General features: G+C 38.3%; 4 protein-coding genes across 10 annotated transcripts; all 4 read right to left on the bottom strand.

The window, feature by feature from the left end:
• Positions 1-52661: 52661 nt before the first annotated feature.
• Havcr1 (hepatitis A virus cellular receptor 1) lies at positions 52662-77197 on the bottom strand. Of its 5 annotated transcripts, none has more exons than XM_040273010.2 (9): positions 77119-77194; positions 76262-76316; positions 73866-74204; positions 70412-70495; positions 66923-67024; positions 63272-63327; positions 60376-60481; positions 58531-58567; positions 52662-56061 (listed from the first exon to the last, which is right to left on the bottom strand). In XM_040273010.2, the coding sequence occupies exons 1-9, from the start codon at positions 77122-77124 to the stop codon at positions 55947-55949; spliced, it is 900 nt and encodes a 299-aa protein (XP_040128944.2). In that variant the 5' UTR covers positions 77125-77194; the 3' UTR covers positions 52662-55946. The 5 variants fall into 5 exon arrangements, with proteins under 5 accessions (XP_040128944.2, XP_077907696.1, XP_077907701.1 ...); XM_078051570.1 differs by having other exon boundaries at positions 60376-60484; XM_078051575.1 differs by having other exon boundaries at positions 60376-60484; positions 77039-77192.
• A 14340-nt stretch (positions 77198-91537) lies between these two features.
• Positions 91538-107753, bottom strand: Havcr2 (hepatitis A virus cellular receptor 2). Of its 2 annotated transcripts, none has more exons than XM_040272949.2 (7): positions 104464-107753; positions 103138-103476; positions 101964-102047; positions 97765-97808; positions 96236-96362; positions 94203-94236; positions 91538-92015 (listed from the first exon to the last, which is right to left on the bottom strand). In XM_040272949.2, the coding sequence occupies exons 1-7, from the start codon at positions 104513-104515 to the stop codon at positions 91856-91858; spliced, it is 840 nt and encodes a 279-aa protein (XP_040128883.2). In that variant the 5' UTR covers positions 104516-107753; the 3' UTR covers positions 91538-91855. The 2 variants fall into 2 exon arrangements, with proteins under 2 accessions (XP_040128883.2, XP_077907709.1); XM_078051583.1 differs by having other exon boundaries at positions 96236-96359; positions 104464-107751.
• Positions 103350-119001, bottom strand: Med7 (mediator complex subunit 7). Of its 2 annotated transcripts, XM_078051588.1 has the most exons (3): positions 118890-119001; positions 114103-114824; positions 103350-103476 (listed from the first exon to the last, which is right to left on the bottom strand). In XM_078051588.1, exon 2 carries the CDS (start codon positions 114805-114807, stop codon positions 114106-114108), a length of 702 nt encoding a protein of 233 aa, XP_077907714.1. In that variant the 5' UTR covers positions 114808-114824; positions 118890-119001; the 3' UTR covers positions 103350-103476; positions 114103-114105. The 2 variants fall into 2 exon arrangements, with proteins under 2 accessions (XP_077907714.1, XP_005325506.1); XM_005325449.5 differs by lacking the exon at positions 103350-103476 and having other exon boundaries at positions 113828-114824.
• An 18467-nt stretch (positions 119002-137468) lies between these two features.
• Garin3 (golgi associated RAB2 interactor family member 3) lies at positions 137469-140481 on the bottom strand. Its single transcript, XM_005325448.3, has 2 exons — positions 139855-140481; positions 137469-138669 (listed from the first exon to the last, which is right to left on the bottom strand). Exons 1-2 carry the CDS (start codon positions 140479-140481, stop codon positions 137515-137517), a joined length of 1782 nt encoding a protein of 593 aa, XP_005325505.1. The 3' UTR covers positions 137469-137514.
• Between the last annotated feature and the right edge of the window lie 3698 nt (positions 140482-144179).

Raw genomic sequence — 144179 nt, forward strand, 5'->3', positions numbered from 1 at the left:
TAGTTTTTGTGACAAAGTGCAATTTAATCTTCCCACTAGCAATTGTTTTCCTGTGGGTTCCCCAGTGTAGCCAAGGATAAGTTAGATGGATTTGGCTCCACTTCTATTCTGGATTCTCCTTCACCCTCTACCCTGGTCACCTTGCTCTGATAATGCAGGAAAAGCAGGGCTGCAACCAATCATCAAAAACACCATCACCATTTACTGAAAAAGAGAAGAGGTTCCCAACCTAGCTGCCCTTCAGCAGAAGAACAGATAAAGAAATATGGTACATCTTTACAATGGAATATTAGTCATAAAGAAGAATGAAATTATAGAATTTGCTGGTAAGTAGATAGAACTGGAGATTATCATGATAAGTGAAATAAGCCAGTCCCCAAAGACCAAACAAAGGTTGAATGTTCTCTGATATGTGGATACTAACACACAACAAGGAAAAGGGAGAGAAGAACAGAAGTTCACTGGATTACACAAAGGGAATTGAGGGGAAGGGAGCAGGCATGGGAATAAGAAAGACAGTAGAATAAATCCGACATAACTTTCCTATGTCCATATGTGAATATACGACCAGTAGAACTCCACATCATGTTCAACCACAAGAATGGGATCCTAATTAGAATAAGTTATAATCCATGTATATTAATATGCCAAAATACCTTCTACTATCATGTTTATCTAAAAAGAACAAATAAAATAATTAAAAATAATTTTTTTTAAAAAAAAAAAAAGAAAGAAAAGAGAGCCAGGTATGGTGCACACCTGTAATCCCAGCAGCTCAGGAGGCTGAGGCAGGAGGATCTGGAGATCAAAACCAGCCTCAGCAAAAGTGAGGCCCTGAGCAACTCAGTGAGACCCTGTCTTTAAATAAAATACAAAATAGGGCTGGGGATGTTGCTCAGTGGTCAAGTACCCCTGAGTTCAATCCCTGGTACAAAAAAAAAAAAAAAGAAAAAGAAATAAAAGAAAAGAGGTTCGATAGAGGAGCATACTGTTGTACAACAGACAGAGATCTAGGCCCCAAACCACCACTTGTTAAAGAAGCCATTTAATAGGGCAAAGCACAAAAGACAACCCATGAACCAGACTACAGGGGTTGGCACAGGTGATTTTGGTGACTTCTTTGGATTCCATAGATGAAGCAGTACAATCATATCTCTAAGAACAAGGTAGATGAAGAATCAATTCAATGCTTAGCAACCAGACGTGTTCTATAAATCAGGATTTTTTTTCATCACTAGTGCTTATTGAGGACTTAATTATACGCTAGGTATTCATCTCAGTCATACAGTATATTATTTAATATTCCCAACCTTAGAAAATAAATATCATTTTTCCTGTTTAACAGGCAAGGGAAATGAGGCTTAAGAGTATTTAAAAACATGAGTCATTACCCACAGCTAAAACGTTGTAGAAATAGGTCTCAAACTCAGACTTCCTGATCTCAAAGTCCACACTTTTGATCTCTAATCACATTCCCTTTTGACCTGTGACCCTAGGATAGTGCTTCCATAAGACCAAACCTATCCTATCTAGCACTAGAGAGGAAATTTAAAGATGCACCAATGTTCTAGATTTTTTAAAAGCCTCATTTAATTATGTCAAGCTAAGTGAGCTGCAAACATTCAATATTGCTTACTCAGAGAAAATATAAACATCAATTCTTACCACTGATAGCGTGTGGACTGTGGGATCCTTTCCCACCCTATCCCCAGGAAACTGGAAGAGTTAATCTCTGGATAAACTGAATTGGCCTATAAAACATTTACAGATGTTGATATTCAGGTGTACCCCAACAATGACACCCAATGCCCCCTCAATACAGCCAGCATGTCTGACCTCTGCCATGGATACAGAACGTGTCCTAGCTTTCAGTGTGTCTCTCCTAGATGTGAATGGACACATGAAGCTCAGCCAAGAGTGAGGAAAGCCTACAACTTGAACAAGAAACAAAGGCAATGAGGAGAGCAGGGGGGAAATTTTTAAAATATTTTTAGAAGATGGTATCCCCCCCCCGAAAAAAATATTTTACATCAATGAAGAAGAACAGAGAAAGTATAAAAAGGAAAAAAAAATCAGACATTGAGAAAGCCCTGTTGGAAATTAAGAATATGTCTCTATGCTAATATTTCATGAAAAGTTTTGGGATAGAGGTAATATTTGAAATATAAAGTGAAGGAAATTTGCTAGAAAGTATAATAACCTAAAATGCCAAATGACTAAGGTTTTTCTAGTACATTTTCAAGAACGGAAAACAGAAGGAAAGGAATTATTAAAGCAATATTTAAAAAGAAAAAAAAAAAGATTCCCAAACTCGCATTATATAAGAGATCTGAGTCTTCAGATTGGGAGGACAACTAAATGCTAATCCATGAATGAAAAGATGTCCACAAAAAATGATTACTGCACTACCATGCAATGTGAGAACATCAGACATGAGTACAGACATTATAAAAGTTCAGAGAGAACATAAAAACATATTGCATTGAAAGGATTTAGAACCAGATGGTTTTGATCTTCTAAAGAACAAAGCTAGAGAAGAATGCAGGAGAAATGTTTTTTTTTCAAAATTCTGAAGGGAAAATGATTTTCAACCTAGAATCTTATTTCCTACCAACTTATTACTCAAATGTAAAAATATAATAAAGACCTTTTTTGGACAAAGATTAATACAAAATTTACCTCTCCTGCCCATTTCTTAGGGAGCTTTGGGAGAGAAATCTGTAGCAAAACCCTAGAATTAACCAGGAAACAAAAATCACAGGATCCAGAAAATAGGATATCGATTCAAGGGATGGAAAATTCCAGAAAGACAGCTGCAGGGCAGATCTAGAGAACATCTGTTTCAGTTCTCTGTCCCTGAATCACAAACCACCCCAAAACTGAGTGCCTAAACAATTTACTTTCCACCTCCCTGGGTTGACTGTGCTCAGCTGGGCAGTTCTCATTCAAGTTCGATGGCTGGAGTTGGAGTCATCTCAAGACTAACTGGGCTGTTTGACTGTTCCTCAGAGGTCTAGTGAACTGAGCTAGGGGCTGGACTGGCACCTTTCACTGTCCACATGGTCTTTTGACTTGGCATCCTAAGCTTCCTTACAGTATACAGTATGGATTTTTTTACATGCTATCTGGCTTTCTCAAAAAATCAGCATTCCAGCAGGCTCAGGAATAACCCGCAAAGATTTCCTTCCTACGTGACCTAGCCTCAGATGTTGTTCAGTATATTTTCTATGATACTCTACTAGTCAAAGATCAAATTAGAAGGCATCACAGATTCAAGGTGGAGGTAGACAAATGTTCTGAACAATAGAAGGGTGGTTCAGTGGGGTTTGTTGGGGAAGCATCTTTGGAGTCATATGAGAACTCTCTTGAACTATCTGTGATCTTTCTGTAAATCTGAAGCTGTCATCAAGTAAGTTTATTTAATACGTGTTTATTGCACATATTCTTTTACCTTAGATAGAGAAATGCTAATAACAATTTGGTATCCAGAGGGATTCATGGACAGGCTTTCAGGAATGTACAAATAACCAAAATTGGATGCTTGGTTTATATTAAATGTGTTACTAAAGGGACAGTCCATTGCATTCCTGGGTATTTTGTGTCTTTGCCACCTTCTCTGCATGTGGAGATAGGCCTCGGGAGAATCAAATCAACACAGCGTTGATTTCATTCATGACCATAATAATTGGCAGGTGACCCAAAGAAAGTCAAGATTACACACTGGAGATATGTACTGGGTCTTTGAGAGATAGGGACCCTCTTTATTTCTAACTGATCTTTGAGGTGTGAGAATGTGACCTGAAGCAGGTGTTAGCCACTGTACCACCAATACCAATGAGTGATCCCTGCCTGATGAAGAAACCAATCAAGCAGAAGGCTAGTGGAGAAACAGAGAAAGGTTCACCCAAGCCCATGACACGGTGTGAACTCCTGAAGCTAGCTCATCCGTGACCAGCATTCTCTTCTGGGCTTAAGCCCAGAATTTGTGTCAGGTTTTCAGTCATTTGGAATTTTAAACCTAGAAAGACTTTTGCACAGTGGTAACTTGAGTGGATGATTTTAAAGTTCTTTGAACCTTAAGAGGTAGTAGCCCTATTATCTGGTCCAATCACCCGCTTCACCAAATACCTGATTTACCTCAACTTTTCAATCTTTCAGCAAGGGCTTTTTAAAGTATTTTGCTCCAGGCATGTGAGAAAGTCATTAGGCTCTGCAAATAAAAACCAATAAACCATAGATACTATTTTTTAAGGACTTGATATTTTCAAGCAGAAGAATTTTCAATCCCCATTTTCCAGATAAAACATCTGGAGACCAGAAAGGATAAAAGGCTGTTACAGAATGGCATGAAAATAGAATGCAGGTCTTTATCATGGAGAGATCCTGGTAGCAGCTAGTACTCCCTTTCTGATAAATAGCATTACATGAAATCCCATGCATTCATTTTTATTCATTCATTTCTTCATCAGCTATAGCAATGGAAGGCAAACTGTAACACATGAACAAAATTCAGCCCAACACCCATTTTTGTAAATAAAGTTCTATTGCAACAGAGCCATGTCCATTTTTAACACAATGTCTGTGACGGCTTTCCAGCAACAATGGCAGAGTTGAGTAATTGTAACAGATATCATATGTGCCACAAAACCAAAATTGGTTACTCTCTGGTTCTAACAGAAAATGTTTGCAAACCCTCAAAGGCAAGGAAGAAGGGCAAGTGCAGAGAGATGGGGGCTGGAACAGCAAGCAGATCACAAGGAGCCTGGTAAACCTCAGGAAGGAATATGGGCACTGTCCTCAGGACAAAAGCAGCCCACCTTTTGTGGGGGATTATTGAGCCTGAGAGAGTCAACATAGGACTGATACATTCCAACAGTTGGGACTATTTTTATTAAAATGGTGTCCAGAACTAACAAGTTGGTAAAATCTCTATATCTCCTCCAGCTTGGGCAGGGTGTGACTGTATATTCTCCTGAGGAAAAGACATTACTTATTCCTGGAAAGGGGACCCTATTATTTGTTATTTCAGGGAGGGGGCGAGGAGAGTTGCCTCTTCTGCTTATTATCAACCAAGGATGCTGTTTTAGCCAGCTGATTCATCACTAAGACCAAAAGACCTGACAAGGATAACAGGAGAGGAATGTTCATTTGGTGCTCCTGGTTCCAGTCCTTAGATGACTTAGTCCATTGCTCTTAGCCCAAGATGAGGCAGAAAATCATGGCAAAGGGCAACCAGGAAGGAGAGAGAGAGCTCAGCTCACCGGGAACAAAATACAAGCCCCAAAGGAGTACCGCCGTGACCTACCTCCTCCAGCCACACCATACCTGCCTACAGTTATTACCCAGTTAATCTACATCAATGGATTAATAAACTGATATAGACTTGGTTAAATCTCTTATAACCCAATTATTTCCCTCTAAACTTCCTTTCATCATCCTACACATGAGCTATTAGAGGGCACCTCATATCTCAATCTTTACCTGGGTCCACTCGGCAAGCTACTTTTCACTCTATGACTTCTACATAGGCTTCTTTATTTCCTATGATTTCCTGTGGGGTGGGAGATCAGACAGCCTGGGTTCCAGCTACAAGAACCAGCTACCTGGTGTGAGCAACTCACTCAACCTTCTTGTGCTCTACTTTCCCCTCCATGGGGATAGTAATACCAGTACCTTGGATGAACACTAAATGAGATGGTCCATGAAGAGCATTTAGCAGATTACCCAGCCAATAATGAACGCCCAACACATGTTAGTTATTACTCCAGTGATTGTTATCCAGGTAGTGTTAGAGATGCCCGGAGGACCAAATGGCCCATCATAGTGCAACTTTCTTGACATGGACTACTCAACATCCCCTCCTGGTTCTGTATACGGATCTACCCTCTCATATAAGTAGGGTGAACATACCTAGGCATAACTGATCATTGTAACCTCCTCCCTTGTGGGGATTGGTACAAGGAAAAGGAAGTATACCTGTTCACTTGGAGAAGCTGATTCCTTCAGCAGCATAGATTATTATGAGTCTTGAAAAATAAAAGCTGGAATAGGATCATTAATTTAAGCATGCCTCCAAAGCTTGATACATGGGATCAAACCTCTGCTTCTATACTTTCTTTCAACTCAGCTGTTAGGGAAATGGGGAGGGAATTCATATTCAGTGAACTGTGGCTATGTGCTAAACACAGTTCTAGTCTTATTCATATGTAATCACACTCCCCCCCCCCAAAAAACATGTAAAGGATCATCTGTACTAAATATACAGGGAAAGGGATTGGAAGACATTATGTTTTTCATAATTCAAAATATAGTTAATAGTGCTTACTGTATTAATAAGAGTTTATTTAAGGACAGGGACAGAGGTTCATTTGTATTGCCCTTTGGAGGAGGTGGTTCATGACCCAGGTACACATGATCTGGAGCTGGCCCTTCATTAGGAAACTCAAGGCATCATTTGCTCTGTACCTCTCTGGGGTACCTCTTTGGGTCTCTCTGAAACACTTCCCTGATTGGCATGTCATCTTTCTCATGGCTTATGTTATATATTCCAGCCCCAAATCCTCCCAGTGACCACAGCTCTGATAGCTGTCTCAGCTCATTGACCTAGTCTATTGACTGGAAATTCCATATTTCTCCAAGAGAACTTGAGTCCTTCTGCTTCTCATTTTCCACGGAAGTCCTCAGGTTGGGGTTCCAGGTCATTCTGTGCTTGGCTATCCTCAGATCAGCCCTACTCATCAGGGGAAAACCCCACTGTGCAGGGTCTGACCAGTCCATTTGAAACCTTAACAATGGGGATTGGGAATGGGGTATGGTCTCTCGAAAGTGGCAGGGATTGACAGTCAGCAACTAACAACCTTAATACAATCCCAAATTGGAAGACTTTTATGAATCTGTTACCAAAACAGTCAATTAAGTCATTTTGGGGTCTATTTACCCAGAAACAAAGAAAATACAGTTCATAGAAGCCTGACTATATAAGGGGTTTGTTTTTTCTCTCATAACAAGAAGCCCAGGAATTAGAAAATATCAAGAACTCGGATTCTTCTCCTTCTGCTCCTCCCTGTTGGTGTATCCTTGCATGGTCACAGGAGGGCTGGTCTATTTCTGGTTATCAAGTTCATATTTGGAAAGAGGAAAGGTTAGGCAGAGAGGCTTCGATATGATTAGTCCTTGATTTTTTTTTAATCTTTATCTAAGAAACCTTTTTCTCAGATGACTTTATCCATAGCCTATCCTCAAATCTATCCTGTGAGGTGGCTGTGCCTGGTTCAGACTAATCAGGGCCACCCTCTAAGCCTGGGGTAGGAATCTAGGATTCCTCAGATCAAGGAATGGAACATGCTGGTTTCCTAAAAACTACAAGAGTCCTATTAGATGAAGTAAAGGCTGTTGGTTAAGCAATGAGCAGTATTTTCATTAACAGAGCACAAGAGACCATGTTGCATACACCCCATGCAGCTGGCCCAATGCTAAGCTTCCAATAATGACAAAGTCTTGTTGAATGAATGAATGAATGAATATTTTGACTTACTAAATGGAGAAAATGACACAAACCAGAAAGAAGACAAGGGTGGCTATTAGGAGATGTAAATACTTTAGAAATTTCTGTGAGGTCCTCTCTGAACTTTGAATCTCTGCATTCATAAAATTGGACTGGATGATCCTTTCACCACAGAGTTCATCTGGGAATCAAAGGAAACTAATTATGGGTAAGTTCTTTGACATCATAAAGTATTAGGGAAATGTTTTTATTTATAAGCAAAGGAAACAAAGATTGGAGGAAGTTGAGATGAGTCATTTGGTTTTAGAAATCACTCTTCCAAAGGGAGGAGCCACAAGTCAAAAAGGAGAAATGGAACCTGGGTGTATACATGCTCTTGTTAGTTCAAGAAGTCTTAGTTACTTTTTTTCCCCTTAATATTCTAAATGTGAAAGAGTTTCCATTTGAAGAAACTCATGAAGTGTTGAAATCTTAAAAATTCAACTTCCAATTCTCCTGGTAAGGCCAGATTGGGTTAAGAAATTGAATTTGGGTATGGACCAAGGAGTAGGATAGCTGGGTCAAATGGTGGTTCCATTCCCAGTTTTCCAAGCAATCTCCATACTGCTTTCTGTATTGACTGCACCAATTTGCAGTCCCACCAGCAGTGTATGAGTGTACATTTTCCCCCACATCCTCGCCAACACTTATTGTTGTTTGTCTTCATAGTAGCTGACATTCTGACTGGAGTGAGATGAAATCTTTGATTTGCATTTCTCTAATTGCTAGCGATAATAAATATTTTTTCATATATTTATTGATTGATTGTATATCATCTTCTGAGAAGTGTCTGTTCAGTTCCTTGACTCATTTATTGATTGGGTTATTTGGGTTTTTGGTGATTAGCTTTTTGAGTTCTTTAAATACCCTAGAGATTAGTGCTCTATCTGATGTGTGAGGGGTAAAGATTTGCTCCCAAGAAGTAGGCTCTCTAATCACCTCATAGATTGTTTCTTTTGCTGAGAAGAAACTTTTTAGTATGAGTCCATCCTATTTATTGATTCTTGATTTTAATTCTTGCACCAAAGGAGTCTTACTAAGGAAGTTGAGGCCTAATCCCACATGATGGAAATTAGGGCCTATTTTTAAACAGCATACTACATACTTAAAAACATACTTTAAAACATACTATGTACTTACAAACATACTACCTACTTAAAAACAGCATACTACAGGGACATAGCTACATCAATGTTTATAGCAGCGCAATTCACAATAGCCAAAAACTGTATAACCAACCTAGATGCCCTTCAATAGATGAATGGATAAAAAAATGTGGCATATATACACAATAGAATGTTATTCAGCAATAAAAGAGAATAAAATCATGGCATTTGCAGGTAAACATATGGTGTTGGAGAAGATAACGCTAAGTGAAGTTAGCCAATCCCCCCCCCCAAAAAATGCCTAATGTTTTCTCTGATATAAGGAGGCTAATTCATAGTGGGATAGGGAGGGGGAGTGTGAGAGGAATAGAAGAACTCTAGATAGGACAGAGGGGTTGGAGGGGAATGGAGGGGGCATGGGGTTATAGAGTTAGAAATGATGTTGGAATGTGATGGACATCATTACCCTAAGTACATGTATGAAGAAACAAATGGTGTGAATATACTTTGTATACAACCAGAGATATGAAAAATTGTGCTCTATTTGTGTAATAAGAATTATAATGTATTCTGCTGTCATATATAAATAAAAAATAATAATAAAAAGAATGTGTGAATGATAAATGTAGCATCATGATCCGTGTGTGAAATAAAAGTATTAATGAATGGGGGAAAAGTAATTGAAAGTGGGAGAATAGATATAAAAATGAAAAAGTATAACATTCAGTTCTCCTGGGAGGGTCCTAGCTGGCATAAATCCAATGAAATCACTACTTCCAGGTTACATGATGGTGTGAAAACTCAGAGGAATGTAACTAGTTTCCCTATGGTCATTGAGTTTAATTTGATTTCATATAGCTTAGTGCTAATGTTATTCAATAACACATATTAATGTGGTATCTTCCAAAAAACTCATATGAGTTAAATCAGGATTGTTCAGAGGTGAAGTGATTAGATTCTAGACTGAGCCAATTGGTGGATTAATCTATTTGGTGGATTAATAATTTGAATGGATCACTGGGAGGTAACTATAGGCAGGTGGGGCCAGGCTAGAGGAAGTAGGTCACCTGGATGTGCCCTTGGGGATTTTATATTTTATCCCTGGATCGTCCCTGTTTCTCCCTATTCCTGGCTGCCGTAGTTCAGCCACTTTCCTTCACCATGCCCTTCCACCATGATATTCTGTTTTACCTCAGGCCCAGAGCATGGACTGGGTCAACCATGGACTGAATCTCTGAAACCTTGAGCTTCAAGTAAGCATTTCCTCCTCTAAGTTGTTTTTGTTAGGTATTTTAGTCACAGCAACAGAAAGCTGACTACCAAAGATAGTCATTTTTTACAACATAAAAGTTATCTTTGAAGCACTTGAGGGATATTAGGTCTGTCTCCATGATATTAGAGCTGATCACATGAATTGATTTGGCTACTACATGTGTACAGAAGTGCCATTAGTTACTCACAGGTGGAAGCCTATAAGAGAATTGTGTATAATTCTTTATTTTCCCTTTTCCTAGAAGAACAATTAGCTCCAATCTGGGTGGGAAAGACATCAGTTAGAACCATATCTCCCACCCCCATGACCCCAATAGAAGAAAACAAAATTTTGTTGTCTGAATCCACTAAATTGTGTGCGCTTAACTGCAGCATAACCTAACTTATCCTGACTAATAACCATCTCAGTTATGTGGAAACAGCAATAAGGAGTTAAGAATATTTTCGGAGTGAGACAGTCTAAGATTAGACATTCTGTCCTTATTAGACATTCCTATTCCTCTCTCAGTATGGAGCTCTAGTTCTCAGATATGTCTGCACCTTAAAAATCACAAAAAGAACTTCAAGACATTGTGATTTTATCAGTCTGTTGTGGGGCCTAGGTATTACACTATTTAAAGCTCACATGTACATCTACCCACTTGTCTAGAATGTCTTTTTTTTTGCAGGGAGGTACCAGGGATTGAACTCAGGCACTCCACCACTGAGCCACATCCCCAGACCTATTTTGAATTTTATTTAGACACAGGGTCTCACTGAGTTGCTTACCACTTGCTTTTTCAGAAAGCTGGCTTTTAACTTAAGATCCTCCTGTCTCAGCCTCCCGAGCTGCTAGGATTTCAGGTGTGAGTTATCGCCTAGAATCTCCTAGGCATTTGTCCTTCAACATCAGACTGAAAGTTCTCCAAATAACTTCCTGGATCCAAAGTTCCCCCTTGAGCTCTAGAAGCAACTTGAGCATAACTTTATCCTTATAATTAGAAGATCACATTAAGATTATCTATTTCTAACAATAAATGAATTATATTGTATATTTCAAAACAGGCAGAAGAAAGGATTTTGAATTTTTTTGCCACAAAAAATGATGAATGTTTCCAGATATACTCACCCTGATTTGAACATTGCACATGTGTACATGTTAAAACGTCACATGGCACCATAATAATATGTACAATTTTTAAAATTTTAAGTGATACATAAAAACACAAAAATTCTACATATTAATGGGGTATAGTGTGATGTTTTCATATATGTACATTGCTTAATTGGGTTAAACATGTCTGCCACTTTGAACATTTATTACTTCTTTATGATGAAAATATTCAAAAGCATTTATATAAATATAAATGCAACATATTTAGATAAGACACATTTGTTATCTGTAATCACCCAACTGTAAAATATTATAATAGATTTTCTTATTTCCCTCTAATTGCAATTTAGTATCCATTTCTCAGACTTTCTCCCTCCCTCCAGCCTCTTGTAACAGCCTTTCTAGGACAATTTCCAGGATCCAGGAAGTTATTTGGAGAATATTCAGTCTGATGTTGAAGGATAAATGAACTAAGTAAGATTAGGAGATTCCAACTTTTTTACCTCCTACATATGAAGAAGATGATACAGTACTTTTCTTTTTGTGCCTAACTTCACTTAACATAATGATCTCCAGTTTGATTTTGGGTTGTTGCAGTGACAGGATTTCATTCTTTTGTATGGCTGAATTCAGGCATCTTTTGATTATAATAAGCTACTTTGAAATTATAGTAACTTAACATGATTGTAAAAATAAGAAAATAAAAGAAACACAGAAAATATACTAACAAAAATTCTAGGCTTGCACTACATTCCTTCTCACATGTTAAATTTTTCAATATCCTATTTTATATATTTCCACATTGCCAGTGTAGTCATTATTATTACTTTTAATAGTTTTCAGTCTTCATTCTACAGCTATCAATGGTTTACGTATCATGTTTACAAGATTAGAGCATTTTGAATTTGTCTGCACCCTCTTACCAGTGAGCTTTACACCTTCCAATGTTCTCTTCCTACTAATTGTTTCTTTATTTCAGTTTGAAGGACTCCCTTCAGCATTTCCTCTTTTTTTTTACAGTTTTAAAAGAAGTTCTGTTTTAAAATACTTGATACATATTATGCTCTCTAATAATATGTACGATTTTATGTGTAAATTAAAAAAAACACATAGCACACAGCAAATGTAGCAGTGTGGGAACAATAGAGTAGTTCCAATATAATCATAAAAAGCATTTAAAAATCTGATCCATTTCCAAATCTATTTTGTCACCACAGTGTGACGTCTCCTGAACACAGGGACTGTACGAGGATCATTCTGCAGTCCATCGAGGTCTATACCCTTAAATACTTACTGGTCTAAACAGGGAGAAGAGATCAAATTAAAATTGAGAAAAGTTCATTAAGAAATCTCTACCTGTGAGAAAGCAGTTTTAAGTAAAGAGTGAAACAAATGATGTTATTCTAGATTCAGAAGTGGGTAAGAAAGTTGGTTTGCTCAACAATTTGAAGACCTGGTCCTGAGATGAGAAAGGGAAGGCACATGAGGATGGTCATAGAATGTTTGGGGTTATTTTTAGAATAGGAAAACATTAGGGGAAAAAAAAAGCATTAGGAAAGATATCATTCAAAAGGGGAAATATGTTTCAGCCGAGAAGTATAATTTTTGTTAGTCAACCATTTAGGAATGAGAGAAAGAGGGTAAAAAGAACACAGGTGAACAAAATGTCAAAAGCAGTTGTTTCTAGGCAGTTGGGTTTGGGTGACGTGTGGCTTTCACCCCAGCAGGTGCTCGGTGATGATTTGTTGAATGAATACATTTTCTTGTGTGAGGGAATGTGTGTGTGTTTTCACAGGTGCAGACTTGAGTTCATCATACGGTTTAAGGCACAGCATCAGGATGGGTCTGTTAAGCTTCCTCATATTTTTCTCTGATATCTCAATGCCTACACCAGTTTTCCTTTAATGTATTGAATATATGTCATTGAATAAGTAAGAATCCTTGAAAGACACATAGTATTGCTTGTATACTATGTTTTAAATTTGCAAAATATTTTATTATAGATCTCATTCTTCTTCCTTTTTCACTGCACCCGATGACCTTAAGATCTGTTACCATATGTATATTTTCCTTTTTAATTGCTGCATAATATACCACTGTGGGCATATGGCCTGTTATATTCACCCATTGCATTAATGATGACTAGCTAGGTTGCCTCCAACTCCCCACTAAGAGAAATGGTTGAAGTAGCCTTTCATTGAACAACCTCATACATTTCCCTACACGGGCCTAAGGAAGACCTTATTAGGAATAAGAGTCCAAAAAAGGAATTATTCAATCATAGGCAAGTTGCACACTTACTGTCACTGAGTACTGCCAAATCTCTCTCCAAAACCAATTGACCAGTTTTACTCCTGCCATTCATGCATGAGAGCTCTGTGTACCCACCCACATTTTTGCTAACAGTATTTCCTTATCTCATAATTCTTGCCAAGAGGAAGGATGTGATGTGCGACTTTCTGCTCGTTCTTTTGGATTTCTTTGATCACCTGTCAGTTTCATCATGTCTTCACATACTTGGTAACTGATTCCCCTTCAGTGAATTGACTTCTCACTTCTCTGCCCGTTTTCTGTGAGTCCTCCCTCCTCCTCCTCCTTCTTCCTCCTCCTTTCTCTTTCTCTTTCTCTCTGTATGTCTTCTCTGAACATAAAAGTAATTTCTTATGATGCATCATTTATTTCTATCCCAACTCTGTCCACTGGATACTTCATTGAGCTAAAATTCTTAAAAATTCTGACATTAAAATTCATCAAGGACTGAGGATGTAGATCAATGGCAGAGCACCTCCCTAGCATACATGAGGCCCTGAGTTCAATCCCCAGCACTTCCAAAATATATATATAAATAAAAAGAAAGAAAAACTAAGTAGAACAAAGAAAGAAAGAAAAAGAAAATTCATCAAGATTTATCCTATGGGCCAGGTGTGGTAGCACACACCTGTAATCTCAGCAATTTGGGTGGCTAAGATAGGAGGATTATGAGTTCAAAGCCAGCCTCAGCAACTAATAAGATCTTAAACAACTTAGCAAGACCCTGCCTCTAAATAAAAAAATTAAAAGGTCTGGGTATGTGGCTCAGTGGTTAAGAGCCCCTGGGTTCAATCCCTGCTACCAAAAGAAAAGAATTATTCTATGGCTTTTGCTTTGGGACTCTTGTTTAAAGGTTCTTTCCATTCAAAATTGCCACAATAAAGAAAGATGGTGGAATGCAATGGACATCATTACCCTAGGTACATGCTTGATTGTACAAATGGCACATCTCTACATTGTGTTCAACCAGAGAATTGAAATGTTGCACTCAATTTGTGTACAATAAATTGAAATGCATTCTGCTGTCATGTACAACTAAGTAGAACAAATAAAAATAATAATAATAAAAAAGAAAGAAAAAGACACTGAACCCGGATCGGCTGAATTCAAGCTCCTGTTCGCCTGCTTCCCGAAGACAAACAGCTGTGACTCAGCACTAATCCATCCAGCTGAAACAACCGGTCAGCCCTTCTGATCCTACGGAGGTAAATGCCAACCGAGCCTTCATAGGTAGTGGCCACAGGTTTGAAACGGGGCTTGGGAGAGACAGTAAGGACCCACCCGTTGCATTGGTCACCCGGCAAAGGGAAACAAACTGTTGCCATTTGCAAGAGATACCACCATGGCAGAGAACTGATGTCATCAGACTGCGGCGGAGGAGATAACTTCATTGAAACCTGCAGCTACAGATGTGTAATTCCCTAGCCTTCCCTCTCCACACATCGGGGACACCTTAAGGGCCAATACCAGCTCTCCCATAAGGGCCCCTCCCAGCTCTCCCGTGAGCACGGTAGCCAGACCGAGGGAATTAGAGGTGGCACGGGACCCGCTGCGCGGAACTACCGCTCCCACCAGTGCTGACACCTGAGGTCTCTTGCACCAGCTACCGGGGGTGGGGCTACCAGAGGGGCAGTAAAATTCACTGAGGATTCTCAGCCCCAAGCTCTACAAACTTAGGGTCTGAGGGAATGGCAAACTGGAAGAGTGTGCCCAGTCATTCATGACAACAGGGCTCCCGGGAGGAGCAGACCTGGCGTGTACCCAGTATTGTGGTGAGCGGCACCCGTGAGAGGGGCCTGGCTAGAGGAAAAGTGGGGAAGTGACTAGACACAAGAGGAGGCCCTAGGCACCCAGAATTGGAGACTCTCCCAGTCTGGGAGGAGGAGCTGCTGCACAGTGATTGGTTCCCGCGTATTGATAGGAGAAACTTGGCCTGGTGGGCAAGACTGCATTTATTAGTTTTTTTTTTAATTTTGATTTGGGGTTTTCTTTCATTTTCATTTTTCTTTCTTGTTTTTTTAATTTTTTTACATTTTTTTAAAATTTTTTTTCTTCCAATTTTAATTTTAATTTTTTTTATTATTTTTTAAAAAAATTTTTTTTCTTTTTTTATTTCCTATTTTTTTCTTCTTTTGTCTTTTCATTTCTTTTCAATTATCTTATCCCCCTTCCTTGAATTCTACCTGCTTACTCTCATTCTCTTTAGTGACTTCTTTCCTTCCCTTCTAATACCTTTCCTCTAAAGCATCAAATAAATTTATAGGACTAAACAGTAACTCAGCAGTCAAACAGAACAAGATGTAACATGAGCAGCTTCAAAAAGCAAGGAAGAAAAGGAGTACAAACAATGCAGGACAGCCTAAATATTCAGGAGGACCTAGAGTCATCAGAAAAATGGCAATATAAAGAACTCAAGCAACACCTTAGACAGATGGAATGGAACCTTAAAGAGGATATGAGACAGCAAATCCAAGCAACGAAAGAACACATTGAGAATGAATTACATAAACAGATAAAAGAAGAAGTTAAGCATCTTTATCAGGAGATAGAGATTATAAAAAATAATCAAACAATAATTCTAGAAATGAAGGAAATGATAAACCAAATTAAAAAATCAATTGAGAGTATCACTAACAGACTGGAGCAAGTAGAAGCCAGAACGTCAGATAATGAAGACAAAATATATCATCTTGAAAAGAGTCTAGCCAACTCAGAAAGGCTGGTAAAAAATCACAAGAAAAACATCCAAGAGTTATGGGATAACATAAAAAAACCAAATTTACGAGTCATCGGGATAGAAGAAGGTACAGAGATTCAAACCAAGGGAATGAGTAACCTGATGAATGAAATAATTACAGAAAACTTTCCAGAAATGAAAAAGGAAACAGATATACAAATTGAAGATGCATACAGGACACCGAGCACACAAAATCACAGTAGACCAATGCCAAGACACATTGTTATGAAGATATCCAATATACAGAACAAAGAGAAAATATTAAAAGCTACAAGAGAAAGGAGAAAGATTACTTTCAGGGGTAAACCAATAAGGTTAACAACGGATTTTTCATCACAGACGCTGAAAGCAAGAAGGTCATGGAACAATGTATTTCAAACACTGAAAGACAATGGATGCCAACCAAGAATTCTGTATCCAGCAAAAATAAGCTTCAGGTATGACAACGAAATAAAAATCTTTCATGATAAACAAAAGTTAAAAGAATTTGCAGCCAGAAAACCAGCATTGCAAAGCATTCTGAGCAAAACACTACACGAGGAAGAAATGAAAAACAATAACCAAAACCATCAGTGGGAAGTGCCTCGGTAAAGACAGAGGGTGAGGGGGAAGATAATCATGGAGAAACAAACTAAATTTTTTTAAAAAAGGATAAATAATCAAACATGGATGGAAGTACAAACCATATATCAATAGTAACTCTGAATGTTAATGGCTTAAACTCTCCAATAAAGCGACATAGGCTGGTATCATGGATTAAAAAAACAAATCCAACAATATGCTGCCTCCAGGAGACACATCTGATTGGAAAAGACATACACAGGCTGAAGGTGAAAGGATGGGAAAAAATATACCACGCACACGGTCCTCGTAAGCAAGCAGGGGTGGCCATCCTCATATCGAACAAAATCGACTTCAAGACTAAGTTAATCAAAAGGGATAAAGAAGGACATTATATACTGTTAAAAGGAACCATTCACCAACAAGACATAACAATTATCAATATTTATGCACCAAATAATGGCGCTGCGACATTCATAAAACAAATTCTCCTCAAGTTCAAGAATCAAATAGACCACAACACAATAATTATGGGTGACTTCAACACACCTCTCTCACCATTGGACAGATCCTCCAAACAAAAGTTGAATAAAGAAACTATAGAACTCAATACCACAATCAATAACCTAGACTTAACTGACATATATAGAATATATCAACCATCATCAAATGGATATACTTTTTTCTCAGCAGCACATGGATCCTTCTCAAAAATAGACCATATATTATGCCATAGGGCAACCCTCAGTAAATATAAAGGGGTGGAGATAATACCATGCATTTTATCTGATCACAATGGAATGAAACTGGAAATCAATGATAAAAGAAGGAAGGAAAAATCCTACATCACATGGAAAACCAGACAAAGACATCTCAAAAAAAGAAAACTACAGACCAATATCTCTAATGAACCTAGATGCAAAAATCCTCAATAAAATTCTGGCGAATCGAATACAAAAACACATCAAAAAAATTGTGCACCATGATCAAGTAGGATTCATCCCTGGGATGCAAGGATGGTTCAATATACAGAAATCAATAAATGTTATTCACCACTTCAATAGACTTAAAGATAAGAACCATATGATCATCTCAATAGACGCAGAGAAAGCATTCGACAAAGTATAGCATCCCTTTATGTTCAAAACACTTGAAAAACTAGGGATAACAGGAACTTACCTTGATATTGTAAAAGCTATCTATGCTAAGCCTCAGGCTAGCATCATTCTGAATGGACAAAAGTTGAAGGCATTCCCTCTAAAATATGGAACAAGACAGGGATGCCTTCTATCACCACTTCTATTCAATATAGTTCTTGAAACACTGGCCAGAGCAATTACACAGACGAAAGAAATTAAAGGCATAAAAATAGAAAAAGAAGAACTTAAATTATCACTATTTGCAGGTGACATGATTCTATACCTAGAAGACCCAAAAGGGTCTACAAAGAAACTACTAGAACTAATAAATGAATTCAGCAAAGTGGCAGGATATAAAATCAACACGCACAAATCAAAGGCATTTCTGTATATCAGCAACAAAACGTCTGAAACGGAAATGAGGAAAAACACTCCATTCACAATATCCTCCAAAAAAATAAAATACTTGGGAATCAACCTAACAAAAGAGGTGAAAGATTTATACAATGAAAACTACAGAACCCTAAAGAGAGAAGTAGAAGAAGATCTTAGAAGATGGAAAAATATACCCTGTTCATGGATAGGCAGAACTAACATTATCAAAATGGCGATATTACCAAAAGTTCTCTATAGGTTTAATGCAATGCCAATCAAAATCCCAACGGCATTTCTTGTAGAAATAGATAAAGCAATCATGAAATTCATATGGAAAAATAAAAGACCCAGAATAGCAAAAGTAATTCTAAGCAGGAAGTGTGAATCAGGCGGTATACCGATACCAGATTTCAAACTATATTACAGAGCAATAGTGACAAAAACAGCATGGTACTGGTACCAAAACAGGCGGGTGGACCAATGGTATAGAACAGAGGACACAGAGACTAATCCACAAAGTTACAACTATCTTATATTGATAAAGGGGCTAAAAGCATACAATGGAGGAAGGATAGCATCTTCAACAAATGGTGTTGGGAAAACTGGAAATCCATATGCAACAAAATGAAACTGAATCCCTTCCTCTCACCATGCACAAAAGTTAACTCAAAATGGATCAAGGAGCTTGATATCAAATCAGAGACAGAAGAAAAAGTTGGCTCCGATCTACATATTGTGGGGTCGGGCTCCAAATTCCTTAATAGGACACCCATAGCACAAGAGTTAATAACAAGAATCAACAAATGGGACTTACTTAAACTAAAAAGTTTTTTCTCAGCAAGAGAAACAATAAGAGAGGTAAATAGGGAGCCTACATCCTGGGAACAAATTTTTACTCCTCACACTTCAGATAGAGCCCTAATATCCAGAGTATACAAAGAACTCAAAAAATTAGACAATAAGATAACAAATAACCCAATCAACAAATGGGCCAAGGACCTGAACAGACACTTTTTTTTTTCCCTCAGAGGAGGATATACAATCAATCAACAAGTACATGAAAAAATGCTCACCATCTCTAGCAGTCAGAGAAATGCAAATCAAACCACCCTAAGATACCATCTCACTCCAGTAAGATTGGCAGCCACTATGAAGTCAAACAACAATAAGTGCTGGCGAGGATGTGGAGAAAAGGGTACTCGTGTACATTGCTGGTGGGACTGCAAATTGGTGCGGCCAATTTGGAAAGCAGTTTGGAGATTCCTGGGAAAGCTGGGAATGGAAGCACCATTTGACCCTGCTATTGCCCTTCTCGGACTATTCCCTGAAGACCTTAAAAGAACATGCTACAGGGATGCTGCCATATCGATGTTCATAGCAGCACAATTCACAATAGCTAGACTGTGGAACCAACCCAGATGCCCTTCAGTAGATGAATGGATAAAAAAAATGTGGCATCTATACACAATGGAGTACTATGCAGCAATAAAATGACAAAATCATAGAATTTGCAGGGAAAAGGATGGCACTAGAGCAGATTATGCTTAGTGAAGCTAGTCAATCCCTAAAAAACAAATACCAAATGTCTTCTTTGATATAATGAGAGCAACTATGAACAGAGCATGGAGGAAGAGCAGGAAGAAAAGACTAACATTAAACAGAGACATGAGATGGGAGGGAAAGGGAGAGAAAAGGGAAATTGCATGGAAATGAAGGGAGACCCTCATTGTTATACAAAATTATATATAAGAGGTTGTGAGGGGAATGGGCAAATAAACAAGGAGAGTAATGAATTACAGTAGATGGGGTAGAGAGAGAAGATGGGAGGTGAGGGGAGGGGGGATAGTAGGGGATAGGAAAGGTAGCAGAATACAACAATTACTAAGTGGGCATTATGTAAAATTGTGGATGTGTAACCAATGTGATTCTGCAATCTGCATTTGGGGTAAAATTGGGAGTTCATAACCCACTTCAATCTAATGTATAAAATATGATATGTCAAGAGCTTTGTAATGTTGTGAACAACCAATAAAAAAATTATATCTAAAAAATAAAATTAAATAAATAAATTTATTTAAAAAAAAGAAAGAAAAAAATGCCATAATATTTGCCCATTTTTTTCCTGTAAATATTCTAGTTTTGCTTTCACAGTTGGTCTTTAATTCCTCTGAAGCTCACTTTTATATGTAGTATGAAGTTAGGGAATCCATCTCACTTTTTTTCTTATCATAATCTTTCCCACTAGAATCTGCTGAATATACCTCCTTTTTTATTCATAGGTAATGCCCTCTCTCCCACATGTAGGTATTAAATGGGTGGGTAATTGTATGTAAAGGTGTATGTTCTATGCTCTTTGTTGGAATGGGTTTTTTGTTCTTGTGCCAGTATCACATTATTCATTATGAGGTTTCATAACTGACTTTGACATTACATGGAGTCCAACCACTCTGACTGCTTTTGTTATTTTTAATTTTTAACCTATTTTATACTCCATGTTTCCGTGAAAATCGTACATTCAGTTGTTGCATGCCTAAAAAGATCACACTAGATTATCTTATTGGAATTTCCTTAATGACCTGATTAGCTCCGAAAGAATTGATATCATTACAGATTTTAAGTTAGTTTAGGCATGAACTTATTCCTTCAGGTTTTCTTGCTGTCCTTAATAAAGTTTTAGATTTTTTCATTATAAAGGTTTTGTTCATTCTTGATCAGGATACTGCTTACTTTGTGTTTTTCATTGCCAATTGATTTATACCTTATGATTGCTGACATGGAGAAATGCTGGTGACTTCTTCATGATTCTTCCACTTTGTGTTCAATGAACATGAATTACTTTTCAAAAAAAATATTGTGAAATAAAAGAAAAAGGAGAATGCAGATGACAAGTTTGCCTTTGCAAAGGAACCAGCCTATTTCTTCCTCTAAAACAGGAAGGAATGAAGTAAGAAAGGCTAAAAATACAGAAAATACAGCAGATTAAGTGAAGGAAGTTGAATACTTCACTCCTCAAATTGAAATAGTACTGAGTGGATTAAACCTCATCCAAGACTTTTTTTCTTTTAGAAAATCCAGAAAATGAATCCAGGAGTTGCTAAGGGAACAACCCTTTCAAAAAACACTTACATAAGCCAAGAATTGAGGAACTAAACCTTCACAGCAAAAAGAAAATGTAGAATGGAATCTAAACAATATGTTCTCCACCTACTTCCTCATCTATAAAACGAAGAGGCTGTGCTAAATGATAGCTAACTTTCCTTCTCCTTCAATCTCTGAAAATATCCTCTTTTAGAAAAGGAAGACAAGGGGGTGAAAATTTTTTTCTCAGGTATTTTATCATCGTGCCAGAAAATTGACCATCCCGAGGGCAATAAGTTCATACCAAGACACAGAGACAATTTGGGAATGCACACGTTGGGAGAACAAATGTGTTTACCATTGTCATTTTGGCAGGATGCTGAACTGATTCTTTCCTTGACATCAGCACTAACCTCTACTCTCATACAAAAGCCTCTTTCAAATAAGTCCATGTTTTTCAAATGTTGCCTAGTTGGGGAAGAGAAGAGGAAGTGAGAGAAGTGAAACTTCCAGAGTTGCATTGCTAAAGGAAGCTGATCCTTTCAGACACTTCATGTCCAAATTGTTGTTCAAAGTTGCTGTTTTGTAAGTAGAAGAGTTTTGTTCCATAGTCAAATTTAAAAATATATATTTGGGTTGAAATTCAAATCATTTATCCAGGTGTTTCATATAGAACATACATTTTCTCATTTGGATAAATTTCATTTTTCCATCTTCACACCAAGTCCAATCCCCACACTATACTTGGGTACCTGGGTAAGAAACCAGGGTTATGCTTCTGATGATTGGTAGATATTAAGATCAAATAATGCCTCAAAATGCAAAACTATAATCTAAAATTAGGTGGAAGTCTAAATAAATTCTTAAAAACAAATATGACCAACACTAATAATACCATAAAATTGAAAATAACATAAAAGTCATGTTCATCAATATGAAGATTCATACTGAGTCATCAAAGAAAGATTCAGCAACCATTTGAAAGAATGTTATAGGACTGGGGATATAGCTCAGTGGTAGAGTCTTGCCTAGCATGCACAAACCTCTGGGTTCAATCCCTATGCCCCCCCACCCCAACACACACACACACACACACACACACACACACACACACACACATACCAAAAAAAAAAAAAAAGGATGTTGTAGGTACACATTTGCTAATGTGAAAATATCTTTAGGATAGAAGTGAGGAAATTGGTCATCATGATAGAGTGTGACAATCAGATGCAAGAAATGATAAACAATCCCAATTCATTCTTGTTAGAAGTAGCATGCAGACACAAGCCCGAAATGTTAGTTTTAAAAATGTTAGCAATGGTATCTTCTGGGTAGAGAGAACAGGATTTTTCACTTCTTCTTCCTTTGTAAACCTATATTTCTGATTTTGTGTAACAATTAACTTACTTTCTTGTGTTAAACCAAAAGGAGAGAAAACAGAGAACAAACTAAAAGCCAAGCGAGCACTGGAGAGTCACATCCCTAGTTGTCCAACGTTTAATAGTTAAAAAAAAAATCTGACCAAATCACCAAATTTTCCTTATGCCTCAGTTGACCTGGAAAATAGAAATAGTTGTCTTTCTATGGCATAGAGTTTTTGTAATGAGTCAAAAAACCCTTCCACAAATAGCTGAATAATGAGTTAGGTGCTCACCATGAGGCCCAGCAATTTCACTCTCCGGTATTTACTCACAGAAATGAACACATGTCCACACAAAGACTTGTACATACATGTTCATTGCAGCATTATTTAACTAGCCCAACACTGAAAATGTCCACACGATGTCCTACTTAGCAAAACAAAACAAAACAAACAAACAAAAACAACTACTGATCCATGCAATAACAGCAAAGTACCTCACAAATGTGAACAAATATTTATACATACCAATCAAAAATAATATTTTCTCAAGAGCTTTGTAATGTTGTGAACAACCAATAAAAAAATAAAAAATTAAAAAAATATATTTTCTCTGAGTAGACTAAGAAATTGTGGTATTTATAAATAATGGAGTTTTTGCTCAGCCATAAAGAAATTTTTGGCATTTGCCAGTGAATAGATGGAAATGGAGAACATCATGCTAAAAAAAAATAAGCCAGACTTAGAAAATCAAGGTTTAAAAGTTTTCATTCATATGTGTGAACTAAATCAAAATAGGAGGAAGAAGAGAGGGGGTTGGGTAACATAAAGATGTAGGGAAAACCAGCGGAGCAGAAAAAGAAAATCAAGAGGGAAGGAGAAGGAAAGCAGGGGGAAAAATGTAATGAAATCACTTTATGTGCATATATAAATATATAACAGGGAATTTTACCTTTATGTGGGTGTGGAAAGTAAGGATCAAGGGTGGACAAATGGGTGAGCCAGGGGAGGTTCAGGGGAATGGAGGGAGGGGTTGGGGAGGAGAGACGGAGGAGAAACAGGGACTGAAGTGGAGTGGGCCAGATTCCATCCATGATTTTGTAGGGATGAGCTCAGTTACTATGTATAACTAGAATGTTCTAATTTGAACAACCATCATGCCAGTTGAAAAATCTGGACAAGAAATACCATATAGTATACTATTCCATTTATATGTTATTCTAAAAGAAAGCAAAACCAGAATGACAGAAAGTAGATTAGTGTTTGCCTAAATCTGGGGAGAGGGAAATAGATGATGAAGTTACCCCTTAATCTTTGCATAGTCATCCTATGTAACTGCTGCATGAGGTACATAGAAACTTGTTGGAGTGATGGAAATGTTCTGTAACTTGAATGTGGTAGAGGTTACACAATTGTATGCATTAGCCAATATGATGTACACTTAAAATGGGTGAATTCTATTGTCTGCAAATTATACATTATGTAACTATTTTTGAAAACATACAGCAAAACCTAAGAAAATTAACAAAAAAAATCAAAGTATGTGAAAATATATTGTAAAATGTAAAGCTCAATAGAAATACAAGATTTTTTTCTCCAGTGCATTTCTTATAAAACAGAATAAACTACAAAGAAACAGCTTTAGAATATATTCAGCTAAAGACATTTTTTTTCCTGTAATAAAAGGGTGAGTGGGTGTAAGCAAGGAGAAAAAAGGAATAATTGTTATCTGTTCCTTCTATTTCTTTCAGCTGCATTAAATTTGATGTTTAGTATCCCAAGTTAAATTTTAATACTGTTTTCTGTTAAATACTTAGTTGGAAAGTAGAGGAGAAAAAATTTCTTTTGCTTAAGCCCCAAATCTCATCATTGGAAACTTTGCAAAACTTCCATCATATGGTCAATATTTGGAAAATCTTCAAGTTCACATCATTTGGTGGGTGGGGGGACAGGGGGGCTACTGGGGATTGAACTCAGGGGCACTCAATCACTGCATCACATCCCCAGCCCTATTTTGTATTTTATTTAGAGACAGGGTCTCACTAAGTTGTTTAGCACCTTGCTTTTGCTGAGGCTGCCTTGGAACTCATGATCCTCCTGCCTCAGCCTCCTGAGCCACTGGGATTACAGGCGTGCATCACCACACCCGGCTCACGATCACATCTTGTGTTTCCAATGACACTTTACAAACGCTGCATCTGAGAATTGTTGATTCCTCACCTGAGGATGCTTGATAACAAGGGGTAGAGTCAGACCCTGAGTCCGATGGAGCCTGAACATCTTGTCACCACCGTAACCTGCCTCAAATAGAACCCCCAGGCCGACCAAGTGTCCTCTGAGAATCAATGATGGAATGGTAAGCCATCCAGAAAAAAAGGAAGTCCCTTGGAAATAAGAAGTGGTCAAGGTAGGGCGGGCACACAGGAAGGAACCCTAAGTGACAAGATGCCAGAAGTTAGGTCCTCCTTCCACAGCTGTGGCCTGGCTGGCCTCTGGTGCCCCTTTTCATGGCACCGGGAAGGAGTGACCACGTGACACAATCTGGACTGTGTCTAGGGTGACTGCCCAGTGTGCCTCAGTCATGGGACAGGGAATGCTCGTGATGAGGGCTCCCTGCATCTCTGGGTTGAAATGGAGCTGGTACTTGTTAAAGTACTATACATTTACATTCTGGTTCCAATTTGCCCTTTCCACCCTCTTTTGCACACAGGATCCCTGAGCCCAGTCATCTCTGACAACTCACCAGACACTCCTTCTTAAAGAAGGTGGTCTGTAGGTACTGAGGAACTTGCAGGCCACAGAGATTTATACTACCCTTACAGCATGTTATTTCTGGAGGGTGCTTTTGAAAGAATTTCCATTTTTTATTGTTATCATTATGGAATAATACATGGTGATTATTTATTTCTATTTCCTCCAAAGGAGAAAAGGAAAAATAGCTTATGATCTGGCTCTAATCAATACTATTTTGATGTCAACCTTATCAACCATAATCCCACATAGCATATCTATCCTTTTAACTAGTTTTCTTTTTTCATTGACTGCACCATGAATGCATTTCATATTCTTGAAGTCTCAATTTAACTCTTCTTCTACTGAATATTTTTAATGTCTTTTATGTCTGGTTACATACTCTGAGGATACAAGACAATTTATTTAAATAAGTCTCCTTTACTGGATAAGTTTTCCTCCCAAATTTTCTTACTATCAGAATCAGCCCTTAGGGTCAACACCATTTGTGAAATTTTTTTTCCCAAATTTCTTAAAACTGAATCTAACTAGGCATTTAGCTTTTTTTTAATTGATTTTTTAAAATAAATGACAGCAGAATGCATTACAATTACAATTCTTGTTACACATATAGAGCACAACTTTTCATATCTCTGTTTGTATATAAAATATGTTCACACCAATTCATACATGCACTTTGGATAATGATGTCCATCCCATTCCACCATCCTTGCTAACCCTCTACCCACTTCCTTCCCCTCCCAAGGCATTTAGCTTTAACTGCTCATTCTCAGGAATTGAAACTATCTGAAAAATACAAGGCATTTTAGAGAACAGCTCACCTAGTTTTTTCAACAAGTAAGTGGCACAGAAAAAAATGAGGGAACTCAGTGTTTCCTATGAAAAGAAACATTTTTTAAAAAAAAAATCCAAGTAAAATATATGAGTCTTGTTTGGGTTATTTATTTGAATTAAAGAGTTATAAAAAGATATTTGGGATGGGGGCACAGGGAAATTCAAACAGGAACCAGTATTAAAGAATTATCATTAATAATGATATGTGCAATGATGGTGATTATGTAAAAACGTGTCCTTACGTTTTAGATATATACAGAAAAACTTAATAAATAAATGGTCTTCATTGCTTTAAAAAACATCTATTTTCTTTAAAATAATAAGAACATACTATAATAAAAGAAAAACAGTTGAATCAAATTTAGTAACCATTTTCTAGTTAAGCCTAAATTTAGATCGCTAGTTCTACAAAACTCTGTCATTTTAATGCCCTCTATTTTTCCTATGCTTCAAAAAAATTATTTAACTCTTTCATCAAAGAAAATATTCAATACAAATAAAGGTAGAAAAAATATTAAATGAACTCCCCTTGTTCCATTACCTAGGCTCAACAAATATTAATTCATGGTCAGTGTTTTCTATATCACCTCCCACTTTCCCACCTCCAAATTATTGAAAATAAATCCCACACCTGACACTCCATACACACATACTTTAGTATATATCTCTAAACATTAAGTTTTTTAAACATAATCAAAATACCATTATCCTACTTAAAATCATTCAACAGTAATTCCTTAGTACCCCTGAATAAGCAATAAGTGTTTAAATTTCCCTAATTGTGTTTGATGGTCAATCTCTGGTGTCAGCTTGATGGGATTAAGGTTATACCTAGATAACTGGTAAGCACTATTTCTGGGAGTGTCTCTGAAGATGTTTCTGCAGGAGGTTGGCAGATCAGTGGACCAAGTTGGGAAGGTCTGCCCTCAATATGGGGGTGCACCTTCCAATCAAGTAGGCATCCAGACAAAGGCAGAGGAAAGGCAAATTGGCTTTCTGTCTCCTAGAGATGGGGCACCCTTCTTTTCCTGGCCTTGAACATCAGAACTGCAGGTTTTCCAGCAGCCTTCAAACTCTCTAGGATTTGCATCTGCAGCTCCATGGGTTCTTAAGGTTTTAGCCTCAGAGAATTGCTGCACCAGCCTCCCTGGTTCTGGTTCATTTAGACCTGGAGAGCCACATTGCAGGTTTCTCTGGTTCTCCAGCTTAAAATGACCAATGATGGTACTTCTCAGCCTCTATAATCATGTGGTCCACTTCTAATAAATTCTCCGCCATGTCTCTCTCTCTCTCTCCGCATCTCTATATCAAAATCAATCAATCAATCTATTATCTATTCCCTGTTTGTTCTCTCTGGAGAGACTGAATACAGTTTTGTATTTTTGCTTAGATTTTTATAATTTGTCTGAATCAGGATCAAAATAAAAAGAGTATATTCCAATACACTTCTAAATTTTTATTTTAATTTTTTGACAAATTTCTTATAATCATCATGTACATTGTGATGCTTTATGTATTCAGTGTAAAATGATTAAATCAAGTTAATTAACATATTACCTTAAATACTTCCCATCTGTTCCTCTGAGACCCTATGCCCTTGACCAGCATCTTCCCCTCTACTCTACCCACAACCTCTGGTAACCACCTTTATATGCTCTGCTCCTATGACTTCAATTGCTTTCATTTCCATGTAGATGTGAGCCCATGTGGCATATGTCTTTCTACACCTGGCTGATTTCACCCGTCCTCTAGGTATACCCATCTTGTCACAGGCTACTTAAAACCAGTAGTAACATTTCATTGTGTGTATATGCCACATCATTCATCAGTTGATGGACCCTTAGATTGATACCATATCTTGGCTATTGGGAACAATATAGAGATGAACAAGAGAGTGCAGATATTTATTTGAGATACTTATTTTAAGTACTTCGGATATATATCCAGAAGTAGCATTGCAAGAGCATATGCTAATTATTCTATTTTTAGTTTTTGGAGTACTTCCATAGAGTCTCCCATAATGGCTGTATTAATTCACATTTCTACCCACAGTGTACCAAGAATTCCCTTTCTCCACATCCTCACCAATACTTGTTATTTTCCTACTTTTTGATACTGGCCATTGTGACACTTATGAAATGATAGCTCACTGTAGCCTTCATTTGTATTTCCCTTATGATTAATGATGTTGAGGATTTTTTAATGCATCTGTTGTCCTTCTGAATGTCTTCTTTGAGAAATGTCTGTTCAGTTTCATTCTTTTCCCATTTATTAACCAGGTTATACTTTTTGCTATTGAGGATGTTTTTAAAAAAATCCTTATTAGGTATATTACTTGCACATATTTTTCTTCCTGTCTATATGTCATATCTTCATTCTGTTAACTACTTCTTTTGCTATGAAGAAATTTTTTAGTTGGATGCAATCCCTTTGATCTATTGTTGATTTTCAATCTGTGCTTTTGGTGTCAAATGCAAAAAAAAATTGTAATGTAGTTTTGCTCATGATCTTGTAGTACTTCTGAGGTACGATAGAAGAAATTAGGATAGATAGAAAAGAGACTAACAGCAAAGTGAAATCTCCACAACTATTCTCACTTTTACTCTCCAAGCCCATTTTTTTCTCCAGACAAAAAATTCTTTTTTTTTTTTTTTGGTGCAGGGGATTGAACTCAGGGGACTTGAACACCGAGCCACATCCCCAGCACCGTCCCCTTCGCCCCCCTGGCTTTTGATGGGGTTTTTTTTTTTTGTATTGTATTCAGAGACAGGGTCTTAAAGAGTCACTTAGGACCTTGCAAAGTTGAAGCTGGTTTTGAACTCAAGATCCTCCTGCCTCAGCTACCCAAGCTGCTGGGATGACAGGTGTGCGCCAGCTTCTGACATAAATTCTTAAAAAGCCTTCAGTGTTAGCGTACTGAGAATCTGTTCATTAATGCCTACATGTGTTGCTAGTTCACATGATGTATTTCCATGAGACTCAATAAAGCCAAGGGAAAGCACTGTTGGAGACTTATGATGTGGGCATCTTCCAAACATTATCTGTTGACCAAATGAGGTCAACTTAGAGATCCTGAAAGAGCCAGACCACAGTAACCTGCCCTGTGCTCCAGGATGAAGAGAACTGAGCCCTCCAGGCAGTTGACACCCCCAAAACACACATGCTTCTTATGTTCATTATTTACAAAGTTCCTTTACAAAGAACCCAAGACTCCAAAACTGTGTCACTCTTCAGCACCCACATGCCTGCTCTGAGTGTGGATCAGGCTCTATCGCTCTCCTCCTGAATACATTTTCTTACCTTCCCAAATAAATCTTTGATTGCGCCTCTTTTGCCAGGTCCTGAAATTCTCTGGTAAGTTAAGAACCTGCCAGGGCTGAGTTGAGGCCCCTTTTTCCTTTTGGATTCCTGTCTGGTGAGAGTTTTAGCTTCAGGCCTTACATTTAAGTCTTTGATCTGTTTTTATCTGATGTTTACAATAGGTTTTTTAAGACTGTTAATCCATTGTTTCTCCGCCATCTTTTTTTTCTTTCTTTCAATTTTTGCTAAAAGATCAGGTCGGCATTACATAGTGGTTTCCACAGTCTGGATTTTGCTGGTTTCATCCCCACAGGGCTATTTAACATGCTCCTCTTCTCCTTATATTTCCTATAAATTGATCCAAATCTACAGGTTTGACCAGATTCAAATTTGGTGTTGGGTCTATTAGGGGATGTGAATTTCCATCAGAAGTCACATAATGCCTGCTCATCTCTCTTTTGTGGTACGAACCATGATGATCATTACCTACACCCTTTGAAATGCTTGAAATTTTTCATTAGGTAAAATCCAAAAATAAATTTAACATGTTTATTGACAGAACATGCAAATGGGGTAAAAGATAATCCTAATATTCACTGATAGGAAAATAACTGAGGTGCATTGTTACATGAAAAGAACAAGTTTAGAAACAGATTAGTTCCATTTATGATTACAATCATGTGTCTGTCAATACATACATAATAATATGAGTGCATGGAACAAAATCTTTAGGCAAGTAGTAGGCAGGTGTTTAAACAGGGAAAGATTTTTAGTGTGAACATACTTAATATACAAACAGAGATCTGAAAAATTATGTTTTATATGTGTAATAAGAATTGTGATGCATTTCACTGTCATGTATTTAAAAAAATAAAAGCAATTAAAAAATAAATAAAAAGATTTTTAAAAAACTTTCCTATTTCTATATTGCTTGAATGTTTCACAAAGAGAATATATATGTATTAGCTAAAATAGTAAATCATACTTTAAAAATAAGTACATAACTACCACCTTAAAAATATTTTTGTTCCTGAATATTTATGTTTACTTATGATTATTTTCCTTAAATGCCTGGAAAGAAAATTACTATGTTGATTGGAATATGTAACTACATAAGGTCCAATACTTTTTTTGGAAATCACATCAGCTCATTCTTTCTCTAGCAGCATAAGATGATTTCCCCAATTCTTCTAGTCACTCTTTCTTGACTCAAAATATGTTGAAACCTTCACCTTTGAGCATGCCACCATGGAGTGGCCTCATTCCTACTAGGTCCTCTGTCTTACGCCAAAAGTCTCAGTACGGCTGAATGATATGTCAATCTTCTGCCTCACCCATCACCCCACAGAAGCAGGCAGTGTGTCCAGCGCCCAGCAGAAGTGGGTGGAAATCAGAGTTCTAACATTTATATGGAAGGGGAAAAAATAGAAAGAACAGATAAAGTAATCTTAAGCCAAAAAAAAGAATAAAACTTGAAGTCTCACTATTTCTAGTCTCAAGACATATGACAGGGCTATAATAACCAAGACTGCACAGTACTGGCCTAAAAATCTTATACAAAGACCAATGAAACAAAATAGAGATTCCAGAAATAATTCTATGCATCTACAGCCAAGTGATGGTCAAAAAAGTGTCCAAAACCATACTTTGGGGGCTGGGATTGCAGCTCAGTAGTAGAGTGCTTGCCTAGCACAAATGAGGCACTGGGTTTGATCCTGAGCACTACAAAATTAATTAATTAATTAATTAAAGATATTGTGTCCATCTATAACTAAAAAAAAAGTTTAAAAAAAAAACATACATTGGAGAAAGGACAGCCTTTTCAGGAATGGTGCTAGGAAAACTGGATATGTATATACCAAAGATTAAAGCTTGATCCCTATTTCTTTCATGTTAATTAAAAATAAATTTAAAATAGATGAAGGACCTGAAACTATGAAACCACTAGAAGAAAACATAGAGGAAACATTTCAAGATATTGGTATAGGCAATGGTTTTTAGATAAGACCTTTAAAGACACATACAACAAAAGACCTTTAAAGGCACATACAACAAAATGGGACTGAATAAAGCTAAGAAGTTTCTATGAAGCAAAGAAAAAAAATCAACAGTAGAAAGAGACCACCTGCAGAATGGGAGGAACTCTTTGTAAGCTATTCATTTGACAAAGGATCAATATCCAGAAAATATAAGGAACTCACAAACCTGAAAACACAAACAAACAAACAAAATTAGAAAATTGGTCAGTGATCTGAAAGACATTCTCAAAAGAAAGAAGAAACACAAATGACTAACAAGTATAAGAAAAAAATGTTCAACATCTTTAGCCACCCAAAAAAGTCAAAACCATCATGACTCATCACATCACCTCAGTTAAAATGGCAATGATCAGAAAAAGAAAATATAACAAATAATGGTGAAAGCAAAAAAAAAAAAAAAAAAAAGGAAACACACACTGTTAGTGGGAATGTAAATTAGTACAATCATACATGGAGATTCCTTAAAAGGCTAAAAATAGATCAAGCATAAAATCCTGCTAGCCCACTTCTGGGTATGTACCCAGAGGAAATGAAATCAGTATATCAAAGAGATGTTTGTAGTCCCTTATTTATTTCAGCGATAAAAATAATAGACAATATAGAGAATCTACTTCGTTGTTCATATATATGTATGCACAGATATATGTATTTGTTTATTATGTATGTGTATAGATATATGTATGCACATATCTATTCATTCAGTGAAATATTATTTAACTATAAAAGTAAATGGAATTTTATATTTTCAGCAAAGTTCATAGAAGCAGAGGACACTATGTTAAGTGACAAAAACTAGATACAGAAAGACAAATACTGCATTTTCTTTGTATATATATGGAAGCTAAAAAAAAAAGAGTCAACCAGAGGCTGGGAAAAGTAGTGAGGAAATACGATAGGGGAAGGCTGAATCGTGGAAACTAGAACAGATAGAAGGATTACATTCCAGTGCTCTCCAGCCCAGTAGGGTAAAAATCGTTCACAAGAACCTACTGTATATTTTATAAAGAAATAGAAGAAGGGAGCTCAAAGGCTCCAAACATAAAGAAATAATAAGGAAATGGAAATGCTAATTAGCCTGCCTTGATCAAGTACACACTATATACATGTATTGAAATATCACACTGTACTCCTTAAATATGTACAACTCTGCGAGTTAATTAAAAAGAAAAAAAAGTAGGAGCAAGTAAATAGAAATTATAAACACATATCAAATGGAAATAGTGGAACTGAAAAATACAATAACTGAAATAAAAGCTTGATGAGTAGACTTCTACTAGAGTGATTTTAAGGGATAGACATTAACTTGAGGACAGAGTAATAGAACTGGCTCAACCGGAACATTAGGGGGAAAAAAACATACTGAGAAAAAAAAAGAGTGTTTTGGCAACCCAAGGGACTAAAATGAAAGAGGAAACACTCGTTTTATTGGAGTTTCAGAAGGAGAAGAGAGAAAAGAGTGGGACTAAAATAATGGAAAGAAATAACAACTAGAATGTCAAATTAGGCAAAAGACTTAAATGTGCAGATTTAACAAGCTGTGGAGACCTCAAGATTTCATGTGAGGCCCATCATCGTGACACACACCTGTAACACAGCAGCTTGGGGGTGAGACAGGAGGATCACAGGTTTGAAGCCAGCCTCAGCTACTTAGCAAGGCTGTAAGCAACTAGTGGACCCTGTCTCTAAATAAAAAGAGCTGGGGCTGTGGCTCAATGTGGTTAAGCCCCCTTGGGCTCAATCCCCATACCAATAAAATAAAATAAAATTGCCGTAGGAAACCAAAGGTTTATTTCACACCCATAAAAAGAAAGAGATCATGCATTATTTATAAGGGATATACCAATCAGAGTAAGAGCAAATTTCTCATCTGACACAAAAGAGGCCAAAGGAAGTGGTACATATTTTCAAATGGTAAAAGAACAATGAAAGAAAAATCTTATATCTAGCAAATACTTTTCAGGAATGACAGGGAAATAAAGACATTCTCAGAGGAAGGAAAACTAAGAAAATTTGTTGACAGCAGACTTACCCCAAAAGGATGGCCAAAGGAAGTTCTCCTAACAAAAAAAGAAATGATAAAATAAAGAAAGGAGTCCTGGAACATGAAAAATGAAGAGAGAAGGTGGTAAGCAAAACTGAGGGCAAGTAAAGCAGGTTTATATTCTCACGTTTTCTTTTTTTTCAAATTTAAAATATTTTAAATTGTTTTATTTTTATTCACATGTAATAATTGCACACATCACAATTGTTGAGGCTTAGTGTAATATTTCAAATCATGCATGTGTCATGCACTGATCAAATCCAGCCTCCCTTTTTCTACTCTCCTCATTCCCCAATCTCTAGCCATCACTCTTCTACACACAGGTCGACATTTTTAGCCTCCACATATGAGAGAGACCATACAGGACTTGTCTGTGTTAAGCTTATTTCACTTAACAAAATATCCTTCACTTTGTCCACTTTCAGTAAATGATATACTCTTAATTTTTCTTAACAAATTTTATGGTTGAAGTAAATTACAGTAATGATAATGAGATTCTTAATGTAATAGAGGAAATATTTAAGATAATATATTATAAATGGGGGAAAGCAAAAGCAGGTTAGGTTTCCATACTTGACTCAAATTGATAAAATAACAATACCAGTAGACTGTGATAAATTACATATGGGTAAAATAGAGAAACCACCAGAAAAGCTATACAAAAATATAGACCTTGAAACACGAGAACAGAGAGATCAAACATATTTCTAAATAAATTCAAATAATTACAGGAAGGCAGGAAAAAATACAAACAAAAGAAAAAAAACAGAAGAAACAGAAAGCAAAATAAAATTGCATACTTTAAATCCTAATGTAGCAACAATTATATTAAATAGAAATGGTCTATATACATGACTTAAGAAACAGATTGTCAGAGTGAATTTTTTCAAAGATGTTCCAACTTTGGCTATCTACACTTCAAATATAAAGATTAAATGCAGGTTAAAAATAAAAATAAAAAGGCAGTAAAACCTACCAAACACTAATCATAAATTTAAAAAAACATAAATTGACCAGGTACTATGGTGCTTGCCTGTAATCCCAGCCACCGGGGAAGCTGAAGCAGGAGGATCATGGGTTCAAAGCCAGCCTCAGCAAGTTAGCAAGGCCCTAAGAATATAGCAAGACCCTGTCTCTAAATAAAATATAAAAAGGGCTGGGGATGTGGCTCAGTAGTAACCGTCCCAGGTTCAATCATTGGTACTAACCACCCCCCTTCAAAAAAAACCCCATGAATTACTGAGGGGAGGGGGGATAGTAGGGGATAGGAAAGGTAGCAGAATAAAACAATTACTAATTGGGCATTATGTAAAATTGTGGATGTGTAACCGACGTGATTCTGCAATCTGCATTTGGAGTAAAATTGGGAGTTCATAACCCACTTCAATCTAATGTATGAAATATGATATGTCAAGAGCTTTGTAATGTTGTGAACAACCAATAAAAAAAAGAAAAAAAATATTAGATAAAGTAGACTTCAGAGCAAAGAATAGTACCATAAATGGAAAAGGAGACTGATATGAATAAAAATGTTCAACCCGCAAATACACATGGCAATTCTAAGTTAGTATGATTCAAACAACACAGCTGTAAAATCTGTGAAGCAAAAGCTGTCAAAAATGACAGAAATAGAAAAAGAAACACAGTCATAGTTGGAGCCTTCAACATCCCTCTCTCAACCACTTAAATAGCTGGACAGGACAGTTCAGTAACACTACCAGCCAACAGGATTCACTTGACATTTGTAAAATGTGTTAACAGCCGAACTCATATTCTCTTCTGTGACAACAGGATGTGTGCTAATTTAGAGCACATCCTGGGCCATAAAACAGCCTCAAATAATCTTGAAGCACTGAAATTACAGTGTTAGACCACAATGGGATCAGACTATGAATCAATAACGGAAGGATAATAGAAAACCCTCCAAACACTTGGAGTCTAAGTCCAGAATTTAACCCATCTATCAAAAAGAAAGCTTCAAGGAATTTTTAAAAATGCAATGATTTGAATGAAAATTGTTTCAATGAGACAAAGTGAGGTTTATTGAACTATGTGAATACAAAAGAGGAAAATTTTCAAATCAGTACTTTAGTCTCCTACCTAAAGAATATTTCTTTTAAATGAGCAAAAGAAATCCAAAGAAAGCAAAAGAAACCTAAGACAAAAGAAGAAAGAACACAATAAAGATGAGAGCATAAATCAATAAAACCGATAACAGAAAAACAATCAGCGAATAATGAAACAAGGAAATGGTTCTTTGAAAATGACAAGAAAATTAACCAACTTGCAGCCAGCCAGACAGAAAAGTCATATATTACCAATATTACAAATGAGACAAGAATATCACTATGATCCCTTCGGACATTGAAAGAATAAGAACCACTTCACGAAGAAATTTGACAATTTAGATGAAATGGTTCAATGCTTCAAAAAACACAAACTATTACAATTTATCCAATATGAAACAGATTATCTACACAGCCCTTTAAACTGGATGCTGTAGCACAGGCCTGTAATCCCAGCTGCTCAGGAGGTTGAGGCAGAAGGATGGCAAGTTCAAGACCAGCCCCAGCAACCTAGCAAGCCCTTGTCTCAAAATAAAAATGACTGGAGATGTGGCTCAGTGGCAAAGTGCCTCTGGGTTTAATCCCCAGTACCAAATAAAAAAAAAGAAAAAGAAATAAATAAACAGCCCTGTAACTATTATATAGTAAATTAAAACTTTTAAAATTTTTTCCAAAAAAGAAATATCTAAGACTAGAGAGTTTCATTATAGAATTTTACCAGACATTTAAAGATCATCTAACACCAATTCTACATGAGCTCTTGCGGAAAATAAGAAAGGACACTTTCTTAAATTGTCTTTAAAGCTGATAGTACCTTGACACCAAACATAAAAAGAAAAAGAAGAACAAGAAAACAATATAAAAAAGAATACTATACACCAATATCCCTCACTAATATAGATATAAATATTGGAAGGTAGAATTGTTCTAGGAACTTAAAACTGATTCAACATTTTATAATCAGTCTAGTCCTGCACAGTAACCAAGAAAAAAAAACTGATAAAATTCAAAACCCATCCATGAGTAAAACTCTCAGAAAAATAAAAATAGAACTTCCTTAACTTGAGAAAGGGCATATAGGAAAAAAATCTATAGCTAGCATCATACTGAAGAGAAATCATGAATATTTTCCCCCAAAACTGGGAAGAAGACAAGGATGTCTACTCTCACTACCCTTATTCAACGTAGAGCTACAAGTTCTACCCAAGTCAATAAGGCAAGAAAAGGAAATGAAAGGCATATGGATCAAAAAGGAACAAGTAACTCTTCATATTTGCATGTAAAATAATTTTTTGTCTATATAGGAAACTCCCAAGTCTTAAAGAAAAAAACTCCTAGAACTACAAAGTGCATTCAGAAACTAAGCAAAATAAAAGATAAACATCAAAATAAAATGTAACCATTTCTATATGCTAATAATGACCATGAAGGCACTGAAATTGAAAAATATCTATAATACCATTTAACATTATTTTAAAAAGAAATACTTAAATGTAAGTCTAACAAAATGTGTATAGGATCTGCATGCTGAAAACTACAAAATGCTGAGGAAAGTAACTTTAAAGATGATTTAAATAAATGGAGAGACATACTTTGTTCATGAATTGGAAGATTCAACACAGTGAAAATATCAGTTATCCATAAATTGATATGCTGATTTAATGTAATTTTCTTATTAAAATAACAGAAACAAAATTGCTCTAAAATTGTAGGGCGAGACATTGAAACTAGAAGAGCTGAAACAATTTTGGAAAAGTAGAATGAACTTGGAGGAATCATTCTACCCACTTTTAAGACATCTAGCTATGGGCCTCAAGTACCATTCAGTACTGACAGAGGGACAGACTTATCAGTCAACTGAACTAAAAGAAGATCCCAGATACAGACCCACAAAAATATGCCCAAAAGATTTCAACAAATATACAAACCCGATTCAATGAAGGAAAGATAACCTTTTCAAAAAACGGTGCTGGAACATTTGGATATCCATAATCAAAAAGAAAAAAAAAGTCAAATCTCACCCTTTAGACACATATTAAACTTCAAATGGATATGGATTTAAGTTGGTATATAACACAGAACTGTACAACTTTTCAGAAAAAAAAGGAGAAAATCTGCATCTACTGATCAGCACAATAGTTCTCAAATTAGACATCCAAAGCATGAGGCATTAAAGAAAAATAAATTAAGCTATATTAAAATTAAATTGGGGCTGGTGTTGTGGCTTAATGGCAGAGCACTTGTTTAGCATGGGTGAGGCACTGGGTTCTATCATCAGCACCACCCAAAAACAAATAAATAAAAAATAAAGGTTAGTGTCTTTTAAAAAAATTAAAATTTTTTTGTCTGTGAAAAACCCATTAAAAGGAAGAGATGATAAGCTACATACTGAGATAAAAATAATTGGTAACCATATATTCAAGGACTAATACCTAGAAAATATAAAGAAGCCTCAAAACTTAACAGTAAAAATAAAACACAACTAGAAAATGGACAAAAAAAAAAGCACCAGGAAAATATATGAATGGCAAACAAGCACATGAAAAGATGTTTAACCTTGTTGATCAATAGGGAAATACAAATTAAAACCACAATAAGCCCGAAGGGTAGCTCATGCCTGAAATCCCAGGGACTCAGGAGGCTAAGGAAGAGAGACTGAGGAACAAAGATCTCAAGTTCAAGGTCAGCCTTAGCAATTTCTGGAGGCCCTAAGCAACTCAGCAAGACCCTATCTCAAAATTTAAAAAAAATTAAAAAATAGAAATTAAAAGTGCTGGGGATGTGGCTAAGTGGTTACGCACCTCTGGGTTCAATCACCTGGTACCAAAAAACAACAAAACAAAACAAAAAAAAACAACACAATGAGGCAGTACTACATACATCAAATTGGCTGAAATTTGAAAAGTTAACACCGAATGCTGACAAACACCCAGAGACGTCAGCTCACCAGAATTGCTGGCATATGGGGAATGCCAATGCTACAACCACTCTGGAAAATATTTTGGCAGTTTCTTGAAAATTGACACAGAGGTAGAACCAAAATCAATGGTTAAGTAACAAAGCAAGTTATAGATGAATATGCATCCCATTTTAAAAAACACAACACAAAATAAAATTTGTATTGTGGGGGTATTTATATTTGCGTTACTTAGAAAAATGTTGTCGGAGTATGCATGGTAACTGTGCCTGGTGGTTACATCTCCCTTACAGAATGAGAAGGGAGACAGGAAACAGGGTCTTCAGCTGTGGGGTGTGGTTAGAGGCAGCCCCTACAACAGATCACTCTGGGGAGACAGGTTCACCCTGTGCTGTTCTAAAAGGTAGCCACTAGCTTCCTGTGGCTGTTGAACACTTGAACTGGGCTAGCATAACTGAGGGTTTCAATTTTTAATTTCAATTCTTTTAACATAATATTTGATAACCAGGCACAGTGGCATGTTGTGACTATAATAAAAACCAAGCCTAGCCTTGGATAATTTAGCAAGACTCTGTCTTAAAATAAAAAAAGACTAGGAATATATCCCCTGGGTTCAATCTCTAGTACCAAAAAATAACAATAACAATGGCAATAATAATCATCATTTTGAAAAGTTTGCTAGTGGCTAACTTAGTGGACTGCACAGCTCTAAAATCAAAATGAATGTATCCACATCCTGTTTCCTCCCCTTTCATATTGTTTAAACAACAGTACATTTCTGAACACTTCAATTTCTTCAGCTATCCACCTGGGATGGTATCAGTTTTCTACTGCTAAGATTTTTATGCAATTTGTTTAGAACTATACTTCAATATTGATAACATAATAAGTTCTCCTTTTATGTAATGCTTTGTGTATTATTTGATTTTTTCACAGTAAACACATATTTCATGATTTTTATCAAATGCATTTTTTGAAAACTAACCTTTACTAGCTTGGTAGAGACTTTCCTCCACAGATAGAAAAACATACTAACTTAAACCCCATTTTCCCTTCTACTCTCTTTACCCTCTCGTCAGTTAAGGCTGACATTATTAAACAGGTAGTATAAAGTCTGAAAGGGCAGAGATTGAGTGTTCCTAAGAAGTCTGAGACTGCCCTGGCTTCAGCCTACATTTCCCAGTTATCTTCATTGACTCCCACTGAAAGCAAGCCCTGAGGCTCTGCTGGAGGATCCCCTGCCCACACCCCAGGTCACTTCTTTCCTTGAGCTACTTTCCTCTCCTTTCCCCCTTTGTTCGACCTTTTAGAACTTCTACAGCCCATGCCTTCATGGAGCTTAGAGCGGTGGAGGAGAAAGAAAATATAAAGTATCAAATTAATTTTTGTGATGAATAAATGAAACAAAGATGTATAGATATCAACGTAGATTAAAGTTGGTGGGAAAAAAATTGATCAGAGAAGGTCTTTCTGAGAGAGTGACCATGATGGTTGATTTTATGAATCAACTTGACTGGGTGAGAAGGTGCCCACAGAGCTGGTTAAACCTCATCTCTGGGTGTATCTGTGAGGGTGTTTCCAGAGGAGCCTGGCATTGGATTAGTGAACCCAGGAAAGCAGATGACCCTACTGTGAAGAGCAGGCTGTGCTCTGCTCTGAGTCGCTCCATGATGTAGAGAACAGCAGTTTGCAGGTTGTACCTAAATCTATGTTAGTCCATTTTGTTACACAGTAGTTTGCCACAAGCTACTCCATATTTTGGGTTTAAGAGCTGAGGTAGAATGACCCCACACTTTGTTTATGCAGGTAAGCAAACACCATCTGCCTAGCATAACCTTAAAGCATAAACTGATAAATAAATTAATTGTGCTAATAAGAATGACCACAAGTGAACTTATTAGTCAGAAACACATGGATGTATATGAATATCAAACTCATAACAGAAAACCAGAACCATGAGCTTAGAGATCACACCAGACCACCAAGTGATGCAACTTCCAGACTGGACACCCATAAAAAGACAGGTCAAGACCAGACACAGTGGCACCCTGACCACATCACCTGGTCTCTCATCATGAGCCTTGACCAGAAAAATTGCCACACAGATGAACCTTTGAGTCTCTGACCTCCGTCTTTAGCAGAGTGTGGTTTCTCCTACCCATGATAAAACCATGCAAGTCCCACTCCAAGCTGACACTATGAGACTGCCATCCATCCAGACTTTGGCTCTGAACAAGTTCTTCAGCTGGTTCCAAATCTTATCTGACCACCTACAGTGACTATTTACATTTATGTCTGCTCTCTGCCTCTGCTTAGAGTTCAGCCTTCTAAATCCCTAGGACAACCTTACCACTTTGCCTTTCTGGTATATATTCCATGTTCTTTCCCATCTTAGTGTCTTTAAAATATATACACATATCACACGCATATATATTTCAGACTTGATATGTGTGACTTGAGCATTACAGATATCAGAAATTAAGATTAGAATAAAAGACCTGTGGCTACCCAGTTTATGACTACCAGGTGACCCACAGTTACTCAGTGAACTATACCACTGATGAAAGTGCTATAGCCTGTGAATGTTTTGTTACTCAATAAACTCTGACGTTGCAGAAAGACACAAATGGACTTGGTCCACGTTAATGATGCAGCTTGCGCCACAGTGTGGGTGGACCTCAGATAATCTGTGAAAGACTGAACAGAAAAGGGGCAGGTTGCATTAACTTGGTCTGACTACATGAACTAGGACATCAACCTTCTGCCCTCCTAGTTCTCAAGTCTTCAGACCCAGACTGCAATCTCTACCATCAGCCTACCAGTTCTCAGGCTGCACATTACCCCATTGGTTCTCCTAGGTCTTCATCTTGCAAAGCACCATATTGAGTGATTCTCAGGCTCTACAGTTGTGTGAGTCAACACCTTTCACTAATCTCTTCCTGGATAGGTGGATAGACCAGGTAGAGAGAGAGAGAGAGAGAGAGAGAGAGAGAGAGAGAGAGAGAGAGATTACAAACAAATATCACTATCTACAGATAGGTAGTTTTCTATTGGTTCTTTTTCTCTGGAGAACCCAGACTAAATATGGTAACATTTAAACTGAAAAAGGGAGGTGTTGGCTATGCAGTGAGCTAAAGTCAAGGTCTCCAGGTGGAGAAGATAGGGTATAAAATTCAAAGACGCTAAGATGGGAAGGAACATGGAATTTCCTAGAAATATAAAGGCTGATGTGATGAGAAAATGAGTAGTCAAGAAGTGTCAGGATGGAAGGACTACCAGAGGAGAGCCAGAGGAAGGAGTGGGAGTTAATGTCAAGGGCTAGAGTTTCACTGGGAGGCTTACCTGGAAAGACTCCACCACTCATCTGCAGGGATGTTGGCAGAATTCAGCTCCCTGCGAGCTGTCAGATGAGGGCCTCAGCCCTTTGCTGGCTGTCATAGTTCTTTGCTGTGTAGTTTTCTCCTATGATGGCTTACTTCATCAAAACCATTCAAGGGAGAGTCAACAGAGAAGCTAAGACTAAAGGAGAAATGACAAGTATTTAGCTATTAAATAATATGTAATGAGTGCCAACAATGTGCCCCCCACCTGGGGCATCAAAGGAGGTTCAAGACAAATGGGGATAAATAAAACCCAGTGTCTGCCCCCAGAACAATCACAGGCCAACAGGAGAGAAAGACTGTTACAGAAATCACAGTTTGATAAATGCAAGAATGAAGACACAATCTACAGAAAGACACGAGAGAACACAGAGAAGACTATCAGAAAAAGTTGAAGCTTGAGCAAGGTAAGGAGAGGTGAATGGGAAATGAGTTAAGCAAGGTAATGTGTGGAACCAGGAAGTGAAAAGGAGCAAGAGTAAGAAACAGCATCATGCATTGAGAGGAAGATAAATCATTGGCTTATTTGAAAGATAAGGTGGAGGAAACAGGGAGGACCGGGTGGGGTGGGGGGAGGGACACGACAGTGACCTGCAAGTAGGTATAATGGGGCCACATGAAGATCCGTTGCTTCTTTAGGTAATAGGTGGGTGGGGGGTGCAGACGTCTAAGCAAGAGAGAAATGTGGCATATTCTGTACTTTAAGCATGTCTCTGCAGTGACTGTGTGGAGAATGAACAGGAGGGAAGCAAAGGAAGAGAGGGCCACTGCAGGAACCTATCCAAGTTAACCAAGGCCTGGACTGAGAGAACACCTGTGGGAAGAGAAGATGTGGATAGATTAAAGCTATCCGGGGACATAATCAACAGGCTCTATGCATTGCTTATAAGGGATGATGACAGAGCTTTGCATGAGAATGAAGCAAAAGATGACAGTTCTAGAAGCATCTGTTTTTTTATTCAGAAGCTATTTGGACAAGTAAGGCTACAAGTTTCTAAATTCAAATCTAGAAACACAAGCCTCCAGCTCCCTGTGAAACATACAGGGGAAATTTCCCAGCCAGAATTTCATGACTTTGAATTTCATGTATTTGAAGCTCAAGAGAGAGATCTGACTGCTATAGAGGTTGGGAGATCTCCAGAGAATGGGGAGAAAATGTCAAGGAAGAACAGGAAGTAGATTGAGTTCTAGGGCACCTGGACATTTAAGGAGATCCAGCTACAGACTCTAAGAACAAATGCAGAATCAGAAAGAAAACCAAGAAAAGTGGGGCCACTCCTTGAAATAAAAAGGAAAAGAGATTTATAAGAAGAATGGTTTTGCTGGTGGGGTAAAGTGCTATAAAGAGGTCAAGCATAACAAGTATTGAAAAATAGCCCCTGCACTTACACTGAACCTTCACTTAATGGCCTCATAGGATCATGAACTCTTATCAGCTACAGTAGTTCCCCCTTATCCACAGGTTCACTGTCTATGGTTTCAGTTACCTGAGGTCAACCACAGTCTGGAAATTTTAAATGAAATTCTCCAGGAATAAATAATTCATAAGTGTTGAGTTGCATGCTCTTCTGAGTAGCATGATGAAGTCTCTCACGGCCCAGTACATTCAGCCTGGAATGTGAGTCATCATTTTTGTCCAGCATACCCACTCTCTACACACTGCCGCTTTGCAGCTATCCGGGTTATTGAATTGACTATTTCAGAATTGCGGATCTTATATATAAATTCAGTACTATCCTTCATTTTAAGCATCCATTAGAGTTCTTATAATTTATCCTTTATGCCAGGCATGGTGGCACAGGCCTGTAATCTCATTGACTCATAATTCAGGTGAATTACAAGTTTGAATGCAGCCAGGCAATGTTGTGACACCCTTAGCAATTTACTGTGATTCTGTCTTCAAATAAAAATAAACATCACTGTGGATGTAGTTGAGTGGTAAAGTCATCCTGTGTTTAATCTCCATTTCAAAGAAAAAGAAAAAAGAAAAAGAGTGAATTCAATGTTTAAATAGTGTGATAAGAAGGAACTTTCCCCAACTTGGTTTTTAAAATCTAAAACAAAAGCAAGAAAAGAAAAAAAAACCCTACATCTAATACTGTACTTAATGATGTGAAACTCAGTACTTTTTTTTTTTTACTAAGGAACAAGGAATAAATATCTACTTTCACCACTCTTTTTCAGCATCATATTGAAAGTCCTATAGAAAAGAGAAATAAGTCCAATAAGACAAGAGAAATAAATAAAAGGTATAAAGATTAGGAAATAAAAAATAAAATGGTCTTTGTTCACATGTAACATGATTGTCTGCAGAAATTCCAAAGAATTTCTGGAAATGAATAGCTTAATAGTACAGTCCCTGCCTGGTATATACAAGGTCCTAAGTTTAATCCCCAGAACTGAGAAAAAAAAAGAAAAGAAAAAAGAGAAAGAAAGAAAATCCCAAAGAACTGAAGAAAAGCAAACAAAAAACTCTACTACTAGAATTAATAAATAATTATAGCAAAGTTGTAGGATATAAGATTAGTACCCAAATTCTGTTACCTTCCTATGTGTCAGCAATGAAAAATTAGAATTGGATGTTAAAAACCATGCTATGTCCATTGGTGCCAAAAGCATGAAATATTCTCATACAAATCTAACAAAACATGTTCATTATCTATGTGAGGAAAACTTAAAAATGATTTTAAAATGAAAGAACTAAATAAATGAAAAGATATTCCATGTTCATGGATAGCAAGATTCAACATTGCTAAGACGCCAGTTCTTCCCAAACTAATCTACAGATTCATTGCAATTCTAATCAAAACTCCAGCAATTTATTTTGTGAAAATCAGCAAACTGATTCTAAAATTATATGGAGAAGCAAAAGATCTAGAGTAGCAAAAATAATATTAAGAGAAAACAGCAATGAGGATGAATACTATCTAACTTAGAGACTTTCCATAAAGCTACAGTAACCAAGATAGCATGTTACTGTTATGATCATAGACAAAGAGATACGTTTAACAGAAGAGAGATCTCAGAAATGGACCCATATATGCATAGTCAACTCATCTTTGAAAAAAAACAGCAAAAGCAACACAATGGAGCAAAGGGAGTTTTAACAAATGCAGCTGAATCCACAGGACATCTACATATAAAAGAATAAACATAGACACATATCTTACACCCCTCATAAAAACTAACTCAAAGCAAATCATTGCCCTAAGTATAAAGTGCCAAACTTCAAAACTCCTAGAAGATAAGAGATTATTGAGATAATCGTGGGTTTGCTGATGACTGTTTAGATACAACACTGAAGACATAATCCATGAAAGAAAAAGAAATGACAATTTTGGAGAGGATTCATAAAAATTAAAGAACTTCTGCTCTGCAAAAGATGCTATCCAGAGAACAAGAAGGATTGGGACCTGAAACAGAACAAGGTACATTCCATGCTTTTATAATTATGTCAAAATGGATTCTACTGTCGTGTAAACTAAAAAGAACCAATAAGAGAGAGAGAGAGAGAGAGAGAGAGAGAGAGAGAGAGAGAGAGAGAGAGAGAATAAGAAGGTGCCGAGCTCTGTGGTGCATGCCTATAATCCCAGTGGCTCAGAAAGTGAGGCAGGATGATGGCAAGTTCAAGGCCAGCCTCAGCAACTTAATGAGCCCTAAGCAATTTAAAGAGATCCTGTCTCAAAGTAAAAACAAAATAAAAGGGGCTGAGGATGCGACCCAATGACAGACCAATCTGAATTCAATCCCAGTGCCAGGAAGGAAGGAAGGAAGGGAGGGAAGGAGGGAGAGAGGGAGGAAGGAAGGAATGAAGGAAGGAAGGAAGGAAGGAAGGAAGGAAGGAAAGTGGGAAGGAGGGAGGGAAAAATACCTAGCCCCATGGTACAAGTGCAAGTGTAGAAATAGCATAAAAGGGCTGGGGATGTGGTTTGGTGGTTGAATGCCCCTAGGTTCAATTCCTGGTCCTAAGAAGCAAAAGATAGAGGGGTTATTGAGAGAGAACAAGAAACTAATAAAGAGAGAGATAGAACAAGCAAGCAAGTTACAGTTACAGACTGGGAGAAAATATCTTCAATCAATAAACCTGATAAAATATCCAAAGAATTCTTAGAACTCAGTAATAAGCTAATGGTCAATTTTAGAATGACCAAGAAATCTAAATAAAGATCTAAATAAACTCCTCTACTAGAATCTATACAGATGGCAACAAAAGCATAGGAAAACATGATAAGCATCATATTCTGGAGAAATCAGCAATGAGATACCATTGCATACCTATTAGAGTGGTTAAAATCCCACACCAACTGCTGGTGAGGATATGGAACAACAGGAACTCACATACATTGCTGATGGGAATGAAAAATGATTCGGGCACTTTGGAGGAGAGTCTGGCAGTTTTATATGAAACTAAACATTTTCTTTCTCATCGACAGCCATTACACTCCTTGATACTTACCCAGTCGGTTGAAAACTTAACATCTCACAAAAGCCTGCACGTGAATCTTTATAGTAGCTTGATTCATCATTGCCAGACCTTAGAAGCCACCGAGATGTGCCTCCACAGGAGAATGAATAAATAGTGGCACACTCAGGCCATGGAAAATCATTCAGCAATAAAAATAAATGAGTAATGAAGGAACAAAAAGAAACAGATGAACCTTAAATGGATATGAAAACATCTTCAGTCAACATAGCTGATAAAATATCCAAAGAACTCTTAAATTGATAAGTGAAAGAAGCTGATCTGGAAGGGCTATGTAGTAGCTGATGCCTACTAAATGACTTCCTGGAGAAGGTGAAACTGTGGCAACAGATCAGGTATTTGTGGAGAGGCAGAGATGGCTTGGCAGAGCACAGGTGGTTTATTGGGCAATGAAACAATTCTGTGCAAAACTTGTGTTGGATACATGTCATGGCACATTTGTCAAAACCACTAGAACATACAACACCAAGAGTAAACTCTAATGTGACTATAGACTTTAATTGGCAATGATGTGTCAACGTTGGTTCATTAATTCTAACCAATGTGCCACACTGATAGAAATACTGATGATGTGGAAGGATGTGTGTGTGTGTGTGTGTGTGTGTGTGTGTGTGTGTGTTGTATGGGGAGGGTAGTCATATGAGAACTCTGTACTTTCCGCTCAATTTTGCTGTAAACCTAAAACTGATCTAAAAAAAAAATTTAAAAATCCAAAGTCTATTAAAAAATGTGCGAATCAGTCATCATCAAAATATTTTTAGGCCCACGCAGGTGCAGGGACCACCAGATAGAGGAAGCTTCATCTCAGCAATCCATAGTATAAAACAGAGGTTACCTTCGAGCATTTCCTTCCAAGCCAATAGGGACTTTCTTCTTTGCTTATTCTTCTGGTTTGTGGGTGAAACACTGTGTTCTTAGAAGGTTCAAGGACAAGTCAGCAGAACAGCTGTGGATGAGCTTCCTGGGAAGCCTTGCTAACGCCTTGAAGCGTTTAGACTCTTATTCCCTGGCTGCCCGCGATATAATGCAGTTGCCATAGGACACATCTGAAGTCACCTGGCTCCAAGCCTTTGGGATTGTTCACCTGTCCTAGCCCACTGTTGGTATTTTCCTGGTTTTTACTTTTCTTTTCTTTTACATTCTTCCGGAACACTTGACATATAGAATATGAAAACATGCCGTCATCTTCCCTCTCCAAGTTCTCGAGGTCAGTGGTTCTCAGCCTGAGCTACACACAAAAATCAATTAAATTACAACGCCTGCCCCTTCATCCTGAGATTCTAATTCTTTTTTTCAGTACTGGATATTGAACCCAGAGGCACTCTGCCACTGAGCTACATTCCCAGCCATTTTTAATATTTTGAAAGAGGGTCTTGCTAAATTGCCAAGACAGGCCTCAAACTTGTGATCCTCCTGCCTCAGCCTCCTGAGTAATTTAGACTGTAGGCAAGGGACACTGCTCTTGACTCTGAGATTTTGGTTCAGCTCATCTGGGCATGGGTAGTTTTCCAACCTACCCAGGTAACTAATGTTCAGTCAAGGCTTCAAATTATGGGCCTCGAAGAGTCCTTGAGGTTCACTAAGACTTCTGCACTCAAATCAGTCAAATAAACTTATCAGACATTTGTAAAGATCCTCTTCCTGGCTTCTTCCCATCCCTAGCATACCCTAGAAGGTTCTAGGACACCTTCTTCTTGTCAATTTATTCACTAGTTTTCATACGTAGCACTAAGTATAAAAAGGGTGCTCAGAAAATATGGTCACCTCCCTCAGAATATAAAAAGCATCATTAACCTAAACATCTCAAATATAAGGCACTATGTTATAGGGTCACCATTTATAAAAAATAAATGCCAAATGTCTTCTTTGATATAAGGAGAGCAAATAAGAACAGAATAGAGAGGAAGAGCATGAGAAGAAGATCACCGCTAAACAGGGATGAGAGGGGGGAGGGAAAGAGAGAGAGAAGGGAAATTGTATGGTAAAGGAAGGAGACCCTCATTGTTATACAAAATAACATAAAAGATGAAGTGAGGGGAAGGGGGAAAAAACAAGAGAGAGAAATGAATTACAGTAGATAGGGTAGGGAGAGAAGACGAAAAGGAGGGGATGAGAGGGGAGGGAAGGGGAGGGAGGGGGGATAGTAGAGGTTAGGAAAGGCAGCAGAATACAACAGACACTAGTATGGCAGTAGGTAAAAAAGTGGATGTGTAACCGATGTGAATCTGCATTATGTATATAGGGTAAAAATGGGAGCTCATAATCCACTTGAATCAAATGTATGAAATATGATATGTCAAGAACTTTGTAATGTTTTGAACAACTAATAAAAAAAATATGATTTTCATTTATACAACACAAAGGTCCCCGATCAGACTGTATATAACCTCTGTCCTGACTCAGGGCTGTGTCAGCCATTCATTGAAGGATACCACACAGGCCGGATGACCTGTTCTTATGTCGAGGGATTCAGCAAGGCACTAACACCATACCCGACATTGTGGGAGTCTGACCCCAGGGAGCAGGAAAGGTTTGCTCAGGGTATGTGCTGATGGGCTTGCTATGGGCTTGCTATGGAGCTGGGAGATTTACCCAATGGGGAGCAGTTGCACTATGGTATAGTCAGATCTTGTCTTTTATATTGATGACACTGGTGGTGTGTAAAGGAAGATCTCAGAAGACTGGGGAAGGGCACAGTGGCCACCAAGACTCCAAGTAAGTATTGGAAAGTATTGTACTTGAGAGTCGCTGAGGGAATCTTAAAATTAAGATTCCCAGGAGCTCAGGAGTAGTAACAACAGTGGTCTCTTAGTCACCCAGGAGAGATCAGCCCTAGGACCTCAGGCAGATATCAAACTCCACAGATGCTCAGATACCTTCTATAAAGTACCATCCTATTTGCAAATCCTCTTGCATAATTTAAATCATCTCTAGATTACTTGTAATACCTAATACAATGCAAATGCTCCATAAATAGTTGTTACACTATATTGTTCAAGGAACAATGGAATGAAAGTCTGTACATGTTCAGTACAGAGGGAATTTTTTTTCCAAACAGTTTTGACCCACCGTTGGTTGAATCTGAAGAGGCAGAGCCCACAGGAGTGGAGGGCCAACATTATCTGAGTCTTTTTCCTGCAGCCTCACATATACTTTGCTCATATACTACATCAAGGCTGCCAAGGCCATCTTATTTTTTCAGTTGGTTATCATTAACTTTGCCGTGGACAAACCAAAGGCTCTGCATGAATATTTCCCTCACAAATATGATGTGATCAAAAGTCAAAAAAAGACATATCGTCTTGGGAGTACGTATACCTACAACCTCCCCATACTGTTCACAATCAAGTGACAAAAGAAGACACTGATCAGGGAGATTGAATGACAAACTTCCATTTCCTTCCTTCCAGGAAGCCCTATGAACCTAGACAAAGCATGAAACCTATGATAATCAGGATGTAAATGCTTCCCCTACAATTCTACAAGTGTTTTCCTATACTTAAGGGAATCTGAGTGAAGTCTTTTCTTTGGCCTCAAAAGTGTCATTATAATATCCACACAGTCCAAAATATAATTTTTGCGTTCATTTCCTAAGATTTACTTCTGAAATACATAGCAATGAAGAATCATTTTATGCTCTTCTTTCAATATATGCTGTCTCCAAGGCTGAATATTTTTCTTGAAATGAAAAATAATCGCTGAGAGCTTATCTTTTGTCATTTAAACAAACAAAACTTAGGTCCCACCTGTCTTATTAAATCAGAATCTGTTTTAACAAGCTCCCAGCTGATCTCATTTATCGCCTCCTGGACCTCAGGTGTCCACATAACCTTTGCCATATTCACTTTATCCTCCACTATTATTCACTCACATTCCTTTAGATTATTTAACTCTAAAATTTTAGTCATTCTGAACAGCAACCATTAAATCATGGGTTTGATGAATTTCTTAAAAATGCACAGTAAGGGCTGGGATTGTGGCTCAGTGGAAGAGTACTTGCCTAGAATGTGTGGGTACTGGGTTTGATTCTTAGCACTACATATAAATAAATAAATACATTTTTAAAAAATACACATTAAAATATGTAACTATTTCTGAAAATCCACTTATGGATCGATCAACTAAGGTTCCTGCAACACTCCCCTGGCCCCCAAACTGACTACTGCCTCTCAAAGTTTCAAGGTTAGTAATCAAGATAGAGAACCTTAGAGAATGGGAGAAAAACTCTAACCACCAGGACTTCAGATAGAGCACAAATCTCCAGGATAGACAAAGAACTCAAAAAACTTAACACCAAAAAATAAAAATAATAACCCAATCAATAAATGGGCTAAGGAACTGAACAGACACTTCACGGAGGAAGAAGAACAAATGGTCAAAAAAAATATGAAAAAATGTTCAACATCTCTAGCAATTAGAGAAATTTAAATCAATTGTCAGAATGGCAATTATCAACAATACAAGTAACAATAAATGTTGGTGAGGATGTGGGGGAAAAGGTTCACTTATATATTGCTGGTGGGACTGCAAATTGGCACAACCACTCTGAAAAACAGTATGGAGATTCCTTAAAATACTTGGAATGGAATCGCCATTTGACCCAGTTATCTCACTCCTTGGTTTATACCCAAAGGACCTAAAATCAGCATACTACAGTGCTGAAGCCACATCAATGTTTATAGTAACACAATTCACAATGGCTAATCTATGAAACCAACCTAGGTGCCCTACAAATGGATTTTTTAATGTGGCATATACACACAACAGTATAGGACTCAGCCATAAAGAAAAATGAAATTATGGCATTTGCCAGTAAATAGATGGAACTGGACACTATCATGCTAAGTGAAATAAGCCAATCCCCAAAACCAAAGGCAGAATGTTCTGATATATGGATGCTAACCCACAATCAGTGAGGGGAAGAACAGAAATTCATTGGATTCGACAAAAGGGAATGAACGGAAGGGAGGAGGGATGGGAATAGGAAAGACAGTAAAATGAATCGGACATAACCTTCCTATGCTAATATGTGAATACATGAGCAGTGTAATTCCATGTTATACACAACCAAAATAATGGGATCCTAATTGGAACAAGTCATACTTATTCTATGTATGTATAATATGTCAAAATATACTCTACTGTCATGTATATCTAGGAAGAACAATTTTTTAAAAAAAAAGTTGCAAGTTTGGGAAGTTTACTCAGCTGCTGCTAGGTCCAGTGCAATGAGGGACAAACTTTGCTAACCCTTCTTTTTCCAGGACCCCCTTTCTTAGGCCTAGGGCCATCACTCAGCCCTATGGGAAGCCTGTGGCTGCAAAATGTATCCTTCCTCTCTGCCCTTGTCCTACCTGCCCCCTCTTAGACCCCAACCATGCTGGTTTTTTTTCTCAGAGGGCTAACCCTGAACTTAGAACAGAGTCACTGACTCTTCTTAGGGATTGCAGGTTTAACCTTCAGTATGCTGAAGTGATTTGTTTTCCAAGATTCTGCTCAAATAGATGTGTTCATGGGCCCCACTTTCATCCAGCCCCTGGTGGAACAGCCTGCCCATCTTTCCAGCTTCACTTTCTCTCATTTTCTCTCTATTCTATGGCTTTGCTACAGCCATTACTTGTATTTTGGTTCTTGGAACACGGCTTCCCCTCTCATATTATATAAGCTTCTTCCTGACCCAGGCCTTTTTCACTTGGTAGATTCCTTCCAGCAGATGTTCATGTGACTGTGCTGCCCACACCTTGTTTTGGTTTTACCTCAAATGTCACTTCTTTCCCCAAGGCAGCCTGATGGGGCTAACAGTTCATCGAGTGCCCCAACCCCCCATCCCCACCTCACCCCACCCCAACCCCACCAGATGCCTTCTGTCATGGCAGTTTCCATCTGGGCTGGTGTTGGCCCTCAGGAGACATTTCCAGTTGTCACAACCAGAAGATGTGACTGGCATCTAAATGGGTAACTAAGGGATGATGGTAAACATCTCAAAACATACAGGACACCCCTGCAACAAAGTTTTCTGACCCCAAATGCCATTAAGAAGCCGGTCTCTATCACAATTTTTTCTTTTGCCTTAGCACTAATGAGTAATAGGAATGGTGGATTTTATGTTTCTTCCCTGCTCAATCTCAACTTCATAAGAACTGGAGTTCCAGAATGGTCTCTGTTATATCTCCAGAACAGCACCCGGTGCCAAATTTTGACACTTTGGTCATGTCCCAGCAAGGTGAAGATTCCTGGCCCAACCTGAAAGATGAGTCTGAGAAAATGACAAGCCAGTTTTCAAAAAGAGCAAACAAATCTTATTTATTAACGAATGCACATAAAACCACGAGGAGTCCCCCACTTTCATGTGCTCACAGAATCACCCCATCTTTACAGCTATAAGTGAATGAATGGTTATGCTATTTCTTAAAGATGTGCAAATGTTCCTAAGTTTGAATACACAGTCTTAATCATAGCCACATCCTCTTCCTTCAGGACAGATTATAGGTAATGGAACCTCATTTGTATCTTGAAGGATAAAAACAAAATTCAAGATGATCTATAAGGTTGATATATTTCCAGAAAAAAAGTCATAATAATGAAATTTCTCCCCTTTCTTCTTTGTTACCATCCTCCATCCCAGTTATTGACAATTTTTTCTGTAGTATAAGGTAATAATTAAACTATTCAACATTAACTTTTTCAAAAAGAAACATTGTTTTTTAAAGAGATATCACAGAGCAAGAGATTTATGGATGTAATATATTATAATTACCAAGCATGCATGCTAGCCCTGCTATTACTACAAAATCTTCTAGGAGAAAATTATGCATTCTTTAGTGTTTTTGCCTTTTCAAAGATTCCCCCCTCACCCTTTTTGCTACTGGGGATTGAACATAAGGGCAGTTAACCCACTGAGCCATATTCCCAATCCTTTTTTATATTTTATTAGAAACAGGGTCTCACTGAGTTGCTTAAGTCCTCGATAAATTGCTGAGGCTAGCTTTGAACTCAAGGTCCTCCTGCCTCAGCCTCCCAAGATGCTGAGATTACAGGCATGTGCCACCACACCCAGCTTCAAAGATTTCTTACAAGTAACATTACATTAGAATTACCACTAAATACCAAGTTAGGTATGGAGAAGATTATACCTAATAGGTGAAAAAGCTGAGCATAAAGAACAAGTTATCCTAATGTCATCTAGTGTCACTGATAAAAAGATTAGAAATCAAGTCTTATTCTTAATCCTGTGTACTGATGGGCTTCCACTCACTTCCCATGTAATTTTGTTTCACACAATTCTACTAGATACTGAGCTTGTGTGTTGAAACAAGTTTTGGAAATGCAAGATTAAACAGTTCACTGGATTCCCAGATCTTTTAGCGTGGATAATAAATCTCCAGGAACAATGTGGAGACTAGAGCAGACATCATAAACTCAAAGCCCTACAGAAAACAGGCAAGAATCAAAAGTGAGTGAGCCAGAGAGCAGCACCCTGAGGGTAGAGCCCCAGCTAAGGGACCCCTGGACCACTTAAGCATGCAGCCCAGACTGGAGGCCCTGGGTTCCATCCCCACCATGTGCAAACAAAACAAAATAAACAAAACCAAAAGAGTATTGTCTACTTGACAAGCATTCCCAATGATACTACAAATCTAGATTCTGATTTCAAAGCCACAAATTAATGCATGTTACTTCAGATTCAAGAAAAAGAATCTGAGACAAGAAAGAAAACACTCTAGTTGGAACATAATACATTTTTAGACTTTACCAGGCTGGCTCCATCTGGCAAACCCAGAATAGAATGTATAAAGATCTCATTTGCCCACAGAACCCTCACTCAGAAGACCTCGTGATTTCCTAGAACTCTGCAGAACAGTGTGAAAATGTGGTCTTTGACAGCACACTCCCAGACCACTATGGCATGAGTAGCTCTGAACCCCAGCCATGATTTCAGGGTTCACTCAAATTGAAATTGAAATTAATACCCAACCCTATTAAGTGTTTATGTGGAAATTTTTTTTCTGACAATACCACCCTTGCACATTTATATTTCTAAATAATCACATGAGTGACTGAAGACTGAAGATTCCTTACAATACACCTCTCTTTAACTCTTGGCAAAACCAAAGTGTCTTGGAATTACCAAAACAAGAAAGAAAAAGAAAAAAAAAAGGTCTTATAATTAATTAGAGAGGAAAAAGACCCTTCAACTTTCAGCTTTCTGAAATAACTTTAAATATGAAAGTGGTCTGGAAATTTAGAAATATAGAATTTTAGAAGACATTAATGATAATTTTAAGATTATTAGACTTGCAATAGAGAAGGTAGACAGTCCTTTTTCCTACTACCTCATTTTCCCCCTTCATTTCTGACTCTCCTCATTCTGAAAATTAGTTCAGAGAGCCTGTTGGTTGTCTACAAAAATGCCTAGCATCAGCTGGGAGCCGTGGCACAGGCCTATAATCCCAGTGACTGAGGAGGCTGAGGCAGGAGGATCACAAGTTCAAGGCCAGCCCCAACAACTTAGACAGGTCCTGAACAATTCAGCAAGACCATGTCTCAAAGTAAAAAAATAAAATAAAAATAGCTAGGGGTGTGGCTCAGTGACAAAACACCCCAGGGTTCAATCTGAATACCAGAAATAAATGAAAGAAGGAAAGAAGGAAGGAAGGAAGGAAGGAAGGAAGGGAGGGAGGGAGGGAGGGAGGGAGGAAGGAAGGAAGGAAGGAAGGAAGGAAGGAAGGAAGGAAGGAAGGGAGGAAGGAAGGAAACAAATAAGAGAGGGAGGCAGGGAGGGAAAAAATTTGCCTAGCACCATGGCACAAGTGCAAGTAGAAGTAGCATAAATGTATGGAACCCCAAGGTAAATGGTTTTCTTCCCCTGGAGTCTACTTGGTCCACACTTCCTACTGCAGGTCTTCGTGGCTAAAATATCCATCCTGATCCACAGATCAGTCCATTCATTCATCACATTTTCAGAGCCAGGAGAAAATATGTATTCCTAAGGTAGTGAAATTACACCCATTTCTATGTCCCCATGGGGAAAATAAAAACCTGCAGTCCCTCATGAATTGAATTTAGGAAACATAAGAAAGGTAACATTTGGAGTTACAATATAACAATAAGAGGTAATCATGAAAGGCTTCCAAAGGAAGTCTTAAGTTGAATTTTTTTTTTTTGATTCTTAAAAACTGTTCCTCTTTTTTTTTTTTTTTCCTGACAGTTTTGGACAAATTTCCCTTCCTGTATCACTAATCAATTTTTTAACGGATACAAGAATGATGGGGGGGGGTCTAAAGAAAATACAGAATTCTAAATTGTTCATGGGTGAAAGAATGTTCTACAATGCCTGGAAAAACTGAGCTAGTTTTAGTATAAAAATTAGAATGCTGTTAATGAGTTTGTACAGAGCTTTGAGCTAGAGAGTCACTCTATCTGATGTGGCTGACATGTTGGAATGCCAGGTGAAATGATGGAGAAAAGTGATCCTGGAGTTTAAAAGGAGGCAGATATGGTGATATCCAGTCACTACCTTCAGCAGTCATGGACTTAAAACCCCAAGAGTGTCCCTGGGTCTTATTCCATGACATAAAGATTATCCTCAATGATGTACACGTTGTCTTCTGCTCGGGCTCGCGCATTTGCTTCACTTTGCAGGACTCCAATTTGAGGACCAGTCAATGAAGCCATGCTGCAAAAAGCATTGAAGAATAACATGAGTAAAGAAAAAGAAGATCACTTCTAAGGAAGGAGCAGCACTTGTATTTATGATCCAGCGAGATTGGATATTTGAGAATCTAAGAGCCCCATTCACAAAAACTATAAAATGAATTGTACCTTCTGGAAATGAGAAAGTGCTGCCCTGAAGATTAAGTTACAGGAGAGTGTATATAAACAACCTAAGAACTATTTAAAAAAATATATACTGGTGTCCTTCAGGGTATCATATAATAGAATACAAAAATGGGAAAGGTAAAAAGACAGATATCTGACACGGAACTGAGTTACTAAATAAAGATGCATAATTTTTTTAATGTGGCTAAGAACTGGTTGACTGGTGTGTTTGTAACTGTGGATTGTGACCTTCTGTAAAAGGCTATTTAACTGCTTAGTGATCTATACCCTGGAGATATAGAAAACTCTTGGATGTAATGGAATAGTACTGTTTTACTAATGTGTACCAGATCATGGTGTCAGAAAACCTTACTGTGATTGATGATCAAATTTCAAAATCAGGGGTTGATTGCTTTTATCATGCCTATGCTCATACACACCAAGTGCACAAAAGGGCAGACAATGGAGACGAGGGCTGTAATTTTTTGGAGAGAACTGCTGGTGTTCCGTGTGCCTGCCTTTCACATGAGTGCCAGGAGGTGCTTTAGTATGACTACTTAGAGAGACTACTCTATACCTCCTGTTATGTGGGGTACCCACAGTGGATGGATGTTTGAGTCTCATAGGAATCAAGGAGGTACAAACCAGGGAAGAAACAGATTTAATACCCGTTAGGGGTTTGATGTGGCTGGCATTTTGTAATCCGTATACAGTGACAGTTTCTACTACTGAAAATGTGGAACCTGAGTCTTCATTCATCCCCAGATGAAGAACAAGCCCCCACTGGTATATTTAAAGCAACATGAGAAGGTGTGGGGGATAGCTCAGTGGTAGAGGGCTCACCTAGCATGTGCAAGACCCTGGGTTTCATCCCCAACACTGCAAAAAAATTAAATTTATTTTTAAAAAATAAGATGAAACCTCTCTATGGTCCTTAAAATGGCTTAGTTACAGATCTATGAAAACAGTTTAGGTGTCAATAAGCTCAAATGAGTCAGTGTGATAGAAACACCAAAAAGAAAATGTCATGAGAAATCTCACATTGAAATGTGTACTTTTTTATATTTTACATTTAAATAATGTTTTTTCTTTATGATTTAATGCAAAAAGTGAACCTCTTTAAAAAAGATAACTGTAGAATATTCTTCATAATAGAAAACAAATAGCTAAAAGGATACAATGTTCCATGACTTTTCACCAATAAGAAGCATTTCCTTTTCCTTTTTTGAAGAGGTTGGTGAAAACTATTTATGAGCCTGGGTCCCTGAGATTGAGTCCTTTATGTACTGTGCAGTGTGACCTTGGATATCCCTCCATATTTCTGAACCTGTTTTTCTAATCTGTAAAATGAGGCTAATAATACTGACTACCTCATAGGTTTATGGCGGTGAAGGGCATGACTGAAATAATAAAAGCCAGCCTGTCCTGGGCAATCGCAATGTGCTGGACCCTGTCCAAGGCACGGTCTAGGGATTGCCATGTCATTAACTCAGACACGGGTGAGTCTGCGTAAGCCTCCGATGAAGGAGAACTAGGAATAATGGAGGGCAGCCCAAGAGGCATGGATACTGAGTCAAAGAATGTCCTTGCTCAGAGCCATGCTGAAGGGAATGAAGCAGGCTAGTTGGCTTCACTGGGGGCAGGGGACTGCCCGCCACAGATGCACTAGAGGGGATCTAAGCTTTAACTGGGCAGCAGGGAGGACAGACAAAAAGAGCTTCACAAATAGAGTAAACTCCAGTGCCTTCAGGGGTAAAGGAGTGGAGCAGGCTGCATGTGGGGGGAGCTGTGGTCAGAGCCTTTGCCCATCCTGCCCCTTCAGCCAGGAATTATCCTCCTCCAAATCATCTGCTCCCTTGGGCTCAATCAAAAGTTCATCTCCCTGCTCTGTTATCCTTGGTGTTTGTCTGCAGGCATGAAAGGGGCTTTGTTTATTTTTTATTGTTCTCTGTTTTGTTCATCAACTTGTAATATAATAGGTGCTCAATCAATGCTCAATAAAAGAAAAGGTTGAATAAAGTGTAAGAGTGAATCAACACAACTCCTTCAATATTCAGCTCTGTCAAGCAATTCATTTCTTTTCACCTAAGAGCGTAGGATTGAGGTGCCCCTTCTGCACAGGTTCTGCCACAACTGTACGGAAATACAGAAAGCCAAAAATGTCACTGCAAGGTATGGGTAACGCCAGAGATGCTCACTAAACTAGAATTTCAGGATCCAAGTTGTTGAATGGGTAGTTTAGGAGAAGAGTGGAGAGGAATTTCTCTTTATTTTTCACTCCAGTAAGGATATCAAAAGATATCTACCCCAAACCTTTCAAGCTTACCTTAGTGGCTGCATCTTCTTTCTGAAGAAGAAATACTCTAAATAGGGGAGGAAGATGGGTTGAACACATTAGTAAAAGAGTCCATGATATCTTCTTGCAATCAAGTCTATTGTTTTGTTGTGACTTGAGCCCTTCCCCCATGACTTCAGCGATTCCTTCCTGTGTCCCCACTCGAGTCTACAGGACCCAGGCACACTCTTTATTGCTCAGTGTCTCTTTTTCAGTAACGTCTGGGATGTTCACCCACATATCCTGACTTGTTATAATGGAATTACCAAATTATCTTTCATTTTAAAAAATGAGCCAGGCATGATGGTGTACACCTGGCTCAGGAGACTGAGTCAGAGGGACCACAAGTTCCAGGCCAGCGTCAGAAACTTAATGAGGTCCTCAACAACTTAGCAAGACCCTCTATCAAAATAAAAAAATGAAAAAGGCTGGGGATGTGGCTCAGTGCTTAAGCACCTCTGGGTTCAGTCCTCAGTACCAAAAAAAATTTTTTTCTTTTAATTTAAAAAACTGAAAAAGCCCGTGACTTTTTAAATAAGCTACTAGAAAACAGGCATAAACCAGGTTTGTCCTAGGCTACCTAGGACATAAGATTCCATCCGGGAGGTCAACTCTTATCAGAGACTTTTATCAAATTTTATACTCCCCAGTAATTCATTTCCTTAAGAGAGATTAAGTAATTGTTTTTGTTAAAGAGGAGAATATATTTAAGGTATTTTACCTAATTTCCAAATAATCATTTTGACTAACCAAGTTCTAAATTATCAGGTAGAAATTTCCTTAAATTTAACAAGTATAATCAGTTTTCAGTTTTCTTCCCAGGCCCATGGAGTAGATTGGTAATGAGTTCATGGATAATGTTGTACAAAATAGATGACTGAGATTCTTTCATGAGGGGCAGGTTACACTGAGAGAAACACAGCAGACATACACACACACAAACACACACACACACCTCACAAAAGAGGCATGAAGCCCTGGATGACTGCTTCTTGAAGATCTTTGTTCTAATCCTAATCTGCAAATAGTTCCCCCTCTATGCATCATGTACTAAGTAAGTATTCTGGTGTCATCAACAATATCATCCCACGGGGTCAAAAAAACAGATCTTGAAGGGAGGAGAGAGGACACTGTGTGTGTTACAATGGCCTGTCACCTCCAAATCTCAAACCTATGCAGCACATTCTTATTTCTGTATTTTTTTTCTTTCTTTCTTTCTTCTTTTTTTGGTACTGGGGATTTAACCCAGGGATGATTAACCACTTAGCAACATCCCAAGCCCTTTTTATTTACTTATTTTATTTTGAGATGGGGTCTCACTAAGTTGCGTCGGGCCTTGCTAGGTTGCTGAGGCTGGCCTCAAATTTTCAATCCTTCTGTTTCAGCCTCCCCAGCCATTGGGATTACAGGCGTACACCACCACACCTGGCAACTCTTATTTCTTAGTATTTAATTTCTTTTATGGAGAACTGATATTGAATTTTTCTCTTCAGGGAACCAATAATTTAAAAACAAAGAACAAAGTTAAGAAACAATGATATGAAGCAAAACTTCCACTAAAATGTAAGCTCCATGAGATTTACAGAGATTTGTGGCAAAAAAAAAAAAGATCTTTTCTAAGTAAATAGTAACAGCCATGGACTTACCATATGCCAGAAATCATTCCCAGCACAACCGTGAGGAAGAGGCACTACCACATGTGTTTTACAGATGAGCATTTGGGGACTCAGGGAAGTCATGTGATTCCAATCACATGCCCCATGGAGTCACTTAAGTGCAGATAGTGTCTGCAGAACCCTTGCTCTAGTCATTAGGAACAACCTGGAAATGACTTACTTTTGATAATTATGACAATCAAAACAGCAAGTAACACCAAGGTGGAAATTGTGATTCCGACGTAGAGTCCGCCATTGGTCATCCCTGGGCTCTGTGCTGGGAAGACCTGCTAAGGAAACAGCAGCAGACTGAAAGAGTCTCCCTGAGAATGATGAATAGAAGGCAGTTGTTTGCATATGTTACCACCCACCATCCATTGGCACCAGAAACTACTTCTAGAAATTGAGAACAAGACCAAAGAATCTCAGTGAAATTCTGTGATGACCTGAAATTCAAAATGTGCTTTAGGACAACAGAAACCTTTGTCAACATTCAAACTGTTTGCTTAAAGCAGGTTTGTGTATAATGTATGCAAATTATGTATGTTTCAAAAGTCAATAGGCTATATCCATAAATGCATGGTCCTATGATATAAGAAAGAAAATGAACAGTTTTGTTCATATATAAGTTGACTTGATCTGATGTTATACGATGTGCTTGATTTTTTAATTTGATCTTTTACTGTAGTCTGTATTTTTTTAAATGTAATTCAAGATTCTATGTTATGATAAAGACTTGGAAACTAGCCCTGCTCACAAACATGATCCTGAGTAACACTTTAGTAATCAGGTGGAATCGGGTAGGAATTGTAGAATTGTGTTTAAATCTCCTAGTGCAGATCTTAAGGGGATGTTAATCCTGAAAGAACCCTGAAACATGCCAGGTATCATATTAGGCATGATAGTTTATCTCTAATTCCAAGGAGAGTCCATTGGATAGTGAAAGTGAAGGATCAGAGAAACAGATCAAGTGTTTTCCCGTGTAAGAGGTTAACCTCTGAAGTAGAATCCCTACTATTCTACTTAGTTTCTGTGGACAAGTTATTTAGTCTCTCTGAACCTCTTTTTGCATATTTAATAGAGTTTATAGTAAGTTCACAGCTGTTACTATTTACTTATAAAAGATCTTTTTTGTCATAAATCTCTGTGTAAGTCTCATGGAGCTTACATTTTAGTGGAATTTTTTGCTTTTTGCATATTTAATAGGGTTCTTGGGTAAGGTGCTTTTAGGTATTTCTTGGTGAACCCTATAAAGAATATAGAGGAAAGTAACTGGGTCATCATGGCTTAGAAAATATATGGGAGGGAAAGAATATGCTGTTATGAGGAGGAAAAGGGATAGGCAGTTGGAGAATGGAGGTCAAGGAAGCAGGCTTTGCTTTCATTACGTTTTTTGATTATATGACATAAATATTGCATGTTTGTTTTAGAATACTCAGCTAAGCATAAAAAAGAAAACTAAACTCAACCAATATCTAATATCGAGAAACAAGTACTATTACCAGTTTGCTTTATGGATTCTTTTCAAGTTTTGTCTCTCCAGGGTCTTTTCTGAACAGGAACAATTACTAAATTACATATATAATTACATATATATAAAAGTTATCTTACACAGCACAGGCACTGATCAGTCTGATGAATATAGATAGAATCTGTATGTTTTGGCTAGATACCTATATCTTGACATGTTTATTCAAAGCACAAAAAATTCACATTTTTGCTTCTGTTGATCTTGAACATCTTGAACATGCTTCTAAATTGCTTCTACTTGCTGCTATGTATACCCGTTCTGCAATAACTAAGGTCACTCGTCATTCAGTGTTTTATTTTTTAACATAGCTGTAAGTCTGATCATTTAGCAACACAACAAAAATTCATATAATGGTAGTTCTGATATCTCTCCAATACCTACAGATTCTATCTACCTTCATCAGACCAATCAGGGCCTGTGTGGTATAATTTCTAAAATATCACTCCTATGTAGTCTTTTTTTTTTTTTTTTTTTTGGCAGGGCATACTGGGGATTGAACTCAGGGACACTCAACCACTGAGCCACATCCCCAGATCTATTTTGTATTTTATTTAGAGACAGGGTCTCACTGAGTTTTAGCACCTCGCTTTTTGCTGAGGCTGGCTTTGAACTTGCAATCCTCCTGCCTCGGCCTTCCAAGCTGCTGTGTAGTCTTATTGTCACTAAGGTATACAGCATGAGATCATTTGGTCCCACAATAAACAATTCCATCCTGCCAGAGCTTTTTGAAGTTCTCTTTCAATGACTATGTGTGTCCTTTCTCACAATTCACTATCAGAAGGACTGTTCTCTGCCCTCAGACTCTTTTATTTGTTGCCTCTGAACTACTTGCACATACTAAAACAAAGGCTGCTTCAGGAGGCAAAAGAAAAGACCTGATTGATAAGTTTGTCTAACTTCTTTGGAAAGATTAAAAAAAAAAACTGATAAGTATCATGAGACTAGGGCTCCTCTGATTTTTCTTGTGTTCACTGCAGAAAAAGTATGAGAATACCCTACAGAATCAAAATTAAGACCTTGATACCTTAAATGAATCATCATATGAGAAGGGATATGTGCAGAAAAAAATTCACAGGGGCCTAAGAATTTTCACATAGAATGGACCCTGTGTGGGAAAAGGACATTAGTGGGTCTGTCCTTGGGCAGGACTCTTGCTTACTTTGTGTTTCTGTTTGGGAGGGCCTCTGCTCCATTCCATTCCAAATAAAACCCTTCATGGTATGTTAACATGCTTTCTTTGAATTAGTTCATTGCTTTTTGTCCTAATTTTTGACCACAGCTAAGTTTGAGTGGTGTGTGTATGTGTGCATGCATGTGCGTTATTTAGTAAAATATCACCAAACAAACTGACACACCTCAATGAACTATTCAATTTAAAGCATCATATTTAAGATTCCAATTCTTTTCTTCCTTCTCTCCAACTTTTTTTAAGGAGAGAAAAATCAACCTATGGCTACTCTTACAGAACTATTCTTTAGCTGCAACTTTGCTTCCAGGAAGACAGACAAGTGAGCCTGACTAATAAAACAGGGAGGAATATGCTTACAGTCTCATTGTTTTGCCAAAGGCCATCTGAAGACTGTGTCATGGTGCTGTTCCCATCTGTTTAACAAGAAGGAAAAATTAATTAGAATTACAAAAATATTGGATTTTCAATGAAGAAACTATATATATTCGCACTGCCTTCTGGCAATGAATGGAAAGTTGAATAATTATACCACCAAATGTTGCTGGCCTCCCAAGAGTACCGCCAAGCTATTAACATTTTAAAACCTTATCCTATGAGGTCATGGTTCCTCAACTTTCTATCAAGGGCTCTTCGACAATGGAATCCTCTTTTAAAATTTTTGTTGTTTTTGTTGTAGATGGACACAATACCTTTATTTTATTTTTATTTATGTTGTGCTGAGGATCAAACCCAGTGCCCCACACATGCAAGGCAAACACTCTACCACTGAACCATAACCCCAGCCCTGGACTCCTTTTTTTATGGGGAGAAATATATGAACACAAAGTTTTACAATTTCGTAGGAATCAGAAAAGTTCATTCATGTAACCAGACTAGAGCACACTTGAAGATAATCAATATTTGCATGCTGCTAAGAAACTGCAGATGAGCACCCAGAGGCCACCTGTGCACCTTAGGCTAGAACAGCCCTATTCAGAATGCACTTTAGAGGCTGGGGTTGTAGCTCAGTGGTAGTGTGCTTGCCTCACACGTATGAAGTACTAGGTTAGCCCCAGCACCACATAAAAACAAATAAATGAAATAAAGGTATTGTGTTCATCTACAACTAAAAAAATATATCATGATGTGTAAAATAAGATGCGTGCAATTCTCAAGTTATATGCCAATGTATTTAGATGTTGGTCCAGAAGCACATTAGAAAATATTTGCTATTATCAGCCGCAAGACCAATGCACAATCTACTATTTAAGGGATGGGATTTTGTATGATAAGATATATTGACTCTGATGTTTTGAACATTCAAATTTTCCAAGTGTTTTTGGAACATTTAGTTTATAAGAGAATAAATCATTTTGTCCTTTGTTGGCATCTATAGGTCAAATACAGAAGTGTTTCTCCTGAGTATCTACCATATACTAAGCACTTCACATCCTAACCAGCTCTTTAGTCCTATTCTATGAGTGCTGTAACAGATGGACTGGTGAAACATGCTTCCTGCTTTAGCAAATGACATGAGCCTCTGCTTAGTGAGCACCCCACATGTTGCACTCTCACCAAAGGCAAACACTGAGGTCTATGCATTTCCCTAAGAATATACCGCCCCAGCAGGAATAAAATCAGATGAATCCTTCCCCTCCACCAAATATTTACATTACTATGTTTACACAGAATCAAAGGCAATATCTAGTTTAGACAGATCTAGAGTCTAGGCTCTGTGACTTATTATCACCTTCAGAATAGACCTGGGTGAAGTAGTAAAAATATCATGAACTTGAATTAGATAAAAGTGTTTATTCAATGCTTACAATGTTCATTAGCAATGTGACCTTGATAATCAGAGCCCTTTGCAAACACACATAGGCACATATACATGTATGCGTATGCATGTGTGTGTAAATCTATATATAAATGCCCGTGTGTGTATATGTACACAAATATACAGATGTTTCTATCCAGCATCCATTTAAACTATAAGCTATCAAAAGTATATATTTAATTTGGTATAATTAAATTAGATGATGCATGTAAAGTACTTAACACTATGTTGGAAAATATCTGTTTTATCATCATCATCATCACCATTGTTGTAGGACAATGGAGCAAAGAGTGGAGGTGAGACCATGCAATGCCCCCACATCCTTTGCTGTTGTCATCCAGTGAGGAATGGCTGTGGGCATGCAGCTAGTAACTGGTGGCTGAACTGGGAACTGTATATCTTCAAAGCAGAACTATAAGTCTCCCTATTCTGGTTTGAAACAATTCAATGAGATAATGCATAAGCTTCCTGGCACACATCTTTTGAAGGTGGGTGGCTGGCCATATGACAACCTAAATCCCTTCCAGACTTAACATTCTTTGCTTCTGTTGAGGTTTAATCGGCTGAGAGTTGACATGGACACAGTGAGGACTTGGCAGTCACACAAATCCTGGGGACACAGCTGTTCAGGTGTCTGTTTCATTCTGGAAGACTCTACCTTGACCAGGTTTTGGTGACATGATATTTTAGAGAATGATTCCCCATTCCTACCTTTATTTTCCCCACATACTCAAAGATGGGGTGCAGCTGCTCCCACTGCTGTTACCTTGTGTTTCTATCTATTTTCATTTTGTTTTTGTGCCTGGAAATAGTTTCCACTAAGGACTCCACTTTCCAAACCAAATGTCACCATTATCTAATCCCTACTGAATGTGTCCCTGTGTGAATTTCACGGCAGGTCCGTTTTAAATTAACCAGTTTCCAGGAATACTTGGCAAAAGGGAGGCCATAAGGGGGTGAGGGCCCACAGATTGCAACCACTGAGTAGAGTGAGTCACACACACACACATGGAGTCCTGCAAAGCTTGACCTTGTTTGGTTACAGCACAGGTACAAGGACACCTAAGCCAGCTCTGAATCACAAAGAGGTTCTGTATGCCATGTGCTCCAAAGCACTGTGGGTAACAAAGAGCATTAGCTGAGAAAGATGACAGGCTTCTGTGTCACCTTTCCTCATCAAGAAAAGACAGATGGACTCCATATTTCTAGAGAGTGGAGATTTTATGGGGCCTGACCAGGGCTCTGGGCAATTAGGTAGAATGTTCAGAGAGAGAAGCAGGATCTCAGCATGACATACATCCTTGGGTGCTGTTTTGGTCCATTTGGGCTGCCATAACAAAATGCCCCAGACACGTTAGTTGACAAAAGAAATAAACAGGTCACAGTTTTAAAGGCCAGGAAGTGCAGGATGAAGTTCATCACTTCCTCAGAGACAGTGTCTTTAGTGAGTCCCCAAATGAAGAAAGGGCAAATTAGCACCCTCAGGCTTCTTGATAAAGGAACCAATCTCATTCATGAGGGCACAGCCCTAGTCACCTCCCAGATGTCCCACCTCTAAATGCTATTGCAGTGAGGATTAGATATCCATATTTAAATTTGTGGGGGGACATAAACATGTAGACCACAGCACCACCTCTGAATGCCCATGTAAATACAAGATTGCCAAGGTAGCTAGGATCCCCCAGGTTGTACTTAGGAGGAAACTTGGAGGAAACAACATGGATGGACATTTTGGTGTAGACACCAGGGTGCTTGGATTTAATTGTTTTTAAGGCCCTGACCCAAGAGATCAAGCCCAGTAATGAGATTGGAGTCAAGCCCAGTAATGAGATTGGATGATTTGACTTAGGAAAATTGAGTCATATGTATGTAGATATTTCCAAATCATACGTGTTGCCTGTACTGGTCTTATGGATTCAGGATGTCCCAAGTAATAGTAGTAGCTGCCATTGTATCTATCACTTAACCCCTGTGTAACCATGTCCCAGGCCTTTCATCTCATTTAATCTTCCTAAGGATTCTATAAGATCAGTAGCATTACATCCATTCACATGTAAGAAAACAGATTCAGAGAGAGTGGCCCTCCTCAGCCCTCAAGTCAGAACTGTCTTACTCCAGAGTGAGTGCTCTCCCTGTCAATGGTTATCAAGATTCGGATACTCCTAGGGGTTCAGGGGAGAGAATGTACTTACCTGTTGGGCAATAGTAGAGTGGTAAGCTGGCAGAGGATGTCCTTGTTTCCTGCAGGGTCTTAGTCTGGGTCTCTGCAGCCTGAGTTGTAGTAGGTAAAGTAGCTACTAGAACAAAAACAACAGAAGAACCATGTTCCATTGTGGAGGGAAATATGCACCCCGAACAAAAGTAAAAAACAAAACAAAACTGGAATTATAAATTACCACCAAATTCCCACAGTTCCCTCACCTAGCTTTCCTCAGGAAAAATGGCTCCCACCTACTCACTTCCAGCCATTCTAACTCCTCTTAGAGATTTACTCAAAGATGGCCTTCAGGCTTTGTACTGCTATCTAGTCACTTTATTATAATGACAAGAACATGACCCAGAGCCAGGGCTGTAGCTCAGTAGTAGATTGCTTGCCTAGCACATGTGAGCCACTGGGTTTGATCCTCAGCACCACATAAAAATAAACAAATAAAGGTATTGTGTCCACCTACAACTAAAAATAAGACAAAAACTATTTAAAAAATCATCTAAATAAAATTCTAGATAGTTTTAACAAGAGACAGAATTATTTCCCTTTCTATTCTTCTAGTCATTTATACTTCCTTTAAATAAAGAGTCTACAACAGCACATCTTACACAGGATACCCAGTTAAGTTTCATTTTATTAATATGAGTGACATTTCACTTTCAGGGAACAGGGCCTGGGAATTTCCACTAACTTGCCCAAGTCTCTTCACTATGATGTCACTCTGGATTTCTTGACCCTATTTAAGTACCAGATTGTCCACACATTTTTCTGGACAGATGCACATATTGACTAACAGGTACAAAATTTAATTTACTGAAGTCTCTTCAAGATGACAAGGTTGCAAAATATCTTGGCCTAGCTAATGATTTGCAACCCTAAAAGCAGAGTTTCAGATAGACCCTGATCCCCTCTCCTTCTGCACTTGCATTCTAACCATTCCTTTGTTAAGAGTGATTTCCCGTGTTATCTGACTCATCTTCCATTTCTCGTCAGAACTTTATTGAACCCAAGGTGTTGTGAATGCTATGCAAGCATCTATCATTCATGTCTCACCAGAAAGCTGATACTAGGAACTCTCTAAATCAAAGCTATTTCCTTTTCCTTTTCTGAAATCTTTCCTTTCTTCCCTATTAAACAGCTCACCTGATATGCAGGCTTGGTCACCTAGCTCTTTATAAGACGTTTATGTGACTCCCTTAGAACACCACAGAATCTTGGAGCCAATTAGTGGTAGTGGCTGACCAAGAATTCCTGACCCTGGGCTTTCCTACCTGCTGCTCAGTGGTCTTCTGCATTGACTTCCCCAATGCAGTCTTGAAAATTTTATGTTTCAACATTCCCTTTCTCGTGTTCTGACCTGTTTTCTTGTTTGTTTCTAATGCCCAAACCTCTAAGAGCATTTGGCTCTTTAGGGACTAACTTAACCAGAACAGCACAAGAGAATCAGATGGCCATTCTTAACCCAATTTAATTCTGTGCAAGAAATCTCCTGAGTTTAATTTTTTCCTCCAAGTTTGGGTCTTTGTGGCAGTTTTCATTTCTCTTACAACCTTATTTTCAGTTCTTCCATGAATATTTTAGGCAACTAGCTTATGCATCAAGAGACACAGATGTAAAACAAAGTCTCCCTGCGTAAGATTAGCTAGGGTGCTCACCTCCCTCCTGGACTGTGAAGATCAACATTGAACCCAAACTCTTTAGGAAACTATCAGGATAAGATTAAGACTCTACTAATACCACACCCCAGGAGGTTCATGGAGCTTAAATGAAGCCAGTAACTTTTCCATGTTTTCCAAACCAAGTCCACAAATCTACCCACCTTAGCAAGCACAAACTATGTATTTCAAAGTTAAATCAATATTGAGAAAGTCCAAGAGATTCTCCAGTGTGTTCAGTTGCCTGCAAAAAACCTACTTTTCTTACAAATTTTTATGGCTCAGAAATGCCAGTTATAACCTAACGTCTTCTCTTCCAAACTCAGCTCATAGCCCAATCCTTCAGATCCCTCTTGGTTAGATACGTAGTTTAATGGGAGTCCAGGGAAATCAAGATGTTCCATCAGATTGCTCTCACTAAGAGGCTGTGACACTTAGGTTACTCCTCAGAATCCAGAGTCACCTTAAGGGGTCAAAGTGCTTCAGGGGGCTTTGAGAATCTCTTCTAAAGGTTATCTTTTTAATCCTGGAAATAGAAGACTTGAGCTTAAATGTGTCTGTGGGACACGTTTCCCTCTCCTGTAAATCATTTTCTACTTTGTATTCAATCTAAACTTATCTGTGTTGAATTTGAAGTATGGACAATGTGACATGAATTGAGAGCATGAACAGGTATATTTGACATCCCTGAAGTCCTTAAATATAATTCTCACTTATTAAATAAGTAGCACTTTTGTGATTTCCACGCTATATCAATAAATTAAAGGGTCCTTGAAGCAAAGCAGTGTAAGATACTGACTGCCCCCCAAAAGACAAGGTAGCTTTATAAAGCCATTATCATTTACAATGTCAAAACAAGAAAACTCACTCAAACATAAAGCTCAGTGTTCCTGATAGAAGGTACCATCCAGCTGTTAAAAGCACCCCAAATTCAAATGAAACAGAGATGGAGCCCTAACTCAACTACTTTCTATCTTTATGATTTTCAATCATGAACATTTTTTAGGGGGGGAGAGGGGATACTGGGAATTGAACTTAGGGGTGAGCCACATCTCCAGCCTTATTTTGTATTTTATTTAGAGATAGGGTCTCATTGAGTTTCTTAGCGCCTTGCTTTTGCTGAGGCTGACCTTGAACTCTGGATCCTCCTGCCTCAGTCTCCAGAGCCACCCGTATTACAGACCTGCACCACCACACTCCACTCAACCAAAAACTTTTTGATTCTGTGTCTCAGCTCCCATAACTATAAGACAGGGTTGAATCACACCTATAATAGAGATAACCTTCCTGAGAAATGAATGACAGAACATTGCAAAGCATGCAGCACAGGGCCTGGCAAACAGGAAACAGAAAACATCAACTTGGTTGAAATATTATTCTCAACTGCAGGGCCCAACTTCAGAATGGACGAAATGAGTTCTGAATCCAAAGAGTGTAACTCTTGGCCTCTGTAATTCCCCATGTTTTCATCGTAAATGGATACCCAGCTGAACCAGATCCACACCATCGACATTGGGTAGGTTGGATCAGTGCTCCAAATAATTTTTTGGCTAATAACGAATCATTTTAGAATTTTATAAAAAGCAATGACTTCCCTCACTCTTCAAATGCTTACACATACCCAACATAAATGCTTATACATACCCAACATTCAGGTAACCTGAGAAGAGGGTAGGATCACAGACCAAAGGAAGCCCAGGTTGGGAGCCCAGTTAAGAACCCTCACCCTGGATTGTACTTCTGTCTTGACACAATGCAGAGTATGGCCTGTAGCCTCTCATTAGAATGTCTAGGGTTCCAAACCTCATCTGTTTTACCTGGTTTGTGGTTCTGTGTGTGTGCTGGCGTTGAAGAAGCAGAGGTATAGACCCTAGGTGTCATAGGAACACTTGTGTCTCTGGCTGGAGTTAGAAATCAACATGAAAACAATGATTAATCAAACAGTAGGAAAGCAAGCACCCCATTCAAAAACTGTCCCCTTGCACACAAATGGGAGATAGTCTCTAAGCAGAATTCTCTGTCCTGAGTGCTTGTTCTTTGCCATAAGCCAAAAGGAAGCAGCAGCATTGAAAAGACTGGGGAGGTAAGGACAGATATTTCACATTTACAATGAAGCAATTTTTAAAAGACCAGTCATGCATATCATTCATTATGCATCCTTATAAATGACTCTGTGAGACAGGGAAGGTGTCTAGAGCCTGTACCTGTTGGGACACACGACTAAACCAGTCAGGGACACTCCAGGGGGAACATGGGCTGACATAAAATAATCACATAGAGATAGAGAAACACCTTTTCCTTTGGGTTCTGTGATGGCTCCTCTGACCCAGCTCCCACAAAGGAGGCAAGGCAGGCAAGAAAGAGAGCGAGGAGCACGTGCTGAACCCTTTATTGGGGAGAAGCCATTCAAATGAGGGGTCAGGGTTAAGGCTAGCTTCGTGATGCCTTGCTATCAGCAGATTGACTGACATCTAGGAAGGCCACGTCCATCTCATGTGCTGTGTGGAGATCATAGGCAGAGCAACAGAAAGATGCTTACATTCCTTATCCAAAGAGAGGGGCAACGTTGGCTCAGTCCATCCCATGCACTCAGTGCTCATAATTCACACACAGCCAGCCTATGGCTGGCTTGCCACATCTACATTCTCATCGCTCAAGTCTAAGGGTCACTCGGTGCCTATGTGGCAGCTCCTGGTATGTACATTCCTTGCCCTCTTGGTGATAAGTGACTTAAACAGTAGTTCTCAAGCCCACTGTGTTTATCAAATAGTGGTCCATTCTGTCCATCCTGAGCGTAGATGCCCAAAGGGCTTACATCTTAACTCAGGGCTAAATCACACTCATCTGCTATGCTAAAACACCTGCCACGACTTGTAGAAAGGAATTTTATATCTGGTTACAAGGTGAACCAGACTTTCTAAGGTTGCTTCCCATCTAACAGATACAGGTTGAGTATCCTTTATCCAAATTGTTTGAGACGTATTTCAGAATTTAGATTTTTTTTAATTTCAGAATATGTGCATATACACAATTAGATATTTTAGGAATGAGACACAAATTTACATATAAAACCATTTATGTTTCATATAAATTTTATACATATTGCCTGAAGGTAAGTTTCCATAATGCTTTCATTAATGCTGTGCATAAAACAAAGTTTCATACTGCAGAATTTTCCACTTGTAGGTAGTACCATGACTATGTTAAAACTTTCAGATTTTAGCATTTTGGATTAGGGATACTCAACCCATTATTTAGAAATTGAAGTCAGCAAACTTTTCCTATAAGGGACCACATAGTAAATGTTTTAGGTTTGGGAACCTAAAATATATGGTTTCAGTAGCAACTACTCAACCCTATCAATTTGCAAGCCACTACTGACAATGTATAAATGAATGTGTGTGGCTGTTCCAATGAAACTTTATTTATAAAAACAGTTGGTGGGCCAATTATATAATCCGGTTTGGCCCTGGAGCTATAGTTTGCTGATTTAACCTAAAGCAGAGCTGTAGGCTTGAACACCATCCACTTTCCATCCCTTCACAATTTAAAATCTAATCTCCAAAGAAAAAAAAAAAGAATACATGCAAAAAGTGGATCAAAGGATGGGGAGGAGAAACTCTAATCAACTCATGAACTTTTCTTGCTTAGGGTATATTCCTCAGTAAGAAACTGGGAAACTACAAGGGTAGAAAGAGCTGGTGAGAAGCCCTTGGAGAGTTAAAGAGGAAGCTTAGAATTTTAAAAGCACAAAAACACTTAAGCAAAGAATTGGATATTATAGATTGTCACTTTGGCTCAGTTATGGACTCATGTTCTGACTGAACCAAACATTATTGTAAACACCTACCTATTAAGAATTTCTAAACACTATAAAAGCCTCCTGCTAATTTTATTCTATGCTGTTTTTTTTTTTTAAATTCAGCCAGGCCAATAATTTCACAACCTCAAGAAGGTCGCAATGATAACCCTATTATTTCTTCTCCGCAAGCTGCCTCTCCACATCTTCCTACAGCACACTGTATCACCAGCTTCTTTTGGCTTCCTTAAATTGCCTCCCAGGCATAGTTTCTCCAGAGTCAGCTATTTATTCCAATAGAATTGACCACATCTTGCTTGCCTCTATAAGACAAACAAACCAAGTTCCAAAGCTGAGGGATTGCAAAATAAAGTTCCCCTTAATTTAAAACAAAGGCAGGGCAGGGAGGGCTTTGAGGCTGTAGATCAGTGGCAGAGCGCTTGCCTAGCATGTGCAGGGACCTGGGTTCAATCTCAAATGCCTCAATAAATAAAATAAAATGAGAGCAAGAGAGACAGTTTACTGAGGCCACAGGTATTAGATTGGAGTGTCAAAATAAGACCTTAGTAGAAGGAGATTCATTAGGAAACAACACCAGAAACCAGGAAATCCTCAAGAATCTACTCCTTTCATCAAACAGTGAGAAAAGCAGAAAAATATAATGTTCCCAGAGTTTTGGATTTCATGAACTTCTTATGAGCAACTGGTTAATAGGCACTGGGTGGCAAAAGCTCTCATATAAGGTCATTTTAATTTTTAAAGGGGGGTTTTGTGATATGATATGATATCCAAGGTAGGGCAAGGAAAGTGTTAGAATTATATGCCTAAACAATATTTATATGTGTGTATATACATATGTTTCCCATACATATAAATGTCATATATAAATAATTTATATTTAAAGTATTATAGCAATTTATATATAGCTGTTTATATATAAATTATATAAATAATTTTATATTTATAAAAATTTATATATATGTAAATGTTCAATAAGATTCAGTTGACAGCTGTTAAAACCAGATGTTTTATGTCTATACAGCAGTACCTTACATTACTCATTTTTGAGCTTTGAAATCCTTGGTGATTTTAAAATGTGAAGAGTGAACATTTTAACATTCTTCTAAGACAATATTTCAGGGGAACAAAGGGACAGTTTTTAAAGTTGAATAGATTCAGCTTGATGAAACTATTCATTATGTTTCACTATGGAAGAATAATGCGAGCAAGCATGTCTGAAGGAGGCTTTAGGGGGTTGTCTGCTCATTCTAGCCTTTGGCCTTGAATCAAGGTTGGTCGGGGGACTTCATCTACGCAAATAAGTTATTCTGTTTCTCAAGAGCAAGTATTTGTCAGCAAACAGGATTATATGAACCTTCTATTTCCCTATTAAAGGAAAACAGAAATTATTACCAAACAAAAAACTCAAGTTAACTTCCAGGAAAAGATCAAAGGAAACAAAACAAGCTTACCTGGTTTAATCTCCAAGGATAAGGTGAGTTTCATATCATTAAACCACCCGCTATGCTCAATTCGACAACAATACAGGCCACTATCAGTCTTAGCTGCATTCTCTATGGTCAAAGACACATTCCCTTGCAAAAGGTTCCCCTCCAGCTTATAACGCCTGTGTTTCTGGAAGGTGACTTTAGATCCATCAGTCCAGATGAGTTCATTTGAGCATTTAGATGTAGGACATGCCCCTCGGCCCCAGCACATGGATGTGACTCCACTGGCCACTGAGTAGCTACAGGGAATAATGACCGGATGACCCACCACTCCACTCACTTGAGTATAAGAAACCACAGCATCTGAAACACAGGGAGCAGAAACTGAGAATGAGGCCTTGATATTTTCCTGAAATATTTTTTTCACTTTTTGATTTATTTATTCTCATGTTTCTTTTTACAGTTTGTTTTGTAGGCATGGCTTTATAGATTGATTTTGAAATTTTGATACTATAAACAGTTTTTAGCATATTCTTCAAATAAATGTTTTGTTTAATGCATATATTTGTAGACAATACAATTTATTTGCACTGGATGATTTTCATGCTCTTCCTCATTATTACCATTGTAAGTAACGTGACAAAATCTTTCTATTAAACTTTTACTGAATTTAAGTTCCCTGGAGGCATAAATTTCTAAGAGAGAAATGACCAGGATAAAGGGAAGGAATATTTTCATCTTTTGGTGAAGATGGCCAAATTGCTTTCAAAAGGTTTTAACCAAATGATACTCAAGTATTGCATGTATGTATTTTACCCTGTGTTCACCAGGCACCTGCATATTATTGATTTTTAAATAGGCAATGTAAACTTGTGGCTTTTAAAAATGAAAATAACACAAAAGATATTGACACCTAGAGAAAAGTCTCCTTCCCACTCTAGTGCCTCAGTTCTTTCTTCCAAGAAAGTTCTTGTATCCATTGAAATACATTTTAAAAAAAAAGAATTAATTCTATTGCACTTAAATTTCAATATTTTAATTTTCATGGCTTTTGAAAACTGTTATTGCAGATGAAATTACCTCCTCACTACTCCACTTCTCCTACACAAAAGCAGGACTGATGTTTATTTGAAACATTGTTGGCTTGAGGGCTGAACTCTAATAGACTCTTCAGAAATTGATTTTTGGAAAAGGGGTTTACAATATTTCCAGGTGCTGCTGAGTTTTACATGAGTGTTAGGATCAATCCAAAAGGCTTTTAAGCAGGGATCTTGTCATCAGTTGATGACAGCCCAGCAACTAAGCAAGGCTTACTAATACAAGGCAGCCACAGAATTGGAAAATATTTAAATGAGAACTAATTTGAGATTTACTAACTAACATGCAGGACCAGGCTGTGAGTAGGAAATTTTCTGAGAGAAAAAAAAATGATCATTATTATATAAAATAAGAATATATTCTCACTGAATTTTTTTTAGTTGTTGATGAACCTTTAGTTTTTTATGTATTCATATGCCATGCTGAGAATAAAACCCAGTGTCTCACACATACTAGGCAAGCAGTCTACCACTGAGCTACAACCCAGCCCTGAAACTCTCTTGATTTTGCCTAATGATTTTTAAAAATATAGCACATGATGTCATAATTAGCTTATAGAAGTATATAATTTTAAAAAAGAACTTTCTCCCATAATCCCACCCTCCAGGATTAGTCTTTAAAATTTGGGAAATGTTTATTCAAAACGTTCGCCCTGTGTACAGAAAGCTTTGAATGAAAATATTTTATTTGTGTTTTTTTTTAATTTGTTTATGGTATGGGGAATAGAACTTGCAGTGCTTTCCCACTGAGCTATATCCTCAGTCTTCTTTATGTTTTTATTTTGAGACAGGAGCTAGCCATGTTGCTGAGGATCTCCCTAAATTGCTGAAGCTGGCCTTGAATGTGTGATCCTCCTGCCTCTGTCTCCCAAATCAATGGGATTACAGGCATGAGCCACAGGCAAGTATTTATTTTTAAATGAAATAAGTGAACATTGTTTAAAAACTCCAAAAGTCAAAAAAGGAAGTAATGACAGGCTAACTCTCCCTTCTACCCCATCCCCACCTCCTCTGCCCAGCCCCCCACACACCCCAGGGTAATTACTATTTCTTACACACATTTGGCTATGCATATACATCTACTGACCCTCTTTTTGTTCAAGCACAAATGGCAGCATGTGAAATATGGTTCTGCATCTTGTCCTGCTCACTTAGCAATCGATTTTGTAATTGATAGCCGTTAAGCAATTTCTTTGGAGTAAGTTTTCATCCTGGTTCTGCTCATCAGATAACCCATAACCATCTAAGAAACTGCAAAGAACAACTATTTTCCTTCACCATACCAAGTACCCACCCAACCCCCCAGTCCACCTGCCCACTTACCTGTTAGAAGCAGTATGAGGCTTAACACAACAACTTCAGGGTGCATTATGATGTTCTGATGGAAAATGAGAAAACAGACTGGTTAACTGTGGCCCCCACCAGATAGGATCGGAACAGGTCTTACTCTCAGAATGCAACTTCTCCTTTTGCCCTCACTGTGAACCACGTGAGCCTCCTCTGCTGGAGATGAGAGAAGGCCACATGTAATGGCTTCAGGGCTCCCTCAGCTCCCAAGAGGGCTCTGCTCCTATTCCTAATGGATAGAGAAAGTTGTCCTCCAAAACAATCTCTTGTCTCCTAGTTCTTTCCCCCACATACAGCCTCAGTCTAACTCCTGATCCTGACACGGGACATGAGGCAGTAAAAAAAAGCAACACTGAAAGCAGAGATCAAGTGTGACTCAATGGCACAACTTGAGCAAAGACCAGCCTTCCAATGGCAGAAATGGCCTTGTCCTCTAGTGGACACAGGGCTGTTCTTAATCAGTGGTCACTAAAGGATGGTCCACTAGCACGATGAAATCAACGAAAATGTGAGGCACTGGGCCTCACCATTCCTAGAACCCGACATTATGACTCAGACTACATCTTACTAAGCCATCCAGAGAAAACTTCAAGAAGTACTGGGCTTGGATCTGAGCTGTGCCACTCTCAAATCTGGGTAAGCAAAGCTAACTGAACTCCACTTATAAAATAACACTAAAATTACTTACTCTGTCTCTCAGAAAGTAATGGGTAGATAAGCAAAACGACCTGTGGTAGAACTTTGAAAACTAACCTAAACGGTGCACCAATAACATTAGCTAAAGCTTTTGAGAATCTGCTGTGGAGCAGACCCTGTGCCAAGCACCCACGTACAAGCATTCAATCCTCACAAAGCCCCAAAGGCAGCTGCTTTTAACCCCATCTGTGGAGGAGGAAGCTCAGGCTTGGGGTGGTTGATGTGCTTGGATTTCAGATTTCTGGCTTCTGACTTTGACTCTTAATCATTAAACCACAGAAACACAAGCAAGCCTGCCTAGTACTTGATTAACTCCTCTTCCGGGCTAAAGCTTCAGTAACTTCCTTCCAGAGAGACAGGGGTGCTATACTTCCAGCCTCTTTGCAGCCCACAACTGGTTTCATGGAGACATGGAAGGGCTTGGCATACTGAGGCCCTGGGTTCCTCACTGCCCAAGAGTGGGAAGCGCTGACTTTGCAGTCTCTCCTTGGGAGAGATCTGAAGCCTGATGCTACAAACCAGTGGCCCAAAGACTCTATCTGTCCTGCAGGGTGTTTTCCATGATAGTGTTTAAAAGTTCATTTCTTCTATTCCTCTCATGCTCGCAACTCTAGATAGGGCAGAGGGGTGGGAGGGGAGGGGAGGGGGCAGGGGATTAGCAATGATGGTGGAATGTGAAGGACATCATTATCCAAAGTACATGTATGAAGACATAAGTTGGTGTGAACATACTTTATATATGAAAAATTGTGCTCTATATGTGTAAAAAGAGTTGTAATACATTCTGTCATGTATTTAAAAAATAAAATCAATTAAATATTTTAAAAAATAAAAATAAAAAAGCTGTTGGCAGCCAAGTATTAAAATAAATAAATAAAAGTTCATTTCTTCATTCAAAACTAATTAAGATTTCACATTCAGTGTCCATATTAGACTCAGTTTTTTTTTAACTTTTTTTTTTTTAAATAAATCAGATAGCCACATAAGAGCTATACTACTCTCTGCCCTTAGAGTCCTCTGGCTTGTCTCAGCCCCACATTGCAGGATGTCTCATGGGGCCTTCATGGACTATTGTTTGAAATTCTCTTCCAGAAAATGAAGGGATTGAATCATGATCTTTAGCCCCTTCCTGATTTCCAAAGGAAACGTCCAGACTCTTTAAATCAACTGAGCAACAAGATGAGTTCTACCAAGGCTTGAGCACATTTCTGAGGACTTGATATCCTTCTATTTTCCTTTTCTTATACACTGATTTAACAAAATGTAATGATATTCACTTTTCTGATCATCTTTCTGTTCTCCACCTTTTATGAAGAACACTGCTGACCCCATCTCGCCCACCAGAGGGAGGAGAAGCGATGCTGAAATTGGCTCACTCAGAATGAAATCCTGCCTTGTTTATTTGGGAGGCAAAATATTCCATGACTAGTTTTACCGTATTCAAAGATAATAAATGAGCCGACTTTTTGAAGAGTTTAATCCCGGTCTATGAGTCATTACTATTACACCAAAGCTAAGGGAGCATGACTTAATACTAAGGATGCAAAAATCCAGGATTGTACAATCAGTCGGAGACACAGGTAAGTAAGCAACTAACTAATGAAGTCAGGCAGAGTGAGATAAATGGTAAATGTATAATCAGACCGTGTCATGTCCTACTTATGGAACCCCTCCCATAGTTCTCTCAGGAAGAAAACAAAAAATCCTAACTCCTTACTCAGATTTTTATAAAGTCCTAGTAATCTGGTCCTTCCTATTGCTCAAATATCTTCTTCTACCATGCTGTCCCCTGCCACCTGACCCTAGCCACTTGGACTTTCTTTCACATTTATCTCTGCATTAGGGCTTTTCTGCTAAGGTTCTGCCTCACTCCTTCTTTCAGCCCACCCATTTCGCATTTTCCTTTTGCCTTGTGAACCTGGTTAAATGTCACCTCTTTAGACATTTCTTCTCCTCCACTCTCAATCTAAAGTAGCCAACCAGCCCCTCTATTATAACACTATTTCAATCCTCTGGGAATCAGCTGGGTATAGTGGCTCATGCCTGTAACTCCAGTGACTCAAGAGGCTGAGGCAGGAGGATTGCAAGTTTGAGACCAATTTCAGCAATGTAGCAAGGCTCTGAGCAACTTCGTGAGATCCTGTCTCAAAATAAAAAAATAAAAAGGGCTGGGGATGTAGTTCAGTGGTAAAGCACCCCGGGATCAATCATCAGTACCAAAAATAAATAAATAAATATTCTTTTTAAAAATTTTTCATTTACTTTGATTTTGATTAAGATTTTAGTTATTACACAGAGCTACACTGTTGGGCAGCACCCAACTCTAAACTATAAACTTCTTTAAGGCAATTTAAATATTGATTGAATATAAATAAATGGAAGTCCAAGTCATGGGGAGAGATGATTCATTTTGGCAAGGGTAGAGGGAGAAGGGGGTGAGAGAAAATTCCTTAAAAAGTGTCATGTGAGATTAAAAGTTGAAGAAAAACAAGAAGGGGTGGAAGGTGCTTGAAGAGGAGGAAATAAGGAAGCAAAGTCAAGACAAGGACATGGGACCTCAGCTCTGAGATGTTAAATAGTTATACAATTCCACAGTATTCAGTTCTGGGGATTGAACTCTAGGGCTTTTCACATGCTAGGCAAAAAATGTTCTACCATTGTGCTGCACCCCAGCCCTTTATACTTTATTGTGAAACAGAGTCTTTATAAATTGCCAGGCTAACCTTTAAATTGCATTCCTCCTGCCTTAGCCTCCTGAGTAGCTAAGGGTTTTGTTTGTTTGTTTGTTCGGTTTGGTTTGGTACCAGGCGTTGAACCCAGGCGTGCTTAATCACTGAGCAACATCCCAGCACCCACCCACCCCCTTTTTTAATTTTTTGAGACAGGTTCTTGCTAAGTTGCTCAAAGCGTCACTAAGTTACTGAGGCTGGTCTTGAACTTGTGATACTCCTGCCTTAGCCTCCTGAGCTGCAGGGATTACAGGTGTGCATCACTATGCCTGGTAGACTTACCCCTTAACCCAGCTCCACAACTAGGGAATCATTACAGCCACCCACTATCCTCATTCCCATCACTCTATACCAAACCTGCATAGCCTAGAATTCTACAGTTCCCCTCACTCACTGTTGCCTCTATACCTCCCATAGCCCTCTTCCCACCCCACCCAATGCCCTGACCTGGCGATTTTCCTTTTCTTATATACTGATTTAACAAAATGTAATGATATTCATTTTTCAGATCATAAATATAGATATAAAAATTGCAAATTATGCATGCTTATCGTAGATAATAACAATATAACATAACATCATATATATAATAATATGATATAATGCAATATAAAAATATAATGATAATGGATAATAAAAATATAACTAAAAATGTACTCAGACAATAAATATGGACTATTATGTAATTTATTGACATTATTCTATTAATTTGGGATATACCAATGAACCAAAGACCTCTGTGGGGTGTATCTTAAATTTAACTTGGAAGATAAATGTATAAATTTAGAAAAATAACAAAAGTATCATTTATTAGTATATTTGCAAAGTGATGAGTGCTAATATAAAAAAGAAGAAGAAGAAGAGAGCCAAGGCTCAGGGAGGTTAACAGCTTGCTCACCGTCACATGAATGTGTGAGTGCAGACAGCCAGCTCTCAGGCATGAGTGAGCAGGTGAGAAGAGGGAAAAGAAACAGAGTGAGGTAAGGAAGCTAGTGAGGCAGAGCTGGCGAGAGGGTCGGGTTTGAACAGGGTTTCCACTTCCACTGAGAAGGTGCTATTAAACAAGGCCAAAGAACAGAGTCAGTCACTCCAGAAAGAGCTTTCTGTGAAAAGGGAAGTAGGAGGGCACCAGCCCCATGGCAAGGGAGGGCCTGTGTGTTGGGAGAGGCCAGTGAGCCCCCGACCAGAGTGAGGCAGACAGCATAATGCTGAGGAGCAAGTGGGGAGGGGAAGACAGACTCAGGGGCTCATGAGCCTTTGTCTGAGGACTCTCCTTTTCATGAGGACTCTCCACATGAAAGGAAAAGAGTGTCCTTCAGGTGACAGGATCTCACTTCCTTTGAGCAGGATTCTGTGGCCACTTGGTCGAGAGGCAGAGAAGCCCCAGGGTGTCTGCTGTAGGGATTCAGAAAGGAAGGGATAGCAGAAGGGGACAAAAGAACCTCTGGCACTCAGGTGCTGTGTGTTCAGAAGGGATTTGAGAAGAGGAGGAGCTTGGAGGTGACTTCAAGGGATTTGGGCCTAAGCTGTGGAAAGACAAGAGGTGCCACCAAGAGGGGGAACACTGGATCACAGGCATTCCGGGAAATAGTCTGGGTTTTGGACAAGTTGAGTTGGAGGTATCTTCTAGACCCAAGTGGAGATTGCTGGCATTCAGGGGAGAGGTCTGGGTTAAAGATATACATTAGGATCACTGGCTTAGAAATGGCATTTGAAGTCAGTCACAGTGGCACACACCCGTAATCCCAGCTACTATGGAGGCTGAGGCCAGAAAAGCAATAGTTCAAGGCCAGCCTCAGCAATTTATGTGTTTCAAAATAAAAAATAAAAAGGGACTGGGGATGTGGTTCAGTGGTAAAGTTCAATTACCATGGTGGGGGAGGGGGCAGGCCACGGGCCAAAAAAAAAAAAAAAAAGACAGTATTTCAAAGCCATGAGCCTAAATTGGATGTGCAAAGGAGCACCTGTGGCCAAGCATTAAGCCCCGGGGCCTTCTGCCAGGAAAAGGAGGAAGAACCAACATAAGACTGGAGGCGGACTAAGAAAGGAAAGAGGAAAAAGTAAAAGGAAGTCAAAAGAAGCAAATGCAACTGGCAAATATCACAAGACAGAAGTTGCAGCAGCAGGAGTTGAGATATTCCCATAGCACGGAGCCACCTGGAGATCACCAGTGACCTGAGTGTGTTACTGAGAATTTTACTTAAAAAAAAAAAAAAAAAATGTTTTTTTTTTAACTTCGGTTAAAAAAGTAGAATAAGGGGCTGGGGATGTGGCTCAAGTGGTAGCGCGCTCGCCTGGCATGTGTTCAGCCCGGGTTCGATCCTCAGCACCACATACAAAGTTGTTGTGTCCGTTGAAAACTAACTAACTAAATAAATAAATAAATAAATATTTAAAAACTCTCTCTCTCTGTCTCTCACTCTCACACTCTCTCTAAAAATAAATAAATAAATAAATAAATAAAAAGATCTGTGCCATTAATGACCAGTTTTCACATCTGTAAAAAAAAAAAATAGAATAATCAGGAGATAATTAGAAACGGTGAATGCTTTCAAGGAGTTTTACAAAATGAAGCAAAAATGAAGGAAGGTAAGTTGGAGAATATGGTAAGAGAGATATTTTTTAGTGAGAAAAATAACAGGATATATGTATGATCTGGAAATGATCTAGAGAAGGAAGAAAAAATGATTAAAGAAAGGGAAATTTTGCTGAGTAATGGAGGAAAGGAATCTAGTGCCTGTTAGAGGGTTTGGTTTAGATCCCACTGCCTATCGCATCAGAGATAGGAATTTGGGAATAAAGGGAAAGATATAGAGTCTCAGGAGTGCCTACAAAACACTGAAATGCAGGATACACCCATGAACAATTGCAGCTCCTCAGGGAGGTACCCTTGGGCCACACCCTTGACCCATGCCCTTGTAACCAGAGAACAATGCACAAGTGCAGGGAAACTGGTGTGGAACTGTGTGATTCCACTTCTACTCCAACCCCAGTAACCATCCTTCTGTACATATCAACATCCACAACGACAGGATACTGTCTCTCCCTCTGGAAATGGTGGTATTCTCCTCTTAATCGTTATTCCTTGCTTTTCCCCAAAAGCTTCTCTTCTCTTGAGGTGGCTCCCAATCTCCCTTGACTATGTATCTACTTTCCTAAATAAACCTTTGTCTAATGCCTTTGACTGGACATTGCTAAAATCCCTTTCCATCCCATATGCCAAGAACCCCCGCTGGCCCTGAGTCAAGTTCCCTCAGCTCTCTGGGGACTCCTTGGACCCTTCTTCAGAAACACATATTCTCACATGACAGTCTCACGGGGGTGCATGCTCTCAGTGGGTATGTCTATGGAAGCTCTGGGTTGATGGCTTCCTTGGTGAAGTTAGAACTTCATCAAAAGCTCACAATGACAATGGAAAGGAGATCTGAGAAAAGCTTTCTGAGAGTGGATGCACTAAGGTCGAATGTGCAACCCTTGTGGAGCACCTGGATGGCACTGTAATTAAGGGGTCAAGAAGGGGAACCCAGTCCAAGAGGACCAAGTTCTCCAGCTCTCTGCAGCTGCAGGCCCTGGGGGAGATAACTGTTTTCAATCTTCTCAGGCATTTCTCTAAATATCTCCCCTACCCTAACATCATTCAAGGGTTTCCCACTACCTTGGAGGCAAACTCCAATCCAAGATGCTGACCTTCCCTGGCAGGCCACATCCTTCCACTCCACTCCTCGAACCACCTGAAACAAACCAAAACACTTGTGCCTGCTCCTATTGAACTTTGTCAGTTTGTCACCAAAAGCTTGGTCCTTGTCCACAGTGTCAAGCCAATAATAAGGACACAGTTTTGAGAAAAAGGAAAAAAGAAAAAGAAGGCTTGTTGCTTTGCTAGCAAAGAAGAAACACAGGGAGTCCTGTCCCAAAAGCTGTGATTCTGCCCATCAGGAGGAACAGGGGTTTTAAAGAAGTGAGTCGAATTACCAAAAGTTATCTATAAGTTCAATGCAATGCCAATCAAAATCCCAACGGCATTTCTTGTAGAAATAGATAAAACAATCATGAAATTCATATGGAAAAATAAAAGACCCAGAATAGCAAAAACAATGCTAAGCAGGAAGTGTGAATCAGGCGGTATATCGATACCAGACTTCAAACTATACTACAGAGCAATAGTAACAAAAACAGCATGGTACTGGTACCAAAACAGGTGGGTGGACCAATGGTACAGAATAGAGGATACAGTAACCAATCCACAAAACTACAACTATCTTATATTTGATAAAGGGGCTAAAAGCATGCAATGGAGGAAGGATAGCATCTTCAACAAATGGTGCTGGGAAAACTGGAAATCCATTTGCATCAAAATGAAACTGAATCCCTTTCTCTCGCCATGCACAAAAGTTAACTCAAAATGGATCAAGGAGCTTGATATTAAATCAGAGACACGGCGTCTGATAGAAGAAAAAGTTGACTATGATCTACATACTGTGGGGTCGGGCTCCAAATTCCTCAATAGGACACCCATAGCGCAAGAGTTAACAACTAGAATTAACAAATGGGACTTACTCAAACTAAAAAGTTTTTTCTCAGCAAAAGAAACAATAAGAGAGGTAAACAGGGAGCCTACATCCTGGGAACAAATCTTTACTCCTCACACTTCAGATAGAGCCCTAATATCCAGAGTATACAAAGAACTCAAAAAATTAGACAATAAGATAACAAATAACCCAATCAACAAATGGGCCAAGGACCTGAACAGACACTTCTCAGAGGAGGACATACAATCAATCAATAAGTACATGAAAAAATGTTCAACATCGCTAGCAGTCAGAGAAATGCAAATCAAAATCACCCTAAGATACCATCTCACTCCAGTAAGATTGGCAGCCATTATGAAGTCAAACAACAACAAGTGCTGGCGAGGATGTGGGGAAAAGGGTACACTGGTTCATTGTTGGTGGGACTGCAAATTGGTGCAGCCAATTTGGAAAGCAGTATGGAGATTTCTTGGAAAGCTGGGAATGGAACCACCATCTGACCCAGCTATTCCCCTTCTCGATCTATTCCCGAAAGACCTAATAAGAGCATGCTACAGGGACACTGCTACATCGATGTTCATAGCAGCACAATTCATGATAGCAAGATTGTGGAACCAACCTAGATGTCCTTCAATAGATGAATGGATAAAAAAATGTGGCATTTATACACAATGGAGTATTACTCTGCATTAAGAAATGACAAAATCATAGAATTTGGAGGGAAATGGATGGCATTAGAGCAGATTATGCTAAGTGAAGCTAGCCAATCCCTAAAAAACAAATGCCAAATGACCTCTTTGATATAAGGGAGTAACTAAGGACAAAGTAGGGATGAAGAGCAGGAGAAGAAGATTAACATTAAATAGGGATGAGAGGTGGGAAGGAAAGGGAGAGAGAAGGGAAATTGCATGGAAATGGAAGGTGATCCTCAGGGTTATACAAAATTACATACAAGAGGAAGTGAGGGGTAAGGGAAGAATAATACAAGTGGAAGAAATGTTTTACAGTAGAGGGGGTAGAGAGAGAAGAGGGGAGGGGAGGGGAGGGGAGCGGGGATAGTAGAGGATAGGATAGAGAGCAGAATACATCAGACACTAGAATGGCAATATGTAAATCAATGGAAATGTAACTGATGTGATTCAGCAATCTGTATACGGGGTAAAAATGGGAGTTCAAAACCCTTTTGAATCAAACTGTGAAATATGATATATCAAGAAAGATGTAATGTTTTGAACGACCAACAATAAAAAAAAGAAAAGAAATGAGTCGAAGGCTACATTCCAGGTGCCCTCTGTGGGAGCTGTAATCCACTTGTTAACTGGGGAGATAACCATTCCTGAGATCTTCTAGTACCTTTCCCAAAGTATGGATTACTTCCTTCCTCTATGGTGGGTGGGTGCTCAAGGACAGATAACTGTCCAAAATGGGTAATGAAGGTAATCCTGTGTCCCCTGAGATTAGGAAGGAGCAGGGACAGAGCAAGAGAAAGAAACATGTCCATTTTAAAAATTAGTTGTAGTTGCAGAACAGCCAGGGATATATGCAAAGCATAAAGTGGACCCCTGTTAAAAGTTCAGTGGTTTCTACCATAAACTTGCAAAAGTCAGTAGCCAACATCAGGCTCCTTTTCGCCCAACATAACACTAGAAATTGAGTTATTTTTTATGAATATTTTACAAATCACAAAAGTCAATGAACAAAACTGCTAATATGACTATGCCCTCTATTCATAAAATGCTGTTTCCATGTCATGTAATATTATAAAATACATATATATACTGGCCTAAGTAATATAGCTTAATCCAAAGGTTCCACACGACAGGTTTCTTCCTCCCTGTTTCTCATGCTAACCTTGTTCACAAAAAGCTCCAGTAATCCAGCTATATAAGCCTATTATTCTGTTTAAATGAGACTCTCTCAGACAGGCACAGTGGGACATGCTTGTCATCCCAGCAGCTCTGGAGGGCGGCTCAGGCAGGAGGATTGCAAGTTCAAAGCCAGCCTCAGCAATTCAGCAAGGCCCTGTCTCAAAATTAAAAAAAATAAAATGGTCTGGGGATGTGGCTCCTTGGTTATGCATCCCTGGGTTCTATTCCTGGTACTAAAAATAATAATAAATATAAATATCTCCCCCAAGTCCAAAGAGCTCCATTTTATGTACACTTCCCCTATTCTACCAACTCCATCCTCATGGGCCTAGTGTCCTAATCCCATGTAACACTGAGAAAGTCCAAGCCGGGGTGGGTGTTCTGGCTTTGTCTTTAGAGTGAGCCTGCAGAATGCCCCTCTCGCCCCACTCACCGATGAGTCAGCAGACAGGTCTTGGCACAACCTTTCCTTCTGGTGGTCAGTCACATTCCCTCCAAAGGTTTTCATAGATAAAGACAGCTTCTCCTGGATTCCACTCCTTATTTCTTGGCCACACCTTTAAATAAGAGCACCGGGAAGTGTGTTTGAAAACACAGTCTCTTCAATCAGCCAATCTTTGACCCACTTGCTAATTTAAACACATTCTAGGGAAATATTAGTGGACTAGAATACTATCTGTTTTCTGCTGGGCTGTTTGTTTTCTTCTTCTTCTTCTTCTTCTTCTTTTTTTTTTTTTTAATGATGTCCCTGTTTCCATAATTCCTAAGAATTATTCATACAGCACCCAATGAGGAGTTTATCTTTGTTTTTGTGGTACTGGGGATTGAACCCAGGAGTGCTCTGCCTCTGAGATACATCCCCAGCTCTTTTATTTTTTTATTTTTTATTTTGAGACGAGGTCTCACTATGCTGCTGAAACTAACCTGGAATTTGCGATCCTCTTCCCTCAGCTTCCTGAGTAGCTGGGATTATAGGCGTGCACCACCAGACTCTGCTGGGCTATTTAAAAAGATTCAGCAAAGATAAAAATTTTAAATCAAAATCTAAGTCTGAAAAATCACACAGACTTTGAGATGGTGGTGCATGAAGCTCCTTTAAACACCTGGGCCAACCCCCTCAATGTGCAGATGAATAAACAAATCAAAAAAGAGGAACAGTGTCAAGGACTCATCCACATTAGTGGGGCAGAGGCAGAAGTGAAAGCTGGTTTTAACTACTTCTGCTCCACTGTTCTGCCATTCAACATGTTATTTTAATAAATGTTTATTGATCAACTCAGGCTAAGTAAGAATGGAACATTCTATGCAAATCAAAAACTACTATCTCTCCCCTAGGAAGTTTAAGAAAATAAACTGACATCTTCAAAAATCAGTACCACACCCGGCATAGTGGCGCACACATGTAATCCCAGCAGCTCCGGAGGCTGAGACAAGAGGATCACAAGTTCAAAGCCAGCCTCAGCAAAAGCGAGGGGCTAAGCAATTCAATGAGACCCTGTCTAAAATACAAAATAGGGCTGGGGATGTGGCTCAGTAGTTGAGTGCCCCTGGGTTCAATCCCCGGTACCAAAAAAAAAAAATTAGAAGCGTAGCAGGTCCTAATGTGATTTATATACACCCTTCAGATGTCACTAACATTAATTGAGGTTCTGAAGTTGTATACAAGGATGTTAGGAGGTACCAGTTCCTATTCAGGCCGCTAGAAGGCACTACCTTGTGTACTACAGAATGTTTCCTTAGAGAATTAAGAGATTGTGGGGCCTCCTCAGCCCTGGAACCAAAACCATGTTCACTGTCCACTTAAAGACATTGAAGATAACATCACATTTGTTTCTGGATTAAGATGTTCACTTTTAACCAGCGTGCCCTGCTGCATTATCATCATATGCAGATAAGGCATTTCCTCCATATCCATCTTTGGAAGAAAATGGGTCAAAGAGATTTAATAGCATTAGGATTTTACTACATAAGTTTAGGATAGTTTTTTTAAAAAATATTATTTACTTATTTTGATAAGGAGGATTGAGCCCAGGGGCACTTTAACACTGAGTTATACCCCCAGCTCTTTTTTATTTTGAGATAGGGCCTCACTAAATTGCTGAGGGTCTCATAAGTTGCTGAGGCTGGTCTCAAACTTGTAATTCTCCTGACTCAGCCTCCAGAGTGCTGGGATACTATGGTGCTAGGCTAGGATAGTTTTTTAAAGGACACCCAAAGAGTACACTCCCAAACCAAGACCTGGGCACCAAGCTGAGTTGCAGCCACTTGTGAGATGTGCACTGTTCTGTCAAAACCCTCATTAAAGCCTTGGGATGGTGGTGGCATTGTTTTTAATACTTGAAGTTACTACTCTCCATCTCCTGGGCCCTTTCCCCATCTCTGGTTTTGTTTTTGTTGTTTTTCCCTATGTACTTTCTTCATTATAATACTAATGTAGAGTGAATCCTACTCTCAAAACCAAGATCCCAGGCCTGGCTTACTGTCACATCCTACTGCCGACCTTGACCTTAACCCATCCAGGTCCTCATTTCTTCCTATGAAAAGGGAAGCAGACAGGAAAACACTGCTATAATCTTTAAAATTCACTTTTTATTACCAGAGAAAATGAATAAAATAATTAAAGTATAACAGGAAAAATAAAGAAAGAAAGAAAAAAGTGAAAGTCTTTCCCAACCTTTTGTCCCAATGATATAACAATATTAATTTTGGTTTATTTGGTATATTCTTTTTTGTTGTTTTTCTTTTCTTTTTCTTTTCTTCTTTTTCCCCATATTAGGAATGGACACAGGGTCTCACATGTGCTAGGTGAGTACTCTACCACTGCATTACATTCCCAGACCCTTTTTAAATTTGGAGACAGGGTCTTGCTAAGGTGCCAAAGCTGGCCTTGACTTCACAGTTCCCCTGACTCACGGCAGTGGAATTACAGGCATGCAACCACTGCGCTTAGTCTCCCATAATTTTAAGGCCAAAACAAACAAAAAAAAATCAATTATATACACTTAGTCTAGAACTACTTTTCCTTTCGCTTAATCGCAGAGCATTATCAGAGGACAAGTAGCATCAGTGTCATAAGAGCAGAGTTGTTTTTGTTATGTTTGTTGTTGTTGTTGTTGGTATCAGGGATTGAACTCAGGGTCTCTGAACTACATCCCCAGCCCTCTTTTGCATTTTATTTAGAGACAGGGTCTCACTGAGTTGCTTAGGGCCTTGCTAAGTTGCTGAGACTGACTTTGAACTTGTGATCCTCCTATCTCAGCTTCCCAAGTAGCTGGGATTACAGTGTGCCACTGCCCCCTGCTGAGAGCAGAGGTTTTGACTGCTTTGGTCACTGCTGTTCTAGATATCACAACAATGCCTGCCCAAGAGTAGTTGCTAATAAATGTTCACTGAATGGACAAATGGACATAAATTCTCTTTCCTATCAGACTAAGTGACATTTCATGAGGCCAGGGATTTGCCTTTTTTAGTCCCCCTCCATGATCCCAGCATCAAACACAGTGCCAGAACACAGTAACCACTTAAAAGTATTTGTTGAATTAACCAAAAAACTCAATGAAACTTTCTAGTTCGTTTTAACTGTACCATCTAATCAACAATTTTTCTATTGATATAGAAAATCTCTTATGAATACCCTTGCAGTAATCATATTTGTATAATATTCTTGTTTAAAGATTTTTATAGGATAGGAATATCGTTGAGGAGAAACCATTGATCTGGTCCAAATGTGTTCTCATGTTCTTTCTCACTAGAATTTCATGATTTTTAAAAAAACCCTTGTGTTTAATTTGTCAGCCTGTATGAGAACTGCTGCCTACAATATTAGTTTTGCAAAATGATCTCTCTTACATATCAGCTATAGAAAGCCAGTGCTCTCCAAATCTCTTTATTTATAGCCGAAATACCATCTAATTCACACAATAAGACTGCCAGAAAGACTTGTAAAAACAAACAGGCTGCCTGCAGGCTCAGTGACCAACATCTTCTCTGTTCAATCCAGCAGCAATTTCCTCCTCAGCTAGCTGTGGAGGAGTGATTTTCATTCAGCAACACGTCCATATTGTTGATTCACCCACACACACACACACACTCCCAGTATTGGGTATTGAATCTAGGGGAATTCTATCGCTGAGCTACACTCAGCCTTTTAATTTTTTGACACAGGGTCTCACCAAGTTGCCCAGGCTGCCCTTGAACTTGTGATTCTCTTGCCTCAGCCTCCAGAGTCAGGGATAACAGACATATTTCACATTCTTTATGTGCTAAGGAAGGCAGAAAGAGAAAAACATAAAAGAGTAACAAAATCCTGAATAGAAAGAGGATATTGAGAAACAAAAGCCACTTTGGCCAGATAAGAACAGATATGGGAGCTTCAGAGTATTTGTGAATTCTTCGAGAAGTTACAGACTCGTGCTCTGTCTGAGCTCTGCAATGGAAAGTCTCTCCAGAAAGTTCCCTTTCTGCATTCTGAAGTTATTTAGCAAGTTTCAGAGTCAGGTAAGAGCCTGGGAGGCAACAATAAACAAGACAGGGATAGTCTCCGCTATCTCGGAATTTAAGTTCAGGGACGACTGTCTTTCCATTAAGGGGTCTGATGCTGACAAGACAGATTGCTGGAAGCCTTTGCCTCCTTTTCACCAGGAAATAGAATCTGTGTCTCAGTCACTAGTTCTTCTTCTGTGAAAATACAGCTCCAGTTCTCTCCATGAATGGAGAAGTTGGGCAGAGATATTTCCCTTTGAGAGTGCAACAAGCAAAACTTGGCCACACATACACACACACACATACACACACACACACTCCTTTTCCCCATGTTCTCCAGCCACACCACAGGCCTGCTGAGTTGTCTTCTTAACTGAGGCAGAGGTGAGCACTTACCATTGGACAGGCAACATTCAAAAAAGCATAAACTCAGAGGGAAACTTCAAGATCATTCTTTTCTTTTTTATTTATTTTTTAGTTATAATTGGACACAATACCTTTATTTTTATGTGGTGCTGAGGATCGAATCCAGCACCTTGCACATGCTAGGTGATCACTCTACCGCTTAGCCACAGCCCCAGCCCCTCCTTTCGTATCTTAATCTTTTTTTTTTCTTTTCTTTCTTCTTTTTCTTTTTTTTTTTCAACCTTTTTATTTTTCTATTTTGAGATAGTATCTCCATAAGTCACTTAGGGCCTTGCCAAGTTGCTGAAGCTGGCCCCCAACTTGGAATCCTCTTGCCTCAATCTCCCGAGTTGCTGAGATTACAGGTATGTACCACAACATTTGGCTTATTGTACCTTTTTAAGGATTACAGATCTCCATGAAAAGCAGTGCCCCTTTAGACTATCTGTACCGAAGAAGAAAAGCACATGTCTCGACACACAGCATACTCTACATTCTCAGGAGCTTCACAGTCACATCATAAGCCCGAATTTCTTGGAAAGATTTCATATCAAGAATCCCTAATGTGCATAAAAGTACATTTGAAGTCTAATGCCCATGATTGGCAGTCTCTGGGTTGGATACCCCTGTTAGCTGGGATACAGAGGTAATGATGTACAGCAAAGGTCACAGTTGAACCCCAATGTGAGCTAATTATCTCCAGAAAATAGGAACACTCTTCTTGGTGCCCCTGGACAGAACCTGTAAAACCAGTTAGCTGACACATCTCAGTTTTGAAAAAAAAAAAAAAAAAAACAACACCAAGGTCAAAAATGAAGGTGCTGGATTCAATGGCATAAAAAGGTGAGAACCCAGAGGTGGTCAGTATTGCTGCTCACTGCTGATATAGCAGTAGTCCTCATTCGGGTCCTCCATCTCATATATGTTTTCCTCAATGATGTAGATGTTCTCCTCTGAGCGCATCCTGTCTGCTGCTGCATTTGCCAACCCTGAGGGCCGGGGGTTGGCCAGCGTGATGAGACTGTGAAAAGAAAAGTGTTGCGGTTGATTTAAGCATTCCGCAGGCAACATGGGACAAGGTTAAAAGATTAGGCTTTAAGCTGGGTGTGGAGACATGCGCCTGTAATCCCCGCAGCTCAGGAGGCTGAAAACAGGAGGATCGTGAGTTCAAAGCCAGCTTCAGCAATGGCAACTCAGTGAGACCTTGTCTCTAAATAAAATACAAAATAGGGCTGAGGATGTGGCTCAGTGGCCAGGTTCTCCTGAGTTCAATTTCTGATACCAAAAATAATAATAATAATAAAAAGATTAGGCTTTGCCAAAGAGACATGTATGATCTTTGATTGGATGTCGACTAGGGGAAAAGCCATAAAATAATTCGGGGACTATCTGAGAAAATCTGAATTAACCTCATTTTTCTTAAATAGAAAAACTGTATATCCTTATTCTTAGTGGTCAAAGGCTGAAATGTTTAGGTGAAGTGTCAAGATATCTACAACTTCCTTACAAATGGTTCAGAAAAACCATTGTGCATATGGAGAAATAGAACAAAGCCAGAATGTGCACCATGCCACATGTGAGTTCAGGTGGAGGTTCTGTTGTTCCTTTCACTGTCATTCCAATTTTTCTGTGAGCTTGAACAATTTCAAAAGGAAAAAGAATTGGAAACAATTATGTTGTAGATCCAATCAGACTAGACTTCAAATTCTCTGATACAATGCTAGCTTTAAGATTTGCATAAATCTTTTTTGTTGTTGTTTCTTTGGTTTTGGTGGTGGTTGTTGTTTGGGATTGAACCCAGGGGCTATCAACTACTGAGCCGCATTCACAGCCCTTTCCATATATATATATATATTTAATTTTGTGATAGGGTCCCACTAAGTTGCTTAGAGCCTCACTATATTGCTAAGGCTGGCCTTGAACTTGCAATCCTTCTGCCTCAGCCTCCTGAGTTGCTAGAATTACAGGCATACACTATGTTTTGTTTTCATTCAAGAAATCATTAGTATGTTACACACTGTTCTATGCAACTAGAGAGATAGAATTGAATGGAACACAAAAATCCCATAGAGGTTAAGTGTTAGTAAACTTTGTGTTTTAGTATCCTTGTCTGTAATATGGAAATAATGTGAGTCCTGCCTCACAGGTCAACCGTGAAAAATACTAATTTATTGCATCATTAATATTGATTGTTAATAGGATCAGGGACTGTTCTGGGGATACAGTCATTAATATGGCAGACAAGTTCCTAATTTTCTGTGGAGTTTACAATTTGTAGACAGGGATGAACATTAATCATATAATTTCACAAATGATGAATTAATTCCTATCAATGTTACCTCTGAATAATGATCATATTTCCCAATTTCTGCTTTAATGAAGAACACTAATCACTGAATATTTTACTTGTTACTTTATTTGACTTCTTATTACATGTTATTTTGTCTTTATAATATACCACATTTAACTTGGTCTAAAATTATCAGTGATTTAGATAGTATTTAGTGGACAGTCATTTGTTTCTCAAAATACATTACATTCTTGTAATGCACCAAATGTTACTAAAACTGGAAAATCTGATAAGGGTGTGACTTATGTCGATCAGGAATGGAAGGTGTAAATAGTAAGGAATGATGATGAAGACAGGGACCCGAATTAACTCTCAGCCCTGACTACACAACAGAACCACCCAGAGAGCTCTCAGAGAAACATCTGCTAAGTCCTCATCATCAAAATTCCAATTCAGTTGCTACAGGGCTGGTCCTGCATCAGTTTGCTTAAGTGTCCTCGTGATACTATACATCATCAGCTGAAAAGCCTGAGTGGGGCTATAAAAACCCTGAAAACAGATTGGTTTTCCTGTTCACCTCAGTGTCCAGCCCTGACCCACCTGGATATAGTAAGTGCTCAATAAATTGAGATTTCAGTTCACTGAAAAAAAAATCCCCATTAATACAGAGATAAATAAGCATTTCTTAATAATAAGGAGATAAATTCTATACCTTAACATTAGAACTAAGGAAGCTAGACGGATCAGGGAGCAAACAGAGCAGCATGTTGAATTTGCATTTCATAATTAGACTTCAGGCAAAAGAAATACAAGCTTAGACCCCCCCAAACCCCAGGCCAAACCTTCTCAGGGCAAAAATCAAAGCTATATTAGGATAGGGGGCCGCTCAGATTCTCCTTCTCTCATTCCTATTCTTACCTTGAATTCTGTTTCTTTTTCCTATGAGAATACCCTAGGTAAAGAGGAAAGTAAAATGAATAAATGTGCTTAGGTAAAATAAATAAGAAATAAAATGGGCTCACTGCGGGTAATTGTTGTTTAGGGAAATCTGGTCTCTGCTTAGAAGAAACTAAATCAAACTCCCCATGTGTGTCTTAGTTTATTCTATGTACTAGGCTAGAAAATAAAGAAGATGCATTTTCTTATTTAAGAAATACCACGAGGCCTCTTCTAAGTGTCTGGCAATTTGCTAGGCATGGTTGACACAAAGGTGAATTGTGAGTCCTAACTTCACGAAGCTTGCATGAGAGAAACAAGAAAAAAGAGAAGAAAGCAGATAGGGTAGAAGGAAAAGAAAAGAGTAAGTAAGTAGAAAAACGAAATAATTTCAAAGTGTGATGTATGAGAGAAATCAAAACCACACTGAAACAGAGAATAGAGCAACACTCTCAGAAACTATCATTAAGTTCAGCTCTGAAAGAAAAGAATGAGTCAGCTGTGTCAAGAGACTCGAGGAGCCTTCCAAGAAGAGAGAAGCCCTAGGAAAGATCTTGGTGATTCTCTGAAACCAAAAAGTGGCTAAGAGAACGAGCGGCCCCAGGTGAAGGCTGAGGAGTAAGCTGTGGCTAGGGGCCACAGGACTTTTCCATCGTGATAAGGAGTTAGAGTTTTATTTTAAGACCTATAGGAAATCACTGAAGGACAGAGATATGGTCTGTTTGGGTGTTAATATCACTGTCAGCTATGTGGAGGAAGGAGGGAGAGGAACAAAGAAATGGGAAGAAAGTAGAGATGGCAGTGCCTTATAGTAAGGTGGTGGCCAAGACATGCAGAATGAGGGATTTTAAATATATTTTGGAGAAAGACTTCAGGAACTGAAGTTGGACTGCATCTTAAGAGGTAAGAATGGGAACAGGATGACTTCTGCATTTCTGGCTTGAACAACCAGACAGACAATGGTAAAATATGATGGAGAAGACCAGAGAAGGAAGGTCAAATAATATAGAACTGGAAACTCCATTTTGGACATGTTAAATGTGTGAAATATCCAAGTGGAGCTATTGACTGGGCAATTAGACAAGGAATAGCTACACTTCAAGAGCTGACAAGAGTCAGGCATGGCAGCTCACGCCTATAATCCCAGCTACTCAGGAGGCTGAGGAAGGAGGATCACAAGTTCAAGCCTCAGCAACTTAGGGAGACCCTGTCTCAAAATAAAAAATAAAAAGGGCTGGGATGGGGTTGGGGTTGTGGCTCAGTGGCAGAGCACTTGCCTAGCACATGTGAGGCACTGGGTTCGATCCTCCGCACCACATAAAAATAAATAAATAAAAATTTTAAAAAAGGGCTGGGATGTCTCTCAGTGGTAGAGCACCCCTGGTTCAATAATTCACAACACTGAAAAAAAAAGTCTTCTTAATTAATGATATGCAGAAAAGATACTAGAATCAGCCTGCCTGAATTTAAATCCCAGCTCTGAAACTTGCTAATGGTGATGATGATAAAATGTATGTAAAACATTTGACATAGGACCTGCCTGACATGTGGTAATCACTGAATAATTATAAGCTATTATTATTGTGAGGGTTTAGAAGTATAGTGGGTATTTAGCCTACCTAATCACCTTTAGGTACAAAGTTTTATATATATATATAAATTGGAATTATTGGAAAACCTATACACACACACACACACACACACAAATATATATATATATACACACACACATATATTTGTACTGGGGATTCAACCCAGGGGCACTTTACCACTGAGCCACATCCCCAGCCCTTTTTATTTTCAATTTTGAGACAGGGTCTCACTAAGTTGTTTAGGATCTCCCTAAGTTGCTGAGGCTGGCCTCCAATCTTCCTGCTTCAGCCTCTGGAGTTGCTGGGATTACAGGCGTGAGCTACCATGCCCAGCACAAAGTCATATTTCTATCTCGGTTTGTTCTCATTCCAACATTTCCAGTTCCTATTGGAGGGAAAGACAAACCATGTCCAACAACTTACATTTGAGAATTAAAACACTAAAAATAAGCATAACAGCCAACCCAGCAGAGATTCCTACTCCAATATAGAGGCCTCTTCTGGTGGTTGCTCCAAAGCTTTGGAACTCATCAGCAAATGTAGATATCTGCTATGCAAACACAAAACAGGATTTAAGATGCAAATGTTCAGAAATTAGCTGTGTACTCAGCCAATACCAAGATTTGGAGTCAGACCATCCCTTTCACAGCATCACAGTATGGAAGGGACTTTAAAACTACCCCTGATCTGTGTCCTTTTAGACAAGCCTCAAACCATGAAAGAAACAGATTAGTTTAATTATTGGAGTTAACAAAGAAATGGAGTATTCTCTTCTGTACTGTGGTTGTAGAAAGAGCTCTTAATAAATGAATCTCTCCCCACACTCCAAAAAAATGGGCTTTTGAGTGGAGTACTGTTCTTTTAGCATACCCTGTGTCCCCCCAGAGAGTTTCAGAGTGGTCCACATTGGATGCCTTGCAGTGAAACCCCTATTTTCCCAGAAATAATGTGACAAAAGAACCAGGACTTGGCAATCAAACAGGGCTGGATTCAAATCTCAGTGTTAACTGAACTTCCAGAATTATTGGAAAACCTAAGTTTATATAATATAAAATGCTTAGCACAGGGCCTGACACATGATAAATGTTCAATCAAAGGTAGACATTATTGCTACTTCTCTAATTAATTTATTTTTATGATAATCGAGAGACATAAAAAATTCTCCTATTTCAAAAATTTCAGTCCATGTCTTCCTTTAAAACCAGTAGTAGTGGGCACTTTTAAAACAATTGGGGAAGAGTTAAACCTTTCATTTATTCAATAAACATGTACACATTTATTCAATGCACATTATTTCTGCAGCAGCTGGACTGTGCCTGCAAAGTATTGTGCAGTAAGCACTGTGGTCACACAGAAGTACTCAAAAGGCAGTCATTGATTGCAAAGAGGGAGGGACAAAAACGGGATGCTGAGGGCCAGATGTGAACATACAGGTAGGAGATTCAGTCAAAGCAACACAGACTCCCAGATGTGCCCTCAAAGAATTTTTAAGTCACCATTACAAGCTTGATTTCTTGTGATTTTTCTTTCACTCTGGAAATGTGGGGAACACTAAAACTATGGTAAAATCAAGTATTACTTTATGCTTAAATGACATAAATTCTTGGCTTTGAATATTCTGGATTGATGTTCTGTCAATATAAATGAACAAATTTCAGAATCAACTTTTTGCTTGGGATATAAGGGAAGCAAGAAGAAATGCATTGGAAGAAGCTGGAAAGTCTTAGAAACTTCCACAGTAGTAACAATTGTAAAATTTGAGAAGAGGGACAACACGCTAATGTTTCTTCTTTTTGGTTTGTCATCATCAACACATTACAGACAAGGAATCTGAAGCTAAGGGGGGGGTAAGCCTCCTCCATCCCAAGAAAATGGTAGGTGTGAAGATGTCTAAAGCCAGATTTTCTTTATGTAGTTGAGATTGTTAGCACGCACACACAAAAATTACTTACTGTTCGATTTTTATCATGGAAGGTCCCCAGGGTCTTTGTCTCCACTACACAAGCACAAACACACACAAATGAGGGAAGATAGTCAATAGTTAAAAATTTTTTTGTATCAGAAAAAGCTGAATGATGTCTATAATCCTACTTAAAACTAATTCTTCCCCATCCTCTTCACAATAACTAATTGAGAGACAACAGAATTTACTGATTGCTTACAAATCAACTTCAGGATGACCATGGGCATTCATCTAGATAATGAACCCTCCTACTTCTATTTCCTGAAATACAGATTTTTGTCAGGAAGACTTATATTGAATATGGAGATTGTTTTTATCCACAGGGCTTTAGTTGCTTCTACAAAAATTCAATAGCAAAGATGACAGTCATTATATTCTAATTAGACTTTGAAAGAAATGAAAAAAATCCATTTTCTAGAAAAAGTTTAACATTTATTCATTAGGAGGGAGACAGAGTATTCGGTTACCTTCAAATGAAAATAAGAGCTCTAGCTACAATTTACCAGGACCCAGGCATTGTGCCAAACTCTTAATGAAGTATCTCACTTAGCATTCGAAATAAGGATCCTAAAGTGTCAGGACTTTTAGTCCCCTTAGACAGATGAAGCTACTGAGGATTAGGGAAGTTAAGTGACTTTCCAAGGTCACAGAGTTTAGTGATGATAGAAATGACCTTCCAATTTAGGTCCACTTGGTTTCAAGCATACATTCTCGACCATCTACCCTCACAACCTCAAAGACCACACTGCTCAGCTGTCAACTCACCATCTTTCCTTTTGGTTGATTTGTTTATTTCTTTTATCTGATTAAGTAGTCAAGGAATAATGTATAACTCTGTGCCAGATTTAGGGGAGAGCAGCAAACCTGATGGAACTGACCCTGATATATTTTTTAAATATTTTGTTAGTTTTGTCAATGGACTTTATTTTATTTATTTATATGCAGTGCTGAGAATCAAACCCAGTACTTCACACATGCTAGGCAAGCACTTTACCATGGAGCCACAAACCCAGGCCCGAGACCCTGATCTTGTGGACACTGTATTCTAAACACAAATAGTTTGTCAGCTTGGGGAAAACAAAGCATGCTTCCTCATTTTTATGACTAAGTCAGAGACTCTTAAACTCCTTAAACACCATGGCTGTCTCCTGGAAACCTTGAAGTCTAAACCCTTTAAGATGCATATCAGGTTCAACTAAATAATAGTTTAGCAGACTATGATTTCAATATTATAAAGGTATACTCTCGTCCTAAAATTATTTAAGAAACAGATATGAAAAAGATTATATTTTGCCTATTACCTGAAAGGAATTTAGCAAATTAAAGTATAAAAACCACAATGGAACTGCTAAGTAAACATGAATCTTAACCACATGCAAGATTTTCAAATGGAAATCCAGTTTCTGCTTCCCTATAATTTTGGCTGTTGGCCTAACTGTTAAGACTGACTGCTTCTTCTTCTTTTTTAACTTCATTTGCTATGACAATGATCTATAAAATGGATGGAGCACATTGAGTTATCAGAGCCTATTTTCACAGATTTGCCCATCAGCCAAGGTGGGGGGAACAGCTGGAAGAAGTTACAGTGTTTCTTTCTGGAGAACCCAAGAGGTGGGTGGGTTGCAGGCAGAGAGAACATCAAAGTGTATAAATGCAGTAGTCCCTATCTGCTCAGCACTGTCTGTGTGCCAGATGTGGTGCTTAGCACTATTAAAGCCATAATCCCATTTAGTGCTCACCACAACAGGTATGTAAGAGTATTTTTCCCATTTTTTTCAGATGAAGAGACTGAGTCTTAGAGAAGTACTTTACCTATAATCACAGAAGTACTTTACCTATGAGAAATCTGGAATTCAAACTAGTCTTCCCAGAGCTGAGGACTCACCCATGACCCAGTCCCACCTTCTTTAGGAAGAAGGGAGAGGACACTTGTCCTGTGTTCAGGTGGGTTTAGCACATTCCACAGCCCTGGGAACCCTGGCTTTTTAAGGCTTCACTCCACTTTATATTGAACACATTAAAAGCAACCACATCACATTAAACAAAAATCATAGACTACCTATGAATTGACTCACCTTGATTAATTGACATAATGTTACATATAGACAAGTTGTGAGATGTTCATTAACTTTACTTTTAGTTTTGTTTTCCTGTTTTGGAGCAATTGCCTTTTTGGGGGGGGCGGCGTCGTTGTTGGTTTGTTTATTCAACTATTTTCTTAATTCAGGCTCTTGAAAAGCTCAGAAATTCAATCTAGGTAAAGTCCCTATATTCTCTGATGTAAGAGATGGCCCCTTTGTTGTTGTCTTGGAGGGGAGTAACTAACAAGCAAAATCTACGGGGAAGGGGATTTCAGTTCATGATATAGGCTAGGGAGTTGCCTGTATACCTGTATGCCTGCATGTGTGATATACAGCAGGTACCTACTCAGTGGTGATACTGGAAGATGCATGGAAGCACAGGGTGGAAAAGTGGAACTAAATGATCCCTGACGTCCCATCTAGGTCTATATTTGTAAGTTCTTTTTTTTTTTTTTAAAGAGAAAGTGAGAGAGGAGAGAGAGAATTTTTAATATTTATTATTTTTAGTTCTCGGCGGACACAACATCTTTGTTGGTATGTGGTGCTGAGGATCGAACCCGGGCCGCACACATGCCAGGCGAGCGCGCTACCACTTGAGCCACATCCCCAGCCCTATTTGTAAGTTCTTTAAAATAAAACAATGGCACATGATAAACACCTGTATGATTGATTAGCCCACAATGTGGATGATCATCTGTTCCTGCCGTATTTAATTTCCTCACTAATCACAAAAGAGATGAAGGCTTCCAGTCACTAGAGAACAACCAAAGCCTGAACCTTTAAGGACGTGAAGTTAATCACTATAATAATAATAATAAATAATATTTAAATGAATTCTATAGGCCAGGTACTATGCTGTATTTACACATACATTATCCTGTTTACTCTTATTATTATTTTTAGTTGTAGTTAGACAAAATACCTTAATTTTTATTTATTTATTTTTATGTGGTACTGAGGATCAAACACAGTGCCTCACATGTGCTAGGCAAGTGCTCTACCACTGAGCCCCACCCTCAGCCCCTACTGTTTATTATTTATAGTACCTTATGAAGTAGACACTGGTATTGCCCTCCTTGTAGAGATGAGAAAATTGAGATTCAGAGAGGTGGGAAACTTTACAGAGCTCATAAGAAGAGCTGGATTTTGTACCCATTCTACTTGTCACTGAAGTAATTAACCATAATCTCAATCTTCCTTCTGAAATTATTCATGGCAATAGCTAATCTATACTGAATACGTACTATAATCAGTACTGAAACTAAGCATTTTAGATACATTTTCGGACTTAAAACTCTTAAGGCATGACTTATATGGTTTATAACATTATGAGGTGACACTTCCCTATTTTTAACCTCAATTTACAGAAAAAAAAAAAGAGCTTCATAGAATTTGAGAGAGACAAAAACTCGGACCAGGAATCATAGTATTAACATCCTTGATCAAGGTGACCTGAGGTCTGTGTTCTGCCCTACCTTCTCTTCTGAAGTACCTTGGTGAACTAGCTAAAGAATTAATCTGAGGAAGCTGATGGGCTGTATTCCAGCTAGAGAGAAGTCTAAAAGTCATCTAATCTAAGAGTCCCTGAACACGGATTGGGGCAAATACATGAGAAATATCACTGGTCCAAGAATAAATCAGAAAATAATGAGGATGATGTAATGAGTTTTTCCATTAAGTTAGATTTACTTAATATTTAAATAAAATAAAATAATTTTATTAATTGTTTAAAAGTTAAAGTAAAATAAGATTAAGAGACAATTTTTTAAAATGAAATAATGGCAATAGATACTTTTCTTTCCTTATTTGGCAAATATATAGATCACCAAAATTCTTTCTTAGCATGGGTGGGGAACTTCACTGGGTCATGGAATCCAAAAGTCTCCAAACTCATTCCTTGAACAGAAGAGGAAGTTAATGTCCTGAGAAGTGAAAGAACTTGGCCCAGGTCACTTAGCTAGTGTGTAGCTAATCCAGAATCTGAACTCAGGATGTCTTCACTACCACCTTCACCTCAAACACTATTTCAGGTGCAGAAAAACATCCATGCCTCATCCTCTGAGCTCAATCACCAGCTAAAGGCTTCCTCCTATGCCCCATGTATTACCTGAGCCATGTCCCTCGGTGGTAAGCATCCTTGGAAGAACTGTAGTAACATCTCTCTGGGCAGTTGGAGCTGGGTTGACCTTGGCTAATGTCAGAAAACAACATTAAGGATGAGACTTCTCTGAGTGCAGAGAGCTTGTTTCAGAGAATCAAAAGAGCAGCAGAAAAAATGTGAAAGACAATAAATGAAGACAGACACATCCTCAGCTTCCAAACCAAGCTGAACTCCTTCATTGAGGGAGAACACACACTTCAAACTTTTGTCAGAGGTAAGAGGCAGTCATCATTGTGACAGTCTAAATATTAATGGAACTAAGAATCACACAAGTGGCCATACCCAAGGCTTTGCATAAAATATTATCCATTCAGTTGCCTATATGTAAGTATTATTATCATATTTTACAGAGGAGATCACAGAGTTCAAATAACTTTTCTAAGATTATGCAATTAGTACGATGTAGAGTTGGATTGGAACCTGGCCCCATTCAGTCACAAAGTATGTGCCCTATAAATCTTAAAACATACAAGAACCTGTACCCCTCCCCCAACACACTTGCAAAGTCCATTGGTTCACATCCTGGTTGTATCTGGGGTAGAATCCATGAAAAGCTGATGTTCAGGATTCCATCTCCAGAAATACTGATTTCTCTGTTTGTGGGTGAGGCCCAAGCATTGTAGTGGTTAAAAAGATCTCTGCAGACGATTTTCTTGTTGTTTTTGTACCAGGGAGAGAACTCAGGGGTGCTTAACCACATCCCAAGACCTTTTATTTTTGTATTTTGACACAGGGTCTCACTAAGTTGCTTATGTCCTCATTAAGTTGCTGAGGCCAATCTCAAACTTGAAATCTTCCTGCCTCAGCCTCCCAAGTCAGTGGAATTATAGACATGTGCCATACCCTAGCTTTTCCAGGTGATTCTAATGAGCAGTTAGGGTATCTAATCACTAATCTAGGCTGTCTTCCAGTTCTGTAGATACCATCCAGGACATTCAAAATATATTGGAGGGTGTTAAATATTGCTGGAAATCACAGGTAGGGCTTATAAAACTTTAGGTCATCAGGGTCTATCCCCAGAACTGTAATTAGGGGACTCAGAGGTAGTAAAAAATTAATGTTTATTGTGATTAAGATGTGAATCTTAGGCATAGAGAAGGCATACAAAGATTCCACTTACCTGGTTTGATGATCAACTCCACATTTAGTTTGTAATCATTCATTGGTCCTTCAAACTGGATCCGACAACAATAGGTCCCACTGTCAGCTGGAGTCACATTCACTATGGTCAGGGACACATCACCTTTGTGGAAATTCCCCTTTAGCTGGTATCTGCTGGATTTCTGATTTTTCACATTCATTTCATCAGTGCTGAGCACCAAATCATTACATCCAAATATAGGACAGGACTCCTTGCCCCAGCACACAGGCACAAGACTCCCTGAAGAGATGGGTTTGTAGCTGCAGGGCAAACTGGCATCCTGACCCACCTCGACTATGTATTCCCCTTCCGAAGACCCTGAAGAAAGAGGGAAGGAGAGCAAGACCCTGAGTAAGGCTAGTTTATTTTAGGAATACAGCAAACAAAGCTCTATAGAATGCAGAGGAGAACACGGCTAATGCCCCCTTTGGAGGATGGTTCACTATGCTAATGTTTGAGCAGCCACAGAATCACCAGGAAGCCTTGTGAAAACATGAATGGGGGACTCCACCACTGCAGTTCCTGGCACAGTTGGTTTGCGGTGGAGTCTGAGAACATGTATTTCTAACAGTTTCCAGGTATCGTGGGTCCTTGACCCTTCCTATCAGAACCACCTCTTTGAGAACTAGGAGAAAACTGTGCACAGTTCTGTGAACATGAGAAAACACAGCTGTTGGAATAGACGAACAGAAAACCTCATTGTCAGTCAGGAACTACTTACTCATCAACCAAGGGTGGCTATCCAAACACAAATCTCTCTTTTTTTCAAAAGGCCCAGGGGCACAGTGAATAAATAGCTTTGGCCAAATAAGAAGCTTGTATATTTGAAGCCACTGACAGGTTGTTTTGAGGTTTAAAACTAATTCTTTTTATAGTACACACACATTTATAGGTTAAGACCTTCAAACAGTATAAAAAGTGCATCAGAAGTCTGACTTCCTCCCCCACCTTTTTCCCATTTCCCAGTTCTCCTCCCTAGAGCCCACATTAAGAAATGGCTAGATATGCCCTCTCCTTCCCAATGCATATACACAAAGAGGAGCCTGCCATACATTATGCTGACCCCTTGGTATTTTCAAAAGCATTGTGATTGAGAATCATTCTATACCAGTATATTAAGTCAGGCTTACTGTGTGTATCATGAAATATCACATTTATTTACCTACTCCTCCACAGGTGGACATTTAGGTGGCTTCCAAACTTGTACCTCAACAAATGATGTTGTGAGGACCATCTTGCATCTCTTGCTATCTTGCCCTCCGTCCAGCATCATTCTCCAACGGTAAATACCCACACCACACTTACTTGTAAGAAGCAGCAGCAGCAGCAGCAATAACAGGATACCATGTGAAAACATGGGCTCTTCAGAGGAAGAGTCAGAGGATGACTCTGTTTAGGCACAATTTGAACTCTCCAGATGAACTAAGTATTTCCTCCAACTGTCTCTTTCCTCCACAATCACATGAATGGAAGCTATTTCTGCTGATTGCCAGACCACACTTGAGGGTGTCTGACTACCAATGATGTCTGTACTGATGCTGCTAAATCTTCAGTCACATGAAAAGAAGCCCCAGTTGTTTGTCATACCACACCCCACATGTCCTGTGAACATGATGATGTTTGTCTTGGTGCCTCAACAAAGAGGAAGCAATATTTCAGAGGAACAAAAGTATTAGTCATAGCCAGTAGAAAGAACCCTCATCTTATTACTTAGGTTAAGTAGGTCTGAAATGGACAGTGTGCAAGTTGGGCTGGTTAACGGGGAATATAAAATGCAGTCAGATGGTTCATGCATTCATTCAGTCAGTGCTCATAAAGCAGGTACTCTATGCAGGCACTGAACTAGGAGCTGGAGAACAGGACAATGGATGGCAACTTCCTTATCCTCACATCCATAGGCAACTGCCAATATGATCATGACCCAGTTCTTGTCCTTGTTCTAACACAAATTCGTTCATGTCCTATACCTTGTTGAATCTGAGCTTCCTCACTTAGAAATTTATAAAATGAATAGGTGATATATGCACAGCTCTCCACTCTAATAGTCTGACTTCGACCTTCAAACTTTCAAACCCTGCCTTTTAGGAAAGTCATATTCCTCTCGGTAATGCTTTTTTACTCCCTGACTTTGGATGGAATTGAGGAGACCGCAGTATTCTATTCCATCTCATGAACACAAGGTACTCTTACTCTCGGGGGGCTTCTGGCATGAACTGCCAGAAAATGTTGTGTTCCAGCCACACCATTCATTCCTGAGGCAATACCAGCCCCACGTGCCCTTAGCCCTGGGAGAGTGACTTCTATCTAGATACCTTAAATCCCAAAGCTTCTTTACAAAAGGGAAGTGAGCTTACAGACTGAGTGGTTTCTGAAAACACAGTTGGCCTTCCTCTATGTCTTGCCTTCCTGAATTTCCTTGTCACCTGGATGCCATTAAATGCATTTAATAGAAACATTCAACTTGTTCCGTATATGTACTTAAATAGCATAACAGAGTGGTAGTTGTTCAAGAGATCATAGTTAATTGCCTCATTTCACACACAAGGAAACTGAGACTCAAGAAAAATTATTTGCCCAAAGGTATGTGATTTGTAATTTAGAATAGGAACACAAGTCTCCTAAACCCCAGACTTTTCCACGTTTGCATCACATTGCATGAATTTAACATTTGTCCTAAATATGCCTGCCCATGTAGTTTACAACAGCCAGAAAACATCCATGTTTAAGCATAGGGCAGAGTGGATAATACATGGGGCTGGGGTGACATATGCACTGGCAGCATGACCTTAGGCAAGGCTTTTAAATGTGTCAGCTCTCAGCTTTTGATTCCTTCTTATAAGGAATAAGTTTTGTTGCTTATGACTCTATTTTCTATCCATCTCTACAATCGCCATTGAGATCACCTTTATAAAACATTAACAGTTTATTATTTTATTAAAGTCTAGGCATGAAGGCATCTAGAGACCTACTCTAATCCCTTCTCTTTGTGTGTAGAGGCCTGTTCCTGAAAATGTTCACACTCATTCAGTTTTGATTTCTTGCTGATTTTTTTTCTTTTCCTTGAAGCTTGTTTTATTTGCTTGTTTACCTATTTTTGCAGTGCTAGGGATGGAACCCAGGGCTCTGTGCAATCTAGGCAAGCACTCAATCACTGAGCTACAACCCCAGCTGGATTTTTTAACAGACACAATTATATGACATCATGATCAGACTATTACATTTAGTCATCAACAGCATGGGTGCAAGGAAAAAAAATCATCATTAAAGCCCTTGTTCAAATGCTTTACACTTTCCACAAAACAAAAAGAAAATAACCTGTTATACAATTAGTCATAATACAGTCTTCAAGATTTTTTACCCGAACACATGACTATGGTCTAAAATATGACTTATTTGCAACAGCCAGGCCTGCCACTACTGTGCTTAGCTGAGTTATTTCTTTTTCAATTGTTTGGAAAAACAATCTAAATCTTCAGTCACAGGGGATTGAACGTGGGAGTGCTCTCCTACTAAACTATCTCCCTGGCCCTTTTTATTTTATTTTGAAACAGGTTGGCCTTGAACTTGCAATCCTCCTGCCCCAGTCTCCCAAGTACCTGAGGTTACAAGCAGAATTTTCCTTCCTTTTTAAGCCTGAAATTGGGTCACATTTCTGCTTTCAGTAGGTAAACTCTTGGGTTGCTTCCACCTTTCAACTATTGCAAATAATCTTGCTATGAATATAAGTGTACAAATAACCTACACTGCATCTTTTAATTTTTTGTCAGTCCTGAGAATTGAACCCAAGGCCTTGAGGATGCCAGGTAAGTGAGCTGCAACCCCCGCACCACCCTTCTTAAGTAAAATTTTATTTTATTTTTTTCTTTAGCACTAGAGATTGAATCCAGGGGCACTCTACTTCTGAGCTATATCCCCAGGTTTTTTTTTTTGTTGTTGTTGTTGTTTTGTTTTGTGTGTGTGTGTCTTTGTTTTGTTTTGTTTATTTTTTATGTTGAGATCAGTCTTGCTACATTGACCAGGCTGACCTCAAAATTGCAATTCTCCTGCCTCTGGCTCCTGAATCACTGGGATTGCAGGTATGCTCTACTGCACTGGGCTGTTATTTAAATTTTAAACAGTGTTTAAGTAATGGTTAGTCTGTTTTCTGTTACTCGAGACTAGGTAACTTATAAAGAAAAGAGGTTTCTCTAGCTCCCAGTTCTGGAGATTCAAAGGCATGATATCAGCATTGGCTCAGCTCCAATGAGGACATCATGGAGGACGCATCACAATGGTGGGAAAGTGTGAAAGAGGGAGACATCAAATGGCAGACAGGAAGCCAAAAACCAGGTGAGGGGCCAACCTTGCTCTTTTTACAACAATCTCTCTCAAGAACTAACTCAAGGCCTCATGAGAACTACCTCAATCCCTTTTGAGGGGGACAACCCCTGCCACCTCCTCAATTCCCAATAGGCCCCAACCCTTTAAGGCTCATGGTCTCCATACTGGGGATCACATTTACCTATACAAACAACCTCCAAACAATAGCAGGTAATACTTATGAATGCAAACATCCTTATTTTATTCCTGTTCTCAAAGAAAAAGTTTTAGGTTTTCATCTTGGTTATAATTCATGCTGTAGATTTTTGTGGAGATACCATTTATTATATTAAGAAAATTCTATTCCTAATGTTCTAAGACAGTTTTTTTTCTTTTTTATGGATGGATGCTAAATTTTATGCTTTTTGCACATCTGTTAAGATTATTTTTTCTTCTTTAATCTATTATTTTAGTAGATTACATTAACTACTCCTTTGTAATTCTTGAGATTAAAAACATTGACCATAAAATATTATCTTTTTATTTTATTTTTACATATGACTAGGTTCATTTTGCTAATATTTTGTTTATACTATTAGCCTAATAAAGATAGTTGGGAAATACTTCCTAGTTTTTTTGTGCTGAGTCTGTATAAGATTAGAACAATTTTTATTTTGTGTGTGATACGTGTGCGTGTGTATGCAATATTTGACACACTTGCCAGTAAAGCTATTTGAACATGAATTTCTCTTTGTGAGAAAATTTAACTACTGATTTGTTTTGTTTTTGGTACTGGGGATTGAACCCAGGGGCACTTAACTATTGAGCCACATCCCCAGTCCTTTTCTGGTCTCATTGGATTGCTTAGGGCCTCAGTAAGTTGCTGAGACTGGCTTTGAACTCACAATCCTCCAGCCTCAGCCTCCTGAGCCACTAGGATTACAAGTATGAGGCCCAGCCTGATTCCTTGTTTTAATCATTAAGAAAACTATTCAGGTTATATATTCTTAAATAAGTACTGATAATTTTTCTAAGAACTAGTCCACTTTCTTTAAGTTTCCAAATGTATTGGGATAAAGTTATCTATAATATTTTCTTCTTTTTTAAACTGTTTCTTCTGTTTATAGTAATGCTTCTTTTACATTTCTGCTATTATTTTTGCTTTCCTCTTTTTTCCTTCATCGCTCTCCCTTGTCAGTAGCAGTGACTCAGAGCTCCACTTAAGTCTCTTGGGTATCCTCACAGTCCTTTCAAAATCAGACTTCTTTACAGATGATTAGCAGGTCTGAGACCTGACTATGTTATGTGCTTGGTGACAAATGAGTTTTAGAAGGAATCAGGTGGAACTTCTCTTTCATTCTTAGCATTACACTATGAGTATCATAGTTACCAGTTAAGGAAACTCAGTTTCCATGGAGGTTAGTATGCCAAATCAAAGCTACATAGCTGAAAAATAGGAAGCCCAAATTCTAGCATTCTGTGGTGTTTTCCACTATGATTTCATGGCTACCAACTAGGCATCTAAAGATTTAAATTAATTCTGACATTAACTACTAAGGGTTAGGGTATCTAATATTAGGGTGTCATAAGCAGTGCCCCTGGGCTTCATTTTAGTCTCCTAGAAAACTGGCTACAGCTTCTTAAAACTGACAGAAGAGTGCCACTCACTGGTAACCTCATCACATTGCAATTTGAAACCAAAATGTCAATAGTAAGCAAAAGACCAGTGAAAATACAGTATACTTGTATCGAGACATCGCAATACACCCCGTAAATATATGATTATTTGCCAATTAAAAATAAAACTTTAAGAAGGGCTAGTAAGGAAGTTATTAACTGATTTTCAATAGCTTTCCAAGTACTGTTCCAGGAACTATGTTAAGTGCTTTGTAGCCATTCTCATTTGATTCTTAGAACAATCCACAGGGCCTAACATATTTACTAACTGGACTGTTACCAAAATAGTTGACTGATTCCTGACTTAGATTAGGAAGATTAGAACTATAAGGACAGCATATCTTTAAGATATAGAAGTCTGAGAATAAGACATGAATTCTTTAATATACAAGAAGGGAACTCATAAATTCCACTTAAAATGTTTCTCTTTCAGTTTGGTATCATGTCATATTTTCAAATTTGACTGTTACGGTTAACATACTGGATTCCACTCTTGGTTTCTCTACTTATTTACCTATGATTTAGTAGCAGTGTGATGAAACAAGAGAGGTAAATTAAAATGGAGGGTGACTACCAGGCTTTGAAACAGCAATACTTTCTTTTTGTTTCTGTTTCTGTGACTTTGGGTAAATTACACAACCTTTCCGAGCCTCCACTTCCTCATCTGTAAAATAAGTGTAAAAAATAATAGTTATTTCATTGTGTTGACTTGGGGATAATAAAAACTCAGTATGTAAATGATTAGAATAGTGTTACCAATGTGCTACATGAATGTTTGCAATTGATTTTTCATCAGATTTAGAATATATACTCTCCCTTGGCTTTCTACATGCTGTGCCTCTGCCCTCCAACTGCCTCACTTGTTTCTCTAACTCCACCTTTTCCCTTACAATATTGCAGCCAAAATGGCCTTTCTTTTTTAATTCCTGAAACTTCCATTCAATATTTCTTATTGGTTCTTTTTAGTTATATATAATATTAGGATTCACTGACATAATTAAAAAGCATAGAATATAATTTATTCTAATTCAGTCCCCAGTACTTCCTCTTTCCTTTCTTTCCCCTCCTCCCTCCCCTATGATCTCATCCCTCTACAGATTTTTCTATTTATAGTTGTTTTTTTAATTAGTGTCTTATGGATATACATGATGGCATGACAGCGATTCACTGTGGTATATTGGCAAGGATGTGGGGAAAAAGGTCTACTCATACATTTTTGGTGGGGCCGCAAACTAATCATCTTCAAAACTTAACTCTTTTGTTTTATTATCTTTCATTTTTCTTTCCCTTCCCCACTCATCCAATACTAGTATTAGGCATATACAGGACAATAATAAATATTCATCAAATGAATACATGGAATGAATGAATAATCAGGGGGAAACCACTCTCACGACAGATATTTGTACAATTTGTTTATTTTTGCTATGTTTTAGTCAGTGTTTTTTGCTTCTGTGACTAAAAAACCTGACAAGAACAATTTTAAGAAAAGTTTATTTGGGGGCTCACAGTTTCAGAGGTCTGTCAACAGATAGCTGGCTCCATTCCTTGGGGCCTGGGATGAAGCAGAACATCATGGTGTAAGTGTGCAGCTGGGAAAGCAACTGGGGACATGGCATCAAGAAAGCTCCACTCAAAAGCATACCCCCAGGGTCCCACCTTTTGGCCACACCCTACCTACCTACAGTTACCAGTTAATCCCTATCAGGGGATTAACACACTGATGAGGTTAAGGATCTCATATCCTAATCATTTCACCTCTAAACCCTCTTGCATTGTGTCATACATGACCTTTGTGGGGACACCTAATATCTAAATCATAACATGCCACCAAAGTTTACATGTGCTTACTTTGTAGTGAATATGTACCAGTATCATCAGTATTATCCCTTCCTTTATCTGAGAAACAGACTGCTTCTTCCATACGAGGACATTAGTGGGGACTGTTAAATCCTTACAGGATTTGGGTCTCAACACATTGACTTAGCTAAAATCAGATATGCAATCCCCTAATTCTTCATGCCTAGTTAACTAGCCTCTATTCAATCAACCTCTTTAAAAAGACGGGCAACTCCAAGTGACAGACACAGAAGCACAGAAAGAATGGTTCAACATGTGGGGTTTCTTTTTGGTGGCTGGAATCCAGGGTTTTGCCCACGCTAGGAAAGCATTCTACTACTGGGCTGCATCCTGTCCCTTTTTATTTTATTTACTTTTTGAGATGCCTGGAATTAAACCTAGGATCTCTTACTTGTTAGGCAAGCACTGTACCACTGAGCTACATCCCCAAACCCCTTTTGAGACAGGGTCTAAGAGTTAATGTCAGGTCCTGTGTATTGCAAAATAAGATCCTCCAGAGTTGTAAAGATTACCCACGGTATTTTAACTCCTCAATCCCCTCCCCATGCACATATTCAAATAGCTGTTTTAATTCATAATGATGATTCCCTGCATTTTATATACAAGAATTTCAGAAGTAGCCAAAAACTGGTTTTGTACCTCAGTGCAAGACCCTCCTCCCCTCAAGGTCATTAAGACAAAATTTTCTTTGGAGAGTTGTTCAACTGCTAGAAAATTTTCATCTTGCTTCCTAACTAGGGGATCAGAGGATATGCCTCACTTTGATTAAAGCTTAAGAGACCTAAATTGTGTTATCTGCAGTCTCTGGTGCCCAAAGGTCTATATCAAATACATATCAGAAAGTAGCTACCTAATAAAGAAGTATCTACTTGAAAATCCTACAAAGCTGGTTTATGAAGGCAAAGGTAGTATATTTCTCAGATAATTGCCTGTACATTTTTAAAAATTTACTTAGTTAAATATGAACACACAGTATATTTATTTTTATTTGGTGCTGAGGATCGAACCCAGTGCCTCACACATACGAGGGCAAGCACTTTCCCACTGAGCTACAGCCCCAGCCCACCTGTACATTTTAAACTGAACTTTTCCAGCTCCAAGGCCAATGAAACCTTGGTGAAGCAAATCCTCTGCTATGTGAAACTCACTAAAGGAAGAGTCAAAAGTGGACATTAGGAAAATTGCATTATTTCTATCTTGTGCATCAGAATCACATGGAAGGCTTGTTAAAAAACAGAGTACAGGATGCTACCCCTAGAGTTTCTGGTTCAGAAGATCTGGAGTGGGGATGATACTTAGAAAGCTCAGTTCTTTTCCCCAATGTCCATACAGTAACAAGGACAAGATTTTAAGTAAAGGGAAGAAGTAGTTTTATTGCTTTGCTAGCAAAAGAGAAACAGGAAATTCCCTTCCCACAGGCTTTGATTCTATCAGGGGAAATGGTGGGCTTTTAATGAGGGGATACAAAGGCTACACGCAGGTCATAACTCATAATTGCAGACTTGAGAGCCATTTCTCAGTCCCACTGATGCCAGCCCTGAAATCTGGAATCTTTAATTCTTATGGTCATGAGCAGAACACACAACTTCAGCCTAGGACAGGAAGAAAGTTATCTTGCTTTCCTATGGTTAGCAAAGGGGAGAGGGAGAGGAATGGGGAAAGTATCAGTTTAAAAATAAATTGCAGTGGCAGAATAGCAAGGGTTAGCCAAAGCATGAAGTGGACTCATTACAGGGCTAAGAATTTTCATCTCTAAAAAGTTCTTGATGAGGTGTATCTGTAGGTCCAGGACCACATTTTGAGAGGTATTGGCTTATATTACAAAAATGCCAGGCAGGCATCCTCAGATATCAGGCTGCCTCTCCACCTTGGTGGAAGAAGGGTAGGGTGAAAGGAGAAAAAAATACAGAAATAAAATCCTAAAACAAATTTATTTCTTGCTCACAAAAAATTGAATTAGGTGGGAAAGATGTGGGAGTTAATGAAAGGAAAAACTAGTTCTCACAATCATTCAAAGTCCAAATCTTTGCCATCTTCAAATGGCTTCCAGTCTAGTTATCTTGAGTATGCCCATCTAAATACAGATGATAGGAAAAGGAGGAACACACAGGAAATTTTAACAGGACTCACCTGGATTCCTACTGTCCAGAACTTAGTTACATAGTCTCCACATAGATGCATGGCCCTGAATGGGTAAATGTGGTCCCTTGCTGGGCAGCCACATCTAAGTAATCTCAAAAATAAGTAAACATTTTTGACAGACATCTTTTTCCATTGCAGGCTTCCAGCCTTAAGCAAGCCTGAGCTCAGATTTAAAGAAATGGGTACTTAACTACATAGACATCTTAATTACTAAAATGAATGCATGCAACTAAAATAAGAAAGGGCTGGCCACAATGGCACATGCCTGTAATTCCAGAAGCTCAGGAGGCCAAAGGCAGGAGGATTTTAAGTTCAATGCCAGCCTCAGCAATTTAGCAAGACTCTGTCTCAAAATAAAACATAAAAAGGGCTGGGGATGTGGCTCAATGGTTAAGAGCCCCTGGGTTCAATCCCCAGTATCAAAAAAAAATAGAAAAGAAAGGACTTACTGATTAAATAATTGGAAAAATAACACAACTTATAAAATCCCCACCTCAACATTCCATGCAGGTTAGGGAGAAGAAGCTGAGATAGTGAGTCTACAGGAAAAGGTTTGAGAAAAAGTTCCGTTTTTTAATTCTACTGGGTTCCTTTTTCAACATGCTTTTTGGAGATTAAGTCTAAACACTTTGTACTTTCATTATTCAAGCATATGATAAAATTGTTTTTCAAGGATGACAGCTTGCTAGTATTAAGAATATCTTCAAAATTTTACTGCAACTCCAAAAATCAGAATATCCCACACAACAGCAAACACTTTGCATTTTAAGGTGATTATTTTTAATACAGGTGTACTCATTCACCTACGCTTGTTACACAGTGAAATTCTGCCTATGGCATCCCATCATTGAAAAACTAGAGTCAAGAGAAACAAATTCCTTTATATTTTAGTTATACCTGTTTTAAGACTGTCCAAAAGAGGAATATAAGATGCTATTTAACAAAATAAAAAAAGAAGAAAAATACCCTTCATGGTCTTTCATTCATTTCATCAATTAGAACACACAAAGCAGCATCTTTCTCTATAATCTGGTCCCTTCTATGAACTGAATTTTCTCTTTGTTGTTCATTCTGTCCAGTACAATTATTGCTATCATCAGCATCCATTGGCTCAGTTTTTACTCTCATTCCTGCTTCAGAATGAGGTAAATCATCAGGCAAGGAAGCCAAACAATTTTGAATCATCTCAATTACTCGTTCCAGGTGCTTCTGAAACCTCTCAGCTGTTTCAAGCCGTTGACGTTTCTGGACCTCCATCATGACTCTCAAGGTCTCTCTTGCTTGATGGGGTCGGTATTCATTTATAAGATGATGCACATGTACAAATAGCAGTTTAAGATCTTCTAGCTTCTCTTCCCGTTTTATACTCCCAGGGCTCCTTATCAAGATATCTAAAAGATCCAAGAAATTAATAAGGATAGACATATTGAGTTTTCTCAGTTCCTTCTTGTGATCAAACTGCATAGGATGAAGGCGTTCAATGCCCTGACTTTCCAAAGGGCGAATGATAAGGTCATCACACTGGAACTGGTTGCCAAACATCATATAACTGTCTTTAATTGGAGGAGGTGGCTTGGGAGCTAAGCCCTCCTGAATATTTTCATCTGTATATTCCTTGATGTACTGCATCGGAGGTGGTGGAAGTGCACTCACTTGTTGTGGTTCACCCATTGTGAAAGATCAAGAACCTACAGAAATAGACCAAAGATTTAGAATAGAGATACAAATCAAACCTGTCAATACATTAGTAAATGTAGAATAATATTTCTGGTACCAGGGATTGAACATAGAGGGCACTTAACCACTGAGTCACATCCCCAGCCCATTTTTTATATTTTATTTAGAGATCCAGGTCTCAGTGAGTTACTTAGGGCCTCTCTAAGTTGTTGAGGCTGGCTTTGAACCCCCGATCTTCCTGTCTCAGCTTCCCAAGCTGCTGGAATTATAGGGTGGAGGCAGAATATTTTCTTCCTTCTTCTGACTTTGGTGTGTCCTTAGTTTATTAACATTTACAATAAGCAAAGAATACTGTTTTTTTCTAATTAAGCATTATATCATCAACCATGCACACATGCTCTTTCTTTCCTTAATACTTCCATCAGCATTAAAAAATATTGTAGCATCTTTTTATCTACAAAAAAATCTGGATTCCAAACCCCTCATTAGTTACCCTCCATTTCTCTACTCTTTTTCCACAGCCAAAGTACACATGCTGTCTCCCGTTGTTATCACAATCGCTTTTGTTTTCTATTATAGATTCGATTTCCAAAAGCAATACTAATGAACAATTTGACAAATTAACATTGCTAAATTTCAGACTCTTGATGTTATCCAAGGTTCTTGGAGTAAATGATAACCCAATTTTATATCCTACTGTACCCTACAATTTTATATGGCCACATCAACTTTCTTACTTAAATTTCAACGTCAAACTCAAGCTAAGTAACTTTTTAGGTCACAATAACCTCTTAATAACTTACTCATTCCACTTTAAGGGTAGGTATACCATCTAATAAGATTCCCACGTGCTCCTTTAGACTAATCTTATTAAATTCAAGATTAAAGCATCCTCTAAGATTAAGTAGGGCAAGTAACATACTAGTAACAGTGCTGTTCTTGGAATTTGTGGGAAACTGATGGTAACTGTGAAGCAGCTCTAGGTTTCCACCAAACCAGAGTGGAGCAGAGAATATTGCCAGAATCAAGGGTGCAACAGTCATGAACAATATGAGTTACCAACTCAATATGACTATACCAACACACAATGCATTTCTTTACCAATACATACTTCCCCTCTTTTCTCAGCTTCTCTGACCTCAACATTCATGTTTTCCTCCTATGTTCCTGGCCACCCAGTTGCCTCTGTCTCTCCTTCTCTATCCAAACTTTAATATAAAACTTTAATCTCTACCAAAACTCTTCTCACAGCTATCAAGATTTCAAACATTCTATTATTCCGAAGATATTAGAATATTACATTCCCCCTGGCACATGCTTGTAATCCCAGAAACTTGGGATGCCGAGACAGGAGGATTCCAAGTTCAAGACCAGCTTCAGTAACTTAACCAGGCCCTAAGCAACTTAGTGAGACCCTTAAAAGAGCTGGAGATCTGACTCAGTCATAAAGCAACTCTGGGGTCAATACCAAAAAAAAAGAAAAAAGAAAAACAGATCTTAGAATTTCTCCTATGTAGTAGGCTCTGGATTTCAGTAACAGGTCCCAGTCTTCAGTTTTTCAGGGTAGTCATTCCAAATTCATAGCAGGAAGGCCTATTTCAATCCTCATAGTAAAAGCCACATCAATTATGATCACTGCATAATTCCTTTAGGTTCTTATGCCAGTACCACCCAAGAAACTATGGGGAAATTCACCTAGACAACTAATGAAAAAGAATTCACACATTTAATCTGGCAGTACCAAAATTTTAAATGCTGATATTCTTTGAATCAATAATTCCATTTTTAGAAATTAATCCCATAAAAATCCTGCTACAAGCACATAAAGACGTACACAAGGACGTTTAATGCAGCATTGTCTGAATAGAGTAGAAAAATTGGAAATAATCTATTCCTTAATTGATATGATGGCTGAATAAAAATGTCTACATAAGCATCAAGAAAACATGGATAGAAGGTTGTTTATGAAAACATGTATCATTTCAACTGTTCATAATACGGTTTACTTGCAAACAGTTATAACTGACTTTTCCAACTTAATTCAGATTTACAGAAAAGCTGTATTCTAAATGTCTTGCGAGTGGGGGGGGGGTGTAGAGATCCAACTCATGGCCTTTCCAAGATAGGCAAGCACTGTACACACTAAACTATAACCCTTTTTTTTTTTTTTTTGGTACCAGGGATTGAACCCAGGAGCACTTAACCACTGATTCACAGTGGTTATTTTTTTATTTTGAGACAGGTCTTGCTAAGTTACTTAGTGCCTCATTAAATTGTTGAGGCTGGCCCAAACTTGCAATTCTACTGTCTCAGACCCCTGAATATCTGGGATTATAGGCCAGGGCCACAGCATTCTTTACATGTTAACGTTTCCACTCACTTGCTTTACTGGTTTCTCATCTTTTTATACCCAAACACTAAAACAAGAATGTTCTCTTATAACCAGAGTACAATAACCAAAGCCACACAATTACTGAACTGGTTCTTAAAATTTTAGGGCTGGGGTTGTAGCTCAGTAGAAAAGTGCTGCCTAACTTGTGAGGCACTGGGTTTGATCCTCAGCACATTAAAAAAAAACCCAAAAATTAACAAATAAAATAAAAGCATTCTATCCATCTACAACTACAAAAAACAAACAATTTAGACAGCCCAAATTTTACCACTCAAACCTTTTTAGGTTGGGAGTTCTGGGCTTCCTTACAAATGTGCATCATTGCAGTTATCATTGGAAGGGCCAAATATAAGACGAGTACCATCATTAATGTAATTTTACTACAATTCTTCCAGTTAAAAACTATTACCAAGTTCATTTTAGAGATGAGGATCCCAAGTCTTAATGTAGGGAAGTGTTTACATCAGATCAAAAGGCCAGTAAATGGTAGAATGAGAATTCTTAATCCCAGGTCCTTTCAACTCCAAAGTACAAACTCTTGTGGCAGGGGAGGGAACAAGGGCATGGGACTGTCTAAATCATAAAAGTACTTCACATATTACTGAAATTAAGTCCCACCCCCCACCCCTAGGGTGATGCCTCAAGCCTATAATCCTAGTGACTCAGGAGGTTGAAGCAGGAGGTTCGGTTAAATTTGAGGAGTCTGGAGAAATTAGCCCAGGCCCTAAGCAATTTAACGAAAATTGAGTCTCATAATATAAAAAAGGTGGGAGCGAGGAAATGGTCCTGTGGTTAAGTGCTTTTGGGTCCTGTCCCCAGTTCAAAAAACTTAAAACCACTTTTCTCTATCACCTCTTTGGAGTGAACTGTTCAAAGCCCATGGAGATGTTATTTTAGTAAAACCAGCAACAACTAGTCGGTTCTCAGGCTCAAACCTAGTGCTTGCTGGGGGAATCTTCATCAAAAAAAGAAAAGTACTCCAGGGTCCCACCCTTGGAGATTTGATTAACTATCTACTGCGAAACGGACCCCCTGGGTATGTCATTTTGTTGTTGTTTGCAATGGGGCGTGACCCCAGGCCAGGGATGCTCCAGCACTGGGCCACATCTCCAGTTACTTTGAGACTGGGTCTCCCCTAAATTGCCCAACCTGGCCTCGAACTTGCTCCCCTCCTGCCTCCGCCTCCCGAGTTGCTGGGATTACCGGGTGCACCACCAAAGCCCAGCTCTGCAGGTCGATTTTAAAACCTCGGGGATGAATCTGAGAGTCAGTTTGGGGCTCCACCCCTCCGCAGCCACCCGATTAACTCGGCTCGTTTCACAACTGGTCCCAGGAGGAGGGACGGCCATGGTCATTCTCACTGTACAGGCCGTAAAAGAGGGCAAGTGACTCGCCAAGACCACACGGCTGAGAACCAGTGGCTGGGGATCCGAGCCCGAGCCTCCCCGCCTGGATTCGGGCTCGTCGGCCCGGGGACCGAGAGCACCTTCGCTGGGCTGCCCCCCCAGAGCCTCAGAGCTGCGGGGAGGACATGCTTTCGCAACGCGTGATGAAAGCGAGGCAGCGCCTCCGAGGCCGAAGTTAGCCAGGTCTACCGGGACCCAGCCCGGCCTAGAAGAAGCGGCGAGGTCCGGAAGGAAAACCGCAAGAAGACCCAAAGCCCACGCCATTGCCGCCCACTCACCTCAGCTCTCGGTTTACTCAAGCAGCCGCCTCCGCCACCGCAGCCGAAATCCGACTTCCGGTCTCCTTCTCAGGAAGAAGGCGCTGATGCTGTCCTTTGATTGGCTGCAAGAACTGTCCTTTAATGGAGTCCCTAGTCCCGCCCCAGACATTGCCTTGCTACAGCGTCTGCGCATTGCCCACTGCCCCCGCCATCTCTGCTTCGCGTCGCCCAGCTGTGCTCTGTGTTTGGCAAGGTAGAAACCTGCCAGGTGTGGGGAGTATTTCTTTGTGCTTTCGTCAGCAAAAGTAATATTTCCTTTTTTTTCCCCGGCCTTTGAAATTTAGCACTTAAAATTAAGACATTCGTTTGATTTACATAGAAAATATAAAGACAAGTATTTTTTTAAAAAAGTTTTAACGCTAACCCACTGTCAAAAGTAATGTTTAAAAAACGAAATTGGACTGTGTGTGAGATATATATACTCATAGATATATTTATCTGACCGATCTATAGGTAGATAAATACTGGTACTAGAAGTATATGTGAACCTGATTGGGAACCAGTAATATTTTCTAAATCTCCGTTTCTATTTTTTTACTATTATTTTTAGTGGTACATGGACACAATGCCTTTTTGTTGTTGTTGTTGTTGTTGTTTTTATGTGGTGTTGAGGATCGAACCCAGTGCCTCACACGTGCTAGGCAAGCTCTGTACCACAAAGCTACAGCCTCAGCCCTGAATCTCCATTTCTTAACTATCCATTAACTTTTATTTTCATTTAGGAATTCAGGGATCCCTTTTATATTTCCAGCCCACAAATTACCAAGTGAAAAATAAAAAAACTGGTGTAAATGTTTCTTTGGAGCCTTATTTTTATGAGAAGTATGTCACAAATTTCTGAATTTGTGGAAGTCAAAGCATGTTTCACATAAACAATAAAATTGTTAATTCTGATAAAAGTGATCAACTATATCTCTTTAGAAATAAGATTCTTTGGTTTTGTTTTTTTAAAGCTCATTATGAAGAATTCCAAGTGTAAGCAGAAGTAGAGCGTAAAGAATACTCATCACCCAACTTCAGTTATCTGCCCATCGACCTCATTTCATTTTTGTTTCAGCCTGATTTTCTAAAAGGTTAGGACATTTTATCATATAACCATAGAATCATTCTTATTTTAAAATAAATTAATAATTCTTCTTTATTATCAGCTATCACATTTGTATTTGCATTTCAGTTATCTCAGGTTCCAAAGAAGTTCTATGTGTTTCAATTAGCTAATGTGTCTTTTAATTACCTTTGCTCTGTAGGTTCCTCCCCATCTCAATAACCACATACCCCAGGCCCCCAGCCAACATCAAGTATTTTGGTAAAGAAATTTATCCACTTTTGAGCCTGCCACAATCAGGCTTTTCTCTCCACTCCTGACACCTATGTGTCCTATACCAGTGACTTCCAGTGGTCATTTGCAGTCCTCATTTCACTCCCAGCTGTCAGTAGCACTTGGCACATTTGCCCTAGGACTCAGTTCTCAAGCCGCTTCTCAGCTAGATATAATCCAGGCCATAACAACCAAGTGATGACATGCAGGCTGTTGAACACTGTGCCCATCAGACTCCTGTATCCAAAAGTATTAGACATCTTTACCCAGTGGCATTTAAGTCATTTGCAAACGCAGAAATCTAAAGAGTTGTGTTTTCCTCTCAATATCCACTGAAACTGCCGTGTGAGCCTTTTGTATTACTTCAATTTAAAAATAAGTCAAGTCTCACATAGGACTAATTTTCACACTCCCACTGCTATGATCCCAGCTCATGTCATTATTCCTTGGCACCTGGACTTCTGATCTAGCCTCCCAACTGATTTCCTCTCTTCTACTTTTGTCCTTGTGTTTACCACACTCTCTTAAAACATAGGGTTGAACCTATCATTCCTCTATTCAAAATTCTCCAAAGTTTTCTGTTACATTTAGAATAAAATCTAATGTCCCCACCATATCCTATATAAGGCCCTACAAAATCTAGTCTTTGGATACCTATCATATTATATTATACCCACCATTTCTTTCCATGCTTACTCTTCTCCAACTTCACTGGCTTTCTTTCTTTCCCAGGAAATGGCAAGCACATTCCTGCCTCTGGGCCACTGCGTTTGCCTGGAATTCTTTTTCCATAGATATTCACATGCCACACAGTTTAAAACTTATAAATTAAATTTATAAATTACTTAGTTAGGGATTAGAGATATAGCTTGGTGACAGAGCACTTGCCTAGCAAGCATAAGGCCTGGATTTGATCCCCAGCACTAATAAATTAATTAATTAAAACAGTTTATTTTTGGAATTTTCCATTTGCTATTTTCACACCATGATTGACCAAAGGTAATTGAAACCTTGGAAAGTGAAACCTTAGATAAGTGGGGAAAAGTATACAGTCATCATTTTTAAATTGAATTCATAGCATGACTTTGATGGATATAGTCAATTTAGCCAGAGCCCCATTGAGTAAAATTATTTTTCTCTCAGTTTTTGCTACTGTAATTACACGGTTTGATGAGTATCCCTGTGTATATATGTTTGTGTAATTGTGCATTTTTGTCTTGAGATGGAATCACTGGCCCCCAAGTGTAGTGTCTAATAGTTAGTAGCAGGATCAAGGTTAGAATCTAGAACTTGACTCTTATTCCAGTGTTCTTTTCAGTAGACTGTAAATGAGTAATGGCTATAAAATCCATATCATTTGAGGGGGCATATAAACATCATATCATATGATGCATAAAAATGTTTATTTGCCTATGTTTGAAGGATCTAAACTACTATAGTTTAACAAGGAATACATCTGTTCAACAAGTCTTTAAAGATTAAGAAGACGTTCAAAAGACCTACCTTCTAATGAAGAGATACAAAGGACAGTATGTAAACACATACGAATTTCAAATACTGATAAGGGCTATGGAGGAAAAACGATATAGATTAATGTGATAGTGATGTGGATGGGGTAGTTACTTTATCTAAGAGGGTAGTAGTTAGGGAAGTCACAGTGGGGGACTTTGGAAATAGGGCGTAAATAATTATTAATTAATTAATTAATCTTGCAGAGATCTTAGAAACAGCAATTTCAAAGAACCTGAGACTGCCATGATCTTCTTAAATTAGAGACAGCAAGGAAACCTGTATGCTCTATAACTAGTGAGCAAAAGAAAAGTAAAGGGAGGTGACAATGTTATGTAGTAACTGGCATTTTCCTTCTTTTAGATTCTTGGCATATCACTGTCTATCATTTATATCTAAGTGGGAATCAGAAATATTCTTAGTTGTTCTTCACCCTGTTGATTGTTTTTAAATCTAGGTTTATTGAAGTGTAATTTATATATACTAAAACTAACTTTAAAGGTACATGAGTCTTAAATGAGTCTTGATGAAGATATACCATGTAACCACCTCTACCAGAATTAACACATATGACATTTCTATCACCTGAACAATTTTTGTGGGCTTTTTTAATATAAATTTCATGATTTTATTTTCTATTTATGTAAAGAATAACATTGATACTTCATGAAAATTGCATTGAACCTCTAGAGTACCTTGGGTAGTAGAGACATTTTAACAATATTGATTCTTCCAATTTATGAATGGGGGATATCTTGCCATTTTTGTGTGTGTGTGTTCCCTTCAATTTTTTTCAACAGTATCTTTACATTTGCATTGAGGAGACATTTCAATTCCTTGGTTAATTTTATTCTTAGGTATTTTTGTAGCTATTTTGAGTGGAATTATGTTGTTTATTTCTCTTTGAACAAGTTTATTATTTTGTGGCCTTTTGTATTCAGCTCCCTCCCTTCATGCCTAACCCCTAGTAACCATTGATCTGATTTCTGTTTATATAATTTTGCTTTTTACAGAATGTTACATGAATGGAATCAGGCAGTATGTAGACTTTTGTGTCTTGTGTCTTTCTCTTAACCTGTTAAGTCCCAAGTTTCCAGTTCTACAAATATTGCAATAAATTAGCACAGGTGCAAAAATTACCATAAATGATATATTTGTTGCTCAATATAAGTCCACATCTAGGATTATGTGACTGAATGGGTTAACATAATACTTTTGAGTCTCTCAAAGTTGTTGTTGTATGTATCTGTAATTTGTTCCTTTCTAAGGTGAGGAATATTCTGTTGTATAGATGTACATAATTCTTTTATCCATATACCAGCTGATGGACATTTGGATTATTTCAGTTAGGGGTGATTATGAATAAAGCTGCTATAAACATTCACATATAAGACACTGTATAGACTTGTTTTATTTTCCTTTGGATGACAATATAGAATAGAATTGTTAACTGAATAAGAAACTGCCAAGCAGTTTTCTAAAGAGATTACATCATTTTCATTTCTACTAGCAACCTGTAAGTTATAATTGCTCTGCCTCCTCAATCTGAATTTATTAATTGTCCCCTTTTTTGGGGTACTGGGCATTGAATCTAGGGTCACTGAACCACTGAGTCACATCCCCATCCCTTTTTAAAATATTTTATTTAGAGAAAGGGTCTCACTGAGTTACTTAAAGCCTTGCTAAGTTGCTAAGGCTGTCTTTGTACTTGCAATCCTTCTACCTCAGCCTCCCAGCTGTGAGATCACAGGCATGCACCACTGTACATGGTAATTGTTCTTTTTTAAACTTGATTATTCTAATAGATGTATGGTGGTTTTAATTGGTATTTTCCTAGTGTTAGATGTCTTCTTTTTTGATTGTTGGTACTGGGGCATTTAACCACTGAGCTACATCCTCAGCTCTTTTTATTGTTTAGTTTGAAACAGGGTCTCCCTAAGTTGCTCAGGACCTCACTAAATTGCTGACACTGGCTTTGAACGTGGGATCCTCCTGCCTCAGCCTCCTGAGTCACTGGGATTATGGGCGTGCATCATGGTGCCTGGTGCAATGGCCTATTTTTTAATTAGCTTGTTCTCAAACTGTTGTGTTGTATATATACACATACACAAACATACATTCTCTGGATATAAGTTCTTTATTAGATATGTGGTTTGTAGATATTTTTTCTCCACTTGTGGCTAATCTTTTCATTTTCCCTAATAGCATCCTTCAAAGAGCAGAGGTTTTTAATTTCACTGAAGTCCTGTTTATCAATTTCTTTTATGGTTCATGCTTTTTGTGTCCTATCCAAGAATCTTTGCCTAACAGGTCATAAGGATTTTTCCTCTTTGTTTTATTATAGCAGTTTTAAGGCTTACATTTAAGTCCATGAACTTTTTTGAATTAATTTTGTATATAGTTAAAGTTCTGGGTCAGGGTTTTATTTATTTATTTTTGCATAAGAAAGTCTTAATTGTTTCAGCACTCTGGTGATTTTGTTTTTCTTCCTACCTCTATCATTGTAGACAGGTTCATTAATAAGAATCTCTGAGCTCTTGTCAGTCATGACATTGTATCTTGGTCTTTTCAATCAGCAGATAGAATAGGAAGCTAGCATAAAATTGTCATCTCCAGCACATGCTTCTTCCTATCATGTGATTTTTATCAGCTTACATATATTATTTAAATGAATGTCCTTTGGGCAAGAATAATCGTAATGCATTTTTCCCCTGAAGTCTGCAGTATAATTTCAATTACTAATCGCTTTGTTGTTGTTGTTGTTTTTACTTCATTAGTTTGAATGACCTTATCATGAATAACAATCTCAACAACCCACACCTGTGTGCAGTATGTGGGAGGGATTCAGTTTGCTTTGCTCTCTACATTTTTATTTTTCTTAACCAGCAGGAGGCAGCAATAACCCTGGCATTTGGGATCTACTGTATTATGCAGTTTAGATTTTCTTCAATAACAGAAAGATTGGTGTCCTGCACATGGGGTGCCACCAAGGGAGATGGTCAGTTATCGATTCCAAACTGAAGAACTACAAATAGATTTAGACTCCTACAAAAAGGCAAGCCAGTCCTTTTGAAATATTTACTATAGCTATTGCTATTGAAGTATATTTATATTATTATGTGGAATCTCACAGAAGAAAATATAGCCATGCCATTGTCATACCTGTTATTCACAAAATCTACCCATTTTATTTAATTGATTTATTTCTTCTATACTCCCAAAAGGATATGAGATATATCCAATCCACTTAAGCTCCCTTTTTAAGTTCATCTCAAATGTGACTTTCTCCAAGAGATTTCTCCAAGTTCACCCAAATAAGAGTTACCTTTCTACCGACTCATGTCCTCCTTTTTTTACTTATTGCAGGGCTTCTCTGTTTTAAGGTGTAATTTGTGCCTGCTTTATTTCTATGGCTATTCCTAGTTCCTGATTAACCTGGAATCAGTCCTGGCTATTCCCAGCATTGCCTCTCACATAGCCAATGCTGAATATTGTTTGAAAGGCGAATACTGAGCAAAAGCAAAATAAAGGAGGAAATAACTGCATGTTGAATGACAAGTGTGTACAAACACAAGCTGCTTGTGTTCAGCATCACATCAGGACCAAGACTAGGGTGAGGCATGTGAATTATTTGCTTCAGGTGCAAAATAAATACTATTATTAGCCACATTTTAAAAATAAAAATTGAGAAATCCATGATGGACAAAATATTATCATTTTAAATGAAGACTGTATCGGTAGTTTAATTCTACCATTAAAGAGAGGAGATCTATGCAACTCTAACATTCAAAGATCAGAGTTATTTTCAGATGATATGGGTGAAAATTCCATCATGGCCAGGTTTTTAAGAGTTTAATGATGTGCTCATTTTCTAGTAAATCCATTAATTCATGCAGTATTTATTGCCCACATACTAAAGGCCAGCTACTGTCCTAGATCCTGCAGATACAGTGCTCCAAGTATTGCAAGCCCACATATTACCTCTCTGAAGTTATTTGAAGAAATCTTTACCTACTTAGTTCTGCTTCCGATCTATAAGAACTTTTAGAACTTGGGTCCTCCCAAAGACAGAAAAAGATTTTATGAATTCAGACTCTTGCCATTCCTTTAGTTCATACAGACTCCAGTCTGAGACATGCATGGTATTTAACTATCTTACTTCTGAAGCTGTGGCTCCTTTGTCTCCTTCTTTTCCACTAATGCAGTCCCAACTTGACTTTCAATGTGTTAACGTGGGCTCAGAAGCTTTTCAATTCAACCAGGGTGGAGCAGAATGTGAAATGTCTTGGCCTAAGGCTCGGGAGACCAGAGTTTAACCAGTCTCATGGGTTACCTTGGATAAACCACATTTTTTCCTAGTTAAATGAGAGAAATCAAGCTAAGTTAGTGATCTCTAAGTGATTGAAATGCTTTCTAGAGGCAGATGGAGCCAGGCTGGTAGGGCTGTAGGCTGCTCACATTGTCTTCACGTTCAATGATATTGTTTCACCTTCTGTTTAAGATTTCATGTATTTTTTTAAAAATCACATGATCTCAAAATTACTATGAAATTTGACATCGGTTAGTCCTATTAGTATCTTCCTCTGTATGTACTCTTAATAATGGACAAAGATAGCAGTCCTACAGATTTCATAGAGCATGTGCAATGGGAGTAAAAGCTTTTATTCCCAAGAATCAAGAAAAAGGCTGTGTAATTCTATAATCAATTCACTATTTTAGTAGACTTTATTTTTTTTACAGCAGTTTTAGATTTGCAGCAAAATTTAGTGGAAGGAACAAAGAATTCCCATATGCCCCCTCCCTGTGCACACTCAATAGCCTCTCCTCACATCAACATCCCACACCAGAGTGATAGAGTTGATATTGACACATCATTAGCACTTCAAGTCCATTGTTCACATTGGGTTCAGTCCTGGTGTTGTGCATTCCATGGGTTTGACATATCACCATTGTTTTAGTGCCATACAAAATAGTTTGGGTGAATATCTTGGTGAAGTGTTGGTGGTATAGTGGTGAACATAGCTGCCTTCTATACTATTGTTGGTGCCCTAAAAATTCCCTGATCTCTACCTAGTCATACTTCCTTCCCTCCAAACCCTAGGAAATCCTCAGACTTTTTCCTTGTCCATGGTTTTGTCTTTTCCAGAATGTTACATACCCGGAATCATACAGTATGAAGTATTTTGTTTGCCTTTTTTTGGTGATATGCAATTAAAGTTCTTTCATTTCTCTTTTTGGCTTTGTGGTTGATTTTTTCATACCTTAATAGTATTCCATTGTCTGGATGTGCCACAGTTTAGTATCCATTCACTATTGAAGGACATCTTTATTGCTTCCAGTGTTTCAGCACAGTTTGCCAAAAAGACTGTCCTTTCTGCATTGAACTACCTTTGCTTCTGTGTCAAAATTTAATTGATTATGTTTATGCGTTTCTATTTCTGGGCTTATTTTTCCTCTTCTATTGATTTATTTGTCTACCCTTTCACACTGTCTTCATTACTGTAATTTTGTCATAAATTTAAAGTCTCCTAGTGGCAATTCTTTGACTTTTGTTTTTCTCTTCCAATAATGAATCAGCCATTCTAGGTTTTTTAACCTCTCCATATAAACTTTAGAATTCTTTTTGTTCATATCCAAAACAACTTGCTAAGTAAATTAAATTCTTTGTCTTGAGATAATTGTCAATTCACATGTAATTGTGAAAAATAATACAGATAAATCCCTTGTACAGTTTTCCCACTTTCCCTTAATGGTATTATCTCACAAAACTATAGTACAGTACAATACCACACCCAGGATACCCACCTTGATGTGTCACAATACAATCGTATCACCACAAGAGTCTTTCATGATACCCTTTCATATCATATCTCCTTCCCTCTTACTCCCATCTCTGTTACACATTATAATCTCTAGCCTATTGCCCATTTCTATTTTATTGCCCCTTCTCATTTTATTTTGTGAAGGTTATGTAAAAGGAACCAATCAGTATGTTACCTTTGGGGATTGGTTTCTTTCAGTTAGCATAGTTCTCTATATTGTTGCATAAATAAATAGTACATTCTTTTTTGTTTCTAGCCTTTATTCCATGGCATGGTATAGGTTATTTTGACCACTGAAGGACATCTTTTCTCTTCCAGATTGTGACCATTATAAACAAAGCTCCTATAAATATTTGTGCAAAGATTTTTGTATTAAGATAAGTCTTAATTTCTCTGGCATGAATGCCTAGTGGTGCTATTGCTGGGTTATAAAATTGCATGTTTAGTTTTTAAGAAACTATCAAACTGTTTTCCAGAATGACTGTGTTACTGTAATTCAGGACCTTGGGTCTGGAGATGGTAGAAATGAAACACAACCAGAAAGAATTAAAGCATAGGCAAAGCTTTGTTGGGGAGCCTTCTAGAGCAGGAAGGGAGAGAGCACTGATCAAGAGGGTCAGGTCGCCTCAAGCAAAAGACAGAGGTATACAGCTTTTATGGCATCTGTAGGGTAGGCAGGGTCTCAGTCTCTTCATGTACATCTAGAGATGAGGCTTTAGTTGTATCTGCAGTCTTCATCATGCTTCCCACCATGTGTCACATGTCTCACTACTATCCTAAGTCTCCACCTAAGGGTTTGCATTTTACTATGATAATGAGGTGAAGGTAAATGCACTTATATTAGTGACTATACCTCTCCTGCATCTGCCCCTCACCATCTGGAATTTTCCCCTTATTGTCAGGGAGAGTCCCCAGGATTATTTTTAGAACAGGGAAGACTGTTGTCCTGTTTCAAGGGTTTCATTTCAGTGACCTTTTCTAGCTGGTTGTAGCCTGTTTTTAGTATTTCTGCTGACTTCTCACCCTGTCACATCAGGTGTGTTATCATAATTTTGCTGTCTTGGAGACTGGTCCACTTAACTCCTAATTTTCTGGTATGTCTGTTAACCCTATAAAGCTAAATGTTTTGTCTCATTCCCTTCTGAGAGATTTAATTAAATCATTAGTCACAAGTTTTTAATTTTGCCAATATTTTAACAAAATTGTCGTAGGTACATTAAGATAGGTTGGAAATCATAATCTAGTGCTTATATATGTATTTCCAAATGCTCTAGTTATTCATCTTTTACTTTTCTCAAAAGAATAGACCTCTAAAAATGTAATATTTTTTAAGTTACCATCAATGGTATATTTGTTGCTCAATTTATGTTTATCTGGGTATTCTGAGTCTGAAACTAAATAGATTAATCTTAAGGGATGCAAAGTGTCATGGGTCTGTGTCTACTTCAGCTGTACCATTACCATGTTGTATGCCCACCAGCAATTTTTGAGTGATAAAACTTCTATGGATTTATTGATCCTACTTATTAGGTTTATTTTAATCATTCTCATAGGCATATAGTATTATCTCCTTGTGGTTTTAATCTGCATTTCCTTAACAATTAATGAAGCTGAATATCTTATGGATTTATATGATCTTTGTATGTAGTTTTTGGTGAAATTTCTCTTCATACTTTATGCCCATTTTTTTTTAAAGAGAGAGAGAATTTTTTAATATTTATTTTTTAGTTCTCGACGGACACAACATCTTTGTTTGTATGTGGTGCTGAGGATCGAACCCAGGCCACATGCATGCCAGGTAAGCGTGCTACCTTGAGCGCGCTACCACATCCCCAGCCCATGCCCATTTTTAATTGGATTATTTCCTTAAGTTGAGTTTCGAAAGTTGTTTATATATTCTAGATACTAGTTCTTTGTTGGATATATGGTTTGCAAATGTTTAATATTTTTTACAGTTTGCACCTTTTATTTATTTATTTGTGTATTTTTAAAAACATGTTTTCCATGTTTCTCAGGCTGGTCTCAAACTCCTTGGGCTCAAGTGATCCTCCTAAGGCCTCAGCCTCCCGAGTAGCTGGGACGGCAGTTTAACATCACCAAGCCTGTTTTGTTTTGTTTCACTTTTTGTACTGTACCAGGGATTGAACCCAAGGGCACTTAACCACTGAGCTACATCCCCAACCATTTTTTTATATTTTACTTAGATACAGGGTCTTACTAGTTGCTTCAGACCTTGCTAATTTGCTGAGGCTAGCTTTGAACTCACTATCTTCTTGCCTTGGCCTCCTGAGCCACTGGGATTACAGGTTTGTGCCACCACGCTTGGCCACCGTGCCTATTTTCAACTTTATTTTTGTACTAGGATCATTCAAAGGGGAAGTGTTTTTGTTTTGATGATTAATTTTTCCTTTGTAGATTATGTTTTTGATACTAAATCGAAGAACTTTTTGTAATTCTGGATTCCAAATATTATCCCCTATTTTTTCTATAAGTTATATAGTTTTGACATTTTATTAAGGAAGTCAAATAACTTTTGGATACCTTTGAGCTCTGTATTTTAATATGGTACAAGACTAGGTCAAACTTTATTTTCTTTCCTATTAATGTTCAATTGCTCCAACATCATATCTTGAAAAGGCTATTTTTCTTCCATTGAATTGCTTTTGTTAGAGATTTTTGTTTCATGAGGACTATTGTTCTACTGTTTTCTTTTTTCATACTGTCTTTGATTTTGGTATTAGACTATTACTAGCTTTATTAAATGAACTAAGAAGTTTCCTATCTTCTGGAAGAGATTGTATAAAATTGTGTTACATCTTCAAAGAGTTGGTAGAATTCTCCATTGAAACTATATTGACTAGGAGACTTACTTCAGGGAGATTTTTAAGACATAGTACCAATTCCTTCAAAAGTTACATAGGTCAATTCACAATATATATTCTATATTTAAATGTGTTGTTTGAGGGATTGGTCCACTTCATCCAAATTGTCAAATTTATGTGTTTAGAGTTATTTGTGGTATCCACTTATAACCTTTTTCATTTCTACACATCTGTGATGTTGGTTATTTATGCCTTTCCTCTTTTATTCTTTGTAAGTTTTGCTATAAGTTTGTCAATTTTACTGGCCCCTTCAAAGAACCAGCTCTTTGTTTTGTTTATTTTTCTGCTGTTTCATTGCTTTCAATTTAATTGATTTTTGCTCTTGTTTTAGTATCTTTCTGTCTTTGAGTTTGGGTTCAATTTCGTTGTGTTGGATTTTTCCTTTCTTTTTCTGGTCTTGAGACAAGAGCTTTAATCATTGATTTCTTTGCTTTGTAGTCTACTTCATCTTATATTAATAGAGCTATTTCTGCTTCCCTTTGATTAATATTTTCATAAAATATTTTTCATTCTTTTATTTTTAATATGCCTAGATTGTTATCTTTGAAGTAAGGTTTTCTGGTAGACAGAATGTAGTTTGGTTGAGCTTTTTAGCCTACTCTGCAATATTGTCTTTTAATTGATTTAGGTTATTACATTTATTACAATTACTGTGATTTTATGTTCTCTCTGGTTTTGTTTCTAGTTGTTTTTCCTGCCTTCCTATGGGTTACTTGAACATTTTCTAGAATTCTGTTTCAATTTGTCTATAGCATTTTTAAGTATACTTAGCTTTTTTGTGGTTGCTCTAGGTATTACATTTTATTTACTTTTCATGGTCTACTCATTTTATCATTTTAATGGTTTGAGTGAAATATAAAAATCTTACCTCCCTTTATTTCTCAATTCTATTCCTTATTTACATTATGATGGTCTTAGTTCTCTTTAGCAAATATTTAAAACCAATTACACAGTGTAATAATTTCTGTTTAAACTATTAGACATAATTTAGAAAGTGTTAGAAGAAAAATCCGTTGTATTTTCCCATCTTTCTGCTTAACATGTCCTTTCATCATCTTCTAAGATCTATCCCCCATTTTATTTATTTATTTTATTTTTCTAGAAATATTTTTTTCTTTTTAAGAGAAAGAGCCATTCTTTTAGGACAGGCCCACTGGTGACAGTTGGTGTTGTAGTTTTCCTTCGGTTGAAAATGTCTTGGTTTTGTATTCATTATTGAAGGACAACTTTTCTGGGCAGATGATTCTGGATTTTCAGTTTTTTTCTTTTAGCACTTGGAAAAATATTGGCTACTGGCTTCTGTCTTCTGTTGTTTCTGATGAGAATTTCACTGTTATTTGAATTACTATTCCTTATTAGGTACGTTTTCATTTTTCTTTGTTGCTTTTAAGACTTCTTTGTTTTCAGAGATTAATTATGACTTATCTAGGGGTGGAATCTGCATTTATCCTTTTTGGTGTTCACTTAGCTTACTGTATGTTGATGTCTTTTGCCAAGTTTTAGGGCTTTCTACTATTTTTTCTTCTAGTATTTCTTCAGCCTTGCCCTTTATCCTCTTCTTCCAGGGCCTGATGATGCAATGTGAGATTTTTTTGTTATAGTCTCACAGTTCCCTGAAGCTCTTTCTGTTCACTATTGTTTTTTCCCAATTTTCTCTGAGTTGTTCAGACTGGGTAGTTTCTATTATTTTCTCCTTTAGTTTGCTAATTCTTTTCTTATTCCCCATCCATTTTGCTATTAAACCTAACCACTGAAGTTTTTTCCCTTTTTTTTCAACTATTAAGTTTTCTGCTCTTTAAATTGTTTAAAGAGTTTAAACTATTAAACTAGTTTAAACTACTAACCCTATTTAATAGTTTCTGCTCTAAAATTTCCACTTGATTCTTCTGTACATCTTTTATTATTATTATTTCTTTGCTGAAACTTTCTTTTACTTTGCTGAAGATTTTTATTTCTTCATTTGTTTCAAGAATATTTCTAGGTGGATGTGGTGGTGCACGCCTATAATCCAGCTCAGGAGGATTGCAGGCTTGAAGCCAGCCTCAGCACAGCTTGGCAAGATCCTCAGCAACCTGAGACCCTGTCTCAAAAAAAAAAAAAAAAAAAAAAAATTGAAAGGACTGGATTTTTGTGTTCATTCAGTGGTTAAGCACCCTTGAATTCAATCCTGGTACCAATATATGTATACACATACGTGTGTGTGTGTGTGTGTGTGTGTGTGTGTGTGTATTTCTAATTTCTCTCTTATGGATGCTTTAAAATATTTATCAGATAATTCTAACATCTCTGTCATCTTGGGGCTTTCATCTATAGATTATCTTTTTTTCATTTGGTTTTAGATCTTCCTGCTTCTTGGTATAACAAGTAATTTTTGATTAACAGGTTTCTTCTGACATTGAGGGTGGGGCACCAGCACTCACTTTTTAAGGGCTATAGAAATCCACATTTCCTACTTGGCCTCAGTTCACACCCCTAGATCTTGGGGCTTCTTATGCCTGGCGGACCGAAAGTGAGAGTTCTATATTGCCCCTGGTCTACTTCATCTTTCTGGAAGTGTTAAGTGTAGCCTGTCCAGTTTTGAGTAAACCGTGAATGATCAAGGCAATGGTTGGGATATTTGTTTTCTTCTTTTTTATGTCTATGCGTTCTAAATTTTTTAAAACAAATTTTAGAAATAGATTATTTTGTATTTTTTGTAATATGGAAGTGTACTGCATTTTAGAATTACTTAAAATCATCCATGCTACATTATGCTTTTTCTGGCAGTCACCAACTCTTTTCACAAGTGTAGTGGAATCAGAAGGAATATTACACTAACACAATAGCATAGGTTGTATTCTCTGAGAAGACTTCAAGGTGGAGTTGTGGGAAGTAATCTCAGGACCTTCACCTGTGGAAGAGACATGGATGAGAGCTGAGTGCACAGAGAAGTCAGCCTGGATACAGGCTTCAAAGGAAGCTCTGGCTGGTGTGATACAGCAATCTGTATATGGGGTAAAGTTGGGAATTCATAACCCACTTGAATCAAACTGTGAAAGATGATGTATTAAGAACTGTGTAATGTTTTGAACGACCAACAATAAAAAAAAAAAAAAGGAAGCTCTGGGAGTAAGAGAGCCCTTCCAGGTTGATCTGTGCTGCCCTGGGATAGCCAAGCTTTATACATGACTTTGTCTAGTTCTGCATGCGGACTCTGGGAAGACCATTACCTGGATGAGGGAGTTCTCTGCAATTGAGGCAGTTTCCATAGTTAACTTCCAGCTGAAGGCTGTGAATGGGCCCATGCCCAGCACCTGGGGCCACAAGCCCTTCATTGAAGGAGCATCCATGTGGTACATCCCTAAGTCTGTCCTATAAAGATGTTTCTAATGGGAAGTATTTGAGAATATCACTTCTAATCTTTCTAAATCCTGTTGCAAAAGACAGGAAGTGACAAAAGTCACATAGTAATGACTCCCTTCCCCAATATTTCTCCTCACAGCAACCACTGTGACCTTTTCAAGGTGCAAACCTGATATGGTCATTTTATAACTTAAAATGCTTTGGTGACCTCTTGTTACACCAAGGACAATGGATCTCGAAGCCTTACATCATCTGAGCCTGTCCCCTCTCTGGCATCTCTCTTACCTCTCTTACCCTGCCACCCATGACAAGTACCTTACTTTCTTCTTTCCATAGCATATGTTTCCTCTGCTTTAAAGACTCCACTCCAACATGACAACCCCATGAGTGATCTTACATTGCTGTTGTCAAAAGCTCCCTGTTATTTTTGTACTTATGTGTGTATGCCAGACTTTAATTTGGGGACACCTGTTAGTAATCAACCATCTTGTCTCATTGGACTTGCAGGTGCTGAATTGCTACCATGGTGATGAATATTGCTGCTAAAAATATTGTCCTTTATCTGATAGGGGTATTGACTTGATGCCCCAATTGATATTTTTCTCTGAAGGAAGAGGCCTGTTGCTTTGAAATACTTAGGTATTTTGTGATGAAATGTCAAGATAGAAAAGGAAATGCAGAGAAAGTGCCTGGCAGAGCACACTGTGGTGGGCAGGTACCCACTTCCACTTCACTTTAGTGGCATTGTTTAAAATGTGGGTCTGTTCAGTCAACACCTTACAAGTTAGATAAACTATGTTCACATTAAAGAAGCCCTTCAAGGGGGCAAGGTGTTTAAAACAGGACTAGGAGAAGAACAAAAGATAAAACCATGGTCTGCACAATCATAAGGTTAAGGTATTTGTAGCCTGAATAATTCAGCATCTGGCATAGAGGTAAATTTGAGACTGTATGCCAAAGGTTTGGAAAAATTTCCCTTTTCTTCTACTTCATATGCAACCACTCAAATTCCTAGGGGGCCTTCCCCAGTGATCCTCTCAGACCTTAAATGTATCTCTTTCCCTCCTTCTACCTATGCCCACTATTCAGGTGTCAACTCCAAGGACATTTGAATTTCTGGTACCTGTTAGTCTTTGAGTATTGGAAATCACAAAATGGGATTTTCTATCCACCCACCAGAACAATGATGAAAGCTCCCCCCTATATCGGCACTCCACTATTCCTCCTAGAATACCTATTAATTTCTCCACCTCTGTACTCACATTGGTTTCTTTGAAGAAGATCCCTAAGTTTTCCTATAAACTCAAATTTTGTCCTCAAATTTTGTCCTCATAGATGCTAGTGTCCTAGAAGAGAATAAGCCAAGAGTTGCAAGGCTTTCTAGGTCTCCCCACTCAGGCTCATACAGGTATACAAAATTCCCACAGTCATTTTTCTCAAATCCAATTTTTATCATCTGTTGTTTTCTTCTTTTTTATATCTATGTGTTCTAAATTTCCTAAAAATAGATTTAGAAATAGATTATTTTACATTATTTTTTTGTAACAAGGAAATGTACTCCATTTTAAAATTACTTAAAATCAAAATGCTACATTATGTTTTTTTCTGGCTATCACCAACTCTTTTCACAAGTTTAGTGAAATCAGAAGGAATATTACACTAAATGGCATAGGTTGTATTCTCAGAGAAGACTTCAAGATGGAGTCTTTCCATAGACTCATGAATTTATCATTTTTAAAAATTAAAGAACAATGCAGCTGGGCATGATGACTCATGCCTGTAATCTCAGTGGCTCAAAAGTCTGAGGTAGGAAGATCAAAGCTAGCCTCGGGAACTTAGGATAGGCCTAAGCAACTTAGTGAGACCCTGTCCCTGGTACAAAAACAAAACAAACAAATAAGAAACAATTTTTTAATCCTTTTTTAAAAATTGTCACTGGACTTTTATTTTATTTATTTATATGTAGTGCTGAGAATCAAACCCAGTGTCTCAAACATGCTAGTCACTTAGCCAAAACCCCAGCCCCAATGCAACTTTTTATAATAGAGATTTTTTAAAATTTATATTCTCATTTCTAATGTGGAGTAAGCTTTAAATTTTTTGAATCACTTTTAAGATATACATAATTTACATAGCTATTTACTACCTAGTATTTTGGACATTATTATTTTTCAGTACTAAGGATCAAATCCAGGGCTTCATACATGTTAGACAAGTGCTCTACCTCTCGGCTATACCCTTGGCCTCCTATTATTTCGTACCAATATATTTAAACACTTTCCATATTTCTGAATTCCACATGTTCTTTTTATGTCAGAATTTTCATTTTGAACTTTTCAAAAGATCTTTCAGAATTAGTTTGTCACGAACCTCTCTTGTGCACATATAAAAAGGAAAACGTAAGTGAAATAATTTGATTAAAGTATTTCTAAAGTAGTGACAATGATATACAACTGCTCCTTAGCTGACAGTAATTTAAAATCCATGTGATTTAAAAGATGTTAAAGTCACAATAATAAACTCCCATGGATACACCCTCTTGCTTAATATGGCAATTCACACTCTGTTGAAATTTGCCTCCTACATGTCATTCCTTTCACCCTGTATGTCACCACTGTCCTGAATTTTGTGTTTATCATTCCTTTATTTTTCTCTTTCAGAAAATATGCACCACTGACCATTGTTTGATCTTATTTTTGAACTGTCCTACAGTTGAAATGCCAAGGTATTTTATTTTATTACTCAACATTGTGTAAGATTCATCCATGCTAAGATGAATGGCTGCTATTCATTTTCACTGCTGTCTAATGGGCCCTGCAAGCATATACCAGTTTTATCAATTCTTTTGTTTGATGAAAATTTGAGCTCTTTCCAGGATCTTGCTGTTAAAATGGTCTTACTATAAACATTCTCCTATCTCCTATCTCCTGGTAAGCATTGGTAAGCATTTTTGAGAGTTTGTCCTATGCATTTACATAGGAGGAAGGAGGATTGTTAAGATTGGGTCAGAGGTCAGCAAACTTTTTCTGTAATAGGCCAGATAGTAAATATTTGTAGACTGTGACCCTTATAGTCTCTCTGGCAACAACACAAATCTGTCATTTCAGTGTGGAAGCAGCCATAGATGGTATATAATTGAAAGGCTGTGCCTACATTTTAGTAAAACTTTATTCACAAACCCAGGCAGTTGGCAAGATTTGGTCCTCTGAACATGGTCCGCCAATCCCTAATCTAGATAGAATCCCCTATCACCATTGCATTTAAATGCCACTGTATCCTTTCCCTTTTTCTCATGGGTTTATAAAGACTGTCTTTTCTGAGTTTGTGAACTGGACTGAATGTCCATGTTCACAGACCTTCAGAAGAAAGGGAGGATTGGCCATGGGGACCTGGTGGGGGGCATTCATCCCATAGTCTATGACCTCCATAGTCTTTAAAGAACCAAAGGCAGAAAGGGTTGAAGCTTTTGCCTCACACTGGCTCTGCTGCACTTCTGGTGAGAGGCTCTACCTGCCTGGAGTATAGGTAATGTCACAGAGGCCACTATGAGGTCATTGCCAGGCTGTGGGATAGAGAAATTCAAACAGAAAATTGCATTATTTTGGAGTTGTGTGACCTTTATTATTTAAACTGCAGCAGGAAAACTGAAATTGGCTCACTGGGTATACTTCTGAGCCCTTGATCTCACAGCTTCCTGCTCTAGCTTTTATTTAAATGGATTTGGCTTCAAAGATGAACCTTTCTGTCATCTCAGATGTCACAGTACCAGAGATCTCTAGATCCTTGCCTTCCGGGGCTCTCTCCACCTTCCTCTCTATGTTGTGCTTTTCCACCGTCTTGGTCACGATGTCTAGCTCTCTATCACGTGATGTAACAACTGTTTTTGAACTGGGCATAACCATGAAGCTCCTCAAAAAAGAGCCAATTTTACTGGATTTCTTACTTAAGTTAACTGAACTAGTTGCAGATCGGCTCTTCCCCACTTTGTGCATTTTCCTGGACTCCTTGGTAGAGGAACTATGGCTGGCACTTTTGTGAGATGAGCCGCGTCCTTTCCTGTGTCCTTTGTCTTTCCTGTCATCTTTTGTTTTTCCGTGGTGTTCAGATACAGACCGATGGGAGGATGATTTCCGGCTCTTTTCCTTGCTTGCCTTGTGATGGGTTTCACCTGCTCTCCGGTGCCGGGAACTTTTCCTACTGGCATGTTTGTCCTTCTTTTCTTTTTTTTCCTTTTTTTCCTTCCGGCCTTCACTGCTGGTCTTGGAAACCTTCTGGCTTCCATCCCGTTCACACATATAGCCTTCACTCTGCAAGGTTGATACGAGGGGTGCCACCGCAGCTGCTTCATCTTTTCCTGTCTTGGTTGTTGTACTGGTCATTACAGTCCCTGCAAACACCACACTCATGCTGCTGCCTGGGGAAATGCTGACAGCTCCACCCGAGGAGCTTTGCCCAGTGGAACCGCTTGCAGCACCGGCCAAGGCTACATTCACTTCTTCTGAGGAGACAGCAACTGCTAAAGCCTTGCTAGGTCCAGCTTCTCCTGCATCCTTGGTGGCTGCTCCTGCCAGGGCTGCAGTTACGGGGCTGGAGCCTCCACCTCCAGGCATGGTGGCTGCTATACCTAGAGCACCTGAGGCAGGGCTGTTTGCTGACCCACCTCCTGTTGCTGCCCCTGCAACAGTCAAGCCACCTGTTGTCCCTGCTATTGCTCCTTCTTTGGTAGATCCTGAAGTGCTGATGACAGCTGCAATAGCACCTTGAAGTCCCTCTCCTCCAGCATAAGCAGAAGAGGAGGCTCCAGACAGTTCCTGAAGCTTTAGAAGCCCAGAATCCTGATATCCTTCTCCATGGATGTCTGAGGCCTGTGCCAAGGAGAGGAGAAACAGGTGAGATTGAAAAGGAGAGGCCAGAACTTTCCATTCCTTTTTCATCCTGGAGCTGAGCAACTCAAGATATTATCATAGGAAGAACCTTTGCAACCATCAAATCTAAGCTCTTGTTTGTTACAAGAGTAGCATCTCTGTGAATAAGCACTCAGTTTCACTTCAACCATTCTAGTTCCAAAGAAAACACAGAATCAAGTCCCTATCACTGTACAATTTCTTTTACATACATGTGCCTCTACCTTTTCAGATTTCTAGAAGTGGGATTATTGAGTCAGGAGATACATTTTACATGTTGGTGGCTACAGAAGCAAGTTTTGCATGTGTATGCACACAAGTGGGTTGTGTTGATTTAAAGAAAAATCAGTGCATGGTAATCATGGAAAGGCAAACATGGTTCAGATGAAGGAAGCACTTCCTAATTGCTAAAATGTACTACACTAAAAAGTTGATCTCATAGAGGTAGAGAGTAGATTAATGGTTACCAGAACATGAGAAGGATATAGAGAAGGAGGGATGTGGAGAAGATGATTAACACAGATAGGGGTATAATTGGACAAGAGGAATAACCTCTAGTGTTCTATATCACTATAGCATGACCATAGTTGGTAGCAATTAACTTTATATTTCAAAGTAGCTAATAGGATTTTGGAGAATTTAGGAATCTAGCACAAAGAAACAAATAAATGTCTAAGTGTTGGATAGGCCATTTACCCTGATCTGATCATTACACATTGTATTCAAGCATTAAGATGTCATACTGTACACATAAATAGGTACAATTTTATGCACCAAAAATAAAAATATATTTTAAAAATATCCATAACAAATGAGGCTGTCTGGGTTTGTGTATTAAGAGTTCAAGAAGAGATTATACAATCAGAATGTCATAGAATGTCAACTACTCTGTCTCACACTAAAACCCCAGGTGTGAGACAGAGTAGTTGATACATAAGATTTCTGACAACCAATCTTATGGAATATTTTGGAGAAGCACTTTGAACCTCCACTTGAGCCCCTACTGGTGGCTCATTTGGCCTTGAGCCTTTTCAAATGCAGTGCATTTCCCAGCTCAGCCCCAGAAGGCAACAAAAAACTTTCTAGGACCCAGTTTGAGATGCTCTCCCAAAGCACTCTGCCTCATTTTCCTGAGTCAGTACTTACCAGTAGGCTTTTGTCATCCTCAGTATTTCCGTCCCCAGTCTGAATAGTTGGGGTACTGCTGCAGCTCTCTGCTGGTGGCCTCAGAAGATAGACAAGCTTTTCCCAGTAGCAGAAGAGGTCTTCTCGTACATCTGAAGAGGGACAAAGCTGCAGATAAAAAGTCCGGCCTGTGGCAAGCTTCAAACGTAGTTGCTGTTTCTCACGATCGTGGATGGAGATCTTGACAAACTTCAAGGGAAGTAGCCTGGTGAGCTCTAGAGTCTTCGCAGACTTCCGTCCTCTCCCTTTAATGGTCCGGCCACGTCTGGCATGCTCTTCACAGACTTTAGCAGGTCTGGCCAGCAGCATGACATCAGGTAGTGGAAGGATGGGGCTGGTGGAGGCGATGCCCACTGTCACCATTCGAACACGGTTGTGAACATCAATCACCTCTCCTTTTTTGCTAATCTGGATAAAATCACTCTCAAACATGGGTGCATACTTGAAAATGTCATACTCTCCTCCCTTGTACAGTTGTCGTTGCAGGTCCCCCATGGAGGTATTGAACACACCCATTGAACGGTAGCTGTGGGCTGTGTAGTAAGGTAACACACATTCGCTACTCCTGGGTCTCTTTATTCCAGACATCTTTGCCAGCCACAATTTGAGTCCCTAAGAGAGAAGAGGGAATGATGGCAACTGCCCATCTCCCTGCAAGGCTTCTGCCTCTGTCTCTTCAAACCACCTTATTTATCCTGTCCTGTCCTTTGTGACCTGTCACCATCACACACCCCTTTGTCCTCACCCCTGAGCAGCTACCCTCTCAAGGCTGGGTCAATAGCCCGTCTGCAAATATACCACCACCTCCACAAGGGCAGGCTGATCCTGCTAGGGTAGGCTGGATGTTCTTTTTAACCAAAATGTTGGGATGCTCAATTTATGAAACCATGCTACTATCGTAAATATCTAGTTTGTATTTATTCACTTCTGGTGGTACAGATACTCCTCCAAGACCATCGTCCAACAAATGTATTTTTGTTTCAGCTGAATTACTTTCTGGTTTAAGATCCTGGAAGTAGACTGTATGCCTGCCAAGAGTAGTGATTTCATTCCTCTGTGTGTAAATAATTTAAATGCTGGCAGGCACACAGTGGCTATTGAATGAATGGTCCAGAGGGGCTGCTGCTACCTGTCAGAACCAGAGTCTTTACAGTTACAGTGGTTTTCAGGATATAGACAATTTTCTCAACCATTTTCTCATCTGTAGGAGGTTAATTTTTCAAAAACGTAAGTTTCTGGTGAGAAAACTGAGGCTTTGTAGTCTTGCTTTGGGTCAGATTCTAATCCAGCACCAGATTCTAATCCAGATCTTAGAACTCAAGATGGAAGTTTTTCTCTACCTCAGGCTTCATGGCTCACTGTTATAATCTTGTTCTACACAAATGTGGCAGTTAGCGATATGTGTGGGGACATAACTGGGAACCACAGGAGTTCATAGAGGTCCTGAATCACCATAGGATTTCCCATACTGGTATGCCTACTCCTTTACCCTTATGTCTTTTTGATAAATCATTGACATTTTGTTTCTTTGAAAAGCTCTTCAGAGAAATTGTGGCAAAGACAACTTCCTGGAGCCTTTCTTTTACTTTACACAAGGTGATGAATCCAAAATTCCCCCTCCCCCACTTAGAAAACTACTTCTGAGATAAATGCACATCCCCCATATGCAGTGATTCCTATGTGGAGGTCTTGAAATGAACTTCAGTCACAAAATGTTCTTTTTCATATCCCTTGTGTTTACTCCAGTGCCTAACACATTTCAACTTTTCAGTAAATTATGTTCAATGAGATTTATTAGTCATTCATTTATTCATCCAACAATATTTAATGAACAAGTTTGGGGCCATATAGAAAGGGAAATGCAATAATAAATTTCTTTACCCCCGAAGAGCTAAAATATGAAGAGCTAAAGATGTTGAGTTACTTCTCTAAAGAAAGAACAAAGTGCCTTCTTTTGTATTATGAGGGGATAATTGCTAAAAGTCAACACTATTTAAAAAAAGTTGATTTTCCCTTTCTACTTATATTACCATATATTAATATTATCATTATGTTATTATGTATAGGATACTCAACGATATAGACTTCTCAGGTGAATCATGAAAATGATGGATAACAAGATCATATTATTGAGAATTTACTATAAGCTACGCATAGTTCTAACTGCTTCACATTTTTAAAAAATTTTAATCCTCACAATAGGATTAAATATAGGTATAACTATATTTAATATAGGTATAACTATTATCCCTATATTTTTGAGGAAAAGATCAAGACTCAAAGAAGGCTCAACTTCAACTTCACTGAGACTCAAACTTCACTGAGTCTTCACAAGACTAACAAGACTCACAAGACTCACAAAACTTCACAAGACTCAACTTCACTGAGGTCACAAGAAACCAAAAGATATGAAAGTTACAAAATATGGCAAAAGTTAAATTGTACTACACTAAGTCATATTAATAGAGCAAAAATATACAATTACCATGCAGAATAAGTTCATCCATTCTTCTGGTTAATATTATTAAATGCATGATTTGTGCCAGACCCTGTTCTAGGTTCTGAGAATATAGCTGTAGATAAAATAGACAATATCCTTGGCCTTATGGATATTTGTCTTGGATATAGACAGTAAACAAGTAAGTTATACGATATGTCCAGTGCTGGTACAGGGTACGGAGAAAGATGAGTAGGTTTGTGGGATGGGAGTGTGTGCAGGAGAAGGGGAGGTAGTATTTAAGGAAGGCTCAATTATAAGTGACCTTCAAGCCAAGACATAAAAGAGGTCTGGGAAAAAGGCATGTAGACATCTTGAGGAAGATCTGTCAGTCAAAGGGTATAGCAAAAGCCTATGACCCTGATGGCTGGTATGTTTGAGGAACTCCAAGGAGGGGACAGGGAAAGAATGAAGTGAATTAGGGAAAGGGTGGTTGGAGATGAAGCTAATAGGCAATTGGGAGATAATAGAGAAGCAAATCCCATGAATGGGTATTGTAGGCCAATGTAGTCTTTGGCTTTGCTCTGAATTGGAGATGATCTGATCCACATATAAAATGATCTTTCTAGCTGCCATATTTAAAAGAGTTTGTATAGGTGCTAGGGGAACAGGAATGGAGAATGAGCAACTCCTGCAAGATATGATGGTAGGAAGAAGTGTAGTGGCAGTGAAAGTAATGAAAGGTGACCAGCCCCTAGACTCACTTCAGTTGAGGCAATTATTATGTTGAACAATTTTCAGTAAATGTTAGTAAAAAGGCAAGTTGTAAAATAGCACCCATAATATTTCATATAGGTCTGAATAAAAAATTGAGGGAAAGAAGGAGAGAGAAAAGATGCACATGAAACTGATAATAGGAGCTATCTTGGGGCAACTTGTCATATGAGAGAAATAGCAGGAGAGGGACTATTTTCAAAGTATTCCCTTTTAAACTTTTCAAATTTTGTCCCACTGTATATACTACCACCTCTATACAAATAAATAATATTTGGTTTATAGATTGTAAAAATATTACACCATTAAAATATATTCTTAGAATATTTATTTATTGACTTAAGCCTTGTTATTAGAAATAAAGTCAGTACATAGCTTCATCCAAATTTAATTCTGACACTAAATTTAAGAATTGGAGGATGAAAGTCCAAAATAATGTTTAAATTCATTTTCGGATTTTTAAAACCTTGTGAAAATTCATTGTGTTCTTCCAGAGTTTAAAATATGACAGAACTCCAGTCAATCAAGATATAGTTATTGATCATCCGCTCTGTGTTCATCATTATTCTAAAAATATTCAGGTTGTCAAAATATGTTTCAGACATTTTAAAACACAAACCTGACACAAATATAGAATGATCCTATGCCAAAGATTTAATCTAATTAATCAATGGTGGATGAACCAATACAATAAAGCTACTTCAAAGGACATTTAAAGAAACAGGCACTGGCAATAGAGAAAGAATGGTGAAGTATCATTGTCAATTTAGTTGCAAAATTGGTCAAATGTCTCCAGTGCAATAAAATTATAACCTTGCGGCTTACCTTTTCTACCAAACATTAATCGTTTGCATTGATTCTTAATGGAGATCTACAAGTTACTGTGAAACTTCACAGAGCAAAGACTTTTAATCAGTAACAGATTTCTTAGGGTGTTGAAAATGTTCTAAAATTAAATTGTGATAGTTGTACAATCCTGGGAATATACTGAAAATCACTGAACTGTATACTTTCAAGGGATAAATTTTATATTGTATGAAAAATATCTCACTGAAGCTGTTAAAAGTACTTGCAA

The sequence above is a fragment of the Ictidomys tridecemlineatus genome, chromosome 1 (assembly GCF_052094955.1).
Source record: "Ictidomys tridecemlineatus isolate mIctTri1 chromosome 1, mIctTri1.hap1, whole genome shotgun sequence".
NCBI lineage: Eukaryota > Metazoa > Chordata > Mammalia > Rodentia > Sciuridae > Ictidomys > Ictidomys tridecemlineatus.

What these genes read in the sequence shown, in the direction of transcription:
- Havcr1 (XM_078051570.1), bottom strand. An exon ending in TTTGGCAAAACAATGAGACT is followed by an intron (nt 60,485 to 63,271) that starts GTAAGCATATTC and finishes CTGTTTCCTTAG; the next exon opens with CAGGTCTTCCCAGCACAGAG. An exon ending in AAGAAGATGCAGCCACTAAG is followed by an intron (nt 56,062 to 58,530) that starts GTAAGCTTGAAA and finishes TGCTTTTTGCAG; the next exon opens with CATGGCTTCATTGACTGGTC.
- Havcr2 (XM_040272949.2), bottom strand. Translation starts at nt 104,515, where the DNA reads ATGTTTTCACATGGTATCCTGTTATTGCTGCTGCTGCTGCTGCTTCTT. An exon ending in TAGTGTTTTAATTCTCAAAT is followed by an intron (nt 94,237 to 96,235) that starts GTAAGTTGTTGG and finishes CTCTTTACCTAG; the next exon opens with GGTATTCTCATAGGAAAAAG. An exon ending in AAAAAGAAACAGAATTCAAG is followed by an intron (nt 92,016 to 94,202) that starts GTAAGAATAGGA and finishes TTCTTTTCACAG; the next exon opens with TCTCATCACGCTGGCCAACC.
- Med7 (XM_078051588.1), bottom strand. Translation starts at nt 114,807, where the DNA reads ATGGGTGAACCACAACAAGTGAGTGCACTTCCACCACCTCCGATGCAG.
- Garin3 (XM_005325448.3), bottom strand. Translation starts at nt 140,481, where the DNA reads ATGTCTGGAATAAAGAGACCCAGGAGTAGCGAATGTGTGTTACCTTAC. An exon ending in AGGATGACAAAAGCCTACTG is followed by an intron (nt 138,670 to 139,854) that starts GTAAGTACTGAC and finishes TCCTTGGCACAG; the next exon opens with GCCTCAGACATCCATGGAGA.